Here is a 142,892-nt window from a genome sequence, read left to right on the forward strand (position 1 = left end):
TAGAGTCGACAGAAGATTACTTTTTTAACTGAATTAAAAATGTTAAAAAACATTTTATGTTGAATATCTCTTGCACACAGTGTAAAAGAATAACCTGTAGTGAAAAGAGTCTGAAAGATTACCACATGCTGCGATAGATCAAATACTCTAGACACTGAAGACTTGTGAGTAAATGAATACTTAAGGTGTGTGTTTTCTGTTCACGAGGCAGTACCTGGGTCCAGGCAGGTGAACTTGCAGCACTCTTTGGGATCCTTGCGGAAGTGCTTGCAGCCTTGCGGACGCTCGCACAACGCAGCCACACACATCTCAGGCTCGCCGTCGTGACACGTGCAGCTCAGACACGGGTCGTCCCCCTTGGGAGTGAAGTAGTAGCCTTCGTTTACCACGTTGTCTTTTATGTCCACACATGTTTGTCCTGTCAGGGAAAAAAAGACATTATCCAAAATAAACATGACATGACCAAACTAATTCTCTACTTTTCTGATGGAAAAGACAGCATGCGCACGTACTCCTCTTGCAGAGAAACGGGAACTTCTTGTAGCAGTTCTCAGCATGCCAGCTGTGAAGGCCTCGTTCATTCATGCTTTTGATCTGAAAGCGCTGCAGCTGGGCACAGAAGACGTTGTCCTGGGTGGGAGACGCCTCCCCGAAGTTGGTCAGACCCTCAGGTGGTAGAAACACCTGCATGGACCCTGTTGAGAAAGAAAAACACATTTTTAAGCATTACAATAATCATGTTACGGAACAGTAGCTGGATTTCTAGTATTTAAAAAAAGAGCAGAAAAAGTTTGTACCTTTGTATGCGACCTCCCAGCGGCCCTCCAGAGAGTGGTTCTGATTGGTGATCACATACTGGTAGCCCACCCAAAACCTTAAAAAAAAAAATAATTCTAATAACTACAATGTTTAAATGTACTTCATCAAATTCCACTTCATGGTTTCTGCATAAACCAGTATTGAGCACTTTATATGGCCACTAGATGGCCTGCAATGACGGAGCACCATCACTCCCCCACCTCTGCTGAAACACACTGAACTGTATATTTGTACTGTATTATACTTGTTTCATGAAAACAAAAAAAAGGGCAATGTATGATTTCAATGTGTCAGAAAAGTTCACTTGAAACTTAAAAGGATTTAACCTCGAGGCTGTGAATTAATGTAATCATGCATGTATAGCCAGTAATGTATTCATGCATGTACAGCCAGTAATGTATTCATGCATGTACAGCCAGTTGAACTGACCTGAGTTGAACTGGCCCGTTTGTCTGTATTTGTCTTTGACCAGAAATTGCAAACTACACACGAACTGAAGTCAAGCTCTTAACTGGTAAAGACTGTAGAAACTCAAAACTCTGACTAAACACGAATACTATCCGTTAAGTGAAGCTCTTGTAGCAACCTACAATCACAGGCTTTGACCGATACGTTTTAATGACACAGTAAAGTCAAAACTCACTTGCACTGGTCTCTGCGCTCACAGACTTTGTCATCGAAATCCACCTCGATCTTCAGTATGAACTGCAGCTCCTCATTGGTGACAAAAGTAGCCAACGAGCCGTTGACTTTCTGACACGTATCGACAGCCTGCCAGTAGTTCTCGTTCCTCAGGTACACTTTGTAGCAGCTGGACGTCTTCTCGTAGTGGTGCCACCCGCTGGGGCATTTCTCTAGGGACGGAAAATAAACTTTAACATGGTGTTTGAGAAAAGCAGCACACTCATGATCAGAAGTATGTTTGTCAAGACATTTGACAGTAATAAACAATCAATATATGAGTGATTTCTAATATGTGTGGATTGCAGATTCCACAACAACATGATCAAAGACAGTTAACAGGAGATGCTCACTGTTGAAGCGCACAGGCTGAGCCACACCAATGACGTCTTCTACCTGGTCGTATCCGTTGTCAAAACGAAACCTCTCCTCCTTTATAGCTGCAAAGAAATGACTCAGGGTCAACACATGTGGACAAGTATTTACAGACTTTATTTGTCAAAGAAAAATAACACTATTTTAGTGTTGTGTGACCTGTTAAAGGCCTGTGGTGTAATGAACAAGGCATTTCATTGGTCCAATAGCCGGATAGATAAACAACTCTGTCTGCTACATCCACGGTCTACTCTAGTAGTATGTGTGAGCTAAGGCCTTTTTTGTGTAAAAATAATACTATACAAGTTAATATATTCAGAAATGTCCACAGAGTGTACAGACTAATTCTGGTACTTCTTAAAGTACACTTCTCTTTTCTAGCTTTTAATTTACTTTAGAGCTTCTGTTCAGCATTTCCTCCTTATTTCTTGAGAAAAAAAAATACGTGACGCTTGTGTTTTAAGAACCAACGTCAACTCACAAAATATCAAAAACGTCAATACAGATTTGAGGAAGATAAAGGCAGAACCGAAACCTTACTTTATTAACATTAAAACAGTGCAGATTGTATTCTCTAGGAAGTATCACAGTGAATCAAATCTAAAATCATAAAGGAGACAATCTCAGGAGACTGAGGTTTGACTGTCGTCAGGATAAATCTCCAATTATTGTAACTAATCCTCTTAGGAGTCTTATTAGAAATGACAAAACTTCAATAGTTTCTCAGTTTACAGTATTGAATACTCAACAGGAAGTCCAGCTGCCCAAAAAAGGGGAAACATAGACATTATAACATTTTTACAGTGACACAAAAATGATGTCTTTGATTTTACTGTAATTATTTCTACTTTACTTTCTCCATCTTCTCAAAATACTATTAAATATAACAGGTCTTTTGTTTGCAGCCTCGCTGACATCAGTCTGCAGTGTGCTTGTTGCCAACTGGATGTCGATAAACTATATTTTTCCCATTTAACCTGCATTGAAGTTACAAGGTTCAAGGTCTACCCTGGTATTTGTCTGGCTGGAATTAGTGTGAGGGATCGCTCCACCTCCACATGTTATTCAACAAAGAGCTAATCCCCAACAAGACCATTGATTTCCATGCGCGCTGTTGATTTATCAGACAATAAGCCCTCGCTGAGACATGTGCGAGCATTGTTTGGCTTTTTCTTGCCTTCCTCTATGAAACCACAGTTACTCAGCACAAAGGTAATGTGCAACTAATGCAGAATATACAGGGTATGCATTTGTTTATGTACCTTTCATGGATGAATAAACAAAGAAAACAAAAAAAAGTTGATCAATTCATGCTTTTATTGCATGTTTGATAAATTAAGTGTTTTTACTAAGAAATTAATAGACTTGTGTTAAAAAACTGCAGCAGTTGACAGTGTTGTTCCAGGCCTACAGCGGCAACCTAAAGGCATACTGCTGTGTGGAGGTCACATGCTGGACTCAATCCTCAGTAATTCCTATTATGCGGTCAGAGATCTGGGGATAAGGTCTCTCTGGATTTAAGGGGGGAAAACAATGGGATTTCGGTCAAAAGGCTTAGCACTGCAACATCCATGCAGCGTTGAAGAGATCAGCGAGCAGTAAACAAAAACAGAGACACATGTGCAGCCACTCAAGAGTTCAACTCTGCCTCGTCCTGCAATCGGTCAGTCCAGATCTGCTAGTCTTGATTTTAGAATCCCCGTGGTGGATTAGGATTTTAAACCTGCTCTGCTTGATAAAAGGAAGTCAGGTTGAAATGTGTCGGGGGGGGAGGGGCTTTGAAACACAACAAATGTGACTGGGTCGTCCTTCGGTACAGGCATTTGCGCTCACACAACAGGCTACTTCTGCTCATATGTGGTCCACATGCATCACTGAACATCTCTGGATGTCGCATGATTAGATCCCAGTGCGTCCCTAAGGCATTCTGGGTACATTCATACCTGAATTTGGAGCCGTCCAGCTTTCCAAGTGGGAAAACTGTTGCTACTCTTTCCAGAAAGCAATCATGTTATGGGTGTTAGGTAACATAGTGGGTGTAAGAGGGCTTAGGAGAGCTATACTCACGGGGACAGTCCATCTCGTCACTCTTGTCCTCACATGCTGTCCAGCCGTCACACTGCCAGGACATGGGGATACACTGCATCTTCCCACTGCGGCAGGCGAACTGCTCAGGGCTGCAGCGCTGCTCTGAAATACAAGAGAGGAGTTCCTGTGGTCAGACCGGCATGTGACTGAGCCTTTTCTAAACAAGTCCTGCATCTAGCAGAAGTGAAGCAGGTCACGCTTTTAATAAAATAAGCGATCTTACATGGTGATGGGGTGAATTTAGGGGGGTAGACCACACAAACAAATTTTCAATGTTCTTCCTTCTGGGTGCAAATCACAGTCAAATAGGAGCGGCACCATCACTGCACCAGTGGGATGAACTTTGGGCCAAAGTGTTTTCTCCCCAGCTGTAAACAACAGGTGTTCTCCTCAAAAAGCCCATCTAGGAGCACTTTGGAGACGCAACGATTTTTTCCAGCTAAGACGCTTTGGTTGCTATGAGACAGAATATTCGCAGAAGTAAAAATGTCGGCACAAGCTACTTTCTCTGGAAGGGAAAGGCTGAAACACCAAACGAGCAACGCAGAATAGACGCGCAAAACCATGCCACGCTAATAGTGTTTGTAGCATATCGTAAATGCTACAATGCCGTGTGATCCCATTGCAAAGAAAAGAAGCAGAACGCTGGCCTCAGGAAAAAAACGTTTCGGTGGACAAAGCACCTAAATCCGCAGTACATTTTACACCCACTTCCTGTCAGCCCACTCACCGATGCAATATACTGAGAGAGCAAAGGCTGAAATAAAACTTAGAAAAAGGATACTGGCAAAGAAAACCCATCGCAACATGTTTATACTCATCCAGAGAAGCTTGTGAATCCACCAACAGACCAGTGAAAATAAAAGAGGAAGCCTTTTGTAAGCATGTGCCCAAGTAACAGTTATTAGGGCCAACGGAAAGACGTCGCCTTGGACCTGCAGCAGATACACTTAGTGTCTTTTTGTTTGTTTGGTTATGCCCTTCAGCAAAACATTCTGTGCTAAGTGGGTCATGTGCGGTTAAAAGATGTCTTCCTCGTGTGATGAAATAACTGCTCTCTCTATAAGCAAACTCAAACACGTCCCAGCAATGTTGTTGATCATATGCGAGAGACTTCAACTGATTAAGTTGTAAAAACATAAACTATATTAGCTCCTCAGAAAATATTATTTAATATATAAGGGGATTCAGGCTTCTTTTTTATTACAATCTGAAAATACTGAACGGTCAGCAGTGGTTCAAACTGAACATATTCTAACAAGAAGATCAGACAGGCACTACACTAAAAAGACACACTGCGTGCTTACCTGACAATAATCTTGCCAGAGCTAGCCGCGGACCTGAAACAAACAGAAACAATAAAGTGACTCTCTGATTCAATGTGTTGTCTTTTATGGGACAATATTCATCCCGTTTGTGCCGCTCACCATGTTGTCTATAAGGATATCTATTATTTATACTGTCAACAATCCTCTGGCATTTCTTAGTGCTCTGTGATTTCCCCAGTTGTTTTGCCCATTAGAGGGCATTTCACACCATCTGTTTACCTACGAAGCTCGACCACCCACTCGGGTGACAAACAGGGAAAGACTATTTTTGCTGAGAAAAAGAATTGGAGCCATTTCAAGTGACTATTGTTTCATCTGCGACCAAACGGCCCCGGTGACTTTACCCCACACAGACCAGACGTTCGGCTCTGATGAGACACAGAGCCACAACCGACACTCGGCTTTAACACAGTGATCAAAACCAGCCAGTTCTGACTGCTGCACAAATTATTGATTAACCGGATATTACAAAAACTAAACAAACATGAGCATCTGGCAAAGTCCCACAAAGGAATGATTTACAAACTAGATGTAAATAACGGCTTGCCCACTATTTCCAATCATAGTGCAATAGTTTTGTTTTAAGAAACTAATAATTCAACTGAAGCTTCTCCCTGGTTCAAATACAACCTAACAAGACAAATTGTTCAGACCTTCAGATAGCATGACAAATCATATTTTCAAAAACAAGAATCTCACATGACACCAGATGTGACCTTGTTCTGCTCTACTTTAACAACAAAGGGCACAAACCGTGCCTTATCAGGTCCTATTGACTTCATTTTGCACAACATCCTGCTCAGACACAGCTAAATGGAACAAGATTAATACAAATATGATTTCAAAAGTATTTTGTTTTTCACATGCATGACATATAGACCAGGTATGTTGTGAGCATCCTGTCTTTTAAAAAGTAAATATACTTTTTGAAGGCTTCAACCATTTCCCCATTGGACTATGTTTAAAGAGAGTCCATGCTATTTTCAGCTGTAAACAATAAGAGAAAAAAACAACTGAAGGCCAGAGTTGAAAAAAGTCAACAAATCCTGAAAAGCCGACCTTAATGCACGATTGCAGATCGCCTTCACTCTGCCTAAAAGGTGTCTCCCGCAGCAGACTTGTCTTAGTTAATGCTAAGTGGATTGAGACGCATTACAGATCCGTCTCAGTCTCCAGGGACTGAATGCATCATCATCGATCCTATCAAGTCCGAATATGTGTCAAATTGATGAATAACATTAGAGACCATGTGTCCCAAATGTGATGTTAATAATTAATGCATACAGAATGATAGCCCAGGTAAAAAGAGCTGTTGGCTTTCACAGTCGAGAGTCAATCAGATTTTAAAAGCCTTGCAAGATAACAGAATTATGAGAAAATAGATCTAATATGAAACTCACACTGTACGAGGCTGCAGGGTGACGCTACAAAAGACATCCAAGGACTTTTATAGTCTACATATTTTTTCAGTATTGCAATAAGACATGTTGCTTTGCCATGTTAGCCTACTGGGAAGCTAGTGAACAAACAAAACACAAATCCAGCTGGGGACTGTTTATCTAAAACATAGTGGACTAGTTTTAAGCTGCATCTGCATGCGCTCACGACTAGAAAATAAACGTCTGGCTTGTACTTTCTGCAGCCCGGGCTTGGAATGAAGACTTGCTGCCTGCACACATCCGTATTCATTCTTTCTTTTCCGATAACTGCTACTGGAACGAAAGTAGAATTTATTCAGATAACGGTAGACTATTCTACTTTAGGTTATCAGACGGTACAAGTTTTTAAAAAGCCTGTATCTATAACAGCTTAACGTTGAGGTGCATTTCCTTCGACATTAACTGAACTTCAGGGTGTCTGAATCTTCTGTGGTTAACAGCTTCCTGAAAGCTCATTTTTCCCCTTCTTGCTTGGTCAAGAGGGACATTTCATCAGAGATATTTGACAGCACACATTGGAGGTTCCTTTTTTTGACGATTGCCAGAAATTATTCACCACGTAGTGAACATGTGACATGCATGATGCACACATACTGTATCTTGTGGCTGTATGCAGAAATGCATCTGCCAGGGAATAACTGTATTAATGACTGATACATGACAAATGGAGCCGTTCTGAGGGCGGGCAAGCAGGGCATAAAACATCTCTTCTTGAGGCCATTTCTTTCACAAGCTTTGGATTTTGCCATTTCAAGTCTTCAAATGGGTGAACACTGACAAGAGAACCTCTGCATCTCGTACATAAACAACAGGAAGATACAATAAAGACTGTCCCAACTCAGTCCCACTGAAGTATAACGGCACAGTGAACTGGCCTTGTGTGCACACTGCATCATCTCCAGCCGCTGATGATTCACATCAACACTGAGGCTCACTGTTAGAAGCAGTGGGTGGGTACAAAAACATTAATTTCTTTCTTTCTTTATACCACCTCACATTTAAAATCAATATATTTTCTTTATACCACGTGAATACCAGGTCAAATTCTTTCAAAACCAGAGCCGTTTGGTTTGCTAACTATTAGATGAGCAGCCTACATAAACAAAAAGCAATTTTGGGTCAACACTTAAAATGGTAAACAGAGTTGCTCTTGAATACAGAGCTGCAGCACTGAGTTTTACCATTTACACAGGAGAACGTGTTATGACTAGGGTTATTTCTAGTGTCACAGGGATAAAAGGGATCATCTTTACAGGCCTAGAGCATACAATAACCTAAAACTATCTGCAGGCAGCTTGTGGGATATCGAGACAGTCTCTTGGCTTTCCGACGTGTTTCCATCTCTGAAATTCTCATTTCCTCCACACACACTTTCAACAGCTTAACAATAAGGGACAACAACATAAGCAAGATGTTTCAGGAGAAAAAGGCTGCCAAAAACAACACATTTAACAATTTCCTTATTTGTGGATCACTATTCTCCCATTTCAATCCAATGACTCAATGATTATGTGGTAAATATGTATTAATGGCTTTTCATTGACCCAATGAACACCGCCTTGATGTTTTACAGCAGAGTACATTATCTGTAAGCAACTGCTTACTAGGTTGTCCCTGAACAAAATCACTGCTTCCAGTTGTAAGTTGGAAAGTACACAGATATGAATGGATAAAACACAATGTTGGTATAATTAAATATTGTATAGCACTCTACTAAAAGATGATTTTAAGAACGCATATGAATTTACCAGTGAGTGGAAGCCTCATCTAGCTTTATATTTGGACACAAATAATAATGTCCCTTACCCTCACATCAACAACAAGAGGATTTTCCACAAGTCAATTTCAAACCTTCACTTAAAAAGAATCACTGTGGCTGTAATTCAAGTCTTCTCCATTCGGCTCACTGCGAGTTAACTGTAAACCGCCACTGTAGTCTTCGTCAGTGAGCAATCAGGTGAATAAAAACATATGATGTGGACAAATGACGTCTTTCAAAAATGAAACTACAGACAACTGTTTTGTGTTGAACAGATAGTCATAAACCAGCTGCCAGGGTAGCACAGACGGTTCATTCAACACTAAGCAGAACTGAATGCAGCGTTGGAGGCGGCGTCCCATTCATATGAAAGCTGCTCAATCGAGCATGAAGCAAAAATAGTTTGACTTAGTATAACATTAAAAAGTATAGCATTACCCAGCTCTGCCTCTAATTGGGCTCATTCACATGAACAGAGGAAGCACAACAACCCTGGATTAATGCCTTTTACAACTTTTAGGACCTCATGTTTTAATAAGAGCTGTTCAAGTGTTCATACTGGGAAGTTGATTTACGTCAACAACAACAAAAATGTATCCGCTGAGTTACAGATGTTTCCCCCAAAGTAAGTCTTTGGGAAAAAGTATTTTTTGGCCCAAAGGCAATGGGCCACTATGTATAATTTGCTTCCAGTCCTGGTGCTCTTCCTGCAGGCTTTGTTGGGAAGCACACGGGGGAAAATGGTCACATTAATCAGGTGGACAATGTACTCCTGATCACATTTTGCATGTCTTGGTAGTGTGGGTGCGAGCAAACTGAAGCATCCACAGGACATGCACGTGTGCTAACCACCAGGCCACTGCGTTGCATATGATCATATCTATTTCCGTAGAAGTGATTCTAATCATAATTCAAATTAAAAGCACCTTCAACAAGTTTCATCTTCCTTCAGATGGAGAGTATGTAAAGCCCAACTACATTAAAATTGTTGACATTTTAATGTTGTCTGGCTCACTGGCATATATCCATAAAGCTAACCAAAGAGCCATTTAATGGCCATTTCATTTTACGATGCATGTTCCTTTGCTACCAGCAGCAGTAGATGCTGTCAGATTCCTAAAGACACTGTGAGATGGCTCAAGCCTTCTACCTGTGTGACAGGAAAAGTGTTTCATGCTCACAACAGCTCAAACTTTTTTCAATTGAATTATGTTCCAGCAAACTAGATTATTCCTAAATCCAAGTCATGTGGGCATCAAGCTTTAGGAAGCATGCAATTGATGTGCACCAGCACGCTCTACAAAAACACACCCTCTGTGACAACGCCTGTACCAAACACGATATAACAGTTTGACCCCCCCTGTAGAAGGCCACACTATCCCCAAACAGCTAGCAGTGGTTTCAAACAGAGGCCAATACTATTTTCAAAAACATTAAACCCAACGCTGATATATGGAAGATGATAACCTTCACTTTTCCCTCAAGTTATTGTAAACAAAAAGATGTTGAATAAATACTGAATTCCCTTTTGACAAGATGATCATTACAGTTTATTACACTCTATAATTGAGTGCAGATCAACTTCCTATTTGCCCACGAACCAAACACAAAATAACTATAAGAAGTATGCAGTGTTGCTTGTACTGTGTTTTTTTCCAGGCACTCCTTTTTTATCAAGCCAAACAATAACGTGTTTATTCACGACTTGAACTGATAACAGCAGATAACAGTCAATGGTTCATGGTCTCCCAGAGCAGGCTGATCCATTATGAACAATCATCCCTGCCTATATCTATTCAGATTTTCAACACTAGCAGGTAATCTAGGATGTCACCAGTCACCAGTCTCAGAAGGTGTGTGTATGAGCAAACTGTCACATGGAAGCTATATGTTGCTGTATGATTGAATCTTATGTGGAAGTCCAGAAAATTGTTTTTTTCCAATGCGGATATTAAAACTATAGCATATTGCATCCTAGCTATCTTAGCCAAATCCCAACGTTTGTCAGGATCACAAGATCAGACCGACAGGAAACCACAAGATGCTTTTATGTTCTTGCTGCTTAAAGGAATCCAGGAAAGGCAATGCAAGTGTTTGCAATCAAAGCACATGTTCAGGCTTTCAATTGAGACAAATCATTTGAATTTTTTTTCCTGTTTGATCTTTAAAAACTGTAATTTTGTCCATCGTGTGCCAATAATGTATTGGAAGTGGCTATATTATTGAAAACAAACAGGTACACCATGCATTTGCTTATTAGGGATTTTGTATGTTTTTCAATACATCAGATTGTGTCTGTAGTTTGCGTTGAACACAACAATCCTCTTCAGGAAAGTGTCATGACAGTTACATTACTTTGTTGTTTAACACTCGGATGTTTGAGTATGTCGCTAGACGATGAGTCAATGAGAGGCTGCTTTTGTGATGCAGGAGCATGAATCTCTGACATGCATTTCAAATACACCTTCCAGCTCCTCGTCCAAGCGGACACACACACAGAGGTTAAATTGCCTGCGAAGGTACCCACCTTTTAAAACAGGAGTAAAGTTAAATATTTATAACACAATTTCTCAATACAGCTGTATTAACAAGTGTCAAAATAGCTTATGAAAGAGAGGCAACGGGCTATCTGGAGAATAAACAAATGTGTTATATATATATATATATATATATATATATATATATATATATATATATAGGTTTGTGGACTGTATACATCTTGAAGTATTTGGTCGTTTAATGATTGCAGAAGAGGTTTTTATTTTCCCACTTTTTAAATGCATTTGTACTGCCACAGTTGCGACAGCAAGACGGTCCTGCACACTGTCCAACAGTCGAACGGAAGCGGTTTAAAAAACTACCAGAGTCCCCGGTTTGTCCAGCAGGCCTTTCCGCCTGACCTGCCGCTTTCTGCTGTAATCTCTGTTTCTCTCTTTCACGCCGAGCGCACGGGAATAAAACAACTCGGATATATTTACCTGTCCGTGGTGGGTCCGTTAACGTGAGGACGAAGAGGAGAGAGAAGAGGACGAAACTGCTGCTGTCAGCCTTTGGCAACATTTATCCTCCATTCATAGTAACTCCTCTATCCAGAAATTTTACAAAATATACCGAGGATCTGCGCCGCCGCCGCCGCCCTCTCCGGAGTCAAAACGTTAAACTCTGAACACAGTTTACACCCATGTTATGCACTCAAAGTGGCAGCTGACGGGGAACAAGGTGCGTCTATAAAGCATAGTCGCACCGCACAGCGACACAGATTGTGGTTAATCTCGCCGAGCAGCTAACGTCAGCTAACTGGCGTCAGCGTCCGTCCGTCCTCTCCTGCTCGGTGTGGAGCGCCGCAGATCCAAGATGGCCGCGCCCCCCCATCACAACAATCCCAAACATTCGACACAGGCTGTCAGCTGGAGGAGCCGTCGGGGGCGGAGTTAAGCCGCTTTTATCCAGAGTGAGAACCTGTGTGCGTGTGTGTGTGCGTGCTTGCGTGCGTGCGTGTCCGCGTTGAGATTATTATGATGAATCCGACCTAAAATATTATCAGTGAGCGGATGGCATCGACACACGCTGGAGACTGGCGCAGTTTATCATCCAGCACAATGCGAGCTGCTGGCGCACGGGGTGGTTTATTTTCAGTTGGCTACGCATGTTTGACTTTGATGAAGTGTGATTGTACCAATTAAAAAGAGCTAATTATATACCAGAAAATATATACCAGAAAAATTTACCTCAATTTTTCGTGAACTCTTCTCAGCCATTCAATCCAGTTAAGCAGAGATGTATTCTATTTTAATTTAGCAGTCATGAAATGAGATTGTATTTTCTCATTTGGGAAATAGTTGTAGTGAATTGCATAAATATGCATTTCTACCCTGAATGTTATTGTATCATTGGCTTTATTTCATGGTCTTCCTTCTCTGCCTGGGACAGTCTGACCTATTTGACCTTGTGAGATAACTCATGGGTCAAACTCCCAAGATGGCTATTATCATAACAAGTGAGTCCATGGTCTGAGGGAATGTTATGCCTTACTTTTGTAATCATATCAAATGTCTCTACACCCTTTTCCGGCTTTAAGTAAAGCACATTGCACACAGGTATGTTAAGAACCGGGATCCTACCAACAACGGTCATGTGAATATGGTTTTAACTGCTTTTATGACAGGATCCAAATTAAAGTGGGCACATTGACTTTGACATAAACATGCATATCAAACAGTCACTGTACTAAAAACCATATGTTTGTCATGACTGAGTAAAATATTATGTCTGACCCACTCCTACCAGACTAATTTAAACAGTGTTTTCTGTACATTTGAAGCTTGCTTGAAAGAAGGTTTGTTCAACTACCAGTATGCGGTACAACAGATCTATCAACAAGGATGTCATGTTATTTGACCTTTTTTCTCTCCAACGTGTCCAGTTTTATCTTAGATTTCAAGAAAACGGATGTATAAATGTATAATGCTGAGCCCAGCTCTGCCTGTACATTATTTTTCCAAAACAGGGCAAAGAGAAATTTCCATTGGAGTAATTTCTATGATGCAAGTCAAAAACTGAAATGTCATGGTAGCATGTATGGAGATCTGGGCAATAGCTATTAGAAACAGCTACTGGATTATATGAAAATATTATGCTGCTGGGTAGGTTGCTGTGTGGCACAGATACCATTTGTTAGAGTGAAACAGCTGTACAAAAATCTATAAAACATTGCATTGGGATAAAACAAAACAAGAAAATTAAGTGATACAATATAATTTGGACTCTGTATTCAACAAAGATCTATATGAACCTGTCCGCTCAAAAATATATCAAATTCGTCATCCAGGCATCCGACTGAAAAGATGTGCTCTATAATTTGAGAAAACTGGGTCTGAACAGTTTATAAACAAGTTTCCCCGCATAATGTCCGTTTTGTACAATTCCAGCAGAGAACAGCTTCTCTTACTTAGAAATAATCGGCGGCTTTCCGTCTCTTGGGAAGTTGCAGCAGATTGTCCGTCAGTGATGTGAGGTCCTGAGAGCTCGGCGTCTTGACTTTGGTTGGTGTTGGCGTTCCTGTGGGGGTGGCTGGGCCACCAAAAGGAGACTTGCAGCCAACTTGATGTGAGGGCGACGGGGTGTAACTTGCTCGTAATGCTTTGTCCGTGTATTTACTAGATGTCCGATTTACAAGCCTCTGCAGGGCGGGGGTGAGGGCTGGGCTCAGACCTTTAGGAGTAAGACTGCAACACAAAAGTTAATATGGTCAGTTATGAATAGTATCAATTCCTTCATAACTGCACTAATAAAAAGGAAACAAGTAGCCGAAAATAATAATAAAAAAAACAAGCTTAACGTTCCCTTTTAACAACAGGAGTTGACAGATGCAGTAAGCTGTTGTTACATGTTGAAGCAAATATAATCAAGAGGGCAGAAATGTCTTTACCTTGCAAGGTTCTCTGTGACCTTTCGCAATGCCTCCTGTTTCTTTGCACGGTTTTTAGCAGCAGCTTCGTTGGCCATCTTTAAACCCAGCCTCTCTCGTCTTCCTGGTTCTGGAATCTTTTAAAAAACACACACACATATGCAATGTCAACATTTTACAACAACAAAACAAAAATCAATCATTAATAAAGAGTTAGCTACCACTGGAGGTTCAGTACCTTAAATGATGGACCATGATTCCTCTCAACAAATGGGCTGTCGGATCCATCCAGGCGAAATGGGGTGCTCTCAATCTCACCCCAAGTCATCAGAGGCGAATCGGTTAGACCTGAGGGGACAGAGACTGCTTTGAGAGATCTACTCCAAGTGCAAGAAGGTTGCTGAATGTAGGAATATACGGCAAACATTTTGATCTGTCTCAGGACTGTTACCAAGACCCACTTACCAGGTGCTGGGGACGGCATACTTTCAAATCCATATCCATTCACTGATGGGGATTCATGTGGAATGAGCTCTTTCCCATCAGGTCCTACTTTACCCTGTTTGAACTGGACAGAAAACATGATACATCAGCTTAATCACTCTTGAAATAACACTTCTATTCAACTGAAAAATAGACTGCCAAGTGTAAAATGTACCTGTGCATTGAGGGCTGCAGCCTGCTGAATCTGGCTTTTGTTGAGGGCTTTGCTGAATGGGTCTACAGCGAAGCGTGTGTTCTTGTGAACTACCTCCCGTGGCTTCTTAAAAAGATTATCATCGTCTTTAACACCTGTAAGTAAAAACACAATACATTTTATTTTTCTCTCTCCGCAAAATGTCATAACTTTACATGCCTCCAATGTGGATTAATGCCACATAAATAAAAGAAGGAAAGTCCATCCAAGTTTTGTCTTACCCTCTGGATAATACATCAAGGCATTCTTCGCTTTGTACTCCCATGTCTCAAGTCCAGCTTTGACACACTCAAGTGCTGCTTTCTCTATGGATGGTAATGCAAGGTTCTCTTCGTGGCGCTGAAAAATATCAGAAGGGTTTATAAATGTTTTCAATATAGCCTAGGCGTGTACCAATACTGTAATAATTGTCTGACTGACAGTTATCAACTGCAAACAAAATCATGCAACCCTCATTACGCTCAAATACTTTAAATCTGAAATAAACATAACATCCACCAATTTGGTCAAAGGGAATGTATTCAAAATCTAATTTTGATAAATGTATAATACTTCTATGACCAGCACAGCTGTAATTCAAACGCATCATTCCTTTGCTTTTTAATTTACAAGTTTAACTCTGCACACACATACCTGTTTGTATTCAGCCTCGGCCTCATATAACCAGGAATGCCTCAGCTTCTCCTTGTCCTCTGCCAGATCCATTATCTGCTCAAATGATGCATTATCCTCACTGGTATTTTTAGCAAGGAAGCGATCCAGAGCGGGCAGCTCTTTCTCCTCCTTGTCATCATCCTTGCCCTCTAGAAAAACAACATCAGAAATAGGGTTCATTTTCTTGTGAGTGTTTGCAATTCCATTCATTAAGAGAATTATGGACTCAACATGATTTTAATAAGTTAATTTGAGAGGTTTTATTGTAGGACACAGATAAAGATAATAATGAAAGACAGAACATGGCCGTGTTATCTGTTCTGCTCACCTTCATCTTAATAAAATAGATTTGTACCTTCTTTATTGCCATGAGTGGAGGAGGGAGACCCCGACCGGCCCACTGGTGTCTCAAAACTTGCTGGTGTCACGTCTTAGATACAAAGAAAAACAAATGGAAGAAATAGCCGCAAAGCTCATTTAGACTGAATATGTAATGATGTAAACACGGTATAAACATGAAAATACATGGGGTCTAATCTATTCACTCTTCATACTACTTACGGGGGGCAGAAGATCGTGGAGTAGTTTTGGTCAAGGACGATCCATATCGGATGGATATCTCCCTCATTCTTCCCAGATCACCAGTTTCCTCCGCATCAAGATAGTCCTTCTGCGCTTGCAATTTAGTCACATCTGGGAAGAAGTCCCTCTGGATGATCTTTTCTAAACTCTGTCGGAAGCAGACAGTTCGGTTTATTTGACTTTGTAAAACAGGAAGATAATGACAGATAATGTTGGTGCAAGAAGAACAATTGTAGAATTTATATGTTTAACGTTAAAGCTCAGGGCAGTCTCAGTTTCACGAGCGTTAAATCTGGTATTTTCATGGACGCTTCCCTGTTGTCTGATGACGACCGAACGCTCCTCCGTCATGTATCTACCTCAATGTACAGCTCTTCGTCGAGGACCTTTCTATGCAGCTTCCCCTTCTCGTTCTCGTCGGGTTGTTGCAGGAGAGCCACAGTCGAGATCGTCACAGGTACGAGAGTCCCAGACAACGCTTTCCTCACGCTGGCGCTGCCCTCCATTGTGGACCCTGTTAGCCTCCGAGGAAAACGGCTTCGCGTCAACGAACAACTGCGACTGAGCTGAAACGGAAGGCGGCTTTTATACTCAATAAACACCGTCTAAGTGTTTAGAAGATTTAGTTAATACCCGGACATATACAACTAAGCGAACGTCACTGGTTGTTACGTTAATAAGTTAGCTTGCTAGCTACCGTCGGCTAACTTCAGAAACTGCGTACAAACAACGCACGACGTAAAGACGACAGTTAATACGTCACCGGAAGTTTACTGCAACTCAGGAAATTTTCAGTTTAAAATAGAAATACATTTCCGGTACAATAATCACATTAATTAGATTATTATTATTATTATTATTATTAATATTAATATTAATATTAATATTATTATTATATTTGAAGGTAGGGATGGGAGATTAATTAAATATATATTGTTTAACTCTTTTCTAAAGAAAACGTTGTGTTCTTAGTGCTCACATAAAAATAAAGTGTTTTACTTTTTTTGTTCTTAGGTCAGATCTAAGGTGTCCACTTCAGAATGCGTTTATATTACAATTTATGCAATAATCTGTGGTTATATTTGACATATATTCAATACATGTTTGCATTACCTTTGGTATATTAACAATAACACAGCTACTAATACAATAGTCTATAGTGAGAAACTTTTTTTTTAACAATAATACTACTGCGATTAAAAAATGATGTATCTACCAAGAAATAGACAGAGTTTCACTCCGATCCCTGTTATCTACCCACCACAGAGTAATTACTAGATATATACTAACCAAACCCCACTAATAATCACCCCCTGACTAATTGATTATTTTCTTACACACCAAACTGCCCGGAGGAGTTTTTGAGCAAAAAGTTAAATATTTGCAAATACAGTGAAATAATTAAGGTCTTTCCTTACGTGTTCGCTGCATGTCAGCTTTTAAATTGATATGACGCCCAACTTAGATATGTTACATAGCGTTTATAAAAAAATGTCCTCCACCTCTCTCAAAATAACTTTATTTGTTCGCAAGGACACTTTTATTCACAACCAGTGCAACTAATAACACATTCCAGATCTTTCAGGATTAGTACTGCAAGTCCTTCGATCTGGCAATCAACCAATCAGATTCACAAATAGGCTACAAAACTGTCACATAATCTGACTGAGAAAAAATGTCTATTTTCTGGAGAATTTTTCTAGCTATTATATAGCCACAATATAGCTATTATAAAGCAATAATATAGCTATTATATAGCAATAAAATCCTTGTATTTATGTAACGCCAGCTCACACGCATACACAGCTCTCTTCTTTTTCAGTGGTGTGGTCATATATACAGTACAACATTTAGCTTTCTGTGTTTCCAACACAAAATGATAGTCTTTTCTGACGCCTCCACTTTGCTCTTCGGTTTTTAAACCAAACCTACCGGTAAAAAAAAGGTCATGTTATTTAGTTATGATTTTTTTTATTCGACACATTGTGTATTTACATTTAACTAAACAACAGCATATAATATAAATGTCAGATTAACTAGAGTTTAGCACAATACGGTATACCAAGCTGAAGCAGTCTGAACTAACCCTATCACTGTGAAAACATGACAAACATGACATTATTCGTTGAGTGGCTGAATGTGTCTTACCTCTACTCTCTCTTCCCTTAAGTGAGTATGCTGTGCTAGTTTCTCCCTTGTGGTAACATCTGGATACTGGTTCTGCAGGAACAGCTCCTCAAGTGTATCCAGCTGCTCCTCTGTGAAAATAGTGCGATGACGCCTGGTCCGCCTCTGCACCTGACCGGGGGACTGCTCCTCCCTGTAAGCGTCTCCTAGCCTGCATGGGTCTGTGAGCATCGCTGGGGGCCACCCATACTGACAGGCTGCAGGGAGGAGATCTGATTTGAGGTTAGGGTGCAACGTAAACGTGTCAACTGAAGTGACTCTTCTCATAAAGAGAATGGGTTTGGTCTTACCTCCATGAATGAAATCAGTCTGGTAAATGTCTCTACCATGGGAGCAGTAGCAGCAGCACATGCAGGTGTGATGAGCAGCCTCTGTTTGGCCGCCGACAGGACTCACTGCCCTCTTTTTTAGTCCAGCGCCACTTGCTCCACATGATTGTCTGTCTCCATTAGTGTTGGGATAATCGCTCAGTATGTTATCAATAGTGAAAGGGAACTTTTGTCTCTCTATCCTGATCACTCCATCCATCTCCAAAGAAACTTCAATAAAACACAAGCTGCGATGATCACAGGATATTGACACGCTTTTCGGCTCTGCGGCTCCTCTGCTTCTCCTCTCTGCACAACGGCGTGTCGGGCCCTTATAGTGAAAATGGGAGGCAAAAAAAAAAGTAAAACTATAATCCCCTTGTGGACCAGACACATAAAACGGTTGAAACTTAATTCCTAACTAATCTGGGCAGTTTTGTGAAGAGGTTAGGGAGGACGGCAGATTCAGTTAATCTTGCCTCATTCCTTTCTCCAAAAGAAATCAGATTTCACTGCATAAAATGAGAAGTGGAGAGCTCCTAAGATCCTTATTGTTGGGGTTTTAGAGAAAAGGGGATTGCTTGGTATTAGAAACCTGGATTTAAAGATAAACGCTTTTTTTGGTGTGGCCAGAGACTTGTGTTTTGCTGAATTTGAGGATTAGCTCTGAAATTTATTTCATAATGTCGCTTTTCTCATTTAGCTTTATCAAAGTGATCTTGTGCAAATTAGTAGATATGTTCAGTAAATGTTTTCAGTAAAGTTCAGGCTGCACTGACAACAACAATGCATACTAATTAAACACAATTTAATTAATGACTCATCTTGCTCATGATGTGTGGTGACACTAATAGATTTGTACGTATCATTACTCAGTACAGACAAAATAAAAATGGTAAGAGTAAATTCAGAATAGGAGTACCTCCATGTGGCTTGTTTTCCCAATCATGCATCATGTGTCTTATCTGTGTGGTGCAGTCTTTCAGCCTCACTTCTCTGACAATGTGCACAGCTGATGTAAAGCTATTACAGGTTAAATTCATCCCCCGTAACAAATCCTGTGATTTCATACAAAGTAATACACCTTTTTTTTCCCAGAGAATTAATGGATTTCCACAATCTGTCTTAAGCTCCTCTTATAAGGGCTTTTGAAAAAAGATAACAATAAACACCATCCCATCCTTTTCACTGGGGTTTAATAGCGTCCGGATTGTTGATGTATAGTTTGCGGAGCATGTGAGATCGCTATCTAGCAGATATTGTGGTCCTCAAAAGAAGCAATTGTATCACATCCACATTGGTTCATACCAGTTCAAAATTCATTACTGGGGATTATAATGATAAAGGTTCATGTTGTTGTTGTAAGAGCAATATTTGGTACAAGAGGTAAAGTAAAGTAAAGCCACAAATGCCCACATGGCTGATACAGTTTTTGTTAATATTTAAAGAGCTGCTTGGATGGCTCTCTTAAATTTAAAGTGATTTTCAGCTGTAAAACTGTGGCGCTTCAGAAATGGTTATACTCAACACCATACGACTTTATAAATTCCCATTACTATGCTACAAACACACAACTCAAAGATGGACAATACTGAGCAGTTTTTTTTAAATTATTTCTACTCACTCCCTTAAACAAAAGTCAACCAAAAACCGCTCAGATAAAGTAAAACGCGAGGCGGAGGCTGACAAAAACCATTGTAATCGCTTCATGCCTTATCTTGATGTGATCCTACATCTGGAAGACAGTAGGCTTATTATTTCTGGAAAACATTACACTGTTATAACTCTTGAATTGCAATAAAAACATAATTGATAACGGACACAAATCAAACGAGTACAATCCAGACACAGCATTACAAATACACCCACACGCTGACTGATGATAAATGAGCAGAGAACCCCACGTGGCATCAGTGAGAAAGCACAGTGTCTCTGTTCTTTTCTGGACCGGAGCCCAAAACCTCCTGGGGAATCGGAGATTGCAGCTGTGAGACCAGGACATGCAGAGGATCAACCTCCCTCTCTGTTTACACCAGACTTGCTTGTGCATGGAAACACAGTAACTGTTGAAGGCTCAGAAAGCGCACATCAGTGATACCTTTGGGGACTTTGGAGGAATCTAGCAAAAAACAAAAACACGAAATTACAGAAACCCCATATCTAATAGCTGCGTTAGTATGAATATTATGTTTCTCTTCTCATTCCTCATTTATTTTTCCTATACAATCTGAAAATGAGCTCTGGGATCTGGTGTGTAATTGTCTGGCTTTAACATCACCTTGTAGGTATGAACTAAGGGCAATATGTTTTGTTTAGTATGTTTATGCTTACAACCTTGAAGGTAGAATAACATTTAACCCTTATGAGTTATGTTCTATTATGTAGAATGTTTGTAGTTAGTTTAAGTCTTTGTTGTTTGCATTAAAATAGCCAACATCACAAAGCTTTACAAATATGTCTATGACCTTTCAGAGGAGACAAGGACCATGACAGTAATCAAAATATTTCAACAATAAAAACATTATATTTTAGAAATGTACTGAGGATTTGTCACGGGTTGACTGAATAGAGGACGCAAACACCGACAACGCTACAAAGTAATGTATTTCTCGAGCAGGGGTATCAACAGGAACATTAACAGAGATCTAAACAGACGAATGGACACTGGCGCAGGAGACAAACAGGGTTTAAATACGTGGGGAAGGTGCAGGTGATTAGACACAAGAGGAAACAATCAGGGACCGGGCAGACAATCACAGGGGCAGGAAGTGAGGGGAAACAGAGAACACGAGAAAGGACTTCAAAATAAAACAGGAAACTAGGAAAAAAAACAATACACGACAAGATTTTAGAAGTACTAAGGTCACAGGACTCATTACGCCAAGAAAGTTTTTAATAGAAACCAAGAACAAGGTTTCTAAATTTTAATTTTTTTATGTGCTTTCTGTACATTTGATTTCCCAACATGAAGGTCAAATTAGGCCTGGACGCTAATCGAGGTGCTAACCCCGGAGTCGGCCGGACTTTTTCTGCTCGTCTCCGAGTCACAACGTTTTTTTCATGTGTGGAGTTTGCCCTTTCTCTCCGTTTTAGGTGGGTTTCCTCCGAGATCTTCGGTTTCCTCCCACAATCAGATACAATTCAATTAAGGTTAATTGGTCCTCGAAAATTGTCACCTAAGGTTCATAATAATGTATATATATTTAGTGTGCATAATAAGTGGATTATAGATATCACCCCCGCCCAAGGTGACATTTTCGAGAGAGAAAAACATTTTATGTATAGAATTTTTTTTAGATTACTTGCCTACAATCCTTCTATTGCCTTGGCTTTTATTTTGACAGACTCATACTTCCAGGTCACCTGCCTCACTTTGCGTCTGTCTTCAAAAGAAAAGTAAAAAGAAGGATTTGCAAAAAACTAAATTGGCTCGTTATTTGAGTTCGGTTCTCTCGTATAAAAAAACATGGTATTTCTGTATATACGTTTTTCGACTAACCATAAAACAAACGATCAGAACTTACACGGACCCTTCAGCTGCAGCAGACTTGTATCTTTAACTTGTTGTATTTATTACCAATACCAAATGTGATGTCATAAGAGGGCGTGTCATTAATGGAAGGTACACCCCCTCCCAGTGGTTGCAGCAGGGACTACAATTCAGCATGACATTGGATGAATGAACTACAATTCCCAGTTAGCAGAGCAGCCAGGCCCAAGACTGCTGCCCAGCTGAAAGGGATGAGCCTGATTACCATGGAGAGAGCTGGTGTGAGGAAGACCAAAGGACAGGAGAAGAAGGAGAGTTTTGATGTTAAAGAACCAAGGAACCAGGAGTAAACTGGAGTATTTATGTTTTGTTTTGTGTAACGACCTTTGGTTGTATTTAAGTTTAACCTTTTGCTAAGAAGCATCTAAATACAGACCTTTGAGTTAAAAAAAACCACTGCTTGTCATCTCGATCTGTGCACCCACGCCTCACCTCGCCTCTCAAGACATCACGCAATAGATTGACGCCTTTACGATAAAAGTTCCTCAATGTGTTTTGTGTGGCTGATATAAGATCGTTTCCTTTCTTGTCAGTAGATCTTGTGATCTGCAGCAGGGCTCTCAGCCCTGAGGCCTCACTGTCTGTATTTATCTCATAAACAAAGACTCCTAAAGGTTCTTTTATTGACAGAAAACAGTAAAAAAAGAAAAAGATCTCACATTAGACTTCTTCTACCACTCTAATGCAGAAAAGGGACAGCTTGTTGAAGGGTCTCATCCTGGTGACCCCCAGAGATGTTCCCTATCCTGTACCCGAGCAGCTAAAGAGGCCGGCACAGAGTCGTGCGCCCCCCTGTGGCAGAAACACGACAATGGCCGCCGTTGAACGGCAGAGCGACACGGCGCGGCAGGCAGCCGCACTCGCGATAACTCGCGTCCGGCAGCAGCTGGGCGGAAAAGGCGGGAGAAGACTGCCGCTTCCGCGTCCGCGTACAGACACAACACTGGGTCAAAATGGACGATAAGTTAATATTGGCCGTATTTAATTACCCTGAGCTGTACAATGTCACTTTGCCGAATTACCGCTGTACGGAAAGTCGGGTAAATGCGTGGAGAAGCATCAGCATCATCCTGGGTCTCCCATGTGAGTATTTGATTGTTTTTTTGTTTATCACAACTTTACAGCCAGTTATTTCCTAGCCGATGTTGTTGTGGACGATTAAACACGCGTAAATAAGGAACCAGTATGTGTGTGTGGGAGTTAGAGATATTTCACATATATCACTCATGCCATTTTAGTTTTGCTTCGGTATCCGCGCGAGGACCGCCGAGTGCAGTAGAGGCAGCCGCGCGCACCGTGCTAGCGGTAGCAGCCGCGGCTCGCACGCTGTAGGCCGCGCTGCACCGGACGGCACGGCCCGGCTCTGTCACTGCGCCGCCGGCCGCGTGTCCAACACGGCGGAGGAGGGAACATGCTCAGCGTCACACAAGCTGCTTTTACCGTGCCGCGGGCTTTTTTTTCTCTTTTTTGTGTGGAATCGCTCGTAAACGCCACGCGCGCCAATAAACTGGAAGCGGCAGCCCGAGATGCATGTCAGAGCCTCCCATGCAAATATAACCAGATACATTGACTCATGGTGGAATAATGACGAGGCAGCATATAACGTGAATTAACTAACGATGACCTCCAGACAAGACCCACATTAAGATAAATCACCTTCCGCCTTTCTTTTTGACTTTATACAGACTTAAAGCCACATTATTTACTGTTGTATCCTATTAACTGCCACTACACTCCCTGGCCCCTGAATCAGGTACAATACACCCATGTACTTTAATACAATCCAACAAACATGTATGCCACATATTCTACACTTTGGAAGATTATATAAAAAAGGCGTTCATTCAACTAAATGATGTGTATAGTTCAGGCTAAAGCAAATAGCACAGCATAAAATCATCAAAAACACAACATTACAATGTTCTAACTGCTCTGTTGGAAGGATTTGCTGCTTTTGTTTCTTTTATTGTATAGTACATTTAATATATTTGGGTTCTTGGCCAAAACAAGCAAACTAAATGTCATTGTGGGCTCCATGAACGTCATTGGCTCATTCTTTATACACGTTATAGACACTTAATTAAGTTAATCAATCAGCAGAATAATTGACAGTTTGATCGATAATGACAATAATTGCATTAATGTTGGGTCTCAAAAAATAAACCAAACAATCGAAGCGCTATTGCATTGATTTGCCTGGTCTATATAACTTAGTTATGAAAGGGTACAGCTATTATTTGGCCCATCCTACTGTGTTTTATTCTAGAACAGCGATGACCATCCACATACCTAAAGACCAAATCTTAAGATCGGTAATTGGCCAACTTAAAAATATTAAGGAAGCCTATATTCTATATCAAACATTTGTTGGGTGAGGAGGGAAGAGGATACTTCTCGCAAGACATTTGTGTGTCTCTGCACGCATCTAACATCTGATCTAACATCTGTGCAATAGACTGCTCATCTGCACAAAATGTTTGAGAATGTAATTTGTTTGAGGGGGGGGGGGCATGTTAATTGTAATTGTTTAAAAAAAAACTAATGTGGTAAATGGTCTCCTTTTGGTTGATGTCCACATCGCTGTCTTTTAATGTTCATTTTCTGTGCATTGCATCTTTATGAGACTTTTTGCTCCTAATGTTTCCATATTTCACCTTTCTAGCCGAGGAGTGTAAAAGAAAATGGAAGAACATGAGAGACCGGTACTTGAAGGAAGTCCGAATGGAGATCAAAAGCAAGAAACAAGGAGAGATCGCGCAAAGCAGATGGAAATATAGGCAACTTATGAACTTTATCGCACCCTTCACTGGATCGAGAAGTGGTCTGGCAGACGTCTGCGGTAACAACGACGACGACCACGATAATCCTGATAACGAATCCGGCAGTGCCGAGGGAGAAACCACAGAGGCGGTCAAGACGCCGCAGTCCGCCACGAAGGTCCCTGCGAGTCAACCTGACGTCAAGCCCCAGATATCGTTTGTGGCACAGATCCCTTCAATGTCTCAAGACGCACAGATGACCCCGCTGGCTGTTCTGGCTAAAATGCCCTCGAGCTCGCAGATCGCCCCCATCAGCAAAACTGGAAGAAAACGGCGCCTGATGCAAGAGTCGCTTTCACTGGCTTCTTCTCCCAGCACAGCATCTCCCACAAAGTGGCTGGTCAAAGACAATGGCACCTCATTGCCCAACAGGGCACGGGACGAGGACGAACTGTTCCTTCTGAGCTTTGTCCCCGCTCTGAAGCGACTTGCGCCACAGAAAAGGTGCGAGACAAAAATAAAGATCCAACAGATTATGTATGAAGCGGAGTTCAACGTTGCACAGCCTAGATCTCAAGAGAAACGGACGGCAACGCGGGACTAGGCCAAACAGACTATTTGTATATTTTGTGCTTTATAAAAACCTCTTTCACAAAATATCTGTCTTTCTTTTTTTACAGCCACCATGGTTGAGTTTGAAGTACTTTTTTTTTTTTTTATAAATGGGGCATTTTAACAATAAAGAATAACTAAACATACTACTATTGAGCAAGTTTCTGAGTTTTTTCACACACCACTGTAGTTTGGTGTGTCTTGATTTGCATATTTAGAGTAGTAAGAAAACAAAACCCTAACATATTTACACATTAATAGGACAACAGACGGACTATGTTTAACATCTTTATTTACATAGCTTTACTGTTCAATAAAGTGAATTCACATTTAGATAAGTGGTTTCATGTTGAAACAATCTAATCCAATCTTCCTTCAAGTCATTATTCAGAAAATAATCTATATTATTTTTTTACATTTAATTACAGTGACAACTGAGCAAAAAAAAAAAGTCTTTGAAATTGCAAAAGGAACACCGTTTCATAAATCAATCTTTCAACTGCTTACATACATCAACACATTCATTTGTTTTACCTCAACTGAAATAAAGGGACAATGCTCAACATTATTTTTGATTCCACAAAATGTGTTTGATTTGGGTAAATTTGGACGATCATGTGTCAATTTGTAAGACTGGGTAGCTGGATTAAAAACTAAATTCTTAGTAAATTAGTGATCAGAGAGACAAAATGGAGGAGGCACATGCTAGTATTCAGACCATAACTCAGGATTCTTTGAAACAGTTAAAAAAATTATGAATATAGGCTAAAAGGAAATTACCTTAACGTGGGTTTGGAAATGTGAATGAACATCCAAATTGAGGATCACAGGTGGTCTTATTTAGCTTTGCAGAGTATGTCTGTAAATTCGATGATAGTACCAAAACAATACTCTGAGAGAATACAGAGAATGATCTCTTCCAATTTCTCTGACCTGAACGTCCTGTAGGAATCTGATCAAAAACAACAGAGACAAACATGTTGTAAGAGCAGCATGAAGTTTGAAGCACCAGCTGGTGGAGTTGAGGTGACGGAAATATAACGTGTCTTTTTTTTAATAAAGCAACTGTGTTGATTAATTAAAACGTTAGGCATCCACGTTTATGTGGTTCACCTTGAAAGTTGTTATTTCAGGATAAACATATATCTTGATTTTGGAAAACCGGCTTCTTTCAACTCACACATGGCTTTGTCTCAAGAAAAATTTGAAAGAAATCAAGTTACCAGAAAGGAAGTAGAATCTCATTGGTGCAAATCGGGATAATGTGCCACAATGTTGCATCTCTGTCAAATGATTTGTAGTTGTCCCAAGAAGTTGTCTTTATCTTCATTCATGCAATCAGCAGCCAAAACATAATCACCAGAGCGACAAACAGGAAGAGTCGAGACAGAAACTGTTCGTCCGTGTGTTGTGGTGTCCCAGGGGCTGCTGTTTAGGAGATTGTTCAACAGAGGTTATTTAATATATTGTTGGTAAAAGACAGTCATCATGGTGAAATGTGTCAAACTAAAATACCTGGAGGTGGTCTGCCGTCGTTGATGTTAAAAGCCGTCGCAAAAATGCCAAATGGAAAGGCACCAATTCCAAATGACATTTGGAAACCCCCATCTCCGAAGCCGAACCCTTGAAAGCCCTGTGTAACATGCATTTCATCATTAACACAAAGACGTGTGTGTCAGTGACATGTGACGCAACAGCCAGTGAAATTTGTGATCATTCTCAAGAGACGTCGCTACACCTCAGCGCTCAGCATCTAATAAACCCCATAGGGAAATGTTCTTCTGTTAATGGATAAAACACCTTTGCTCTGCAGCACCTACATCATCCTATGTAATGCTTTCATCATGAATGCAAGAAGCTGACACGGAAAACTACACAAAGCTGTCAAAGATGTTTGGAATCAAGAAAGTACTGACCTGGCACAAAGCCATGCTATCAAATACTTTTTGCATTACTATTTAAGTATACTTGAGCAAAGTACTTACACCACGGTTTTCTGGCTCAGGCCTTTGTCCTTGTGGTCGAGGAGGGGTTCTTTCTCTAGAAAACAAAACCACATATTGTGAAAGGCACTAGCACAATGATTTGCACTGTTTATGCATTCATAACAGTTTTTACAAATGTAGTTTAAGTTTAATATTATGTGTATTGTGATTACATTACATTTAGAGACACTTTGAACTGACACAAAAGCACCCACCTGGGATCTTGTTGACCTGTGCTTCCTCGCCCATATAAGGGGATTACTTTGTCTCGGCTGATGCCCGCTTTACATACTGGACACACTTGTCTGTTGGGTCTGGTCTCCAACCACTGCATGAAGACAAAAAGATACTTAGGACCTGACTGTTTGCATCAGTTAAAAACTCTTAACAATGCTTGTCATTTGAAAATAGTGAAGGGGAGAAAAAAAAGTTGGGTTTAGCTTACCTGATGCAAGCAAGGCCAACTGGTTGTGAGGAGGTGCAAAGTAACATGGAAGTTGACAGGGAAAAGGTTTAATTAGTAAAAACATTGTCCAAGAACAATCCGGCTGTGCAAAATATACATTTACTGGAAAGAAAAATGGCACCCATGTATCCTGTGTTCACGAATGAAAACAATGCACTAGTTAAGTTGAGGGTGGAAAACAAAAAAGGAACAATGGCTTCTTGTCAAGTGGATTTAACTTTTCTTTTTGAAAATAACCAACTAAATTAGCTCTTTCACCACTTACATCAGACCAGATGCTAAAGCCCTGACTTGTCCTAAATGGAAAGAGTACAGTAAGCGCTGTATGTGAAGGGATGCACTGGGCTACAGAGGCTGGAGCGTGTATATGTAATATAGATAGATGTCAAAATCTAAACATGTCTGCTTACAGTTACTCTACACTTGTATTTACAGACCACCCTTTCTTAACATTAACAATATGAATGTATCCCCAACTTCAAGTGGCCTAGTGATCAAAGATAAGTAGAACACGTGAATGAATTAAATTATTGCAATAACTGTAATCAAACATTGATTATAGAGAATCACTCACACCCCTGGTGGGTAGACCTGATTAATGCCTTGACTGGGTTGGATCATAATGCTGACCTGTGACCAGGAGTCACAAACAGCTGGTTCTCACCAGAAGAGGTGTCCACACAGGCTGATCACTGCGTCCTTAGCGGTGTCCAGACAGATATTACACTCGAAAGTGCTGTCCTGGTTGCCCGCGTCGGCCGGAGTCGAGCTGCTGGATCCGGGACTCGGGTTCTCAGTGGCCGCAGTAGAGCCCGGGGCCGGAGGGGGGGCCGCAGTAGCCATTTAAAAATAGATCCACTCAACAAGAGGTGAGAGGGTGGGGGGCACCCAGCGCGTCACAATAAGTACATAGGGAGGCCCCGTGGATCGGGGTGTATCGCTAACAAAGAGGAGACGATGAGAGACGGAGCTTATCACAAATAATGATTAAGCAGAAGCGGAATCCGCTGCTAGCTCACGCGAGCTCCCATCGAGAGACGAGGCTGCTACGGAGTTGCTAACGTTAGCAAGCGAATAAACTGACAGTTTGACTGTCAGACAGATGAACCGAATACAAAGTGACGAATGGCAAATACACAATTGTTAATCCAAAGAGTCGTTCCGACCGTGATTGTCTAACTGAAAATCAAAACTTGTAGCGAGAAGTTGCGAGATATCCGTGGCTCGGTTGCATCACACATCCGCAGCTCCGCGTTAACACCGGTAGTGCATCCTGGGGGAAGACGGGGGGCGTGGCCTCAATAGTGCTGTGGGTTTATGTTGCCCTCAGTACGGCCTATCGGGTGCCCACGACAAAGGGATCCACCAATCAGGCATCAGTATTTATTAAACGTTTTAATCTATGAACGAGCTACTTCGTTCACATATATTTGTTTTCCCATTTTAGTCTAGACATTTCCCAAGAGCATGTTTAATATATTTAATTTGCTTATAAAACAAGTAGAACAATAAAATACACCAGGAGCCTCCTGTTTGCTAGTATAGGGCTATATTTAATCAAAAGGAAAGTTGTACATTGACAGAACAGAATAAAGTTACAACATCACATACATCATTCATTTGTTTACTTTCATGTGAACATTTTAATATGCATCAATTACTAATTTCACGATTAGGAATCCAGGTATTTGTTTATTCCAGTGTTGGAATGTTGTTGATTTAAAAGAGAGCACATAGGTGTTGAGAGATGTCTCACTGTTTTAGTTCACAGTCTCCGAACAACCAAATTACAATATATTGTAAAAGATTAATTCAATTTAATTTAAAATAGCCTACTTTAATTGTCCTGCAACAGGGAATTTGAAGCAAGCTGGTTTGCAAACATAACAATATACAAGCAATTCATTCACACTCATAAAAACAATCTCATAAATATGGCTAACCAACACAGTCCAAAGGACAAAACGTGATCATTGTGTTGTGCAAATTTAATACTGTGTAAAAAACAAGGAGATTATATCATCATTATGTATAAATCATTGACACATGAATAAACAGAACACAGGTAAAACATGCCATGACATATCATTTTGTCCATATCAGCCTGCTCTATAATCATGTTCTGTCCTGTGAAACACTCCTTGTCATTGATGACAAAGATTTATACTTGATTTTAGATAATATCCATTGACTTAGACTTTGAGTGATTGAGACCGCCTGTCCGGATTTCCTCCGCCATTGCCTCCTCTATCCTTGATGTCAAAGACCGCTTTAGGGTTTGTTTAAAGTCATTACCAATGAACGCATAGAGAAAAGGTGATATTAAACTGTTTGCTGCAGCCAGGGTGGTTCCCACCTTAAGGCCAGCTTGAAGTACTTCCAGGCTGTGGTTCTTCAAGTCTGACTCCAAAAGAACAAAGATATGATAGGGGACCCAGCACAAGAAAAATGTCAAGATGAGCACCACCATTACTTTGTAAGGCTTTGTTGACTTGATGGTCAAACTTCTCAGCTTCACACAGAGCACCGAACTGCAGAACACAATCATTAGGAAAGGAATCAGGAATCCGCAGATGAATCGAGTCAGGACCACGGCTTTGTGTCTGGAATGGTCCCTGTAACTGGTGTAGCACTGAGTGACTGAGCCGTGGACTATGGTTTGTCTGAAGATCAGCGAGGGCAACGTTAGGAGTGCAGAAAGGACCCACATGAGGACGACAACTCCATATGCTTTCCGCACTGTCCGTTGGTTATGTGACCACACAGGAAAAGAAATAATCATACAGCGATCAGCGCTGATCAGAACCAACAGAAACACACGGCTGTACATGTTCAGAAAGAGGGCAGAGGAGGTGAGCTTGCACAAAACCAGTCCGAACGGCCAGTGGGAGGTGATCATGTAGAATACTTCCAGGGGCAAAAAGCCACAGAACAAAAAGTCTGAAAAGGCCAGACTAATGTACCAGGTGGTGATGACGGTTCTTTTCATTTTCCATCCACAAATCCATATCACTAGTGCATTTCCTCCAAGGCCAATAGTCAATATAATGATATTGACTGCTACCAAAACGTGAGACAAAGAAGACTGTGAACTTTTGAAATTCAGTTGTTCAGTTGTGATGTTGTTGTTCTCCGTTGCATTGTCTGGAGTGTAATCCTCATATTCAACATAATCCATATCCCTGCTGGTTATTTTTCCTGAAATATGTGGAACGATATCTTTATTTACAAATATTTACATATAGATGATCACAATAGTTCACAATTGTTATCAAGATAACATACTTTATATATATAAAAAATGTACTCACGTTATGTCTCGACGCAGAATAAATCGCTAAAGTGCTGGCTTCTCTTCTTCCTGGATGCAACTTCTCACTTCTGTTTCCCGGGCAGTGTTACTGACGTAAGCAAAATCTGAATTGGCATGTCATGGAACAAGTGAGAATCTGCTGTCCTCCCATTTACCAAAAAATATATTTGAATTATTTCGGGTGAGACCTTTTTCAGCTGTTTAAGTGGTCCCAGAGGTCAAAACAACCACAGCAAATTATAATGAATATCTGAAGTCTTACAGCAGTGTGTTGCAATATCACAAAGGAGATCCCCTTTACACAACCACACCAAGAGACAAAACCACTAGCTGACATCCCTTAACCAAGGGAGTGCCTCCACCAGTTTAACAGAAGTGTTTGCATAACGTATACGTCAAGGCGTTTACATTGTGTGTTGTAACTCAAAGATAATATTTTTTCAACTATAGATCTCTATTATGAAAAATAAATTCTCCATCACTCCATCATGAAAATCTCACATGATCAAACATACCCATATATAAAATCACAATTACAAGTCAATCACAAATGTATATTATATGGTAGTGATCACTTAGCCCATAAAATATAGCAGACGTCTGTTCCCTGCCTGTTTTTTTTGATAATTTGTGACGAGAAACATCTCTGTCTCACTTAAGAAAGAATATTATACATATCTACTAATAATAGCAATGCACATCTTTTATCTTTAATAGCAGCATATTAACAGAAGATGATCGACTATTTTAGGTGATTAAAAAAGCCAACAACACATGGCAGGAAGAGAGAGAAAGTGTTGCCTTGCACGTTTTAGATCTTAAATAAAATATGTATGTCACATTTTACGTTGGCAGTGTTGTTGTACTTATAGTTCCCTAAAAATCATAAGATGCAGTTATGTAACAGAAGAAAAGCAGAAGAGTACTGAGCAAAAGTATAATACCACAATTTAGCTGGTACAAAATGACAAGTAAAAGTACTGCATTCTCAGTTTGATCTAAAATATTGAATTATTAACGCTATAATAACAGTATTGAAAGTAAAGGTACTTGTAATGCAGAATGGCCTACTTTGTAATCTGAATATCATAATGCAGTATTGTTATGTAATTATATGCCTTCTGCTTTAATTTGAAGACTTTAAAATCACAGCAGTGACAAGTAGCATTGGCTACATTACAGTACATTGACCAAGTACTGTGCAAGTACAAGTAAAATGTTCAGGTATTTGTACAGGGCCTACCTCAATATTTTTACTGTAAGACGTCACCCTCTGGGTGGGCAATTAGCTATTAGCTAATTAGCTAATTAGCTATTTTTTACTTAGCAATTTATCGCAAAAATAATTGATTGCAGCCCGACTAGAAATAAAAAAAATGTTCTACTTGGTATAATGATGGTTCACCATGGGGGGTAACTACATAAGAAAAATAGCTTTACCCTCCACTGTTTTGCGTAAACTGGACATGCGCAGATGTGGTTGTTTTCGCCCCTCCCTTCAAGTGACGTATTGGTCTCGTGACTTCACTATATCTTCCCCTCTACGATCCAACTGCGCCATTCCCCTTGACTGTCAACATGGCGAGTACCGTAGCTCGCAAGTGTCTCAGTCCTCTGGCTTTCATCACCAGGAGGCTCTCTGCTCCTGAGTTCATGACCCAGTGCTGCTACCACGAGAAGGTAAAACCATTTTAGTCCGTTACAGCGTCACTAAAGGACGGTTAACAGGCGACCCTGTTGCATGGTAACCCCAGGGTCACGGCGTGCTAGCTGCTGTTGGGCTAATGTTTACAAATATTACCATTAGCTTGAGCTACTTCTAGCTTAATACGAGTATCAGGAGTAGGTGAGACTGGTCACACTGCTCAGGTTAATTAATTAGATGCAGCTGGTTAACCATGTCGCTAGTTTTCTATATGGTTGTCTATACAAATATCCACATGTTACATCACTCTGGTGTCATAACTGGTTAAACATCGCAAACCGTCACCATCAGCGTTAGTTAACGTCATTTGTTTCATGCCTGCTGGTCAGTAAATTGAAGACGTCACTAATCTGCCCCTCAGGGTGACCATCGCCACAGCTTTAATACTTGAATCACATCCGATTAATTAGTGTGCTGGAAACCTGTACATGTTCTGTTGTATACATTCATAAAATTGTATCTTCATCTTAAAGCAACATCTTTAGTCACATGTTGAGTTTAATGTTGTGTTATCATTTGATACCGCATGCAATGTTGCATGCAGATGCAATCGGATGCAATTCTACATTCAAGTCAAGTTGGTTTATGCTGGTAAAGAGAATCGCTCTTAATGTTTGAATGATATATAATTTTCCTATTTTGGCTGTGAGGTAACTGACTGTAAATCTGACATCCCATCTAGGGAGAAAGTTGTGTATTTGCTATCCTAAAGATGTAAGTTACACAAATGTTCTTTAACAAGCTGTAAGATCATGGAGATGTCTTTTAACTAATTGTATTCTAAACCACAGAATTAGTTAAAGATCAAAAATATGTGTATGACTAACTTTTGAGAACAAACAAACATACTATAATTCCAAATATGTGTATTAAATATAGTCCTTATTGGATGTGTTGTGATGCAAGTACAGCCACTTCATGTTTAAGTCAGAATGACTCAGCAGGAACACGGGGGAGGAGGGCTGGGATGCAGGAGTTGATTTAGTTGACAATGAAATCCTGTCCTAATCTGTTTATTTTAATGTCTCTTACGTAACGGTGAATACTTGTAGTTGTATAACCGTGATGCTCAAGACTCTTTTTCTGATTGTTGCCTCCCAAAATGCTATTGTTTTACTTCATCACATTTTTTCCAGGATGGTGGAATACTCAACAACTTTCTAAAACCCACTTTGACCCATTGTTTTCTTTCCTAACATAGTATTTCCTTTATTTACTCTCTGAAGGTGGTGGATCATTATGAGAACCCGAGAAATGTCGGCACGTTGGACAAAAGCTCCAAGAATGTTGGAACTGGTTTAGTGGGCGCTCCAGCCTGTGGCGACGTAATGAAGCTCCAGGTATGTTTGTCACTAAGCACAGATGGATTACACCATTTTTATACACACAGCCATTTAGACTGAATCATAATAACTAAGTTAAAAGTAGTTATAATTCAGCATTGCTATGAAGAATTCTCCTGTTAATTTACAGTAGCAGAAATGTTTTATTTGACTCCAGTGGTTATATTTAGAGTCATTTCCTTTGAGTAAAACTTTGATTTTGTCAGATTGAGGTGGACGACATGGGGAAGATTGTGGATGCCAAGTTCAAAACCTTTGGCTGCGGCTCTGCTATTGCCTCCAGCTCTTTGGCCACTGAGTGGGTGAAGGGCAAATCGGTGAGTTAACGCACCACAGATACTTCTTTCTCTGCATCTTCGAGTGTCATGTATTGCTTTTCCTATTCTTATTCATGCTGCTCTGCTCATATTTGATAATTTACCGGAACGGTTTTGTGGTTCCAATAGCTTTGTGCTTTTCTCTCCAGGTGGACGAAGCTTTGCAAATAAGGAACACTGACATTGCCAAAGAGCTCTGTCTTCCACCGGTTAAACTTCACTGCTCCAGTAAGTTATTAGGGATTTAAAAATAAATAAAAAATGATCTTCTTCCTTTCCAAACTGCTTGACACTTGTATGTATGTATGTATGTATGTATGTATGTATGTATGTATGTATGTATGTATGTATGTATGTATGTATGTATGTATGTATGTATGTATGTATGTATGTATATTTAATGGATTGAATTGTTCCTCATCAGTGCTGGCAGAGGATGCTATCAAGGCTGCCCTGTCTGACTATCGCTTCAAGCAACGAGATGACCAGCAGGAGGCAGTCAAAGCCAGCACATAAACAGAGCACTCACTCTGAGCTGGCTGCCACTGTTTGCATCCTGCTGTCAAGAGGAGATGTAACAGAAATCCAGAATCCTCACTTTCCTGCAGTATTGAAGAGGCACACCTAGTATGTTGATGACTAGTACACCATCGTAATCGTCATCCCTCTGTAGCAGTGTCGCACCAGGCGTTCTATATTAGTCTGTGGTCCTCTAACCCTGCATAATGTGTCTTCTTAGCCTGTCATGTAAACGCACAATAAGCACTGTTTGGGCTGTTGGTACAAAGGTGAGCCTTATTTTTGAGATTGTGTTATATTTTAAGATTTTGTGCTTGGGGAGTGTTTAGTTTGAAGGTGATGGAGACAGGGATTATCCTAGCTGCACCCTAAGCACTGACCTTTGCATATGCAATTAAACAAATTGGCTTGAAACAATGAAAGGGTCCACTGGTTTTAAGTGTAATTTATATGATTAGTTAATAATGCTTTGTTGACGGTATGCAATAAAAGCATCTTGAAACCACATCTATTTTCTCAGGCTGTAGTTTTCTATACTTTACTAATCTTGAACATGCAAACACTGATCTGTAAAACATGGGACCACACAATGTTTACTGAAGGGACCTCTATGCAGGACTGTTGAAGGAATTAGATGTACACTGATCAAGATGTCAACATGGAAAACCTCCCATAACAAGAAATGTGTTTTCGACCAGATGTTAATGAGGTTACTCAAGACAGCTTTATAATATTGTATGAAAGATGTATCCAGTCGGTGCGAAGCAACAGGTTGCTGCATGCATTTCCCTGCACTGAATATAAACATAACATTGCTTTAAAAAAAAAGCACCCAGGATTGGAATTTATCAACCATTTTACATTTCCCTTGATGCATCTTTGAAAAGATTTGCTGGACAAATTGCTACTCATGGATTAAAAGCGTGAACAAATGCATTCAGGTCAGTGATCAGAAAGTTAGAATGCAGTTTTCTCTCCTGCGATCAGCTGAAGTGTAGCAGAGTCATTGTGAATATGCATAGAGGTGGGCCGCAGACTCCTGCCAATTAAAGGTTCCTGTGAATCATCTTCCTCTGGAGGATTCAGCTCAAGGCTTCCTGCTGCTGCAGCTGCTTCACTGTCGGATAGCCCACATGGATCCTTTCCCTGAGGGAGACTTGGAAGCTGTTGATCCAGGATGCTGCCATCTGGATGAGAGCTGTCCTCAGGACTGTGGTCTGCTACTTTCTGACTGGGATCCCTTCCCTCTGCAGCGTCAACACATTTATTTGGTGTGCGCAGCCTCTTGGCGGCCCTCATAATGTCTGCCTGCAGCTGCTTGTGAGAGTCCACTGGCTCACTCTCCTGCTCAGGAGCGGGTTTTTCTGGCACTTCATTAAAGAGTTTAGCACCTCCGGTTTTGTCCCTGTGGTCCACATACATTTTTGAGGGGAAAGAGGAAGGGTAGTAGGCATTGACTTTGCGCCTGCGGGTCATGATAATTGCCCCACAGATGAGAAGGAAGACAAGAAGGATGAAAGAACCTGCAACAAGGATAAGAAGCATGTTCTCCTCCAGAAAGTCCACAACTCGATTCAGAAAGTCCGTTTCCACATGGGTGGGGCCAACAGGTGTGGTTTGGTACTCAGAGGGAGGGTTGCTGGTGGGCAGAGAGGAAGTTAAGATGATATCTTCCTCATCTGTACTTCCTTCTATAACACTGTAGAATGATAGAGGTGTGGCAAAGCTGCTGCTGATGCAAAACACCACACACAGACCAGTCAGCTGAAGGCCCATCGGTAGCATGGTTTCCCCTCAAGATCTGCAAATGACAGTCAGTAACTGAAACGTCAGTGTGTGAAGACAGTTTCTTAAGAAGCAATGAGCCATGGGGTGAAAATATGCATCAACTGCATCAAACCACCAGTGTTTTATACTGTATTTATTTCTGCAGCACATCAACAGAGTTTCTTCAAATTCCCTTGATTTTAGCAAAACAGAAATCATGTTTGTCATCAGTCTTTGCTGATTCGCCAAAAAGTTAAATACATTGGGTTTATCCCAGCTCGGTCTGATCTTTTTACTCATTCAGATTAAATGACACTGGTACTGGTAGATATTTATAAAAATCAATACAAAATCTGCATATATATCACAAGGTGTATATTTTTAAATTTGGGGGAACTGGCCCTGCAACACAGCTTTAATTATTTATTTGGATCACAATCAGCTCACTGCTCAGTCTGTGTGGACTGGCAGCAGCTCTCACACTTTTATTCTCATTCTGCTCCATCTGTGTGCAAGCTGGGCAACATGAGCCTCTGCTCTCATCTGGAAAAAGGGGGTCGGGATATTTTTTTCCCTTCAGAATTAATCACACACTTACTCCAGACCAAATATACATGGCCACACATGCCTGTGCACATGTGCGTGTAACGCCAAGGTCATATGCACACGCATGCACACATGGAATTAATCTTCACTTGGATCATCTCTTAAATTACAAAAATGCAAAAAAGTGCTATGACCTAGATTCTATCTTAGGTCCACTGTAATGTCTAAAACTAACTTTTTAGTTGCCGTGGTCTCAGGCTACTTCCTCAGGCGCGATTCTGCTCTGAAGGCATCATGATGCCGTCACATCACCCTCTTAAAAATCAACATGTGAAGTAACATTAAAAACCCCCAAATGCCTTATGAGGGCGCAACATTCAAAGGAAAAACTCTGAAATGTCCAAATATTTTACTCACCATCCACTGCGGCAGAAGTAGTGTCTCTGTGAGAGTTTCCTCTGATAGAGGATGTGTTGAACCAGTCTGAAAAAAGTGAACTGAGAGTTGCAAATTCTCTGTGAGCCACACTACTTCTGCAGTTTCAGATTTCAGGCTGGAGGTCTGTCTGGATAGTGTAAGAAATGTTGTTCACCAGGAGGACAAATCCCTCCTTCTGCCTCTCCACTGTTCTCCTCCCCCTTCAGCTTCCTAGAGACTGTCTGAGGGCTCCGGCCTGCACACAGATTGTTCTTGTTAGGTAGGAGTCTTTAATGTGCTGTGGGGGCAGGGACCCTCTCCTCCAATGTCCTGCATGGCTACATGGATATGCAAGGCTAAGACAACACTGGCGGAATGAACAAAAACAACTTTACGACAATAAAACATCACAGACAATCCCTCAAACGTCATCATCTGCAACATGTGTTCTCTTTTAAAATATCTCTCTAGGATTTCTGCAGAAAGAGCCTCTGATTGACAGTCTGGCCTTCTCATCAACCTCAGCCGCTGACACTGATGCCTAACAGCAGGCCTGCTGGGACAGAGAGAGAGTCAGAGAGTGGCAGCTTGTGAGAGTGACCAGCTATACAGGAAGAGGTTAATGTTTCCTGTGCAGACAAAACACCCGTAGCAGTCAGAAGGGGAATTTTAGGCAATTAAACTCACGGCGTGTGTGACCACTTTAGGGTGAGAGTGTGACTGCGTACGAGTGAGCCCGACAAGTGATTGTGTATATGCGCAAAAGGCATTTTTGGCAACTCTACTGTGTTTGTGATCAGTCAAGACAAGTCTAACTGTATATGGTCATCAGGAGAATGAAATGAAGTCCTGCTTCTCCAGGTTTACATTTGTCTCAGCTCTGTTGATAGTCACCAGTGTCCGTTTCAGTGGCACATAGCTCATCGTGAGCCTAATAAGCATTCAGGGCTCTGTTTTCTTTTCACAGGAAGGGAAGTGAATATGAAATCCAGTCCTTTTATAAAGCCTGTCATGAATAAGGGAACTGACTTAGTCCACAGAGTGCTCAGTTTTATTGTGACGGTTTAGCATTTAGAGACACATAAGGACATTGAACACCTTTAGCAAAATAGAAACAGAGCTGTCTTGTGTTGAACATTTGCAGCACAAAGTTTATCTAACTAGTTCTTAGCTATCCGTTTGAAGAAAGGAAAACTCCTTCTTTTACTGGTCCATAATGTCAAAATAATCATAATAATAATCAATTCCAATTAAATGCTAAGATTTTTTTTGCATTTCTAGTATTTCTACGCAATAACAGACCTTTAAAATAAAGCGTTCCCAAAACCGTTAATAAGACAAATTCGTTTAATAAATTATAGCACAGAAGCTGCATCTAAACACCCACATAAAGAGAGTAATATACAGTTTAGCATTATTCAAATGACAACGTTTATAGAATGAAGCCACAGTGTTACCAGGACACCACTTGTAAACTGAACAGTGTCTGCGAGGAACACTGGTCCCTTGACAAAACAAGCCTTCCTGTCTCCCGTTGCTAAGTGAAATACCAGCACGGCTCGGCTCAGGATGTTCAAAAAACTTCTTTGATCCCTCTCTTCATCCTGACTTTGACTCTTGTGGAAGTGTACAAATATGCAAAAGTCTCAACTCATGTCTGAAATACACATTTGATGACGGGACCTCACCAAACGGCAGATACATTCATGGTTCTTGAAAAACACTGTTTTGTTTTTGCTTGTGTTTGTGAGTCTACGTCTCTTCCCCCACAGCAGTGGATCGTGCCGCGAAGCCAAACCACAAACTTCAAACGGGAAGCACGAGTTTATTCAAGCAGCAACTGTTTCCGCTTCACTGACATTAGACAGGTCTGCTGACAATAATAGTAATTCCTTTTAAACAAATCGGTCATTTTCTGGAAGGAAGCTGGTGAGAGTGAGGTTATCTCCTCCGTCTTCATCGCTGTCTGCATCATCGTGGATCACCAGGACTCCGTTAGTGACTGGATTGCGTTGTCTTGTGTAGGTGATATTCCTCTCGGGCAGCAGGGCCGAGATGCACATCATCTCTGTTGCCGGCTGAGACTTTTTGACTTTGTACTTCCTTTTTGACAGCTTGGTGCAGAGGATGATGGTAGAGACCATGAAACCGGTGGCCAATGCAGCCAGGGAGGCGATGGCGATGAGGCACCGCTTCTCCGCGTGCCGGTTGGAGCAGGGTTGGACCTTGGCGCTGGGTGGGTTCTTTGAACAAGGTGCTGTTGTAGTTACCGGAGTTGATTTGGTGGTTGGGACGGGCAACGTCGTGGGTTCATGAGGGATCAAGATTCTTATAGGACTAGTGGAGTTATCGGTGGTGGAAACATTGGTGGTGGAGACTTCGGTGGTGGAGACATCGGTGGTGGAGACATCGGTGGTGGAGACATCGGTGGTGGAGACATCGGTGGTGGAGACATTGGTGGTGGAGACATCGGTGGTGGAGACATTGCTGGTGGAGACATTGGTGGTGGAGACATCGGTGGTGGAGACATCGGTGGTGGAGACATCGGTGGTGGAGACATTGGTGGTGGAGACATCGGTGGTGGAGACATTGCTGGTGGCGACATTGGTGGTGGAGACTTCGGTGGTGGAGACATTGCTGGTGGAGACATTGCTGGTGGAGACATCGGTGGTGGAGACATTACTGGTGGAGACTTCGGTGGTGGAGACATTGCTGGTGGAGACTTCGGTGGTGGAGACATCGGAACTCAAACCTGCTGTGCCAGGAAACTGTGATGTGGAGTTGGGGGTTTTAGTCACAGAAATAAGCTTAGACGTAGACACAAGCTCAGTGCTGGTGGGGAAGGTTTCACTCTTTATGGGGTCAAACACCGGTACTCCCTCAGAGGTGGGGCTAGCTGTCGTTGTAGCTGAGGGAACGCCGTGGGTCTGGTTGAAGACTGGAGCCTGTATATTTTCAGGAGAGGTGATGGGAAGTAACTTGGATGTAGCTTCAGACTTAGTGGTGGACGAAGGCTGCTGCGAAGACACAGCCACTGCTGCTACAGAAGCTGTTGCAGAAGTTGTTGCAGGAGCAGTCATGTCAGTGGAAGTGGTGGGTGATTGTTGATGTATCTGATCCTCTCTAGGGTTTGCAGTCTCTAAGATCATGGCGTTGTGGGTAGGATGTGCTGCACCTGCAGTTGTGTTCACTGCTGCTGGCGAAGCAACACTGATCTCTGCAGGTGTGTGAGGTTCAGCAATTGAGTTAATGCTGCTGGTTTCTGTGGTGGAATCGTTCATGTCATACTCCATAGCATACAAAACAGATATTCCCCATAGCAGAGCCAGGTACGTCTTCATGCTGAGTGGCATCATCGTTGTTTCTGAAATTACAGAAAAGGTGCAATGCAAGCGTTTGGTTAAGAAAACAATTAAACAGTTGTAGTAAAAAGACACACATGGGGATAAAAACAATGTGTCATGTGTCTGCTATGGTGACAACCTATGATAAAACGGTCATGTGTCTTTCACCACACCCATTGCTACATGTTCACAGAAATAAACAGAACTACTGCATTTAAGAGTAAATCTGAATCTTCCTTTAAAACAATCTATACAATCAGAATCCACATTGACAGCATTTTTAAATCAAAAGGTAACAGGCAGCCAAAAAAAAATCAGATTTTCTGAAGAAATACATTTAAGCTATGAAGGAAACAATGTGCCTTTGTGAGAAAATCCTAATAGAAGATAACATTTTTAGAGAACAGTTAGTAAACTTTATCCAACGTCCTTACATGAAAGGAAACAGTAGATCACAAAAGCAGAAACATGTCTATCCAGAGCAAAGGTTTTAATGCGTCCTCGGAGAAACCGTGTCTTACCTTGCTGCTGGTGAAGCACGTGGACGTGAGGATACAATCTGATAGCAGTTCAGCTCATTTCAGCCTCTCAGAGAACATCCTCAAAGCTCATGCTTTCTGTATCACTGAGGAAACAGGATATGTTGACACTCACTTTTTTTTTAAACCGGCTCTATATGACATTTTCAGAAAATCCATATACAAACACACAGCTTTAATCTTGCATCAACGAGGAAGTAAAAAGGATCAGAATCTTATTTGTATTGCTCTATAATCATTAAATATGTCTTACCTCTCTGATGGAAAGCTATGGCGCGCTGATGCTCTGCATGTCCTGATGATCTGAGCACTACTTTATATAAAGTAGCAGGAAGTACTCAGTTCTGTTTCTCACGTCAACTGATCACTGGATTACAGCTACGTGTCATGTGGGTAAAACGCATTAGCACAGGAACTTCAAGGCACTGATAGTGGACCATAGTGACAGGATCAGATACATGACTCTGTTATGTCCAAGGGAAATTAAATAAATACGAACAAATCAAAAAGTCCATGTATTGAATGGATTTTAAGTGTGGTGGTTTGGTGCCTGATTTGGTTGCTTTGCTTTAAAAAACAATATGCAACATTGAAAAATGTACTAACGTACCCTGGAACAAAATGGCAATGTTAATCTAGTGTGGAAATCTAAACTGTTACTTCCTGTACGGCTGAGTCATAGGAAGATGTGGTTGTAAAAAAATTAAAGGAACTTGAGAAGTTAAGAAAAAACAAAAGGTGCTATGAAGATAAACTTCTGCTGCTTTCTTCTAAGTTTGCTGGTCTTTTGATTAAAGTAGTAAAAAGTACACGTGAAGGAGATTATACACGAGTCAAGTCATCATTGTTTCTGGTAATGTGGGGACCTGAAGTGCAGTTGTATCTTGAGGAAAATAGCATGTTTATATTTATCGCAGCATGTCTTTAAATATGACAAAAGCGAAGAAATATACAAAAATAACACATTCAACATATAGCAAAGCTTATTCTTTTATATTAAAAAGGTACAGCATCTGAGATTGGGAGCATTTTGTTGCTTCTCAATGGCTCTCAACGTGGCACCTTTCACCAAGTCAAATTCCTTGTATGTGCAACGTATGATGCTGATTCTGATGCCAACAGCCCAAACTAAGGCGGAAGTGCTGACACAGCTAACAGTGTTTGCCTGAGGGTGAACCGGAGGGTTGGGGTCAACACTTCTGCAACTACGCTTTCGTTAGTCGTTTTCTGCTATATTAATGTTAAAACCAGCTCCTTCAATGAATAACTAGAATCACAGCCTATGGTTTGTTTGCCTCCACCCACCAGTAAAGATATATATGTCACTTTGTATCCTATTAAGACATTTGTGTGAAATTAACATAATTAGCATTCAATTTTATGGCTAAAAATGTTTTGTGAGGTCACAATTCCCTTTGACCACTAAAATGTAATCAGATCATCTTTGAGTCCAAGAGGAGGATGTTTGTGCCAAATTTGAAGAAAATCCCTCTGAATTATGTTGAAACCGCTTTCATGAGGATGGACTGGGTGAAGGGACAGATGGATGGAAAACTCAAATACACAATGGAGGTATGAAAATCTAAGATTATGAGGAGAAAAAAAAAAAAAAAAAAAAAAAATCATGAAAAGTGAGAAAAAGTGAGAATATCTCATAAAAACCGAAATAGACTTCACACTAAAGTAAAACAAATGTATTTGCCACAGCAGAGTTATCCAATCAACATGTAAATGACCTGTAGCACCATCATCAGGTAAGAAAAGAAGTAACACCTGACACGTTTGAAGGCTTTTGGGGCCTTGGTTGAGTTAAGGATGAAACAATTAGTCAACTGACAGAATATCAACTCCCACTGACACAATAAGCTCAACACGCAACCTGCAGGGATAGAAATTGATAAAAGCCAAATGAATATGAAGATATTAAAAGAAAATAGGTTTCATGTGTAAATTCTTTATTATGTGCACAGAACTGTTTGTCAGGGGTTCAGTGAAACACAAGCTGGGTGAGTGGTCCCTTCCCAACACCAAATCTGCGTCAGAGAGGGCGACTTCAGTTTGACCCTTAACAGTGACAAGAGGAACCACTACATTTGCACAACATTTACACCAGAGATGCAACCCCCCCTCCCCTCCCCTCCCCAATAAAACCAAACATTAAATTTCAAGCCCAGAAGAACAGGAACAAAACGCTTAAAAATAATTCTTCCACATTCATAAATCTGATGGTTATCAATGAGCAAACTGGTGGGAGGAAAACATTTCAACAGCTATTGTTTAAAAAAAATCCAGCTTGACTAAAATCAACCCATCAGGTTTCAACTGGAATGTACAACAGGAGAGAAAATAAATGTAAAAGCAGTGCATGAAACGGCACACGAGTCATATTTGGCAACACATAAAATAACAATGGAAATACTGATGCTACATACAGTTTTTGAGTAGTAAGTACAAACTTCACATAAGAATGTTTTACCACAATAAAAAAAAACAAAAAAAAAAAAACTTTAGACTTAAGACTTTTTCCTTCAACAAAAATGTCTTTTCTTCAAACGTGTACATGAGCTGCGAGAGTTTTTCCTTTTCCTCTGTGTGTCGGGGCAAAGTGTGAAACTGGAGACTTGATGAGGAAAAAATAAGTTCATCTTGGAATGTCGGGCGTGGTCTCATCGCAGGACGACGCCAAGCACAATGAAGCCGAATCTTGAGAATTTGGCTGCGGCCGACCCGTCCACTCGACTACCCAAAAACAACCAACGGTCCCGGGAAGTGGGGCCGTAACTTACATGGAAACCTTGGCGACCTGATCTTCCAGTCTGGCGATTCGACGGTCTTGCAGGATGACGCGGTCCCTGAGTGACTTGAACTCTCGGAGTACCTGTTCCAGTTTATCTTCAATTTTCTGCTCCATTTTCTGGTCAGAAACAGAGAGGAAGTTAGCAGGGCCGAGTTCTCTAGTCGTGTCAATTGGCTTTCAAGAGGCTGCTAAAGATTTCCAGTGTTTACAGAAGAATTTTCTAGGTGATAACTTCTGTATTTTACCTACTTAAAAAAACAGTTAACAGGCAATGAAGCCCTCCAGCTGCTAACATGTTTTCAGTTCCACTGAATTGTGACCCAAACACCAAAGTATGTGCTGATCCATAACTTTTGTGAATAGTTTCAACCATAATAATTACTGTGATGGAGAGTTTAAATGTCAGCAAAAAAAAAAGCTTTTCATGAGGAAACAGCAGTAATAATAATAATAATAATAATAATAATAATAATAATAATAAGTTTTAAAATCCAGTTGTAAAGCAAAAGAAATCTGGAGTTTGACACTCACTACTGAGGGCTGCGGAGAAGCGCGCTTCTGGACAGTCGAGATGTTTTCTGCTTTTGCGGCCGGCTTGGTTTCCAGGACGTTCGCCTTGACCACTTTCAGATCGCGGGTCTTCGTGGAGACGTAGCCGTCTTTGAGTGAGATCAGGAGGGGGCCTCCGTTCTTTCCGGCAAACCACTCCTCCGCCTCCAGGGCGGGATCGGGGCCGGCTGTGTCGGGATACAGGTCGTCCTGGAACAGGTCCGACTGGTGGAGAGGACACAGGACACGTCATGTGGAGAGGAGGAAGAGGACACGTCGTGTGGAGAGGAGGAAGAGGACACGTCATGTGGAGAGAAGGACAGCGGAGGAAGAGGACACGGCACTGAAAGAACATATTTATCACTCAATATGAACACAGACGTACCTTCCGAGGGACTGTCATGATGATTGGTTCACATTTTCTCTCGTGTAATTTGTAAAACCTACAGGATTAATAATATGTGATTAATATCATATGTCGCAAAACGGTTAACTGCAACATGAAAGAAATATTAACGTTAAAACAGACACTCGGAAACAGCTATACAAAGTGTAAATGTTTTTATCAGAAAGGAATATATTTAGTTATTAATTACATTTATAAGGAAAATTATTCATTTGTTAAAATTATCTGTTTATTTTAAATAATTTCAGCTGAAGGCAAAAATCAACAATGTGTGAAAATAAGTTGGGGACTTACTTTTAACTCACTTAGATGAGCTCTGTCCCTATTCTTTCTTCTATTAAAAGTCAAATTAACTTCTTTTTTTTTTTTTACATGAAACTATGGTGACGTCAAGAGCTGAAACAATTAGTTGATTAATTGCAGAATATTAATAAGGAACAACTGATAGTAGATTCATAGTTTTTTTCCTTTTTTAAATAAAAAAAATGCTCTAAATTCTCTGGTTCCAGTTTCTAAAATGTTAATATTGGCTGGTTAACACAACCTTCTATGATACCAAACTGAATATCTTTGGGTTTTTAAGTGTTGGTCGAACAAAGACATTGAATTTAGTTCAATATAAACCAAATAACTCCTTCTAGCCGCTGTCTGCTAGGCTGGAAATAAAATAATCATGATCAAGCCAAACCCATTTTTTCTTTTAAAAAAAAACCTTTGCTATTAATAAATAAAATTCCCTGCTTTGGGAAATTGTGATTTTTAAAAACTATTTCCTTACATTTTATCGACTAAAACTGAGAAAAATCTGTAGATTTATGGTTACAGAAATAATCCTTAGTTGCATATGTCTCTCTTGCAGCAACATTTGGTGCATGAAGACACTAAATCTAAAAATAAATTGGTTGAAGATGACTTGCTCTTATTAAACATCTGGGTATTTAAGCTAAATGTACATTATATAGTATGTTAGCTCCACAAACTAACTAAATACCATTTTAAAAAGAATTACTGCTATACCTTGCAATTTCACATTTGTTGACGTCCAGGCCTCGTTTGGGCATGTAGCCCATGCCTCTCTGGGGCTCCTTGGTGGAGAAGGTACTGAGGTAGTGAACAAACGGTGCCTCATCAGTGATCTCAAAGTACCGAATGCTGCTGTCACCCTAAGCACACACACAGTCACAGTCAGTTTGTGAATCAAATTATCAGAAATGGGAAATGAAAACTGGAATTTCTTGACACGGCTGCTAACCTTTCCACACAGGTAGACTATGTTGGTGTCGCAGTCATAGAAGGGCAGCAGAACTCCGTTACTGGAGTCCATCTCTTGAACACATATGGGCTCGTCCATGTTTTCCTGGAAACACAAACATAAGTATAAGTAAGCAGCACTAAAGACTGGAGTTGAATGGCACATGCCTCAACTGTAGCCAATAAGGAACAAGTACAAATCATTCTCTGCCAATAAATAAAAAAATACTTTTTAATTAGATCTGGAGAAGTGAAATCTCTTTGAATTTACCGCCCCCACCTGGAGCTGCGGTGTAATGAAAATGTTAGAGGAAAAGTAGAAACCTCATTTCACATTTAGGCGGCACAGGAGAAACTGATGTAAAACCAAAATATTTGGACTTGTATAACAGGTAGGAAGCTGCACAAAGCAAGTGTATATGTGATCAATCAGTGTGTGAAGGAATGAATGAGATTCACTCCGGTGACGTACAACTTTCCACAGAGCCAGCTGGCGTTCGCTCATGCGGCTGAATCCAGTGGTGAAAATGTTTCCGTTGGCTAAAAAGATGGCTCTCATTGGTCGAGCTCCCTCGTGAGCTTTGTCCTTCTCCTAAAAACAGAAACACACTCGTCAGATTGGGCTGCCGTGTTTCTAGGTGCTTTGAGTAAACGGCTCGGTGGGGGATTCCGCGAAAGATTATTCCACACGAGAAGCATCCAAGCCCCCAAATCCCCGAAGCGTTTCCACTTACCGCAACAATCTTTTTTTTACGGGGGTCAATGACACGGACCTTCTTGTCCTTGCAGGCAGTGCACAGCAGGCTGCCATTGCGGCTCCAGCTGACACTAAAGATAACATCAGGGTGCATGTCCTCCAGGTTGATCATGGCCTCGCCCGTGCCCACATTCCAAATGACGATCTGGTTGTCACACCCTTAAATGGACACATGCAGCACAGCCTGACTACACACACACCTCGGATTCCACGGTTATTTTAAGCCCTTTACATCACACAAAGCAACATGACGGAAGGCAGTCTGAGAGATATAATTGGTCCGATTTGGAGTTCAGCTGTGCACAGTGGACAACTGGCAGACGACTACCGAAACAGATATTTCAGTCTGAGGGCACAGGGTGTACCAGCCAAAGGCCTCAGTCAAAGGTTACCTGCGCTGAGGAGAACGTTGCGAGCGGTGGGATGCCAGGACACGATGCCGACCCTCTTAGAGTGGCCCTCCAACACGACCACAGGCTCCGAGAGAGGAGTCACCAGCCCGTTCTCAGGGATCTGCCAAACCTGAGTCAGAAAATCAAACCAGTTACATATCAGACAAAAATCGGTCCACTAAAATGATTCTACAGTATTAATCCTGAAGAGTAGACTTCAGATAGAAGATTCAAGCCGTGAACACGGACAGTAGTCTGTTTTCGTCAGTTTGACAGTCATACATGCACAGGAAAACTTGTATTCTTACACTAAGACACTACAAACTACAGTCTCAAAAATTACCTACATTTATATGTAATTGAGCAAAATATTATAAAACATAAACTTTAAAAAAGGTACTAATTACAGTATATTGATAAAATACAACAGGCCCATTATTTGCATGTACTAGATCTAAAAATCAAACGTTGTAGGGGGTAGAGTGTAAGTAATTGGTGATTCAAGTATTTATGGTCGCTACGCCATTAAAAAAACAAACAATTAAAGCTCATGCGATCTTGGAGGGATTAACTGTGTCCTTACCATGACCGTGCAGTCCTCCGAGCCGCTGGCAATGACAAAGTCGTTATGAGGACACCAGTCGATGTCCAACACCGGGCCCGTGTGACCACATACTGTCGGGTAAGCCTTGTCTATTCGGCCAGACTGGGAGACAGAAGACAACGTTGTTACAAAAAGTGTGAGTCACACTCTCCTGTAAGCCGATATCTGTCAGAGGAATATGAAAATGACTGACTAACAGAGCTAATTTAACTATCCTGGAGAGGTTATGTTTAGTGCTTTGCATGATTACAAGACAATTTCAGACTGTTATGACCATCAGCAACCTCATCGCACATCTGTCCTCATGCTGCGCTAAAACCAGAGAGCGACGGTAATCATTGTACATTTTCACAAAATACACTCAGATATTTATTTAATATCAAACAACATTTAATACCCGACATGTCAACCAGTATTTCCTGGAGATTGTATGAATTAGTGCTGATTCAGAAGCAAACCAACATAAGCAGACGGCTTAATGTCATGAATGTGTTTAATCTTCTGTGCCTGTTATGATCCCAAAGAATAATGAGGACAAAGTTAACCCCTTTGACCCGCTATGACCTCATCCATTGCCATCCTGGTTGTACATCCGTCTACCTGAATACACCGAAGTTACAGTCGCTTCTCCAGAGGCAGAGCAGCATTGTACAGTGAATACAACTCACTTAACCCAGTGGCCTAAAATGATGCAGCACCCATCCCCTCTGTGAGTATCATGTGTTCAATGAGCCAACTGTAACACGATACACATTACATGGCTTTACTACCAGGCAGATTTAAACATTGATTATCTATGGTTTTTACAATAGATATGAGCCTCGGGGAGCGGCCGCACCGGGTCACAGCAGCAGTGTGCTGAAGGTCTGCTGACCGAGAAGCCTATAGGATTGATTTGCCACTTGCTCTGAATGCTATACTATGATGCAGTGTAACCCTCGTCTCCCTGGGTGTGCTTTACAACTTCTGTGGCCCATTTTGGTCTTCAGTTGCAGAGTTTTATTCCTAACTGACAGTTAAAGCCTCTGTGTGAAGGATTTGAAAATGTCACAGCAGAAAAAAAAAAAAAAAAAACTTAATACACCAGCCCTGGAGGTCCGACTATTTAAACTGTTAAAAAAAAAAATACTTCATAAGAACTTGAACCTCGCATCTTGACAGTAGAGGAACATCAAAAGATATTTTTAAAACCCTTGAAGGAAATGAGGGCGTGGCAAGGCGTCACTCACCTTTTGTAGAGGAAGTACAAGAAAGGCTCCTCCCCCACTGGCGTCTATGATGATGGCAACAAATTTGGGGTTGACGGCACAGAAGGAGCTGTCCCATGTGACCCTGGACACGCGGATGTCGTCATAGCACTGGTCGGTCCTCACAGCCTGACCGAAGACGTGGCGGAACTTGCTCTGTCGCACAACTCGCCGCAACATATCTGTGAAGAGAAATAAGAGGACAATAAGATGGTGTTTCGCCCCAAATCAAAGTCATTCTAACATAAAATAAAATGTATAAACGCAACAGAAACGTGACTGAAGAATACTGGTGTTATAAAATCGGAAAATTTGCTTTTTTGACCAGCTGTGTTTACCTCATTTCAGTGTAAATGTCCAGACTTGTGACACTCACTGAAATAGTTGCTGACTAAAATAACCACTCAACAAGTATAACACACATACAAATATACAACATTTTAAGCCAACATATGAGAGAGAAAAAATACCCAAGGACACTACTTGTCTGCCAATATGTTTCTTAATGCCTACTAAATTTAAGATACAAATCAAACATGCTTCACCTCTTTATGTGCAATAAGAATCCAATTAAACCATGGACTGTGTATTTACAACTGAAGACTACAAAATATAATTTTACTGCAACTAGATGAAAACACAAATTAAGTGGTCAATAATATTCAGGCTACCTGATGGCTTCTCAGAACATAGAGCAAGAGAACAGAGCAACATCTTGTAACCAACAGAAACTATACACCCGCAGTGATGTTATAATTTTACTACATGGCCTTTTGCCGCTCCACGGCTCTGTAAATAATCTTAATTGTTGATTATATTTAATGATGAAAATGTGGCTCAGTGCAGCCTCGAGCTTGCACTTCTCTTCCCGTTTCTTCTTTCACGCTCATTTGTGCTCTCAGCTTCAAGGGAAGTCATTCATCAAGACGAGACATTCGTTTTCACAGCAAATTCCATTGTTGGCATTTTGACAACTTTGGGGACGGTGAGGTCTAAACCGCTGTCAAAACATGATGGAAATGCTCCTAAAACTGTACTTGTTTTAGCATTGTCTTTTGTAATTCCCCAAAAACAGTAAATTGGGAGATTTTCCATAATTTTAGTGGCATGTTTTATTGTGTAATTATGTAGAAAATATCATGTCTAGGGGCGATAATTAAGCTGCCAGTTTGAAGCGACGTACTGAGCGGTTATACCGGCTGCAGGATTGTTCTCCAGTTATGCAAACCACCCGCTTCTTCACAGTCATGGATTTTGAAAATGGAAACGATGAATCACTGCTTGTTTACCAAAACAATTAGAATGGTGTTTAGGACAGTTCAAATGAATAAACACAAAAAAGTAACCAGCAATCTTAATTAAGGCAAAATAAGCATCAAAGCCCCCCACACACACACCCACACAGGTTTTCAATTGTTGGCCTGATTAGATCTCGACAGGGGTGTGATTGTGATTAATTGACACTACATCTTAATGTTTCTTACGTGGAGTTGATTCTTAGATGGTTAATGTGTAGACTGTGGAGTCAAATAAGTATTTAACAAGACAACTTCAATCCACATACCAGTTGAATTCTCACAAAGTGAGGTCACATCACATCTTAAAATCTTAGTTCAGATGGTATGCTCTTCCCACAACATACCCTACTGTAAATCTGCATCTGTAACTATTTTCACCCGAGACTGAGATATAAAAGAAATAAACAGTTTTAAAGTGGACTACGAGACATGACCCTTTTTTATAAATCAAATCCTCGCCCTAGATAGAGTTGATTCACAGCACAATGTCCCCACAGAGCCGTGACCAGTGATGTGTCGCTGCAGGGCAGCATCCCGCCTGGACAGTACAGCACTATACAGTTGACAGCAGACCAGAACAGCATGTTCCCTCAGCCAATATCTTTGCTCCATTCAAGAGCAGCTACACTCACTCCAAAGATGCATCTCAATGTGCTGCTTCAGCCCCTGCAGGCTTCGGTTGATGTCATGCATGTTTGCTCTTCTCCTCCATATCACCACCTGACTCAGGACACCACTGAGCATCATGGTGGTGGGCTGTCTTGTTTCAGCAGTTACAGACTAATCCTGTGATATCATCATCCAAGAGTGGAAGCTGAAGGGGAATTTCTCTGACATTAATAACAATGCAACCAGCAGCCCTGCAGGAGTCTGGCCTCCCCGTCTGCTGTTTCCATGCCTGCCTGGTCTAAATGGGTGACCACGACCAAAGATGCACAACTCAACCTCAGCATGTTATAGCACGAGCATGTTGGCTTCTTTTTTTTATAAAGGTGTCTGCTGAATATATTCAAATGAGTCACTGTAGGGGGAAACAGCGACACTGTGCTAACGTTAAACAATGGTGGCTAGCTAACGCTAGCTGGCGTTAGCACAAAGCGCGGTGTGTCCCCTCCTCCCCGGTAAAAACAAGTCGCTGTGAATAAAATATTAACATGGCGACGAGACTTAGTTGTGGTTTTAAACTTTCTTGCCAGTTTAATTTCCAAACCAAGTCGTCAACGCCGTGGGGAAAGCTTCATTTCATTTTGGATAACTTAAGCTAGCAGCGGGCTGGACCTCGTTTGGAGGTTTGTATTCTGTGAGTAACGTTACGCTCCAGATGTGACCATCACTACAGAGCGAAGCACATGGCTGAGTGAGACGATTCGTCATCCTAAAAAATAAATACATAAGCGGTATTATAAGTAAAGGGAAGTTTAACGTGAAGCTGAGGATCGTGGACCGTGTTCTCGTGCTCCACCGCCCAGCCTCGGCAGCTGGTCCGCGGCTGGTCCCGTCTGAACATCCGCTGATGCTCAGAGACGTTACCGCAGACAAGGGGGAGGCAACCCGATGGGAGTGATTTAATAATATAATAAATCATAATAATAGCCACACACGGAGCCATATGACTTCTGCATCGTCCACGCACAGAGCTTTCCACACAGTCTAAAAGGTGTGATGTGTCTAACTGCTCCAGCAGCCCGGCGGTGTGTTTGCGTCCCCGCCGCTCGGCTAGCATCTCGGGGAGCCGCTTAGCTGCTAGCCGCTAGCCGCGGTGGACCACAGCCAGCTGACGCAAGTGCAGATATTTCCACCCAAGGTTTTGGGCTGCTCCCATTCTCAAACCCATCCGGCGAGATAAATGGATGCTGCGCCGCCCCGACCGACAGATCATATGCAAAATACACAATGCAAAAAGAGACTTTCTTCAGGCTTTCTTACCTCCTAACTCTATGCACGATTTTCGTAAGCACGGGGGTAATCAATCACAACACATGAGTCTGGTAGTTTAGGCGCGCCCTTGTCCTGCAGGACGTTGATCTAGTGTCCGTCCCCTCCCGGCTTGCAGATATGTGGGCCGGAGGAAAGTGCTTTCAATCGATGAGTATTTCTAGATGCCGGTTGACGAATGGAGCATCTCCTGTCCGCTTCTCACCTGCGGAAGACTAGCAATCGTCTACTCTCATCGTTATTAAGTTAAATGGGGTACGTTGACGGGAGGCTACGGCACATGCGCAAATGAAACGATCTCCTGAGGCTGTGTGAATGGGGATGGGGCTGCAGGAAAACTGGGTTTGTCGCTACATCCTCCTCGTGCCGTTGGAAGTAGACCTACTGAATGAATGCATTTTTGTTCAGCTATGCACAAATGTGAATTCTAAGTGGCAGCAGCATCGTTTGTTTCATGGTCCCTCCCCTCCCCCTCTGTCCTGTCCAATCCCACCCAGCCTGCACTGCCCAAATACAATGAAGAAACCCCCATAGTCTGTAATGCATCCACACACCACATATTCAGTCTTTTTACATTTTTCATTAATGTTTTCACAGAATATATTTACACAATTTCCAAGACTGCCACAGGGATAATTAAGGTAGATATCATATTTGCACTCTCGTATACACCTAGGGGTTCACCCTGAGCTTTGCATTTGGGGTGTGGGAGGAATCTGAGGTTAACACAGGGAGAACATCCAAACTGCAATCACACTACGACACAGATACAAAACCCAGCAACCAAGTCACAGATGTGGGAACTGATTTAGTCAACTGATTGACAGGATGAGAGATGAAATGGGGATTTCTTTTTTTGTCTTCAATAATCATGTAAATGATACAGAGTCACAGTTCAGACCATGTGAAATGTTGTTTGGGGAAACCTTGCTTTGTTTCATGTTGAATTACTCTCCCAACCAGACAAGAAAAACAAGACTCTTGATCAAATTAGGCTTAAAAGTTAAAATGTTGTGCAGTCGCCGGGTGACTTAGATCCTATTACTACATTACTGGCAGAGGAAAACATTTTAAAATATAGACGTGGAGCTGTAAAATCAGATTTTTCTGGTTTTATATTATATATAATCTGCCTGATGCGACAAATTCGTTCTTAATTTGCTTCATATACAAACAGTGAAGTGTTTTAACTCACAGTAAACCATTTAGCCCTCAAGCAAGATTGTACCATGAAATTTGAAGTGTTTTTCTCATGACAGTCTGTGGTTTGCAGTTTGGAAAATATCCTGTCGTCCTAGTATAACACATTATGCGCTTTTTGTGTATAAATGCACTATAAAAAAAAAACATTGACATTGCAAAGTCTTTACCTTTCTTTGGACATTGTTGTGCTTCCGGTAGTCTCTCTTTGGATTTCTTTGGGACATCAAAGGCATTCTTCATTTGGGATACTTTCACACTGGGACCCTCCTCTGCCACCCGAACCGGAGGTTTGGCCCTTTCAGGTTTGACCCTGGCCTGATGTTTCTGCATTTGATTAGTTTCTTTGATGATTTTCGCCACGGGCTTGTACGAACTCACCTCACTGCCATTTCCTGCATCCCTATTGCTACTGTGGTGGTCTTTACGCGTACCATAGGTACCATGGTTGTCATTGCTGACTCTTTCAGACCGCAGCTCAGGGTACATTTCTTTCCCCCCTGAATAAGCAAGTTTTGATCTTTGGATTTCATTGTTTGGTGTGACCTCAGGCATGTGAAGAGTCTCTGTGGACGTCTTTTTCGCGACAGGAGGAGGCGAGCTTTTGAATCTGGATCGTCTCTCCAGGAATTCTCTTCTCTGTAACATGTCCAAGTTTGTCGGCTCTTCCTCTGGAGACAGATGTGCCACACGTGCGCAGTAGTCATAGTCGATCATGTCTCCGTACTGATCGTCCATGCGTCCGAGTGAAAGTTGCTCCCAAGGGCTGAGGTCAACTGACAGCCGCCGTGCATTGAGCGGCGCCGTGTAAGGGCCCCTGTGGTCCCACAGCAAGCACATGTCCTGATTAGTTGGAGTGTTGCTCGGAAGATCTTTGTAAAAATCAAACGTGTGTCTCCTCTTGACTCTCTCCTCAGAACGCAGATGACCTTTGCCTCTTCTTTGCACATCAGTAGACTTTAATTGTGCAGTTTTGAGCTTTATAAACGGGTTTTTAGGTTTTTTGGGGACAGGCGGGGGTGGACCTTTAACTTTTAGCTTTTCATTCGGCATAGATTCGTCTTTAGAATCACACGAGGCATCTGGCACCATTTGTGATTTCACCATGCTTGTCCCGAGTTGTGACGGCATGGATGTGTCTCTCTTAGGCAACAGTTGAGTTAAAGGTGGAGGGGTGATGACAGCAGAGAAGCAAACAAGCTCGCTCTCCCTCTTTAAGCTCGCGACCTGTATCTTTCCATCACAGCCTTCATTCTCTGGCAGAGGAGGACAAGGGATTGAATTGCATTGTTCCAGTGAAAGTGAGGGATTGTCATGTAGTGGTGGTGTTTCAGCACTAGGGGGCTGAGAGTCGGCTGCTTTGCACAACCCTCTGCTGTCCTCTTTCTTGGTACACAAACTACCTGCTTTAGCCCTCATAGAGACAGCACCAGCAAACCTGCTCTGATGGGACTGATCCGCTCCCACTTGTGTTTTTTGTGCAGCAAATTCTGAATCGTGGCTTTCTTTATCATGCATAAGGAACTGGCCTGCTTCATCAGGCATGTCTTTGAAATCCTCACTGCTCTGGCTTGATCTTTTCACAAAGCTGCTGTTTTGTGTTGTCTGGTGCTCCTTGCTAATGTTAGAAACTTGCCCCTCGCTGTGGTTGTTCATGTTTTGCTCCCTCTCTGCTCTTCCTCTCCCAGTTGTCCCAGCGTGGACAGCTCCGACAAGACCGACTCCTTTTAGCCGACACCTGCTGCCTGTCACTTCAGCCAAACGTTGACTAGTTTCCCTCTCAAAACAGGCTTCGGGTGAAGTCTCAGCATGCGTTTCCACGCATTCAGTCGCGACTGGAAGTGTGTCTAATCTTCTCCTGCTTTTCCTCTCATTACCCTTTTCTTGAGGGTCATTCCTGGAAGTTTGTGGGAGGTTAACGCCACTAGCGGAAGCGTCTTCCTCAACTCTTCTTTTAATAGGAGATTGAAGATTCTCTGTCTTTATCCTTTTGCCCAAAGTGATGTCCCCATCAGATGACATCCAAGTCTCATCTTTTTCGAGCACCACAAAGTCGTCCTCATTACTGGGATTGAATGAGGAAGTTAGACTTTGAATGTCAGGACCTAACTTGCTGCGAACAAGATCTGATTTCTTCCCATTTCCCTGCTCCTCCATAGCTTTAGTCCCAGTATAGACCACAGCTTTACTCTCAGAGCCTTGTCTTTTGTTTGAAGTTGGTCTGGTCTCCTTCGGGCTCAGGGCAGTTTTGGACTCCTCTGCAGTCCGAGTGACACTCCGGCTCTCCCTGTCTCCACCCACTCCCTCCCTGGTGTTTAGAGGGTGCTCCCGTTGACCTAAAGGCGTGATTGGCTGTCCAGTTTGGGGGTCTGTACGTGCAGAAGTGACTGTGAGCCCAGTGGACGAGCCACTGACACTGATCCCCCTAATCCAACCAATACCCTGAGGGGTTGCAACACTGCCACCATCCTGATCTCTGCTGTCATCTTGTTGTGCCGTCTCCGACTGTTCGGTCTCTTCAGTTTGCCCCGACCAGTCTGAGTTATCATGCGACTCTTCATCCTTCTCCGACAGCTTCTCCAGTTTCTGACCCATGGTTGTTGTTCTGGTCTTATCATTAGAAAAGAGAGAGAGAGAGAGACACAAATGTCAAGACAATGATGTAATGTGGATAGCTTGCCTCCCCGTCCCAATGAAACTACATTTTTCTATTTTGAATCATTTTGAACCTCTCTATTTGTATATTCTTCTATTCTGCTCACACTTGCTCTCTCATGGCCTCTCTATCTATCTCCCCCTATTCTGTAGGAAAGGAATGCTGTGGTGGCTATAATTAAAACTGCTCTTACTGCGGCCACTGAGTCAGGAGGCCAAAAAGGAAACAAGACAAGTGAGATAAGAGGTCAGCTGCCAGGTGCCAAGGTCAATGTGAACTAATACAATACTGCCAAGACAGACATTATAAAATCATTTAAAATCCTTTTTGATGCTCTCTGAAAACAAATGAACAAGTCTTGAATAATAACAAAGCCTTATTTTTAAAAGATTTCCCTAATTACGGATTCTGTATGCAGCACAGTGTTCGACATCATGCACTGTCAATTACTGGTTTGGAGACAAGGCATGTGTGTGCTTCCCCGTCAAACTAGCTGAATGTTTATGGCTGTTTTGGTTACGGGGTTTAGAGAAAGGTCTCCTGCACTACGTGATTCAAGTCACAAGTGCTTTGACTTCTGAACCGAATAGTTTGAGAGCAGAGTTTAACCACCACTGACATGTTGGAAGGTGGACAAGGGATTATTGCAAAGGGAAAACAGCTCAACAGACTTTAACGTGGCATGTGGAGTATTTTTAGATCACAAACAACTGAATGCAGAAGTATTGTTGCATCAGGTAGGTATTCCAGGAACATACACCTACAATAATGTAGAAATCAGGTGAAATACAAAGCTAATGTCCTTTGATTCCCTTGGCTGAACGGTGAGTAAGGAAAGAGGTGACTGAACCTCTTCACCCTTCATCTGCAATCACGTGCTTTGCTGCTTAAGCTATTTCAAGCCTTAGAGGCGTTGAGTGACACTGCATGTCTTTCAAGCTATTTTACCAACGCGCTTGTCCACAAAATGTAAATCAAACTATTTCCCTTAAAGCTTGACTCCTGTTTAGCTAACTATGGTTCCTCTTGTTTACACCTGTGATTCCCAACTCAGGATACTTGTAAGTGGGGAGATTGTGGAGTAGATTAATTAGTTTGTATAGATCCAAATTACAATTTGATTGTAAAAATATACCCACAGAGCCAGCTGTAACATCTGAACACCACATGTTGAGAGTAATGAAAACTAGTGAGAAAGAGAAGATAAACAACTGATGCAGGAGTGGATAAATTATAAATTGGGCCATGGAGGAGAACAACATGTTGGAATATTTGCTCCGCATAATGGATTTAAAAGAGCAGAATTCCTAGAAATAGTTTTGATAAATAATAAAGTTTTAGTTAATCCAGAGTTCAGTTTTTAAAACCCTTTTGAGTCTTTTACATTGTCTGCGTTTGACCATCACCTGACTGAATTATATAGATTGAGCTTTCATCTTCAGCCGCCAACATTGTCAAACTCTAGCTCTGGTCTTCTACGATGTGGCGCCCAACAATCCTCGACAGATGCGTGTGCAAGCAGCTTTAGTGTATCTGAAGTGTTATTTTGGGATGGATGTGTTGTAATGGCACAACAATGAGCGGCATCTGTGACATTGGCTTGTGAAACTCCCTCCCTCATATATCTCATGGCCCATTACTGTCTCTCATGCACAACGTTTATGAGAGACTTGTGACTTTGAGTACACAAACTATTAGCCTGGGCTCAGGATAGCTTCTTTTCTTCTTCTCCCCAACATAATACTGTGCCCTTCCTTTGAGCATTAAGCGCATCGGTGTACATATAACAAGCTCAAATTCAAATAGGCAGTACAGCAGGATCATTCAGACACATTATCTAGTTTGACAGTAAAATTTTCCCAGCGTTCTACAAGGCAGGACTTAAAACATCATAAAACGATAGATGTGCTGCTATGTGCCAGCCCATCATAAGCTATACACATAACCACAAGAGCATACAGTGAAAACATGAACAATACACACATTGAGATGAAGATTCTTCTGTCGTTGAGGTAGAAAATTTTAACTGACCACCTTACTGTAGCATTTACTATGACAATACTTCCATTCAAACAATGTTTTGTAAGTTATTTAATAAACTGCATAGTTGCACTGACAGAGTCATCACAGATTATAGGTAAATACTTACTGAGACAAATGCTCTGCCTGCCCGTCGTCCTGTAGGACTTTGGTCTTTCTGCGAGATCTTCTTCTTCAGCCGTCACCTGCCCCATGATGTCACACTGACTTCATTTGACTAATTCAATAAGAGAGCTCTCTGACCATTTAAGAGCAGGCAAAAGCCAGAGGCAGACTGAGGTGAATATATGATTATAGATGTACAGTACAAGCAATAACAGTACGACAAAGTTGTAAAAGTTTTGCAATTCTACGGGTAAAGTAAATATGGATTTCTTTTTCTTACAAAAAAATTGCAAATACAATGAAAACTGTTTAGTGATAATAGCTGCAAGAACAGCCAAACAACTGAACAGAATAAAGAGATTATGCAGAGGAAATGGTTTATTTCCATGATAAACATTAGACTGGACATCATTTTAACAAAATGTAAAAAAAAAAAGAAAAAAAGAAAGTGCATTACACATGGACATTGGCAATGTACAGAACAGTACACAAAAGTTAACTAAAAACAATTAACTTAACAAAATCTTACTCCCAGGAAGGTTTTTCGTGTTCTACGTTTTCCACTTGTCTCAACCTCGCATGCTTTGGGGCAGACTTGTGCTCTATAAATACACTCTAGAAATGCCTGGATCCCCCTTTTAAATTGCAATATGTCTTAATATCCTTCCACACAAAGTCCTCAACGTCTGGCTCTTAAGTAGGATTGTCAGTGTGATGCCTGCTGCCTGGGAATAATGCAATAAAAAAATTCAATTGTTGCCATTTTTAATGGAGCCTGAAGACATTTGCTTAAATCGCCCAAAGTCAAAGTCTTTTTTTTTGCTGTGGTACAAACACGAGAACTTAATTAGGAGTACTTCTCAATACACAGTAGCATTATCAGTGATGTTCTTAATATTGACCACATCTGCAAGCTAATGTACTTTGCAAATTGTTGAGAAAAATATATACAGACTGGTAAATTTCAAAGACTTAAATCCATCCTCTCTCATGTTTAAATGTAAATGATGGTTCCTCAGCCAGCTATTGAACCAATACAGTGTACCACAAGTTTCAACAATATCAAACAAATACAATATTATTATAGGCTATTAATAAATGGAAGTCCATCAAGTATGCGTGTGTGTTGGGGTGGAGGAGGCTGCTGTGCATGAGCTTATGTGTGTTTGCATACATTATTAATTTGTGCCGAGTTATACATTGCAAGGAGCATGGTTATTATTGGGAGTGAGGTTAAGTAATGTACAAAAAGCCAGACCATCAACACAATCACAGAAACTTTTGCAAATGCCTGTGATGCTTTATGATGGAGCTAAGGCCAAGGTTAAGGCACTTAAATACAAACACAAATTCAAAGCATGAAGCATACAACCAAACTTAGTGCTGTGGTCTGGGAACGCAAACAGAAGGATTTAGTGCTCACAATGTCCAGCACAGGGATCAGGCCCAGCTGTCAACACACTGAGAACAACTGGCTTAAATTAGAGTCATACTAAATATATTAAAGGAAGAGAACATGTTGGGAAATACGCTTTTTTGTTTTCTTGCTGGGAGTTAGACGACAAGATATAAATTCTGTCTCCGTGTTGCCACTTTGGAACGTTTGTTAATTCTTCTATTACAGATGTTTGTTGTATCAAATGCTGCCCACATCATTTTTTAAGTGCCTTACGTTACATCATGCTCACGTGGGGGAAAGAACAGTTTAAAAAAGGCAAAACCAAATTCTTTAAATCTCACGAGTGGAGCAAACCTGCAGCTCCCTGGGGTCAAGTTATGGGAGGAGAAGAAACAGAGGAAGCATGGATGTTTATACTGATCTAACTAAGACATGTTAAATCTACAAAATTAAATAAAAAAATAAGAATACAATAACCAAATGGTCAAAGATGAATAAATAACTAAATAGCATTCATTCTTTGCACAGTTTTCATTTCTTCTGAAGCACTCAGATCTTTGAACACAGTAATAACACTCGCATGTGCTTTCCCTGCATACAAACAGGCATCTTTCAGAACCATTCTAGCACACCCAGCGTGCCAAAACACAACATCCACCAAACAGAAGAACTTGTAGAGCAACAGCAACTTTGGCTTGGTGGCACAATTTGAACACAACATGCCTCAAGCTGTCTTAACGTGTACAAATGGACCAAATAACAGATGAAAAAGACTTGATGGAAAAACCTGTGAGTGCTGGGCTTTGTAGTTTTATAGATAGGTTACTAATCTATTTAAAATAAAGGAATTCTAATATTGTAGATTTAGATTATAATTTCAAATGTTCACACTAATAATACATATTTAATTTGGTAATTTCAAAGTCAGAATTCTCATAATAATAAAATATATGGTTGTTCGATCAAATAATTTACACCCACAAGTATGGACCCTGCAAGCAAAGAATGAAACTTCTGTCTATTTCTGCTTTGGTGTTCTCAAATTAATTTGATTAAACGTAGCTATAGATCTAAATTGTGTGCCGTGTGTGAATGGATACTAAAGTTGTGCTCAAGTGCTGAATCTATACATGATTAGTGCGTCTTCACAGATGTTTGTGGGTTTAGAGAAAGGTGACCTGGAAAGTTAGCCGAGTGAGGCATGTTTGCCTGGGAACCTCGAAGATAAAAGAGTACCCAGATGCAGACTCGATAAGAAAGTAATAGAAGAATTTAAATAATGAAGGGGATTTAATGTCCGGGAAAAATGATATGGCTTTGGTTACATCAGGAAGTGATCAGGCGAAGAGTGGAAAATAAAATCACATTTGAGCTCCTGAATGTTTCCTGACATCTGAATCATCTCCCAAACAACTGAAAGTATTCCTCCAGTCTTTTTTTTTCGTCATTCTTTCAGGCATAAGATGAGGGGTTAGGGAATTAAACAAATCATCATCCAACTGACAAATGTTGTCACTTAAACTAAAATAATGCCAAATTTGAATGCATTTCAGTATTTAAATAATATGTTTTCTGCCCAAGCGTGTTGACAATATGTTTTGTAATACTGCAAAGTCATGCGTGGGACTAAAGTGAGTGCTTTAAGTACATGATTACATTAACTTGAATGGAGGAGGTCAGGGTGAACCAGCCACTGTGCAGAGACAACAAAAGAGTCTTTGACCAAAACAGTTCGAGATGCTTGTGGTCCGAGGTACAACACCTTACAAAGAGGCATAAAAAGGCTCACATCCTTTTTCAAAATGATTATGCTTCCACATGAAATGCCCTTTCTTGATGCAAAAGCAGCTGCAGCAGGGAACGTACACGTGAAGGTCAGCGAGGATTCGGCTATCAGCGGTAACATGAGGAGATGCTGAACGCAATCAAAATGGGGCAACTGCAAACATTCATTGAGCTCCTTCATGAATACTGTTGATGAGTTGGATTGAAAAACAAACAGTACACTGAAAGAAGCATGTTACTTCAGGTATTTTTCTTTCCATCAACATCAGAGTGCTCGCTATAGCTTTCTGAGGAGTTAGAAAGGAACAACAACCACCACGGTCTCTGAAATATGCCAAACCTGTCTGTTGAGGGTAAATACGGCAGCATTAACGCTCATCTCCACTGGGCTGTGGGGAAGTGTGATGATCCTCTATGTGGTGTGAGGCCAGCAGGCTCACAAGAGACCAGATGAGCCTCCATCCGGTCTGAGGGACAAGTGGAAGGACACGGGAAAGTCTTCAGTCCATACCTGGCCAGAAGCACTCAAGCCTTCAGCGAATGGTCAAGACAACCAGCCTCATCTGGATCTCACTGCCAGGAGACAATGACAGGACACTCTCTGCAAATGCAGAGAGGGCTGTTGCAGCTTGTGACAGTGCAGCTATGAGGCCGGGACATGACAGTTCAGGTCAAAGCAGAGCTTCGTTTCTGGTGGACACCACAGCGGTAGTCATCTAAAAAGGCCCACAGCCATCATAGGGTTCCTGCTGAAGGCAGTGGCCAACCTCCTCCTCCATTTCATCCATGTAAGGGTTTCTGTATTAAGGCAGGGGCCCCACTGGGAGCTGGCCCTCCATGGCCAAGCTTGGCAGCTTCTCAAGCTGCTCTGCCCGCTGTCGCATCAGTTCCAGACCAAATTCTATCCCCAGTCCCGGCATGTGCAGCTGGGCCAAAGCCTGCTGCTGGAGCTCCACTGCGCCACCGTGTTGTAAATCAAAACCTTTAGCGGGAGCCACTCTGATGGCCCCCGTAGCATCCCTTGATATTTCCGCTCCCATGTCGTCCCCCTGTGGTTCGTCCATGTCCTCTGTGTCCACTGAGCCGCGATCAGGAGGCGTCTCCTCACAGCTCATGGGTGAGGCCAGTTTCTGGCGGTTGGTTAGTGGGACACCGGGGGTGCAGGTGGAACAGCGGTACAGATGACTAGAGGGCTGGATCAAGTGGGGTGGGACAACAGCAGGGGTTTGCAGAGACTGCAGAATTGGGGTGGAGGCAAAATTGGTCCCGGGCGGATCTATGCATATGGTGGGGATAGTGCAGTGGCGGGAGGGGTTTAGGCGGTGAGAACGGCCTCCTGCTGGACGGTCACAGCGCCGCACTTGTGGTAGACGCAGGCAGTCTTTACATGACTGATAGGAGGGCTTCACTTTTAAAGGGTTTCCTGTGCTACCACTGTCCTAAATGGAGTAACATACAAATACAGCATATGGTCAGTGGCATACAGAATATTTAAATACATAGGAAATCCATGAAAAAAGAAGAAAAAAAACGCACAATTTAACCACAATTAAGAAGCGATATTTTCTGAACTCACGTCAAAAGCTGCAGGGCAGCTGCGCTTGGCAGCCAGGCGGTTGCTGTTGTTGGTGTTCAGGTTGGCCAGGCCTAACCGGCTCTCCTCCGTCCTCTCAGCATCATCCCCTGCTCTCTTCCCATCTGAATTTCCGGGTGTCTGAGCCAGGGCTGCCATCTCAGCTTCCTCTTTCTTAGCCTCTTCCTCATCCTCCTCCTCCAAAGTGCTGATCTCGAGCCTCAGTCTCATGTCCTCCAGGGGGTCGAGGCGGCCGCAAGTCTGAGCTGCCGTGCCCTCGCCAGGCAGGGCTAAATGGGCCATGGGGAAACCCTCGTCCTCTAATAGGGCGTCCCTCTCCACGTCTTCAATCTCAATGAAAACTCTTTCCATACCTAGCAGAGGGGGCCCCCGCACTGGAGTGGAGGGCTCACTGTCTAGTGCAGAGTCTGACAACCGTCTGAAGTAATAGTTGTAGTTCAGAGAGTCAAGGGGCTCCATCTCCAGACCCACCGCCCTGCACGGAGAGGCCTCGCAGCCTCCCAAGGCTTCTGCCCCTCGGAGCCCTGCTGTCTCCTCCCCACCAGTACAGTGACCAGAGGCTTGCAAATCATCTGATCCCTCCCTATCGGTTTCAGGCCTCCACAGCTTGTTGTGGCGATGTTTACTGTGAAGGCAAATATACTTTTGTTTACATGTGAGGAAAAAAACAGAAAGAACTGAAAGCTTCACAAAGCAAATCACCATCATATGTTTCACACCAGCAGCATGTGTTTCATGGCTTTTAGCTTCATAACAAAAGCAGGTGTGTGCACTTGAGGTATCTGCTCTGAAATTAAATATCCTGGCCGCACTGGGGAGAAAAAAGAAAAACACACAGGTGACTGCAGCAAAGTGCAAACCTGAGTGAAACTGTAGACCTGCTTACCTTGCGTCCAGGATTCCCTCGTACTCTGCCAGCTGTCTCATGAAACCTGCGTTTGGCTGAGCTATACTCCGTTTCTGCTTGACAAAGTTGTAGGCTTTCTCCAGAGACCAGCCGTACTCCTTCATTGCATAGGCAATAACTGTAGAGGCAGACCGGCTCACCCCCATCTTACAGTGCACCAGGCACTTGGAGTTGTTCTTCCTAGTGGACAGAACATAATTACTTTGTATGGATCTAGTTGGTGACAATTAGGACTGTGTAGTAGCCATTAAAGATATTGCTGCTTTATTTTAACATGTGTGGTCTTACTTGGCTTTGATGAGGAAGTTGTAGGTGTCGTTCCAGTGGGCCAGCAGGTCGGTGGCATCCTCATCATATACGCGGACGTTGTGATAAGAAAACATCCCCGGGAAGAAGTTGTCAATCTCTCTGGTAACATTCAGGATGTAACCCACTCTGCAACCAAATCAACAACATGTTGGTCTTTACCGCCCCTACTTTTTAGTTTAACTGTTACTAAAGACATGTGGAATCAGACTAATGCTATATTCGAGACAACTCGGAAAAGAAAATTGCCAAATTCATCCGCCCGGACTTCATGAAGAAGAAGTTGTCTGACGTCAAACAAATTGGAGAGCACACAATGGAAATGTTAAACCATCAACTTTAATTTAATATTTATTCGGGAAAAATTTAAAAAATGCCCCAAAGAATTTAGAAGCTGCACTCCCGAGCATTTTAATTGTTTAATTGTGTGTACACTTCTCAAAGGACTATACGTTTGTTCACCTTGAACGCTTGGAGGTCGCAAGTTGTCTGAAACGCAGCATAAATATCTACCAACACGGCTGCGCTGACTAAACAACTATTGAAAGTCATACAGAGTCATGTGCCTGTGTTTTAAACAGATTAACTTGGTATAGTTTTACAATTTGCCTCCCAAATATAAACAGATAATAGCGACTTTCAGGTGAAATTATGCATGTATAGCTTATTTACGTCTGTATAAGAATAAAACAAAAAGTACAATTAAATCAGGATTTCATGGTGTGTACACTATCAGCTCACCCGCAGTCACGTAGTTCTTCCAGGTTGGAAGCGTTCCACTCAGAGCCCTGCAGACAGAGACAAAAAAAGGGAAATGTATTCTGAATAATTGCACAAAAAAAAAAGAATGTTAAGTTTACTGAGGGAAGTATAAACCACACTGTGATAGTAAGTAGGTATCAGGGCGGTGGAAAAGTTAAGAAAAAAATGGAAAAGGTAGAAAAAAAAAAAATAACAATAATATTCTCACCAAGTACACATGGTCCAAGATGAGCGTGGGCTTGTCCATCTGACCCAGGATCAAAAGCATCTCGTTGTCTATGAACTCTTTGTACTCAGTGAGATTACAGCTCATATGCTGCTCCAGCTTGTTACGGATCTGTGGACGAGGATTGAACAAGAAACACTTTACTTTACCAAAATAGTGTACAGCCAATGACCGCTACATTAATAAAACATGAAAATCAGATGAGTCTCTTTATAAAACCTTTAAGTACAGCATCATAGAAAGATCTGGACCAATCACACACACACACATCGTTAATTTGCCACATACCTCCTTCGAGGTGATGTTCTCCAGGTCTTGAAACGTCATGATGCTGCGTAGCTTGGCTTTAATGAGACACTCTGTTCTCTCTCGCTCAGTTGGCCTGCACATAATGAGTCAATACGTCAGTGTTGCTGTCTGAATTAAAATTAGCAGAACAGTGTAACATGTTCCCCAAGTTGAAGACAATGGGACAACAGCTGGTGTCCAACACATTCAAATCTATTCCATGAATAAAGACACACCAGGCATATTAGAAATCAGCAGCAATCGGTCCGTTTGGCCACATGTAGAGCCGTTACCATTATTTCTCTCATTTAGTCGGTCGACAGTAAAATTATTGTTGTTAATCATTCTAGTAATTTTTCATGGAAAATGCTGTTTTCTGCCTCCAAAATAGTGAGATATTCTACTTTTCTCCATTTAATATCACATCAAACTGAATTAATTTGGGTAAAAAGACATTTTACTTTGAGAAACTGGGATGGGAACTTTCCTGAATTTTCTGCCATTTCATAGACAAGCCATTAATCAATTCATATAATCTGCATGTTAATCAATAATGAAAATGTTTGTTAGTTGCAGCCATGGCCACATGAACCAGATACTGTTTGAAATCCTCTTCCAGCACCAGAGATAATCCATCAGGGACTGTGACTGAAATGCTCTAATAACTTAAACGGTTATGTTACTTGAAGCAGCCTGTGGGGTCTCACCGGTCGACGAACATGGTGGGCGAGTCGGGCCGAGTGGTCTCCAGGTCGGTCATAGTGTTCCACTCATTGATGCAGCTTTGCTCCGAGGTGATGCAGCTCTCATAGAAGGCCATCCACGTGAGAGCAATTCCCCCTTGGAAGTAGTTGAACCGGCGTGACACCTCACATGCCTTGTGGAGGACCTGCAGGGCAGACCTGCAGAGACACAGAGCAATAACTTCATTATCACAAATCAGGGCCAATGAGGCAATGGTAGGTTTGTTTATTGGTCATTCTGATAAGTGACCAGCAGGTGGCGCATGGATAGAGATGGACTGTCAGAAGTCTTAACCAAACTGTGATGACAGCTGTGTTGTGCTGGACCCAGGAGTCATCACAGTGTTGAGCATCGTGGAACATTATCATCAAATGCTCCATAGTTGTTTGTTATCTACCAAACCAAGAGCAAACCACAAAGGCAGGGGCATTGTCTGTACCATTAACCTCTCTAGTGATGGATAGCTAGTCAAACACATTAACATGTTGTCATTTACATATCCATGAAGTCCCAGAATTCCAGAAACAAAGAAATCATATCAAGGCCCAACTCTTTTTTACATGTGCGTATTGGGATAACAGAAATAGTGGAACCAAACAATAATAGTATTTTTATGATTGGAATGACAACATCTGTGGCATTTTGTATGTATGTTTGTTTATATTATTGGTGACGAGTGCAAAGCTTTAAAGTTGGACAAAGTCTAATAGTTATTTATTACCTTTTTGTGGCGCTGCTACTTGATCCCATAATTGAGCTAACTAGGCTAATCTTTCCTCAGCGTTTCGGTACCTTCACACAGGCATAAAAATGGGCATACAAAATCCAACAATTAAAATGAACTTGAACATGCCCTGAGGTCTGGTACACGTGTTTTCTACCCAATGTGAGTCTAAAACAACAATTACCTAACATGCTCAACGCGTGTTTTCCTCGTGGCCACACAAACACGCACCGGTAATCCCAGGTAAACACGAAGGATTCACTCACCACATGGCCTGTACAGATACAGGCTTGAAGACATGTGATCGCCCCGCCGTGTTCACGCTGAAGCCTCTGGTGAGGAAGAGGAGGAGAGGGAAGACCAGTTTAAGTTTGGGTGGAGATGCAGACAGCGATCAGGGGATGTAAACACAGACTGGACACGGCTCGTTCATGGAGACTATTCAGGACACCAACCAGTGGAACATTCCTCAGCAGACAGAGACAATGTTAACAGGTCAGCAAGAACCGTTCTCTCTCACTCACTCACACACACACACACACAGAAAAATGCATGTAATTCACCCCTCTGCCACTGGTGGGCAGAACACAACAAAAACATGCAACTGCCAACCAAAGTGAATATCAGCAGAAATATTCAACCAGCTGATTTACCTATTCCAGCTTTTATGAAAATGACAAACTGAAACTTACCCATCTCCATCTAAATGTATGTTGGAATCACTCCACAGTGGCAGCACCATCCCGATAGAGCAACTTTTACTGTAGATCACAAAGATTGAAGAACAACATTTTATCAGATCTAATATACAGATACAACTGCACTACATGTAAGACAACAGAGAGATGAATTACCTGTCCTTGTCGGTGAAGTCCATCCCCAGGACGATGTTTTCCTCCGTATCTTGATGGCCGTTGGTGTAGATGACGACCATGTAGCGCACGCGGTCTGACCATCCGCTCTCTAACCGTACAGCCTGTGGAACAGAAGGAGAGCATGCAAGGCATATACAGTGTTTACTGGTGGTGTCACGCAACTGTTGTGCGAAATGACATGTGACTGCATGAAAAACAACTAACCTGAAACTGAACAGACTGACTCAGTAAACAAGACCCGTTTAAAATGGTTTTAATGAGTAAGAGAATTAACACTAGCGCTGTCACAACTTTAAGTGTACAGCACCCACACAAACAAACATATGATCCAAATACTGTTGAAAATAAATAAATGGGGCGAGTATAAATAAAGAGTGAGTGAGTGAGTGAGTGAGTGATACTGACCAGCTTAATGCGATCTTCAGACCGGAGGATCTTAAACATGACCTGCAGGTGTTGCGGTAAATCACCTGAAAGTGAAGCACGCTTTCAGATTTATTAGGAAACGGAGTGAGTGGATTGCAATTCAATGAGAAGCACAGCTATAGTTGAGCTCAGTCTTCGGCATGTTTGATTAGACGAGTTAAGGTCAACTTCACCGTCTGGATGTCCAAACTGGACTTACAAAAGATCCTGACAGAGAAAATGATTTCCCATCACTGCAGTGAGAAACTAAAACTGCCTTCAATAAGCAGAATATGATGACCAAGTTCAGAGTCAACAATAGAGAGAAAACAATGCACAATTTAAATCGCTTCACTGCAGAGACACTTTGTGGAATTTCTAAACGAACAAAAACAACAATAAAACTAAAAGGTCAAGTACAAACTGATCATTCAGCTTCTTCCATTGTACATTCATCTCAAGTGGGAGGAAATATGCGTGTGCATTTCTCTCAATGAAGACAAATCTAAACCCTGCGACCTTACAGCTGTGCTAAGCTAAAGTGTTAGCGAGTAACACCTGAGCCGCGTGCAAACAGACTTCTATCTTGTCCAGCCTTTGTCCTCAAACGACATAAGGCTCAACAAGGACGTGAGATTAGAAACTTGTAAACAGTGAGCGTCTATTAAAGAGCCCCGTCACTCACTGAACGCTTTTATTTTTAGATTGTGCATGATTATGCTGCATTTTAACATCACTTTTATGTGCAGACAAACATCAGCAGAATGATTATGTAATACATAATGTCAAGTGCCAAGTGGAATTCAAAAAGTTAAAGAACAGATACTGTCTGTACATTTCTTTAAAATAACTTTAAGCTAACTGATTGAACTTGTTTGAACTGATTTGTGAGCGTCCCCTGTGTTAATCTGCAGGTCACCTCAGGTCAGACCACAGTTTAGGATAAACAGAGAACAACCCACGGGGAGAAAAATCACCTCAGCAAATACAATTTTCCTTTTGTCTGCAGCTCATTTGTGCAAGAAACAAAGCTTCTTCTGTGCAAGATTGTTCCTACCTGCATGTTTGTGGTGGGTCGGGGTCTTTGGGCCTTGTGCGCCGCCCTGCTGCAGAAAGAGGGCGGCTCCTTTGACCATGAAGAAGCTCTCGCTGAGGCTGGAAAAAGGCAGATGTGGAAAATACATTGAGGGCTACTGACATTTTGAAAATTACCATCAAATAGTTTTTTTTTTTTTTACAGTACAGTGTTGACACTTTCACACCAGGTTGATGATGTTTTACCAGTTGAACCACCATTTCCTGTGCTTCATTCTAACTCAACGAGTCAAACCCAAGTGAGGTCGGAATTTATTGTTTCCCCTCTTTCTTTCTATAAAGGTTGGACAGGGAAGTTGGATTGATTTAACATCTATTAGCTGGCTAAGGGACGGTTGTAGTTTAACACATTGATTCCCTTCATCATCCAGCTCAGATATCTCAAAAGATTCCAGTAATAAAAGCTCAACTGACTATAGGAAATCAGTCCTGGCTTGCTCTTCATAACCATCTCGACCTCATCTTCATGGTCTCCACAACCCTTTACTTTTTAACATAAGTGTCTTAAACATCACTTGCACAAGTACTTTCACTCATCCATACATGCTTAACATCACAGACCTATTTCCTCATAATCTAGAACCAGATCTTGACTAATCATTATCAGCTTATCTGAATCAAAAGGTCAATCTCTTCGTTTTTCTATTCCCTCATTAGCAAACAAATGTTTTCTTACATATTGGAAGAAAACTACTGTCACAACCATTAAAATGTGTCCGGACGACTTTATTATTATGAATTGCTTTAAAAAACAAACATAATTTGGCTATGTAATTGATAAACGAAGCAACAGTAGAAACAGTGTTATCAGTATGTGACCTAAACTGCGAAATAAAAACTTATTTGATCTGAAGATGGTCAAAAATGTCTGTCAGAATTTCCCAGAACCTGCGGTGATGTCTTCATATTGCTTGTTTTGTTTGACTATCATATCCAAACCAAAATATATTAAATGTAATATTACATAAGAGAAAGAAAAGCAAATCCTCAAAACCAAGAGGCTCAAATCAATGAATTTTTGGCAAAGACGCTGAATACAGTTTAATACATTTTCTATGGATCTGAAAATAAGTCATCATTGCCGATTGGAGTTAAAATCCCATTTTCAATCATGTGGGGTGTTCAAACAAAGTTGACCTTTGCTGCTTGTCATCCCCTCTATCGCCCCTCTTTCCTGTCATTCACCAGCTGCTCTAATAAAAAGCGAGTAAAAGCCCTAAAAAAAAAATCATCATAAAACAAAAAGACATGTCTGGATACTGTACGCAGAGTGAGCAGTCGGGTGTAGGCTGCGTACTTATTAAGCCCTCATTGGTTCAGCGAGCAGGACAGAGGCCTCATCCGTGGCTGAGAGTCAGCAGAGTCCTGATGCAGTGACTTTTACAGCCCTGTGTTTTTATAGCATGATTAACAGACACCTCCTGCGTTGATGTGCTGACCTACGCTGAATCAAGCGTTTCACCACGACTATCCAAATCCAAGACTTCCTCTCCTGTCAGACCTGGATTGGATGCAGGACTTGTGGGCCATGCCTTTGTTATGAGGGCTGCAGTGAAGCAGGAGGAGAGCTTTAGCGTCTTTCCTCACACAGAACAGAGTGCAGCTTTGTTTCACCGCAGTCTCGTACCCCTGCTCAACCAACACACACAAAGCCTGGTATGACTGAGTGGGACCATCACAAAGCCTTTTGTTTCAGCTCCCCTGCTACATGGCATCACGATTTATGTTCAAATGTCCGTAGAATACATAAGATTTAGGGGCAACAGTAAATGAATCAAAAAGGCCTGATGTGAATCAATTGCGTTTAACAAAAGTACGCTGCAGTTGAAAAAGGTTTGTTGATTTCAATGTATAACAACTTCAAACTCGTCACAAAGCTCGGGCAAAAAATACCTTTTCTTATATAAAAACTCGAAGCATTGACACACCAGAAAACCTCTCAGAATGAAAGCTTTTAAATGTGGAAGACGGTCCTAAAAATGTGAAGTCTCCTGCTGCTAAATAAAACAGATTAGGCTGAGAAATCATAATTATTAAACTTTTTAATACCTATACTAATACATTTTTAACGGCAACTTTAAAACATCCCAAACTGCCAGTAAGGGTTGACTTACTCTAATAAGTTTTCACTATCAAGTCTGCTCTGGACTTTCTGTTTGTGTCGCTGTGAGAACTTACATGCGACAGATCTCCCTCCGAGTCAGAGCAGCTTTCTCCACAAAGTGAGGCAGCACGGTGAGCATGGCTTTGTGCGAAGGCTTCACAACCAGATGCATCCTGCTGGTAGTTAGTTAACTATTTACAGTTTCCTCAGAAAAAAATATCTAATTTAGTCTCCTCTTATTACCATCCTCCCATCCATCTCCTACACCTGTGTTTTCCTGTTGGTCAGGAGACTGCAGCCTCTCCGAGCAGTTTAGCTTCTCTCCCCGAGGTTTTGGTCAAGCAAGTCCTTCCTCTTTCTCGGTCCACGAGTCTCCTCGTCTGCACTGCCCCGTCCTCTATCTCCTCTTCACAGCACGTGCTTCGGCAATCAGCTCTCCCTACGCAACACTCTGCCACAATACCGTCATTCATGCAAGCGCTGGGAAGCACTGGAAATGTGACTTGGCGTCAATCTCAAGTCTGTGATGCAGAATTCTAAATGCAGACTCCACGCCGATGAATTACTGAGCCACAGAAACAGGTTACTCATGTAGACACTCCAGACAAGGCATGACATGACTGCTTCAAATGTGAACGACCCACACACACCCACACACACCCACACACACACACACACACACACACACACACACACACACACACACACACACACACACACACACACACACACACACACACACACACAGGGAGCACAAAGACAGAGTCTGTGCCAAAGCTTTACTCACACAAATCTTAACTTCTGTGACGTTGGGTTGATTGAAGAAAAGCTTTGTGAACGAGCAGGAACAACATTACTATTCGTTACGGAACTTAGGAAGCATTTAAAAATAAAACGATGTTAAATCAACTGTACTTCCAGCAGGGCTTTCTCCTTGACAACAGCGAGAAACTGAGGGCCATTACAGAAAATAAACTGATACTCCTGTATCTCCAGGACTGAGGACAAGACAAGCAGCTCATCGCCTGCCAAAGAAGCTCCTAATAAATAAAAGGCAGCACTATTCTCTGAACATTCATTGCATACAGTTTAGTCATTTGACGTGATTTTGTCACCTATAGTGGTGACAAGAGCTGCCCACAGACAGACATAAATATAAACGCCTGGCAATGTACTGAAAACCGCTTCTGCAGTAGTTCCTGCTCCAGTAGGTGTCTTAAAGACTTCCTTTTGCCATGACATGCACACATACACACACTCACAGGGTGAAAACAAGCCACTTGCTGGAAACTGCACATCTAGAAACTCATGTGAAAATTAAAAGTACTGTATTTCATGATGTCATCCTTTTATTAACTAAGCAAATGTATCTGTAAGGTTTACGTTCAGGTTTCCAAGTAAATGTGGATCGCAGCTTTAACTGTTGAAGCCTGAAATGTTCACATAGGAGAGACAACTGTGTTGTTAAGAGGACTTGTTTGAATGTAGTTGTTTTCAGTCATACCTGCAACAGTACTACCACCTCACATACAATCATAGACTGACAATCATAGCGTGAGAAATCACGGTCTGCTGGCGTCTCCCCTCGTTGCTCATGCAAAACTGAAAAGCACATTCCACAACTCAGCAAAATAAGTTTATGCAAGAACTTCCAATGCATGACTCTTTTGACAGAAAGATCTTACCTCTGATTATTTTTCCGCTCATCGTCACTTCCAAAATCCTGAAAGACAAAAAAAGTGAAGAGAATATAAAAGAGTGCAACAGCATGACGTTGTGTAACGACAGTGTCAAATGAATGTTGAAGAAAAACTGAGAGGATTTCAAATGCCATCTTTGTGAATCTAATATGTGTAGCTGCAGCTCGACAGAGCTGGAGAGTTGTTCTCATCGAGTCCCGGACCGGATTAGTGAACAGAGACTACTGCACTGTGCACATGTAAGTGTTGTTTGGGTCATCTGGAGGCCGATATTCATCGCAAGTATGAAACATCATTACTGGTGCTAACATATTGGTTCACTGTGTAAGTGAGAGACTGAGCTGCAGAGCCACATGGGCAGAACGCATTCAGGAACTGACTGGACCTTGATACATTCATGATTTAAAATCATTAAAATGTGAGGTGGTACAAATGAATGTTGAGGACCATGCAATTGGAATGTAGCATGCTAGCGCCAACTGCTGGTCCTGTCCTGTCAGTGCTGTGATCTCGTCTGCTACAGAGACAACAGTAGAATCATTTGGAGGCCTTCAAACAGCAAAAAACACATCCAAACATCACACCCATCCACTTTTCCTTCCTGCTGTCTGGCTCTTGCAGGCAGAACAGTGAGCTGTATTGCATGAAGTGATGTTAAAAACTCAACTCCTCATCAGAGGAAGAATGTCACTGCTTGTTTTTGTGTCTCAGCTCAGACAGCCCGCCCACCAAGACCACATAATCCACCCTCCTAAAACTAGAGAACTGGAGCACTAACCCTGGTGTTATGATTTCATTTAGATGTCAAATCTGGCGCTGCTCCACATGTGAATGTGTTTCCGCTAAGATTAAGTGTTCCATATGAGAGGTGGCGTCCGATTCACAGCCTCAAACTCCTCAGAGTCAATGTTACTTCTTGATGCAGGAGCTGAAATTGACGGGTTTTCTAAAAGCTAGACAATAACATACTCCATTTTTTAAATTGTAATGAAAACTGCTGAACACAGGTTTGTAAGATTGTTGTGTGAAGGTGTTGCACACATCCAACACCACTCGGCTGTACCACCTCAGTGGCATCACTCATTAAGTGTTTCTCTTTTTGCAAGTTCATGAACACTTGACTAAAGTGTCCTGGAGCACACTCTGATCATAACTCTAAAAAAAAAAACACCAAAAAATGGACGTCATTCTCCTTTAAAGTCTCCTCCCCAACACTGAGGCTGCATTCCTCTATAAAAGGCCAATAACAAGGAGGGAGAACAACCTGAGTGCAACGCAGCAAATGTTTGTGCAGCAGCAAAATGACCACTTTGTTCTGACAGCTAAACCCAGCAGCCTCCCCCTCCCCCGCTGCAGGATTTTGTTTACAAATCCGATGGCACAGTAGCCACAAACAACTCTCTGCTGCAAACAATGCAACAATAAATCAAGTTTATAACCCACACACACACACATATATATATACACACACACACACACACACACACACACACACACACACACACACACACACACACACACACACACACACACATATACACGCACACGCAGCAATGACGGAATGATGGTTAACCCTTCCTGCGGGATATTAAACCACACCGCCTCGGTTGATACGGGCTCCTGCAGGCACCTCCTCGGCGTTTCCTGGTCGCGCGCACACAAAGACCGAGCCCCGGCTTTTCCCACTTACCTCCCCCGCACTGCTGTTCGTCGTGCTGGCCGAGGATGCTGCACTGGGGGTGGGAGAGCGCTGCAGAGTCACCAGGGCCATGGTCGGTGGGCTGCAGCCTTGGAGGGCAGCGGAGGAGGAGAAGGGAGGGGAGGGGAGGAGGACGTGGGAAGATGCGCCGCTGAGATTGTGTCTCTGTCACCGGGGAGAAAATGCCTAGTCAGACTCTCATCCAGCAGCACCTCCAGACTCCAGAGCCCCGGCGGTGCTCCCGTGCGGTCCTGCTCCGTGCGTCCTCTGCGGTTACCGGAGTCCTCATGAGCGGGAAGTCATGGGAGATTTCCTCCGTTTGTACCGCGCCAGCAGCGGACCCCGCGATTTCATCACTGCTGCGCAGACAGACAAACAAAACACGGTGCAGGTTGCAAGCGGAGCAGAAATGACATGCAGCTTCGCCGGACGCCTGTGATTGGCTGGCCTAGTTCGCGTGCGCGCTGTCATTGGGCCAATGTTGTCAAGGTGACTGGCCAGACTAGGAACTCCCAAATACAAATGATGAAATCATATTCAGTTCATGTTATGAAACGCAGTGAGGTCGACCTGATGCTGGGAGGCACCGACGACATGTTCACGACCGAGTCATCTGCTCGTTACATGAGCGACTCATTGCTTGGTCCACGGAGCCTCGCATCAGCAAAGCGTTGGACATGACCGTCACAATCTCCTTGAGTCTCATGTGATGTCACCAAATGTGTGGTTTTGTTCGACCAAAAGTCCCAAGTTTACTATAATGTCCATGATTTTGTTGTAATTGCAGATTAGTTTTCTGCTGATCCACCTATTGATTATCAAGTCATCGTTGCAGCTCTAAAGTGATTGAACCATGCATCTTTTCTTCAACAGTGGGATTCACAGACAAAAACAAATAGAGGTATATGGAACATCTTTAATGAGCAAAAGTCACTCTGGCTTCATATATATAAATAAGTACATACAATAAGTCATTTTCATCCAAAACATTAGGGCAAGTTAAAATGTGTAACTCAGAGCCAGTAAGTGAATCCTCATTGTCCACATTGTCCCCTCTGTTGCTTCTCTTGGCCTAAATGTAGAGAGGGTAAACAAACCGGTCCAAGTGCTTCCGCTCTCATTAGACATGGGAAGTAGGCCTGTCCTCAATTATCACTCCCTGCCTGTAATGAGATTAGTTTGAATCCTGTGAGCGATGATGGGTGCAGAACAATGGGACGAAGTTGAATAGGCAACTGTGGCATCTGCAGCAGCCTTGGAGTTAAATATTTACACGCATCTTGAATGAGATACCTCTGGCTCACACTCCTGCATTGTATCATTTGACTTGCTGGTTCTGGTGGTCGTCTAGTCTCCGAACTCTTTATCAAGACTGGACTCCTGCAGACCCATGTCCAGTGTCTCAATGGGCAGGATCAAGGATGCAATGCCACCCAGCAGACCAACACCACAGTACAGCGACAGGGTCGCATACACTGATTTCCTGAGCAACACCTATAACCAAAACCCACAATGTGAAGAGCCATGTGGATAAATGGTACTGGAACTCATTTTTAACAAGTTTCTTTGAAAAGTGACAAGAGTGATGGTCACTTCTGCATACCTGCGCCACAAAGGGGGTGATCAGGGCCCCCACCTTGCTCATCAAACTGGAAGTACCTATTGCTACGGCTCTGCATTCTGTAGGGAACACCTAATGAGAAAACAAGAGCATTTTGTCCAGTTCAAATTAGGGCTGTCCTCAACTAAAGAAAATCAATTAACACTCTTTGTCAACTAATCGATTAATAGCTTAAACAACAGATCTGTAGAACTGAAATTCCAGCAGAGTCATACAAAGACACTACTTTAAATATTGTGTTTACTAGAGATGTCTTTATAGGTTTATTTCAAATAAGCATGAAAAAGGCATTAAAACAAAAAAGTTAGTCGACCAAGTTCAAAACGTCCGATTAGTTGACTAATCAGCTAAGAGAGATCAGCCCTAATTTAAATGATCTAAAAACAAATGTTAACTTGGTAAAAGACAAACCTCTGGTGTGTAAACATAAGCAACTTGGAATCCTCCAGTGATGGAGGCTCTGGCTATAAAGATGCAGATTGTAACAGCTGTCCTGCGTGGACAGAAAGACAGACAGACAGACAGACAGACAGTTAAGAAGTCAGTCTTGATGTTTTAATATATTGCTACTGTTCCAATGTGACACAACAACAACACATAGACACAAACTTACCCTCCAATACAAGTGTATATGGGCAGAATGCTCAAAGAAAACATGAAGGAAAACAGAGCCATGCTCTTCTTCCTGCCAATACGTTCAATTGTTAGAAGGGCGACTAAAATACCTAAAACAAACATGAAAAACAAACATCTTTTAAACGTGGCAGTCAAGAGTTGTAAAGACACACTAGGAATTAATTACAAGTCAACAGCTGATGAAGAAATATGGAGGAACCTCCATCTCTGACCTCAACTCTGTTCTTGGCAACAGCATCATAAAAAGGTCTTCATCTGAAAGTTAAAATTACATACTACAGCTCTGAGAAAATGCTAATACGAGCGTTTTACCTGGGAATTCAGCTACGGTTGTCCATAAAAGGTCTGTGTAGTCAGCTGATGTCAAATATTTGCATTCCAGACTACAGCTTGGTTCAATTTTGCCCCCTTGCGTCGCTATGAGGAAGGAAGGATAGTTTTGTTTTGGGGTTTGTTCCAATTTAAGACGCATTATGACAAAAGTTAAAAGCTGGTCCACAGGGTGCCGTTACTTACTTTTACATGAATGTCCAGCTTGGTACAGCTCAGTCGTTAACAGGACTATCCCGTAGTAGCAGAAGGCGTTTACAAACCTTAGGATAAAAACACCATACACTGTTCTAAACTGTGTACACATAGTTGAAGATGAAGCATTACAACACATAGATGGAATAACCTACTAGAGGACATTGGGGTAAAAAAAAATTCAAAATATGTTTACCAAAAAAAAAAAAGTTCATTCAAGCTCACCATATAAACCACAGAAGAAAAGTAGTCCTCAAATACCGGGGAGTGAAAAGAGTTTTGATGTGTCCATGGCCAGTCTGAGAAATAAAAAGGACAATAATAAAAGGCTTATTTATGAATATCAACAGTTAAGCATTGTATTGGACACTCGTGTCCTTCACCTGAAAGAAATGCAAGAACCTTTGTATTTTTAACCCCACCTGTTTATTGGCGATAAGCTTCCCTTGAGGCATGGCCTTGCCGTTCTCTTTGGCGATGCGTGCTAAAGTTGCCATGGCCTTCTCCGTTTTTCTGGTCAGCACATGAAAACGGGCACTTTCAGGTAGCCACTGTATAACAGATAAAGTTCAGTTGGAGCTTGATTCTTGGCTGGTTTCATTTTTCATAACCAACATACTTACAGGGCAGAAGCAAACAAAGGTGGCTACTGGTATAGTAGACAAGCCGAGCAGCCACCTCCAGCCGAGAGTGGGCATCGTCACCAACGCCAGGAGGACCGCAAACACAGAGCCAAGTGACCAGAATACCTGATGCACACAAACACACCAATCAGGAGGGAATCAATAATCAGTGTACTTAATCCGATCAAAGATTCAACACTGGAATACAGTTAAAGTCACCACAGTACCGCAGTCAGCATGAGACAGAGGCCTCTTGACTTCACCGGGAGGAACTCTGAGTACAGCGTCACCCTTAAAAAGAGATCAAGCGTTTATTGCAAATAATTTCCTGGCTATTCAAATGTGCAGGTCTGTTCGGTGCATGGCTTCAAGAGCAGGGGAAGCGGTTGAACCTACGACTGAGGAGCTCCTCCGAGACCGAAGCCTACGAGGCCCCGCAGGAACAAGAGCCAGCCGTACACCGGAGCAAAGGCACTTAACACGCCGTAGAACAGAACCCAGCACATACTAATCATCAGACCCTGATCACCACAGAGACAAACACAGAAAACACACAAGTTAAACATAAAAACATGTAAAAAAAAAAAAACACTAAATCATTAACAACCCAAATATGAGACTTACTGCTTTTCTGCCGTAAATGTCAGATATATTCCCGATTACAACTGAACCGATCCCCATTCCTGCAAATACCACCTGCGTTGATAAAAACAACAAAAAAATATATCGAGAGAAGATTTTCACACATTTCAAAGCCAACTTGCTGGAGAATATATAACACTTTATGAGAATAAAGTACCGAAAGGGGACTCTACCGATGTTATGAGAGCCACCCAATAGTCTGGTAGCCTCCACTCACAGTGCAGCTGGGGGCCCAAGACACTGAGGAGCATCATCTCCATGGCGTCTCCGACCTGCTCTCAGAGAGGCAGAGCGCTACATGACATTCTGCATCTGGAGGTCAGAGTGCAGACTTTTCTGCATGTTTTAGGATTCTTACCCATGACAGTCCGATGAGGACAGACAATTTCCACTGGAACTTTCCAAAGCCGATGGCATCAAGTGCATCGTCCACTGTAAAGGTTGCTGTAAAAGAGACGAGACAGTCACTGCAATTTCCCCATCAAGAAATGGAAGCAGAATCGCTCAAGAATCACAAAAAGCACCACAGTAATATATTCAAATATTAATATTGGGCTTTAACGCATCTAAAAAAATAATGATGTCCAAATACTACTTTTGCTGGGAGCTTAGAACTGTCTCTTTAAGAACAACAGAAGCTGATTAGACATAATGTGAATGTGTTGCAACTAACAGGATGTGTTGCAACTAACAGGTTCAGCACAAAAACCTGTTTTCTTTATTTGTTCTTTTACTAGTATTTCTGCTTAACGCTATGTTGTACTTCTATATCCCACTACATAAAAAAAGGGAAATACTGTACTTTTTACACCACTACATTTTTAACAAGCTATGATTACGCAACTACAAAAAAGGATATAAAATAATAATTTTTTTTATCTACACCATCCAACTACAACATTAAAGTATTGCTCTCACGTTAATGCATCAAAAATAATGATCAATTGGTATAATATTGAAACCCTGACATTTTGTTACGTTTACTTTTGGTACTTCTAGTATACTGCTGCAATGAAGCATTGCTCAGCTTATATATAAACTGTCTCTCACCTTTTCCCTCACAAAAAAATCCAGCATAGTTTCAGTTTGCAAAGAAATTCCCATTTAGATTGAAAGGCCACCTTGATGATTGTAATTTTTCACACAGACGTACAAGATAAAAAATGTGTATGAACTACAACTTAGAGTTGTTCTACAGACCCTGAGTTTCATGAAATCCAGTTATGGATGCAGAATGTATTCCCTCTGAGTTGACTCTTGCTGAGTCTATGACACAGATCTCACTGTCTGTGCAGTCCTCATCGCTGTGATCACCCCTAATGTCCGCACACCAAAAGGGAGAAAAACAGACATTAGTAAGCACAACAAATTGAGTTTTGAAGAACAAGATGTCACCTTTTATCATAACATTAATTAGCCTCAGCCTGGACATATCTCTGTGGCAACACTCTTTTAACAGGAGGTTTGATACTTGTATCTGGTTATACTAGCATGAGAGAAGGGGAGGTAGTTGGCCCCAAATCACATATTTAAAGATGTTAAAATCTTTAGGAGTCTTGCTTGAGGTGCTATAAGCGAAGTAATGCTGGTGTATCTTTTGCTGAAAGCTTTTCAACACCCATTTGTCATTCAAATATTTTTGCCCCATTATGCCACGTTGTGAATAGCATTAATAGTAAATATATAATTTATTAGTATATTAATAGTAAATATATAATAACAGGCAATAGTGTATTGCCTGTTACCTCAACTCCTCTTTCCTCGCATCTTCAGTGGGCGGGGCTGAAACGCGAGGAGGACGTGAGGAAAGGAATCGAGGATGAACAAACTAGAAAGGCATCTGATAATTCTTGTCCTATGCAGTCTATGGTTTAACGTCATAACGCTATGAACTGTGCCAATTTCCTCTGCCAAAGTATGCAGAAATAAGGGCCTGCGGGAAGAGTATATAGGGACACATGTCTTCGAGATCCCTCGGGCACTTTGCGGTTTGACAGTTGAAAAAGCCCTAAACTCACCCGAACTTTGCGGAGACGCAACTCAAAGTCCGCGAGTCCCCAACAACACGTTATTAATAAGTTACGACTTAAAAACACTGCTTTGTCTCTTTATGACGGATTCGCAAAAACCCGGGATATTTTCAAATAAGTTTCGCCCCTGCACCACTCTGGTATGTGAAGACAGCATTACTTAGCGCCATACACACACATGTGAGGAAATGCAAAAGTAAAAGCATGGGTTGGTTTTACCTCTCTCCAGGATTTCTCCACCGTTTGTACGTAATCGTGGGTATTCTGCTCCAGCTGTCCATTTCAGTTACGTGTTGGATGAAACTTAAACCGCACAACGCGCAGGTGTATTCATCAGACATCAGGTGGAGCCCAGGTTCCACTGAGACACCCAATCAGAGAGCAATGCCTCAGGGGAAACATGCAGAGAGTTTACATCAGGAAATACAACTAATGTGAATGGACATGAGTTTCACGTTTTATTGTGGCAAAAACGGATCAGCCATAATTAATCAAACATTCTCTCTAGAGCGCTATATTTATTAAAACAGTAAGTAGGGATGATGAGATAGAACATGGTGATCACTTTGTATTTGTTTTAGCGTCATCATTTGGGGATAATTTGGTCGTGTCAAAGTAGAAATAAAACAAGAAGACACAAACTATGAAGTCAGTTCATGAATATTATTTAATTTTATTTGATTGTCGTCAGTAAATTACAATCACAAATACAACCAGTAGAGATCAATCAAACTGCAAATATCTTCCCTCGTCTCTTAGCTCTTGTTATTATCCAGTGGGACTTACATTAAGTACAACAGTGAGCTGAGCTTAAGCTAAATGAATTGATTGATCACCAACAGTTAAAGCAAACGCAGATAATGTGTTTCTGTGTGTGTCACAGACACTTCAGCTATTATTGTGACTACAGGAAGATGTCTGTGTGTGTGTGTGTGTGTGTGTGTGTGTGTGTGTGTGTGTGTGTGTGTGTGTGTGAGTGTGTGTGTGTGTGTGTGTGTGTGTGTGTGTGTGTGTGTGTTGGCACGCGCACGCCTCCTTCAACTCATCAAACCTGTCTTCTTTCCACTGTTTCAACAATCAACATACATATTTGGCATGTTGATATATGGGGCCGATATAGAATTTTTAATTTTCAGGTCATACAACTCTTTGAAACATGGGATTATAGAGTTACATTTGTCAAAATTAATGTTGCTTATTTCTTTGAATCTTTTACATTTTAGGATGCTGATTAAGTGTTCAACCCTAACCCAACAGCAGGTTGTGCTCTCCTCTTGCTGGTGCTGGTCAAATAGCCAGAAGGCTTTCTGTTGTTGTCAGACGTTGTCCTTCTTGTGTACAGAGCTGCGTGTATGTTAGTTCATATTCACACACACCAATAGTGATAATTACATATTCATAGCCTATTATATCTTTTCACAGAAGCCTTGTGAGAAAGGGATGTATTTAAGACGTGGTACTCTGTCTAAATCCTGTAAGTCTAACAGCACACTCAAGACCTTTTGAGGCCTGCTGCTCCTATAACACAGGGCTCTGGGTTAGTTTCTCAAATAAGTTACTAGTTGCAGCAAACAAAAATAAACTGAAACCAGTGGCTACATAGAACAATACAAATATAAAACATGATGCTATGCTTAGGAAAATGTTTCGCAGTAAATAGAAAAGTATATGAGTTTTCTTTGTCAACATTACCATTTAGAAACACTGGTGAAGTCCCCGATACAAAGATGGAAGACGTATGTGAGAGTAAGCCAATACAATGATCTAAAAGTACTGCATTACAAGTAGAAGTCATGAATTCAACATCCCAAACAAGAACAAACTAAAGTTACAGTTAATTTGTATGTATATTTTGGACTTCATACTTTTCCTCTTGAATTATTCTCAATGAAACTATGAGAGAAGCTTAGAATGGAAATCAACTCAAGAACAACATGACAATGAGCTACAATCTCCCAAAATGGGAACCACAAGGTTTAATCTTGAAGAAGTTACATATATAGATATAAATTATACCTGCATCTTACACTTATACATTTTCTATTATGTATCAGAAAAATAGCTATAGCTGTTAGATAAAAAGTAGAGTAAAAAGTACAATAATTCCCCTTTAAATGTGGTGGAAGTATAAAGTAACAAAAAAGATAAGTACAGTACTTGAGTAAATGTACAGTGTGATGTCCCGGTAATACCACAAAAACAAACAATAAAGAGTATTTACCGCCACAGGAGGACATCTTGTCTGTGGCTGCTGGAAGCTTTCAGTCCTCTGCACCCATTCAAGTGAATACGGCCAACCTGAAAATAAAAGCGGTCGCAATGTAGGACACCGCGAGGACATGCTGAGGCTGCTGCATTACGGGACGGTCATAAATACAGGTAGGATATACAATACATCCTCTGGTCACATCAGCTGCTTGGCCGGACTCACGCAGAACGACACAGAACCTCAGCAGAGCTTTTCTGAATTGCACAGAGGACGAAAACATTGATTCAAAGGTAAGACATAACAATGCTTAAAAGCCTTTGACATGTGATTGAATATCCTGCTAACAGATATTCAATCTGCTATAATTATGTTTGCATGCACACATTATGAAAACAGTGATGTTGCACATTGGTTATTGTGAGATTTGTTCACTGAATGCTCCACTTCTGAAACTAAGCTTGGTTTAGTTGAGTCCTGCCCTGTCCGACAGTAAGCCGTTTGCTCACATAAATAAAGGATTAGTTGAAAGTTTAGTTGTTTGGGACTAATTGGGCCTGTGAATATTTATTTGGACAAGTGGTGGATCAAGGACACTTTGTGATCCAACTTGTCCTTCACTCTTTAGTTTAGAAACACGTTCACAATCAACGTATTATTTATCTCCTATTTCTGTCCTTGATGTTGAGATGTGTTCTTGTGTTTGAGGTAATACTGGACAATGTGGTTTATAGACTTGTTTTAATGGTACACTTTGAACTCTGTGTACAATGCACAAAAGGAAAGGAGATACTCTAGGAACCAGTGGTTTGTGTTATCATTAGAGCTGAGTATCTAACCTCAATAGTTTTTGAAGATTGAACAAATCTGAATACTCAAAGTATTGAAAAGGAACAGCTAGTTCTGTTGTATGTGTTTATGCTCACAATAGAAAGGTATTGAAAACTGCTTATTTCTTTTTTTCTTCGGTACCACAGCTCACATATCAAATTGGCTCGGATATAAAAACAATACATATTTTAAGTCATAAAGCATCTCTTATTATCAGCCGCTGAGTCCTCTTTTGATTTAGTCTCAATCCGGTAAAACATATAATTAAAATAGCAAGTATCTAATACAGTACAACTTTCTGTTTTTCATAGATGGAGGGCAAACATAATGTAAATATTATCTTTTCAAGCAGAAGTTACATACACCAACATAAACCAACATGTGCCAAACACATAGGAATGGCTTGTTGAGATATGAGGTGTTGCCGTCAAATGATACCTGGTTTTCCATGAGTGTAAATCAATAAGACAGCTCATCACTGAGTAGATTCTTGAAACCTCTCAGTATTTGCATAATGGATTGCATTATGTGAATGGTCATTTTTCCAGCATGCTCTCTTATGTCACCGTGCATTTTGTGCTAATCTACGTAACGTAAGATGCCTTTGTTGATGCTTACAGGAAGCACAATGTTAAATTTTAAACAGACGGAATGAGAGGGCAATGCTACGCTGCCCACAGGCCTGTCACGATTGACTTACAAGACAAAGATGAGGTAGAAGCACAAGGGTACAATGTTGTATTATTGTGATATCAATACAAAAATAAAACAAATATAGTACTAAAAGTATAATGATCTATCTTTATCTGTTGTCTATCTCCACATTTCCTGTTTGCACTCCACAATTTAAAAGCAGACATTAAAAAATGCTATGTTGTGGATGTTTATTGAAAGTATGATACATAAAATCAGTTCAGTTCCATGTTACAGATGAATTATTTGAATACATATTTAATTTTTGAATTGAGGTTTAACTCAAAAGCTTTCGTTGAAAACAGAATGCATCACAGCAGCACATGCAGTTCTGAAATAATCTGTGATTTTGACAGGTGGTGTCTCCGAATCTACAGTATGATCCAAAACTGGACTCGTCGTTATGGCTCTAATGAGCAGCTAGTAATTAGTTTGAAATGCATCTGCCTAATCAAAGATCAGTAATCGAATACCTGTGCTGTAATTTTGTGGGGAGGAGGGTGAGGACGGGTCTCTGGGAGGATAGAGTTACACCATCCTTGTATTACACACGTGCATGTACGCACACACACACGGAAATATGCACGCACACACACACACACACACACACACACACACACACACACACACACACACACGCACACACACACACACACACACACACTCTTCCTTAAACACATGGAGTAGCTGTTCAACACTCAGGTGAAGCGCTGAATGAATGTTTGCTGCCGGTGCTCCATGAATGTTTAACCAGCCCAGAGCCAGGTAGCTCATTACTGCCTCGTTACCTACATTACAGGGACGCCAGGCAGGAAGCAGCAGTGCCACACTCCTCCTCATCCTCTTCCTCCTCTCCAGCCGCTCTGCCACAAGTCTGGATAACGGGCCTGCTACGACCCAGTATTTGAATCAGGGGCCGATGCAAACCTGAGCAGCAGAGGAGGCAAGGAGGCAGTAGATTCTTGGTGAAGTACCTGCTGATTTAGAGAGGCTCCACTATGGAAGAACTCTACGGCTACTAACACAGCCATCACAGGGCGTGTTTGTCTGAGTTGTCCACCTGGAGGATTGAAGCTCAAAGTTATTTGGATTTCTCAGGTTCATCACACAAGACGGATTCAAACATGACACACATGGCTTTGGAAGTAAAGGAGGTAATTACATGAAGATGGCTTTTGTATCTTGCTTGCAATTCTGTTGTACTTTAAGATGATTTTAAGCATCTCAGGTCATATTTTCCTTCTTGTTGAATACAAGAAAATACAGGTATTACCTCTGTGAGGATGTCCCAATAAGTAAAATGTTAAAATTCAAATGAAGTAATGGCTTTAAAGCTGCACTTCTCAATATGTTCATTAATCAAATAACTATCTGTAACTAAAATAGCAAAAACAGTGAATATTTGATGTTAGGTTACGTAAAACACGACTCCAAAATAAATGCTAATGTTGCCCTGTATTTGCTGGAGGAAATAGAGCACATAATATGTGAATGTTGTGCGTTCAGTTTGTTTCACTGACCCAGAGTGGCCGAAAAAAAGAAGAATGCTGCTTTCAATAAAAGCTAACCATATTTTACTACTTTATGTTCATCAATTCAGCGTCGCAAAAATAGCCAAACAGGGTTCATAGCATGTGACTGTAAGCTTGTGTGAAACAGTAGCAACAGAGGAGGTACTGGACCTGACCGGTGTGATGGAGGCCTGTGACGGTCAGGTTTCTCTAGACACCTGGAGCCCCCTAAATGTGTGTTGCCCTGGGTGATGTGTGGTGTCCGTCAATGGCCCACGAGGAGCGCTATCTCTTTCAGGAGCCTAACGGCCACTTTGCGGCTGCGTAACAGGATCCTGCACCATACTGCATAGACAGGGACAATGGAGCGCCCTCTCAGGTGATGGTCTCCGGGTCAGATAGACTTTCCTGTTCCGCTGAAGCCTGACATCAACATTTGATGTTTATTGTAGTTATTCACATTGGATTTTTTGTGTGTGTTACCTTATCTATGCAATCTCTGTTTATATCTTAAAGTCTTGAGCACTGCCCATTTTACATCTGATGTCAATGTATAGCCAAGAAAAGCCACATCTCATCTTGTTGCTCTTTCCTTCAGCAAAACTGCTAAATCTCTTCCAGTTTAGTGTTGTTTTACCATCTGCTGTTTGTTCAGCAAAGGTCACGTTTCCTTGGAATGGCAGAAAATCTCTGCCCTGCACTTTGTGCCCGGCCAACAGCCTGCACACACAGACACCCACAGACTGCCAACAACAGGGCAGAGTGTCTGAGAGCGAGCTAGCGGGCTTGCGGCTTTACCACTTTTGTTTACTTTTTGCATTTGATGTGAGACATGTAGAGCCTTGATAACAACACCAAATTAATCAACGAACACTTGGCGTGTCAGAAGGCTTTCTTCAGGTGTGATTTACAGACACATGGTGAAATGTTTTTGGTGAGACTATCTCTGTGATAAATTAGAACAAGCATTTGGTCCCTAGCTTTATAGGTACTGCTGTTATTTATTTTAGGTCATACCTTACGCCTCTATTGTTAAAGGTGCGTTAGTTATTTAGAAGCATATTTCAAAATACCTTAATTTCTCATATTACAGTGCTGCTACCAATTGTTTGACTTTTCTCTTATGTTGTGTAAATCCAAAAGCAGACTAATCCGTATTGTGTTCTGGCCAATGAGGGTAATTTATGTGCTGAATTTACAGCTTTATGTTGCATTAATTGCTATGTAAAATATACAAATAATATTAAATGTTGATAAATATATGGAGTGGCAACATTCATGTAGAACAATTACAGTACATTCTCGAAATAAAGTAGTTGTCCTATAAAAATATTTGTTCTTTTTGCCTGGTTTCCCTTCTTGAAGCCTATAATCTTAACATGTTTTTTTAAGATCATGGAGTCTTTTGAATTGATTTGCAAGATCACAGCCTTTCCCAAATAATCTACCCTTCTACTCTACGTGATTTAGATTTGAAATCCCCATTCATTGAAAAGTTACACACATTTAACGGTCATGAGGTAACATCTCCAATTAACTTATTTATGTTCACGCACGCACGCACACACGCACACACACACACACACACACACACACACACACACACACACACACACACACACACACACACACACACACATTTCAAATTAGATTTGCTTCCTATGTTGTGACCTCACTACATTATTGATGGTTTCCTATTGAGGGAAGTGGAGACTGTTATCTTTCAGTGTTTCCTGTCATACTACTGTCCTTTCCCTCAATAAAACCAGATGTTCAGTTCAGAATAGTTACAGATGCACACTCACATACATATCAGGGACCTAAAGGGTAAGTAAAAAAGTAACTTTTTCAACTTTTTCCTGCAAAACGTAGTTGAACATTTTGATGCTCACGTGTGGTTTTTCGGGAAATGATGAATTGTGACACTTTGCTGTGAATTTCTGCTGGGTCAGTAGAGCATCTGCCTGTTTTACTGGAGAATGATCTGTGAGTGTCAGTTACTCCGGTGACAGGTCAACTTGGCAGTGATGAGAGCCAAACTACTGAGGCGTAATACCGGGTGGCTCTTTCATGGCACCGTAATTAAAGTGCATTGAGTTGGCTGATTATTTTACCTGGCACTTCTTCAGTTGAGTATCTTTAAGTGGCAGATCATTTCCTGTGTTTATACATATTAAATTGACTGTAATTACTTCTAGATTCCACTCTATTAAGTATTTATTGGTGTCAGATATTGTTTCATCTTGTATTAAACCGTGGACTATGTGACGCTTCTGGTAGGTATTGCTTGTTTGTTCGGTTCTCCTGAACAAAACTGATGGCTTTTTAGAGAGCAAGGAAGCAGATTAGATAGTGATGGCAGAATTTAGATTGGTCACGTGAATGAAGGATGCAGCCAAGGCCACTAATGGCTCTGACTGGAAGTCACAGATACAGTATAGGGACAAACGGAAAACAGAAAAATACATCCCAGATCATCCATGATTGTGAGCATGTGTTCTTGAGTGGTGACAAACTGAACAAAAACAGATAACGTTTGGGGAAAACAGGACACACAGGAAAAGGATGGGATGTATAGGCCTGGTCTTGAATGAGAACTGGGCCAAAAATAACATCATATCTGGAGCTTTAAAAAAAAGAGAGAACTACATTGTGTTATCAAGGTCTCATGAAGTGAAAAATACAGTTTTGACATTTCACTTTGTTGTATTGCAATACCTTGTTTCCTTGACACGGATGTGTTCCTGCTCGGGTGCAGAGCCTGGAGGAGCGCTGTAACCAGATGCTGAGGAACATGGAGGCCTCCCTGACAGCCCGGGATCGCGTGGGCATCCAGGATTTTGTTCTGCTGGACGCCTACACAAGCGAGAGTGCCTTCCTGGACAACCTGAGGAAACGCTTCCATGAGAATCTCATTTACGTGAGTCTTCCTGTGTGGTGTAATGTTGTATAACCCGACTTGTTCTGTTACTCTAATTAAACTTCACGCCCTCGACCTTCAACCCAACGAGGTCCTAATGCTGCTTCTGCTGAATAAGGTACCTTGTGTTGCTGAAGCAGCAGCTCCTGTTCTTTCCATTTGCACAGTGAGCAATCTAAAAGTCACCGGTGTCCATGAGGTCATAACAAGTGATTAACCAAACGTATTGCTTTTGATAAGAGGAACAGAATTACTTATCAGCAGAGTGATACATACACACCACACTGCTGGAAGCTTTCCTTTAACGTCATTTATTGCTTGAGAAAAACAATGTCCTGTATTATTAAATGTGCAAGAGTTGCAGAACATGACTTCCTCTCGTCGTCTTTCCCTGCAGACCTACGTTGGAACTCTCTTGGTGACGGTCAACCCATATAAAGAGTTCGATATCTACAGCAAGAAGCAAATGGATACCTACATGGGTGTGAACTTCTTTGAGCTGCCACCACATATGTAAGATTGTTTAAATGTTGTATTTATGTATGTTGTGTATTAGCATACAGTGAGATGGATGGATTGTTATTTTATCCAGAAATACAAATAATATCAAGAAATGTATGTTTCCCAAAGCATGAAACCTACTGACTTTTCATCTAGTTCTATTATCAGGTTAAAATTATGATTTCACCAAAGCAAAACCTGAAAAACTACAGATAATCATATTCTTTGCTGTACTTTGTGTTTTAATGAGTGCTAATGAGCAAACTAAGATGTGAACATGATAAACCATTTACGAGCTAAAAATCAGCATTGTCATGTGCGAGATCTTGTGAGTTCGTTAGCATGCTGACATTAGCATTAAGCTAAAAGTACTGCTGTATCTAAGTACCACTTTCAATTGCATGAAACATTATCACATTAGAAGGAGAAGAAAGGATGTCAATGTGACACAAGAATGAATGAATTATAAATGCAAGGCGTCATGGTGCTCAAGCAGTTCAGGTGCCAACCATGAACCACAACGACCGCAGGCCTTTGTTGCAGGTCATGCTCAATCTCTCTCTCGCCTCATTTCCCTTCATCTTTCCACTGTCAGCTAGCTATCCAATAAAGGCATTGCAGCGATATGAAGTTAAGTTTTTGGCCTCTTGTGAAGGAAGAGAGAAATTTAATTTATAACTTAAATAGGAGTGTTGAACACTACATTGTGTTCAGCAATAAATCAAAAAAGTACTCTTTGCCGAGTCTGACTTCAGGGCTGACTTTGACCTATTACTGTACTTTCAGTTATGCACTGGCAGACAACGTCTTCCGCACCATGCTGTCCGAGTTCAACAACCACTTCATCCTGATCTCAGGGGAGAGTGGGGCCGGCAAGACCGAGGCCTCCAAGAAAATCCTGCAATTCTACGCCGTCAGCTGTCCAAACACCAAACTCCTGAACAACGTCCGTGACAGGCTGCTTCTCTCCAACCCAGTGCTTGAGGTCAGTGACATGGTTATGTGTACAAATGCCTAGGATTATTAGTATAACATGATTTTAAAGGCATTTAATGGCATTTTGGTTTACACCATCAAGGCTTTCGGAAACGCCAAAACCCTAAAGAATGACAACTCAAGCCGCTTTGGGAAATACATGGACATCCAGTTTGACCACCAGGTGGACTGAAATATTTTCACTACATTACAGTCCAAAATACAATGTCAGGATAATATAACACAGCAATGTAATGACCTAAAGGGTCACACCAAGGACTGACTAAGGGTTAATACTTAGCTTTTGCTCTCAGGGGGGTGCGGTTGGTGGCCACATCCTGAGTTACCTGCTGGAGAAGTCCCGTGTGGTCCACCAGAACCACGGAGAGAGAAACTTCCACATCTTCTATGAGCTGGTGGAGGGAGGAGAGGAAGAGCTGCTCCGCTGGCTCGGCCTGGAGAGAAACTGCCAGAAATATCGTTACCTGGTGCAGGTCAGTGGAAAAAAATAAACAAAACACTTCTTATATTGGGTGCAACAAAAACTTCTTAACTCAGACATTTTCTTCTTCAGGGTGATTGTGCCAAAGTTAGCTCTATCAATGATAAAAGTGACTGGAAGATGGTGCGGAGAGCCCTCTCTGTCATAAAGTTCAGTGAGAGTGACATTGAGGTGAGGCGTAACAGTAGATCTTTACAAACATGGACAAAGCTTTTTTTAAACTATGAACAATACATGTTGCTGCTGATTAATGAAGTATTTCTTTCTGGGTGTAAACGCAGCACTTGTTTGGAATAATTGCTAGTGTGCTCCATCTGGGAAATATCAAGTTTGAAGCGGATGCTCGAGGGTACGCCTCTCTCAACAACAACAACCAGGAGATGCACTGGGTGTCAAAGGTGAGCCCGACTCAAAAAACACTTTATACGTCTCCATGCAATGTTCTGATGGAGACCAGGAAGAGATTTGGTGCTACATGTTTTTGCTTGTATTTTCTGTGCAGTTGCTGGGGATTCCTAGTCAGGTGCTACAACAGGGCTTAACCCACAGGAAGATTGAAGCCAAAACAGAGGAGGTGACTTGACTTATATGATTTTTAAGTATAAAATATGTTTAACTTGCGTGTAGTAAATCATCTACATTATTCTGATGTTAAAGGTGTTTAGTCCCTTCTCTGTGGACCATGCAGTATATGCCAGGGACGCCCTCGCCAAAGCAATCTATGGCCGCACTTTTAACTGGCTGGTCAACAAGATCAATGAATCTTTAGTTAACAAGGTGAGAAAAAAAGCATTATTCTCTCTTTCTAATCTTGCCTAGCCAGACCTGTCTCATAAAGATCACATAAATGGGGAGTAAATTGGGGTAATGAGATTTTAGCAACCCCGAGGCAGCCATTTGATTGGTTGTGAGTCTGAAAACACCCAATTCCGGTAACAGCACATCTGCCAAATTTGACTTTGGGCAGATTTTTCCCCCTACAATGTAATTTGATTGGTTTAAAAACACCAACATATGAGGTTGAATTTCTCCTAAGAGGTCTGGCTTCACAAAATCATACATTTTCCATGTGTAAACCATCTGTAGGATTCCTCCAGGAAAACAGTAATTGGTCTGTTGGATATCTATGGTTTTGAGGTTTTCTACGTGAACAGGTGAGATCCCACACAAATGAGCTGATTCTGAAATGAAAAATACGATACTAACTTATACTTATTTTAGCTTTGAGCAGTTTTGCATCAACTACTGCAACGAGAAGCTGCAGCAGCTTTTCATCCAGCTGACCCTCAAGTCAGAGCAGGAGGAGTACGAGATGGAAGGGATTGAAGTAATAACGCTATTAATCCTTATATGTTATTGTCATTTGTGGCTCACAGTGCAGAAATAAAACTCACAGGAAAAACTGATTCTCAGCCACAAATGCTTTTTGTTTTTTCCACAGTGGGAACCAGTGCCATTTTTCAACAACAAGATAATCTGTGATCTCGTGGAGGAGAAACACAGAGGAATCATATCTTTATTGGTAAAGTTATTGCGTTATGCTCCTCCAAAAAACAAACATATAGTACGCCTTTATAAACTAAAACAGTATGCACTGCATTATTGATGCTTGTCCTCTCACATAGGACGAGGAATGTTTACGTCCTGGAGAGGCCACAGATCTCACCTTCCTAGAGAAGATGGAGGAAACGATTGGTGGTCACCCTCACTTTGTCACGTGAGCTCTACAGTTTCCTTTCAAGAAAAGTGCACATTGTCTTCGCATATTGAGACCAACACATTGCATGACCATAAATATCTTATTAAGCTCCACTAACTGTCCCCTTGCTGCAGACATAAACTTGCAGACCAAAAGACAAGGAAAACAATGGACAGAGGAGACTTTCGCCTCTTGCACTACGCTGGGGAGGTTACATACTGTGTTGTAGGTGAGAGACGTTATACCTCTGTACGTTGTCTGAGACAATGCCATTAAATGAACCGCGGCCTATTCCTTAAATGCCTATTACTTAAATGGCACTTACTTATAGCACTTTGTAGTTTGGTTTTCTTGAAGAAATTGTACTTTCTTGATTCTTGTTGTTCTGAGTTTGTACTTACAATAACTGCATTCAACCAATGCACGTATTGTAAGTCGCTTTGGATAAAAGCATCAGCTAAATGAAATGTAATTTTAATTCCTAAAATGTACAGCAGCACAAATAGAGAAGACTCATGAAGTCATGAACAAGTGCTCTCACAATTTTTGTGTGCCATTAAGTACATCACATTTTCATTTCTCAATATATGCAGTAAATCACTTTCAAATACTATTGTGTCATTTTGAAAAATTAGCATAAAAGTGACAATATTTCCCCCCACCATTACAATTTTTCTAATTAATAAAATGTAATTTAAACTTGACATGGCACAAGCTTAACGTTACCCATAACACAATGTCTCGAAATAACAAACGAGCCAAAGAAATAACATGGGATCCAACATGGGTCAAAACGAGTAGCCTAGCTTGAGATTGGTAAACATGTTATAACGAAGTGCTGTAAAAACCTTCAAGGACGATTAAACTACACAATATCATCAGATTCATAGAAAGTAAGTATTGTGCCACTGTTTAGTGTTTTTTTAATCAAGTTTACATCACTATTTAACAGAGCACTATTATGGATTCACCTCTGCTCAGCCTCGCTAGCTCACTGGATGTGGCAGGGTCAAAGGTCACACAACAAAAACAAAAATGACAAAATTAAAATTCCCCAAGAATATACATAAAGACAAATATATTCATGAAAAATTATGAACATGCATGAAAAAGGGATTTTTGGTGAAATGTATAGATTATTTTAATTGAATTTCTTCTGAATTAAACTTTACATTTTTAAAAGGAAGAATGTGTTGTTGCCAAAATAAATACTGTACTTTTTGCTATTTCAAAGTTTTGCTTTGTTCTTAAAACTTTCAGGATTCTTGGACAAAAACAATGATCTCTTGTATCGAAATGGGAAAGAGGTAATTTCATTTAATTTGAAAAGTATGAAACCAGGTGATACACGAATGCCTTAAAATATTTGTACTGAATCTACCGTATAACTTCTGATATCCTCTAGTCCTACAAACAACAATGCCAATATAGAACTGAACATAAACAAAAAAGTAAAGCACCCTAACATTACAGCATTATTTATGGTGTACACTGTTTTGTCTGACATGTTGGATGCTTATATAGTTTTCCTTTTCTCCTTTAGGTCATGCGACAGTCCAAGAACGCTATTATCAAACACTGTTTTCCTTCTTCTGAACCGGACAGCAAGAGGAGACCTGAAACTGTAAGGAACGATTCAGATGATGACGTTCAATGACTTGATTTCCACAACTACTATTAACAAACCATTGACACCTTTCCTGTGAGTCTCCAGGTGGCGACTCAGTTTAAGAGCAGCCTAGTGGGCTTGACTGAGATCCTAATGTCCAAAGAGCCCTGGTACGTCCGCTGCATTAAACCCAATGAAGCCAAGCAGCCAGGTGCGTCCCAAAAGTCCTCGACTTCTGAAAAGACCCTAGAGACCAAGCTGAGCTAATGCTTTTTACTGTATGATCAGCCTGCAGTCAGCCAGCAGATACAGTTAGTCAAGACATCGTTGACCCCTGAACTCTTTGATATCCCCTTCAGGACGCTTTGATGACGTGTTGGTGAGACATCAGGTGAAGTACCTGGGGCTGATGGAGCATCTGAGGGTCAGACGTGCTGGATTTGCTTACCGACGCAAATACGAGATATTTCTCCAGAGGTAACTAAGCACACTTTCACTAATTCATTGTTGTTGCTGTTATTCTTATCAAGTATAAAGCTGCGTGTGATTCTGGGGTCTTCTTCTGTGCTCAGGTATAAGGCTCTGTGTCCTGACACCTGGCCCAACTGGAAAGGTACGGCAGCAGAAGGCGTGCGGTGCCTCATCAAACATCTGGGCTACAAACCTGATGAGTACAAGATGGGCAGGTAGGCAATCGGTACTGTATAGAAGCCATGGACCGTCTATGAAGGGTTCACCTGGAAGAGAAACAGGAACTTCTCACCGATTGTCTTTTCCCCTCAAGGACAAAAATCTTCATCCGGCACCCTAGAACTCTGTTTGCAACAGAAGACACCTTCCAGGTCTGCAAACACAAGCTAGGTGAGATGTTGTTCTGTACATTTACTTGCAATTCTACATCAAGCGTCCTATTGCTCCTGAGGGTGGAACTGGAACTGTCATTGTTGCAGCGACAAGGATTCAGGCCAAGTACAAAGGCTACAGAGTGAAAGGAGACTACCTGAAACAGAAAGAGGCTGGTGAGTGTCAAAATGCACACTGAGGCATTAACTAAAAGCTCCAAAAGCTTTTAAAGATATTACTTGTTATTACTTTATCTTTTCTAAATAGCCACTAAGATTGAGACCTGCTGGAGAGGTCTGCTGGCCAGAAAGGAGCGTGACAAGAGGGCATGGGCTGTCAAGGTCATCAAGAAGTAAGTTCACACGACGACAAAGGAGATGATAATACAGTCTAATGAAGTCCATGTTAAGAAGTTACCTGTCTATTGATTTGTTCTAGATTCATTAAAGGTTTCATGACTAGAAATCAGCCGGCCTGCGTTGACAACAGTGAGTACCTGGCGTACGTGAGGCACAACTACCTCACACGTCTGAGGGACAACCTTCCCAAAACAGTCTTGGAAAAAGACTCTTGGCTCACCCCTCCACCGATAATGCAGGAGGTTGGTGATACATGTGTTTGCATCAGCTGTTTCTGGATATAAGGCTGCATGCATGAGGGCACAAGTTGGTGGTTTTTGGTAATGGCTGCATCCTGTAAAAGGTGTCAACCGTTTTTTCTAGTTGTCCCAGCTGTTGAAGAAGCTCTACATTCGTCTCATGGTGCGGAAGTACATCCGAGGAATAACTCCACAGAGGAAAGCACAGGTACGATCGTAGGTAGTAGGAACCGCAATGCACGCACTCACAACATATCCATTCTACATATAAAATAACTAAATTAAGAAAAGTGTTTGTGGGCAACACTTGAGTCCCAGACATATCCACTACAGGAAGTTACTGACTTACTTTTTTTTTTTTTTTTTGCTTTTCTTGTTTCCAGCTTCTGTTAAAAGCACAGACGAGCTACATGTTCAAAGGGAAGAAAGAAAACTACTCCTTCAGTGTTTGCAGACCTTTCATGGACACCAGAATTAGTAAGACTGCTGAGTTTTGTTCTTTTCATTGAGTGTACATACATAAATATAGAATTTAGCATTAATACTTTTAAGTAGAGCATACGTACAACATGATAATACTGAATAATTATGGTGGTCTGTGAAGACTGCTGATTCCAGCAGTACTAGAGTTTGGCTTTCATAATTTTGAATAAGTCTTTCCAGATGGTGAAGAATTAGCAACAGTACATTTTAATTTTCAAATTAAATAACAAAAACTGATTATGCAATCTGAGATACTTTGTGAGCCGGTAAATGGACTATTTTGCAGATTGATAAGCAAGTTATAATAGGATTACTGAGAAATTATCGTATTATTGTATTCAATTTGTGTGTGAAATCCTCCCTCATAGCTTGTCTTATTCTATTAAGATGGAGAAGACATAAGCGCCAAAGTGCTTCAGATGATACGACATGAGCACATCAAGGTAAACTAACATTGGAATTTACTTTGCATCTTTGTCCTTTTATCCACTCTGACCTTGTGTGTGTCTGTCTGTCCCACAGTACAGTGTACCGGTGGTGAAGTACGACAGGAACGGGTTCAGGCCTCGTCTCCGGCAGCTCATCTTCACCCAGGAAGCCGCCTACCTGGTGGAGGAGGCCAAGATCAAGCAGCGGATAGACTACATCTCTCTGAAAGGTAAAATGAGCATCATCATCTGAAGGGAGAGCTACACACATTAAAACTTGCTGATACATGCACGTTCATTTTTTTAATTATAGGTGTGTCAGTCAGCAACCTGAGTGACAACTTCCTGATCCTTCATGTTACATGTGACGACAACAAGAAAAAGGTAGATCTACCAACAGACCATATATTAAATATCTAAAACAACACTGATCTGATTCCAGTGTTTCATTAAAAAGCTGTATGTCTCAGAGAGACGGGGGTCATTCCTTTATGTGTCAGGAAACAACGGGCTTGACTTAAAAATTGCTCTCTTAACCTTATAAAACAAAATGCAACAAAGAAATACATTCCGGTAGATATACATTTACTAAAACCTTTGTATCAGAATTGGACCGATATCCGATATCAATATTGGTGCATCTCTGCCTCATACTCAAAACCACAACGGAGAACAAGATCATATATGAAAAGTTTCCTTTTGAATGTTTTTCTTCAAGGCTCAAATATTATAAAATCCCATAGTTGAAAAGACTGAAAGACTATTTGTTCTTTTAGGGGGATCTGGTCCTGCAGTGTGACTACCTGTTTGAGGGCCTGACTAAGCTGAGTCTTATTGCCAACAAGCAGACCTGTATCAAAGTGGTCCAGGGCAGGTAAAGAATCTGCATTTATGTCGTAATATCAATTAAGCAAAAATGATGGATGTGCCTAATTCAATGTGAAACTGTTGCTGTCGCTTGCAGTGTGCGGTTTGACATCCAGCCTGGCAGAGAGGGGTTTGTGGACTTCAAGAGTGGTCAGGAGTCAATGGTCTACAGGGCAAAGAATGGCCACTTGATGGTGGTGAGTGCGGACTTCATCAAAGCATCATGTTCGGACGACGTACAATTGCTATTTGTATCAACGACTGACAAAGGTCTTTACTTTCTTTATTAGGAATCTACCAGGACCAAGTCCAGATGATGCTGCAAGTGATTTGGGATGATGTTGCTGCGTATTTTAGTAACAGCCGTGTTTGTTCTGTAATCCTGCTCCTTGGTTGTTGCCAATTGTGTTTCATGTCAGCTGATTTTTACCTTAGCATCTTTATGACAATGTTATCCAATGATATGTATATGCAAACATTACACTGCCAATATCTCCGTAGAGCAGACAAAAAACTAAGAGTAGAGCCTAGCCAGAACACCATTGGGTCTGCTTGTTCCCAATGTCTGGAGTCAAACTGATCCCAGCTCAGATTAAGGAAATCAACCATTCTTAATATGAATGGAAGCGCTTGTAATCTTTTTTTATTTTTATTAAATGTATCTGAAATCCTGTGTAGATGATAACATTATAAACACGTGTTTGTAGCCATGAATGTTTCTAATATCTCACCCATGTTTTACTGTTACATTAAAAACCTGTTAAACCACAGACACTGCATGAAACATATTTATTGGGGGTTCATTATGGAATTACAGAGCAAAACCAGCACATTTTAAATGATACTTAACAATCTATACACAAGTATATTTTGCTGAGAAGACTCCTGAGGTAGCAGCTCCCCCTACTGGCCTACTGCTGGCCCTGCAGGTCCTCTCTGGGATCGTTGTCAGGCTGGATAATGAACCCTCTGAGGGAAATCAGCAAACTTCTTGTGATGAAGTCCTGTAAAGAATACAATTTCCATTTACCTTCTACTTTAAGGGGATGCCAAATGGGTGTTCATGAAACAAGTAAGTATGTGAGGCATCAAAGTGTAACTTGTTGTCTTCTAAATTATGATTTTTTTGTATCAGTGAGGGCAGCATTGGACTCTGCAGTAACTTAATCTGCAGCACACTCTGCTGGACAACACAAGTTAAAAGTCTGAATCTGTATCTGGACCTTGAGTCTGTAATAAAATGTTGATTGATTGACAACTCTCCTCATAAACTGTTCAGAATATATTTATTTTGTAATTCTACAGATCTACACAATGCCATTGTTTGGGTCCTTATGTGTTATATGTTGAGAGTATTTTACCACATTAGCATGCTACCTTCACGCTCATGACTTAAAAAAGCAGATCAACTTAACTGATTAGCTCTGTAATGAGAGGTTGTCAAAGGTAGTCATGGGAGGATATACAGTCATTAAAGGTAGTCATGGGAGGATATTGTCAGAATGACCACTGGTTAATGATTAAACAGATGCCTGGAAATGCCTGTGATGAAATGGGCCAGGGTTTAAAAAAACGCTGAGTATACACACCTGGGTCTGAATCGAAGAAGCAGCAGAAACCTCAGTCATGATGGAAAGATTCACAGCAGTAATATTTGTCCTTCTGGTTTCATGTATCTGCAGCATATCAGGTAAGTACACACTTCCAAACTGCTGCATACATAAACATGAACTGCTTTTTTCAATTTCAAAATAGAACTGGTGGCACACTCCAGACTTAAAATACTTTTTCCTTATTTTGAACAGGACAGACGTGTGAAGGAAGTTGTGGGAACAAATTGTACTCATGTTCATGCCACTCGACATGCACGTCTCTTAAGAACTGCTGTAAAGACTATAAAGAGTACTGTGTGGACGTCTTGCCGTATTCTGGGTCCATTTTGGGTGGGACGGATTTTATTGTCCTTGGTGTGAGTTTCAACAAGAGTTCAGTGATTCTATGCAGGTAAGACCTTTGTTTACATGCAAGTGTTCACATGTTTCTAAATCTTGATTATGGTAAGGAGAAATACAATGACAATAAGGGAAAAAAACTTTTTACACGGCTTTCAACCGCATCTCATGGTCTTCATCAGGTCTTCGGAGCAATATTCTAACAAAGAAATCAAAAACATTATGAGATGCAATTGAAAGCACTGAAAACAAAGCGTAGAGTGAACTTTCACGCTCAAGTACCACAGTCAAAGTATACACTTGAAGTACATGACAGAAACCTGCTGATCATTCTTTTATGACGGCAGGTACAACGGCAATATCAACACTGTGGGGTATGTGGATGAAAACAGTCGAGGCCATTGTATCTCTCCACTATTGTATGAAACAGGATGGGTTCCCTTGCACATCTCCTCGGATAATGGCTCTACATTCAGTAGAGTTGGAGCCTGGTTCTCAGGTACAATAACTGTCTGCATAGTATTTTGAGGAAGACCTCAAAACTCATCTTATATATTTGATAACACATAATTTTCCATTTGGTGTGACATTAATATATGATTTATTTGATTCAATTGTGTTGCTACACAGTGCATACTGGCAAGTTAGATGCTCAGTTTAAGGCAACTCTGGTCAACTCAACAAAATGGCAGTACTATGGTACACCTGATGTTGGAGGCTTCCTTGAGATGACATGGAATACGTCTTTGGTCAGAGCGGAGAGGGTCAACATAGAGCTCTGGGGATACAGGGAGACAGGTGAGGACGCTGTTTACACACTGCATTTAAACTTTTTAGATCACATGATTATTAATTCGTAAAACGCTGAATTCTGTATAATGTGTCTGTGTAGGGAAACCCTACACAGACACCTGGAAGGGTGAGTGGCTCTACCTGTACTCGCTTGCAAAGGATCAGCTCAACAATGGATCTTTTAGCTTTCTGCCCAAACCAGCAGAGAACGGCTTTTCAAGTTGGGAGCTGGGCTCTCTACGTATCAGCCCCAGCACCAACTCTGATGGCACATGGTATGTACAAACACTTCCTATAATATATAATACTACAATAACACATGTTATTGTCATCGTCGGCTCAACAATATTCGTCATGCGTTTCATTTAGGAATGTACAAGCAGCGTGGACGGAGGACCACGCTCTGGCCTGGCATCTGGAGGAAAGGTTCAGGCAGAACTCAACAGTTTGGGCCCTGGAGAAATGTCTAGCATGGGACCAGCTGGAAAATCAGCTGCCCAACTTCCTCAGTGAGGTCATAGACTGTCCCTGCACTCTGGCTCAAGCCAGAGCCGACACTGGGAGGTTTCATGTAAGTGTAGGAAAAGTGTAATGGTTATCTGAACGCCGTTATACGTCATACGTCTCAGAGGAACTGAAAATTACATCATCACAGTAAAATAATATCCTGTGTGGTAGATTTAGGTTAATAATTGATGTGTTTGTGGGGATCGTCAGTGGACCCTTTAACCTATACACTTGCTTATCAGCTTAAAGTTCATGAGAGGTCTCCTTTAGTTGTTGTATTCACAATTATAGATTCACTCTTATCTTAAAAATGTACAGTTAGGGTTCGGTAATGCCAATATCAGGCGAGTGACAAATGGGATGATAAAACTACACATGTACCGCTCATGACTGATTATATATGATATACTATTATGCCTCTGACAGGCAGGACATACATGAACACAGTGAAACACTGCCTGGTCAGCACAGACGTATCTCTCTCTCCTCAGACTGACTACGGCTGTGATATAGAGAAGGGGAGCGTGTGCACCTACCACCCTGGGTGTGTTCACTGTGTGAGGGCGATACAAGCCAGGTGAGTCATTCACTCACAACTGGCAGGTGTCAACATTATCTTCTAATGTCACAAATGCATTTACAATGATTCTGAAACACACAGTTGTTATATGATGGTTTTATAGCACAACTTTATGTTGTAACTTGATTTACTCTGTAGTATATATGGTAACATGTTCAGCTGTTACCTTATACGGCATATTGTAAGCAAGCATTTTGCGGGGGGAAATCATTTTGACAACTGTGATAATCTTTGCCAAACATGTAAAGTTTAGGTTTCAGGCACAGAAAAGCAAACAGAACAGGTTTGAATTTGTGTGAATTCTTAAACTGCACTTTGTAGCCTTCTGGCTGCCTATTTATTTTGTATACTTTTATCTATAACATCAAAGATATGACCATGAGTCCTCAACCTAAAAGTAAGCATCAGTAAATACCTGCCTCCGCCCTCTTTATGAACGCTTGAATTATGACACCTGGAATAGTAAAACTGTTGGCCATTATGTGAAGGCTACTGATTAATGAAGCTCTTGTTGAGACCAAAAAGTACCTTTACTATTGTACATTTATACTTAAATGATATCACAGCAACTCTGAAAGTAAGTACATCATTATAACCATCTATTGCGTAATAGAATACTAGCAGGTGCACTGCTAATTATCATATTAATTGTACTACTATACTGACATGTATTTAGTATAACAAACTGATGTGTGCAACTGTCCTAACATAATCTATATGAAAACTACTAAGTGATAACATTTAAAAATACTTTTCTTGCCACTGATACTTAAAAATGAATTAATATGTACTCATGCCACAGCAATGTAGGTCAGTCCACCAGGCGGAAATATATATTTAAAACAAATTGATAGATTACTATGACATGTGGTACAAATCTGTGTTGTAATTTTCATGTTTTCCTTTTGAAAAAATACCTGCAAAACTAATGACATTAGTCTCTGCTGTATGTTATTTTAATGATAATTTAGTGACTAAATTAAGCAGAGTTCACTCTTTTAGTTGACAATCTTTTGGGATGTGTATCAACAGTCCTACATATGCAGCGGGACAGCAGTGTTGCTATGACAGCGCTGGCGATCAGGTGCTGACAGGAGACTCGATCGGGGGAAGCACCCCAGACCGAGCACACGACTGGGGCTCACCCCCGTTTCAGAAACCCCCTCGAGTCCCAGGACAGTCCCACTGGGTCTACGACGTCCTCAGCTTCTACTACTGCTGCCTGTGGTCCGACAACTGCCACTTCTACTTCAAGCACCGGCCCTCCAGCGGCTGCAGGCGCTACCTGCCACCCAGCTCAGGTGAGTAAACCCTTAAGAATGTATTATGGTTTATGTGTTTTAATGAGATTATTGTTTAATGTGAAGTCTTCTCTGTTCGTAATGACAGCTGTGGTGTTCGGAGATCCACACTTTATAACTTTTGATGGTGTCAGCTACTCTTTCAATGGCAACGGGGAGTACACTTTGATGACCTCGGCAAAGAAACTGCTGACAATCCAAGGCAGGACAGAGCCTGTGAATGGTGAGTTACTCAATGCACAGAGCTTTTGAACCTTTCTATCTTTCTCTTACACACTAATATTTGTTGATCTGATTCTCTGACCAGCCACGATAAAAGCTACAAAGTTGACGTCTGTAGCCATGAAAGAAACATCCTCTGACGTTATTGAGGTGCGACTGGTCAGCGGTCACACTGGCCTTGAAGTACTGCAGAATCAAAAAACCCTCTCCTTCTCTGAGCAGAGCTGGATGGACCTGCATGGTGAGACCCAGATTCACCTTTCTGCTTTCTATTGAAATCTTATATACAAAAAAAAGTATTCCCTTTGTTTATTCTATTTGACACAGTCTTCAAATTTGTGACAAGAATGACCTCAAACTTGTCCAACTACAACAGTAAAATGCTGCTTACAAATGCACTGTTCCAACTTTGGCAAAAAACAATGTTTTGTCTTACTCAGACCCACATAGTAAAAAGCTTATTGTCAAAACACGCTTGTTAAAATACAAGAACTGCCTTTAGTCTGACCAAAGTTCTTGGGCTCTAGGTGTATTTGTGTTTTCTCCGGCCTCGACAAATGTGACCGTGATGTTCCCGAGTGGAGCCGGGGTGGAGGTGCGACTGAGAGAGGGAACCATGACCACCACCGTGCTCCTGCCAGAGGAGTTCAAAGACTCCACTCTCGGGCTGCTGGGGAAGATGAACGGGGACGCCGGAGACGACCTCGCCCTCAGCAACGGGGAACTCGTGAGGAACCTCACCAACCCAGAGGAGCTGTTCAGCTTCGGGGCGAGCTGTAAGCAATGATATATATATATATATATATATATATATATATATATATATATATATATATATATATATATATATATATATAATAAATACAACAAAACCTAAAAAAAAAAAAAATAGGTATAAAGTTTGATAAGGAATTACATTCAGGGTGTATTCAAAGTTAAAAGTTAAAGTCCTTCCTCCAAACCATTTCTATGTCACACTGCTTCCTCTTTTGGGTCATGTACCCTTCGTGTTACCCTTTCGTGTTAGGAAAACACACTTCTCTTTTTGTGTATTCGTGCATAGATCAGGCATTTGCATTCCAGGAAACCACTCATTTTATGAAACATCAGCAGATAATCTTGCAAAGGTTCTACTTACATTTAAATTGTTTGAATGTTAAGTGTTTATCTTTCTTTTTGTCTTCCAGGGGCCGTCTCCAACCAGTCTGCCTTGTTCACATATGATTCCGAATATCTTTTGAACACATATTATTATGCTCCCAGACATGACCATAGTTTTATTCCAGTGTTTTCTGTCCCTGAGAGTCCAGATGATCCATTAGCCAATCAGGCATTTGAGATATGCACCGGAGAGGGCGCTCAGTACTGTAGGTATGAGAAGAAAACCTTTATCTATCTTACTCATAATAAGAATTAACTCATTAAATACTAGTGTTTTTATGAAACACATACGTATTTAGCTAGTTCTTTTAAAAGGGCACTGCGCCTATTATATGCAGTACATGAAGTTTAGTTAAGGACCAATCAGCTTGGTAAAACAATTACATCATGTCTTCTGTGGTTCTGAAGGGAGCTTTCTAAAAAAACGTATTATAACTCTCATGATGTCACAGTGATGTATTCAGGGTTATCTTGGCTACCGGTTTAAAATAACCTGGCAATGACCAGGCGAGGAGATCTCACAAAAGACCAGTTGCATTGTGGAAAATGTGGGAAACTGTGCTTTTAGATTTAGACCCACAGGGCCTAAAAGAAATGAGATCTTGACTTCTCAGAGAAGTCATTCTTATTTAAAGCAACTCCTTTTCTGATCAGTACTTCTGTCCCGTAGGTATGATATCCTGGTAGGTCGTAGTCTAAGAATGGGGAATGCAACCAAAGTGTCTTTCCAGAGTCACATGTCTCTTGTGGAGGATCTAAAGCAAGGTGAGAGCATAAAAACACATGATGACATTTGTTTTATGAAGTACATTTACTCACTTTGTTTGATATTGCTGTACTGTGCAGTGATATCCTGTGGACGGCTTCCACCACCAAATAATGGGAAGAAGGAGGGAACCTTCTATTTACAAGGAGCTAAGGTGCAGCTTTCCTGCAACGACGGCTACACTCTCAAAGGATCTGCAGAGCGAATATGTCAGGAGAACGGCCAGTGGTCTGGAGAAAACACACACTGCGAGGCTCCCAGTATGAATAAATAATGAAACCCGTCCTGTCCAATGATTCTGATCTTCACAAATCAACAGTGGCAAATCAGATGTGTGAGTGTCTGTATTTTAGCATGTATGCATGTGTGTGTGTGTGTGTGTGTGTGTCATTGTGTGTCATTGTGTGCATCATTTGATCCATCAAATCAACAAAATATGAAATCCCTCTCATGACCTTTTTACACAAAGATTTATTAGTGAGAATAACTTATAAACATTGACCCACTCTTATAATAATGCACGCAACAAATTAAAGATATATAGAATTTAGCAATGGCCCATTCCGTAACCAAAACATAGACCTATCTTTAAACAATTATTTAGAAATACACCTTCCTTCTGTGTCCCTTCGCTGTGGACCCTGTGTGAATATTGAGCTGGAAAGTGTTACGTGGCTTCTTTCTGACTAAATTTGATTGTAAATCTAGATTTTGATAGCAGCTTCACAGAAAAACGGAGGAAAGCTGTTGGATGTACTTTTTTTTGCATTTGATGGCACTTTCTGTGTATTGTCATTGACTTGTTTGGGGGTCCTTCACTACTTCTTGTGGATTCCTGGAAAAGTCTTCAACCCTCAAGTGACTGATTATACCCACCATCCTTCTCGTAGATCAGTCCGGACCAAAATGGTCAACGACCGACCAACAGCACTTAAGCCTCCAGTGTGACTATAAATACCAAACATAGTTTAAGCTACCTGCAGGGAGGCAGTATATTATAACATAATCACAAATTAAAATGAGGAACTTTTTTCCTGCATGGTTCCTCTCTATTGAAACCAATACATGCGATCACAGGCTAAATATAGGTCAAAATCAATACAGTCCTTTATTGAAAGTAATCCAATCATAAAAAGTGTTCATCTTCAGCGGCAGCAACAACACAATACACTTTCTATATAAGACAGAAGTACACTACTTCTCCAATGTGTGCCACTAAATTGGACAAGAAAAACAAACCCTAGTTAATATACAAACATGAACACCTTTAAGATGAGTGTGTAAGCAGAGCCATGAAACATTCTGGTCGGTTGGGAGCTTTGTTGCATCTCTCTTCCTGTCTGAATCTATGCAGTTAACGATCTAGTTTAGGCTAAAAAAACAACAGGCTAATGTTAATACTTATTGCGCTTGAGCCTCTGGTTAAAAACAACAACATCTTTGTCATCTTCCAGGTAACGTCGCAGGAATTGTGGCCGGTTCAGTCATTGGAGCGTTGGCATTGATCGTAATTATAACAACCCTCGTACTTCATTCTAGGAAACAGAAAAGGTACAGTATCTTCAGTAGATGTATCATCAATCTGCAACACAACATTTCTAAAATACATTATCCTCACAATACTTGAGTCTTCACTGATTTTAATCATGTGGGTTTTTTATTTCAGAAAAGCGGCACAGTCAGGAGAATTTCAGACAAGTGAGGCCTTCTAACCACGATTGTTCATCTACTGAAAAATGTCTAACTTAGGAATGCATGCATGCTTCCATTGGATAAAGACACACATAACACAAAAGAGATAGCCTACCCTCCTAATCCTAGCCATGTTCCAGATTAATATATATTATGAGGTTGAGCAAAGGTCACTGCACAGTTAAAGAGTAACTACACACGACATCTTTTACTTCTTCCAGGTGTTATTGCACTGATATTTATAGACCGGCATTTTAACCAGCATTGCACTTTTGACCACATCCACCATAAACGCAAAGCATTCTGGGCTATAAAACTACAGGTGTATTATAGAGGCTACATAATGTAGCCTTGTTCAGCTCTTCAGATCACTTGTATATTTAGGCCAACAAGACAAACTATGAGATTAAATCAATTCTGTGTTGGACAATAAAGTTGTTTATATACAGTGATTCTGTGGCTTCAATTAGACTTAATGTGAATTATGATTTTCTTCTTTTACTATGTATTCTGCTAAACTACAGACAGAACACAACGGGCTTCATGCATGAAACAATATTCCATTGATTTTTGTTTATATCCACGAGCTCGTCTTAGGTAAGAAAGACATTGTAAAGTGTTCGAGAACATTCTTACCAAGATAAGAAAATAAACATATTGGTTTCATAGTCCACAAATTGTGACCAAAAAAGTTTTAAATGTGTCAAACATAAAAAAAAAATGAATATCATAATCAAATTTAGACTGTTATAGGTTTGCGAGTAATAATAATAATTTGATTATTACATTTGTGGTCTAAATAAATAATATTGGTCCATTAATCCAAATTAGGACTATAAAAACCCTTGGATGATATTTATTAGCTGACTGTGCATATTGCTCTGAGAGGATTTTAGATTTTCCTGTAACATCAATACTGACACTCTGGAAAATCACATCTTTGTTGGAACATATGGAGTTGAATTCTCTTTTTCCTCTGTATGTTGCAGATTACAATTTGACTTACAAAGTATAACAAATAAAATATAACACATTATTATTTATCAAACTCCAGAATTATACTAGAAAGCTCCACGATTTGCAAAACTCTTGGGAGAGTTTCTTGATAAACACATTTAGAGATTCCTTGCTTTAGTTTATATGTTTATATGTTGCTCACAATGGTTTTCTGCCGGTGGGATCACACCAGGGGTTATGTATTTACGTACTCCCGCTACTTTGTGACACTATTTCTATGTATGATCATTATTGACGTTAGTACAGAGTGCAGATGGAAGGCAACAGATATTACCTCATTAATAAATACCATTCCTCTCTGATGGCAAATTGCTTGATTTATTCCAGTGAAGCTCAGTTCATTATTTACATAACACAACACACATGAGGACTTAGCTCTAGATGCAAAATGCCTCACCACCACTCGACTGCGTCAATCCTCAGTCCTTCACTTTGTCCTGAATGTAAACACAATTTTAGCAATTTTGCCCTCCATACTCATCACATGATTATGTTTGTTCCGGCTTGAGTTTTTTTCCTTAAATCTTGTGTTGACAAAGTGGAAGTAACCCAGTTGTTTACCGTGCGACTCTGCTTGTACGTGCTGTTCCCTCACATAACACAAGGCTGTGACTTCTATGGACAAAGAGCACCAGTATGTGACAAGACTGCAGAGGCCACGGCTGAATAAACTGCCTGCTTGCTGCTTCCAGAGTCATTCGCCAACAACTTGCCACAGATACTCCAGAGATATAAATAAAGAATAGTTAGCATTATCCTCTCCAGGTCCCGAGGCAACGGAGGAGTAACACCCCAGCTCATGACATACCGAGGCATTCTCATCGCTTAGATCACCCCTGATGCTGGACACGTGTTAGAATGAATCCATGGGTATATATGTGTGTGAGTCGAGCACTACAGATGCCAAAGCAGCCCTTTCCTCAGACCTCTAGCTCCCCTTCTGTTGAGAATAGAAACACAGCTGCCCTTTGTTTAGTGCCCAGGTCATCAATCTAGACTTGTTTGTTTGGGTGGAGCTAAAGGCTTTCGCAGTTTCAACAGCCTTTCCCTTCATTCTGACCTTATTTTTTAGGATATGGGGGAACAAAATAAAATATTATCCCGTCCCATTTTCCGCCGAGATGTGACCTGGGATCCTTTCCCAAACTGGACGCAGCCGAGTCGAATATTTACGCAGGACATGGGCCTCCCTCCTTTCCTGGACCCTACAGATCTGGACTGGATAGACTGGTCCAAGAAGAGACTGGCTACTTTCTCCTGGCCCGGGTACGCACAAACTCCCCTTCTGCCTCCATTCAGTGGTCAGCACCCTGCGGCGTCGAACCAAAAGGGTCCAAGACAACTAGCAAGTGGAGTGACAGAGATCCAAACAGGGCAGGACAGCTGGAAGATCAACCTGGACGTCAATCACTTCTCGCCTGAGGAAATTACAATCACGACCAAGGAGGGCTATTTGCAAATATCAGGTACACTGCACATGATTCTCTGTTTTTGAGATGTGACAGTAAAGAATACCGTGCCTGATCTTTCACATTCTTATCTTGAAGGAACTCATGAGGAAAGGCAGGATGAGCATGGATCTGTTTTAAGGTGCTTCACCCGGAAATACAAGTAAGTTGTCTCTGAGTATTTAGAAAAATGACCTTCCTGTGGTTCAATATGATAACTGTGTATTGCAACATATTTATGAGGCAAGAGTTGAGCATAAACATTCTCCTCTTCTCTTCAAGGCTGCCAAAGGGGGTGGACTTGCAACACATCAGCTCTTCGCTGTCCGGTGAGGGACTTCTGTCCGTAGTGGCCCCCGCTCCAGGGACATCCACCAGCAACCCACCCAATGAGGTTGTGATACCAGTTCAGATCAAACAGACGCAGGACGGTGAAAAGTGAAACCAGTAAGCAAGAATTTGAAACTAAAATCAGATTCGGCCCAAGCTGTGTGTAACAACGTTTGTAGCACCGGCATGAAACAGTTTGTTGTAGTGTTTTCCTGCTATAAAATACTGATATTGTAATGTTAACAGAACAATATCGTGTCACAATTACATTTGGTTTCACAATCAAATGCACACTCATCAAAATAATACAGAATCAACTCCGAAAATAAGGAATTATTTTTGCTTGTCATCGCTTATAAATGGATTAGCATGACTGTGTATTCCTAACAAGATACCATCATGTTTTCATGCTCTTCTAATATCTGAATTATATGAAAAAAAATACAAGCTAGCAGCTGTAGTTGTGACCTTACATGACCTAAGGGACTGTGGAGAGGATGGCTGACAATACTGGCCAAGAATGGACAGTGGACATGGACTATTTATATCCAGAAAGCTTATTTACTTTATAACAAAAAGGTATGTACGTCAGGTTGTGCTTCTGTGTAACATGGCAAAAATAATTCATCATCAATTTGTTTTGATTTGATTTTGCTTGTGAAGAAGAGAAACACTGTAAAAGCTGGAGTGTAGATGAATTGTGTGTGTCTGTCCTGAAAATTGTACATTGATGTATTGACTAACCAGCCTAAGAAAGCTGGCCGTATATATCTGCCACAAATGTATGAAACAGCTTCTGCCATATAAATAAAAAAATGTAATTTAATCCTTTAGTGTCCTTTATTAGTGATGCATTTGTTAGTAGATTATAGTATTTAAAAACCAGTTTAACATGTATTGATTATTCATCCATTGCTCTATTTCTCATGGTTTTCCATAAAATGATTATCAGATTGTCCACAAGAGGGCGCTGGAGTCCAATTTAGTGTAATTTTTTGATACTGTCTAGTTTTCTCTTTGAGAGATTGTTTTAGACCTTCATCAAGTCGCTCCCAAAGACTATCTAGATCCTCCAAATTAGCTATTTAAAATTTATTCCACCAAATTAATTAATTTTATATTTTACTGGAGTCAATTGTGGTCTTCTACAAGCCATGTGATGCCAAACTTCAAAGACAAATGTACAGCAGCCTAAAGCTGATGAAATGTAGGTGTTTGATTACTGGAAAAATACACATTATTGTAACAGCCGCTTTACTTCTGCATTAAAGGCTAAAACGTTCAAGAGTAGAAGTCAGGGGCTGACCTGATGAAGGCCAGTCAAAAGTAAACAGCAACATCTACTGCTGGAACTAGGTATTACATGTGAACATTTTAGGAGTTACTGTATTTGTGCTATCAAACTGTACTTTACTGTGCATCAAAACATGGATTATTGAGGAGAAGAGTGGCAGTCCACTCACTTTTTTGTGTATTTAGAAAAATAAAACAATATGAGTGGTTAGACGTTAATCTGTCAGTATAGCGGGGAGAACATTTGTCTTTCATATTTAATATGACCAAAGATAAATGCATCTTCAAACTGATGCTGTATAGAGAAAATGTACATATTATTTAAGTGATGTTACGAAATAACATTTCAGTTTTGAGGTCTACTGTGTTAAGTTTCCTTTTACATCTGAATTTATCCTTTTGAGGAATTCAAGCATGCAGTGGTTAAATGTCCCTGCTTTTGCTTTGATTTTTTTCTTGATCAAGATTAAAGCCAGCAGGGTGGGAAAAAAATCACTGAAGATTGATTTGGGATTAAAGTTTTTTGCAAATCAAAAGTTATTTTTCCTTCTTTCATTCCTGGCCTGTACCCACATTGATAGTGTGTCAGGTTAGATAAAGAGGAGCTTAACATATCTCAAAACTGTCCCAGACAATTAGGTTAGTTTTGGCCAACAGACTATAAAACATGTATTTACACATCCAGCAGAGTGCAACCCATCGAGTCACCCTCTGCTGCATCCCCATCACCGATGCTAATATATAGAACCTTTATATAGTCTGTCATCCTTCATCCATCCATCATCAACCTCACAGTTATTAACAGGGAACAGAAAGCATGCACGCACCACAGGACCACCACTGGACCTGCAGGCTCTGAGCCAAAACAAAGTGTAATGTTTTGTTTGTTTAAACGTGAATACAGTCTGTTTTAATGAGTGCATAGCCTACATCCTTTGGTCTTTGATAAGATTCATGCAAAGGTTAAATGTAGAGGCCAGCTTTGGATATTGTGTTAACAAGCAATAAGTGGAAAGTCCTGCATACTATGCCTTTAAGTGTAAGTGTTAAACTAATAGTTAGACCCACAGCAGTACGAACTAGCAGGCAAATATTTCTGAAAAAAATTGCAAGAATATAATGAGGTCTTACTAGACTTTAGATGTTACTGGATCTATTCGCTGTGTTTGGATAAGTTGCTCCAATATACCCGAACCCTAACCCTGTCACTAGCTGGTTGTTAAAGGGCTGCTAAGGTGTTCCAGGTGGTTTCTAGGAGGTTGGCAGATGAGATGGTTTCCATTGTAATTCCTGGTGTAACAGAGAGTTTTGCATGTTTGCTGCGGTGTACTTTGTGTTTGCAGTCGTAGAGGAAGCCTTGCGGCAGCAGTGATGGCGACACTTGTGACATATCGAGGTATATTCAGCACCACTGAGAGAGACACGTCCTCTAAATGTTTGGCTCTGTCGCCCTCCAGCGGCCACACGGAGTAACAACAGGAAGAATACGAGTGTCAAGTATACACATATTTGTCTCTTTGCTTCATTAGTTCACCAAAAATGCAAGTAATGTTTACAATACATAAATGAAAATATGGGTTTTACTGATGAAAAGAAGATGAGCGTTAAAAAAAAAAAATGTTTTCCTCAACAACAAAAAAGTATTATAAAGGAGGCTAGCATTTTGTATTTTTTGTGAGAATCTTCCACCCATGCAATAAGCCCTTCACAGGATGGTATCATATCGTCATATTATATCACAAAATCTGTGAAAATGTACAATAATAATAGCACAATTATGCAATAAAAAAACAAATACTAAATGAAATTTAAGCTATCTATATAAGTGAACATGTGTCTTATCATATTGGTTTGTATTTAAGAATTAATCTTGTGATAGAGCCTGCTGTGAAAGAACTTTAGGCTTGTTGGCTGTAGTATTGCGGTGTCTCTTTAAAGGAAGGGGGAGTGTAGAACAGGGACAGAGGAAAGAGATGAATAGAAGGCACCAGAACCACCTACCATGACCAAGTGCGCTGTAAATGTAGGACAGAAATTCGAGTGGAATACAAACGGATCATCAAGCGACATATTCGAGGGAAAACCATGTTTGGATGTGCCTTATCTGATTCAAATCTTTTTAAATATGGCACCACATGCGATCACTGGAACACAGGAAAAGTATTTTTCCTCCCAAACATTTCTTGCATTTTGAAACGGAAAAGAAGAGTGGCAGTAAAATACATCCCTGTGCTATCTTTCTCCGAGTATCAATGGTAGGCATTGCATAATTCAACCTTATCCACCGGAGCCATTTGGTTCCTCCTCTTTGAGGAGAGAGGGACGCCAGAAAAAAAACGACTACATCCAGTAGCTGCCTTCTCGGTGGTGCCTGCAATTGTTTAGCAATGCCCTTTTCTCTCGTAGGAAGAACTTGCAGACAGTAGCGGGGGAACAAGCAGGGGAAGGATGCATTTAAAGCTGGATGTGTGCTGCATTCAGGGAGATTCGGCAATAATAGCAGCTCTAGCAGAAACAGCGAGTGCGGAGGGCCTGGGAAGCACCCAGCCCCACTATCTCCTCCTTTTCCTCCCCCCCTGCAGGACCATGCTTGCGTGAGGGATGAGGCTGTGCACAGGGACACCAGGCCAGAGCTGCGGCCTACTTCTCACAAGAGCCGGTCTCTCGACTGCAAGATCTGTGAACACATTGCCACCATCAAATCAGCATCTTTGGTACGCAGCTCTCTCTCTCTCTCTCTCTCTCTCTCTCTCTCTCTCTCTCTCTCTCTCTCTCTCTCTCTCTCTCTCTCTCTCTCTCTCTCCCCTCTCCTCCGTTTGCATGAGAGAAAAAAAAAACCCGCTGGTGCTTGCGCGTGTGTGTTTGTGTGTGTGTGCGTGTATGCGTGCAGGCGGCGGGAGGTGAGGAGGGGAGGGAGGGGTGTCTGTGTTCTCAGCTGTACATCTGTAGTCATGGCAACCAGATCCTGTTAATGGATGTCATTTTTTTCCTCCATCCTCAGCTTCCCTCTCTGCCTCTGCTTTTATGTGTGTGCATTGCATTTATATGTATTCCATATACATCTCTGCCCTAATGCCTATGACCAGTGGGATTTAGTTTTGGTCAGATTGGTGCATTTCCACATCTTCTCTCATGCCTGTCTTAAAAAGTCATTTTACAGAATGGTCTTGAGCATAACAGTGGTATTATATATTATACATGTCACATTTGGAGCTTTGATGATTGATGGATTCATTCAGGTTGCTTTCTTGTATTAAGAGTTGACTCTAATCAAAAGTATGAATGGGATTAAACAGCAGAGCCTCTTTGATGAACTTCACCTATTTTGTTCGACACTGATGCTGAAAGACATTGATACTGTCAACCCTAAAGGATTGTCAGATGTCTGTATCAACCCTCGTTAACTTCTTGGGTTATTGTGGATGTGTAGCAGTCTGCAAACTGTTTACTTTCCAGTTTGCAGACTTGTTGTTTGCACTATACTGTGTGTGGTCTGTTTGCAGGCCATAGCCTCTGACACACCAGCTGTCTTGTCTTCCTTTATCCCTCCTGATTTCTCCACGGCAGTTGCTTCTCTCTATCTGCTCCGTTTCGTTTACTTCCTGCTTCCTGTGTTCCTCGTAGGTCATCAGGTAGATCCAGGAGCATGAGCAGGACTTTGAGCTGCGGGAGCAGATGTCTGGGTATAAGCGCATGCGGCGGCAGCACCAGAAGCAGCTGATCGCCCTGGAGAACAGGCTAAAGGCCGAGATGGATGAGCATAGGCTCCGGTTGCAGAAAGAATTAGAGACACATGCGAACAACACTTACATTGAGCTGGAAAGACTGGCCAAACGCCACTCTGCTCAAACAGACAAAGAGGTAAAGCCTTAACAGTAATGAATGATGAGCAAACATGCGTCTGTACGGGCATTTCTGAGAGTTAAGAGATCATTCAAGGGTGTTATTTTAAACATCTGAATGTCTGTTCACAGATGAAGTCAGTTGCAGCTGAAGAGAGGAGGATCCAGCAACAGATTGTTGCTCAGCAAAAAAGAGAGCTGACTACTTTCTTAGAGAATCAGAAAAAGGAGTACAGGCTTTGCAAAGACAAGATCAAAGAAGTAAATATCACAAACAAATACAATGCAAAGTTTATTCAGCCCATACGCTATATCTTCTCAACAGGAAACACACTTTCTTGTGTCTGTGTTACAGGAGATGAGCGAAGAACCTGAAACACCTAAGGAGGAGAAGCAGGAGCGTCTGTCCAGGCACAAAGAAACAATACAGCGCTCCCAGGCGGAGGAGGAGGCTCATCTGTTGGCCCAGCAGAGGCTGGTCTACGACCGGAGCTGCAGGGCCCTCAAACGCCGGAGTCTGGTCAGGAAGCAGGAGTTTGAACAGGAGCAACTGAGAGAGGTAATGTGATTTACTCACATCACATGGCAGAAGGTGTAATCCCACTGTGCAGACTATCTCAAAATGAATATGACTATTGGTGTTTGGAATAGTTTGCGAAATAATCGCTGTCGGTGATGAATAAATCAATACCAGATTCCGCAGAAAAAATAGTTTATTTATGGGTGAGGTTTCATTGATTAAAATGCACGGGATAAGGCTACAGCTAATTATTTTTCATTAATAATGAATTGTGCAATTACTTATGCACCCTAAAGTACTTTGACCAACTTTCCAAAAAGCTAATGGTATTCAATGAAGATTTTTATGACGGATAATGCTCATATTGGGAACCTGATACTTTAAAAGTACATTTCCACAGTGGGAAAGGGTGTTAACAAGGCGGTGAACATTGGCCTTCAGAGCAACCCACATAATGCAGAACAAAATGGCTCGTTCCCATCCTACGTCCTCCGTTTTTACTTTATAAATGATATTTTCTAACGCTTCAAACTGTCCACCGACAACAAGAGTGTAGAATTCTGCATTTGAACTCTGTGTTTTACAGCAAAAGTGGGAAACCATCATGAAAAAATTAATACACTTTTATGAAATACAACATTAACCTAAAGGTAAATAGAGCACAGCCACCAAATTACATGCACAAATTATAGCGTGACTATTGTTAACACCATCATTTCCTAATTGAACTCATCAAAAGACGAGTTTCAGTCTGGGTGACTACTACCGCGGATAAACAATTTATTTGGGAAACCTTGTAATTGTCACTTATTTTAAGTTGTATCAAAGAAGACATTACTTCTATGAAAAGAAATATCAGCAGAAAGACGCAAAAAAGATCAGGACCTAAGCTGAATGTTGCTCATGGGCAGTGCGGTCGTCCTGCGACCGCGAGGTTCACGGTACGATCCCTGGCCTCCCCATAGTTTGCGTGCCAATGTATCCTTGAGCAAGACACTGAACCCCTAGTTCACAGCTTCACAGCAGCCCACTGCTACTAAATTGCTACGGATGGTTTTAATGCAGAGACCAAATTGCATTTATGTATGTAAAATATGTAATATGACGAACGTAATAAAGTTTAAGGATTAAAAACGACATTACATCCAACTTGTTGTCCCAGGAGCTGAACAAGAAGAGGACCCAGAAGGAGATGGAACATGCCTTGATGATCCGGCAGGACGAGTCCACCCAGGACATGGAGCGCAGGCAGCTGCAGATGCTGCAGAAGCTGCGCATTGAGCTCATGCGGCTGCAGCACCAGACAGAGCTGGAGAACCAGGAGGAGTACAACGGCCGGCGGCAGAGAGAACTACACAGGAAACACACTCTGGAGCAGCGGCAGCAGCCTAGAAACCTCAAGGTGCCTGAGACTTTCTCTTTCCAACTGTGAGGTCATATAGAGAGTTGAAAACTTCAGGAGGCTTTAAAAGTTAGTTTATAAAAGGGACGAGACAGGAAGATTGCATCACAGGTTTGATACGAAAGCTCTGCAGGTACTGTACATTTGTCCCCTCGAATATTCTGCATGTCTGACTTTCGATTTGGCGAAAATGTACCAATTATTCTTATTCTAAGTTGCCTATCAGAAATATGTCGGAAAAACTGCCATGAAAAAAGCTTTTTCCAAAACCATTTTTGATATCTTTCACACACTTTAATCTTTTCTCTTACCATAGTCTATCAACACTATTTTATTTTTTTTTTAGCTACAGATTTGAGAAGTGAAAGCTCACTTTCTTCATGTAAACTGAAATATTCAATGTCATTGCCAGAAATAAATAAAACACTTATTTAATTTTTTCCACTTAATCCATTAACATTTTATTAACATGACATCGGTAGGTAGGTGAAATGAAATGCATGCAAGTTGTTTGGTTGTCTGTCAAATTAGGAGCGATATTGCAAGAGAGTCATTTAGCCAACTGCTAACTGTTTAAATGTTTTTATTGTCAAGTAGAATTATTTTGCATCAACAATGACCTCTTTCTCTTTCAACCCTCTGCAGATGCTGGAGATGCAGATCAAGAAACAGTTCCAGGATACGTGCAAGGTGCAGAACAAGCAGTACAAAGCTCTTAGGAACCATCAGCTGGAGGTGTCTCCCAAAGGCGACCACAAGATCATCCTGAAGAGCCTAAAGGAGGAGCAGACACGCAAGCTGGCCATACTGGCTGAGCAGTACGAGCAGAGCATCAACGAGATGATGGCTTCACAAGCGGTACGAGGATCCTGAAGCATCTTGTCATGAATAGCAGAAGTGGGCCTCGTTCATCATTTGTATGTTGTATATTTATCTGTACAAGACATTTGCTCTTCACGTCAGACTAATGGTAACGGTCACAACTATGTGCATCGACTATTTACAACCTCATCCCACACATTTGAATTTTTAGAGCCCTGACATTGTTGGCCTGCGGTTTGATAAACACGGACCGACCTATGCTTGTCGTTAATGCGTTCGTAACTACCTCTGTCTCGCTGGGTCTCTAGATGCGATTAGACGCAGAGCAGGAAACAGAGTGCCAGGCCCTGAAGCAGCAGCTGAAGCAGGAGATGGAGCTCCTGGACGCCTACCAGAGAAAAACCCAGTCACAGATGGAGGCCCAACACGAGCGAGAGCAGCAGAAACTTGAGCAGAAGGTCTCCATCCGTAGAGCGCACCTTGAACAGAAGGTAGGTTTCAGATTGAAGCCGTTCTAAAATACTTTGAATGAATGCAGCGTGACACCATTCTGTGTGAAGCAATGACCCCCCATATCGATAAATATCCAGAGAGACACCTGTTGAGCGCAGCAGCTTTGTTGGATTTACTTCTACAAATCATTGCACTGATAGTGACCACAAACACACATGGGTCCAGGGGAAGACGTCGGGTTCAGTTACCTGGATATGCTGGTTTTCAGTTGGAAAGGAAGTGGGGGGTTCCTCGAACTCCTTGTGGTTGGTTGCACAGTTGGTGGTGATGTGTCACTTTGTCCTACTGGTGGGTGGAGCTCATCGCTGGCAGGTGACTCGAGAGCTCTGCAGCTTTCCTCAGGTCAACAGTGGAGTCAGTGAAAAGGGCTGCAATGCAGCAGAAAACTGGGGCGAAAAGTACGTTGTTTGTTGTAAAAACGTTGCACATGGGGTGGTTGAGGAAAAGCCATGGACTCATTTTAAATGTTGCAGGCCTTTATTTTTAAATCTTTTGTCATTTGTTTAATTTACATTGGCTTTATTTCATCATTGTTATGGGATCCCACAGACCCCATCGCTGCTGTAAGATAGTAAAATCAAGTTTTTCATATGGACCTTGGGCACTTATATACTATTGCAGGGGTGGCCAACCAGTCAGAGACTAAGAGCCACATTTTTTACTGTGTTACTGCAAAGAGCCACATCATACCCCCCGCCCCCCGTGAGCCAAAAATTAAAATGTCTCTGTTACTACGACATAAATCCATTTAATTTAGGGTTAAGAAACCAACATTACTCTATCAAAGATCAAACTTAAAACAGATGAAAATAACAAAGACAAAGATTAAACACACGTTATTATATTAACTTTGTTCAAAGCTTTTTTTGTCACAGTTGAGAAGGACATAACTCTAAGAACATGCATGTGGTCTGGGGCGGTGGTTTAACTGATCTGGCTGCAGGACCCACCATCACCCTGAATGACAAGCCGCGACCAAATCGAGGAACATTTTCAACTTCTCAATTTGATTTAATGAAAATATGGCACCTAGGTTTGAACCTGAGATAGTATCACAGTATGCCAAACAGAAATATTCCCTTTCACACTCAATTAAAAACCCAAAAGTGCTTCTTAAGGATACAAGGTAATACAACACACATAATAATGTTTTAACTTCAGCCTTTTTGAACATAACAAAAAAAAGGTTGGGAATGAAGCAAACAAATAGTCTGATGTGTAAACTCACGCAAGTAAAGTGTGTTGTGAACGCAGCATTGAGGAATGTGTGAATATTCAATTCAATTCAGTTTATTTTATACAGCCCAAAATCACAAATTAAAATGTGCAATCTGTACAAATAACATCCTGTCCCGGGACCTCACATCAGATCAGGAAAATCTCCCCAAATAAAGATAGTAAAAACCATTTCACAGGGAAAACAGGAAGAACCCTTCAGGAGAGCAACAGAGGAGGATCCCTCTGCCCGGATGGACAGAAGCAATAGATGTCATGTGACCAGAATGAATAACGTAACAGAGTTACAACATATGACATCAATATGACTGAAATTGAATAAATTGCACTCTGCCGCATTAAAAAATCCCTTCAAAATAAAAGCACAGGATTTTTTATTTTTTTTTGCCCATGTAAAATGACCGTCCTGACGGACTGAAAACGGGTCCGCGAATGACTGAAAACGGGTCGGAATGACTGAAAACGGGTCTCAAATGACTGAAAACGGGTCCGCGATTTCATGGCTTTCAAGCCGTCGCGCCTTGAGTTCGACACCAGTGGTCTAAAGTATTTGCAAAATCAATAAAAAGATAAAAAAACAAAAAACAAACACAAACTTCGATATGAACGCAAGAGCCGCATGAAACCAGGCAAAGAGCCGCATGCGGCTCGGGAGCCGCGGGTTGGCCAGGCCTCTACTATTGCTTGGATTGTCATGAAATTCGGTGCACATTATATACATGTCCCTCTCAGGATAAGGGGGTCAACATCAGGTGAAAAATCTAACTTCTCCAACTGTAACTTAACTTTAACTTGTGCCTCAACTGTGCATTTTGTTTAGGGCTAAAGTTAGCGTGTTCAGATACATTAAGAAGTTGAACAAAGTCATCATTAAACTTGCTTAGCATCAGCACGTTTACAGTGACACTCACAGAAAGTGAAAATACATTTGGTCTAAGAGTGATCATAGAGGAAAGTTTGTAGAAAAAGGTCCACTAGGGAGCATTAGCCGGTATACTGTACTGTACAGTATTCAGTCTGGCTGGATGCTAATTAGATTTTTCCAAGTGGAAATTGTATTTTGATGGGACTGCAACTGTTGATTCAATTTATTATCAATTAGTGCAACCCTCATTCTCCTGATTAATTGTTTAGACTATAAAATGTCTGGAAAATTGTAAAGAAACATTTACAAATTGCTTGTTTTATTCAACGAATGGTCCCAAAAGCCTCTCCCCTCCCCGCAAATTATTTTACGTTCATGATCACTTACTGTGGGGACAAAAAAATTCATCACATTTACGGAGGAATATTATGACATTCTATCTCTGATGGCAATAAAACTTAAATGCTCTTGTTTTACATGCAGAAACCTAAAATACTGAATTTGTTTGACCAGAGTGTGTTCTGAAGTTGAATGGCTCCTCCTGATTTTTCAGCTTCTTACAATTACACAAACTTTCTGAAATTTTATAGAAAAGTTTCTCATATGCAGTAAGGCCTTTTGTCTGGTCACATACTGTATATTAATGAAGCCTTGCAGACACGTTTAAGTTGATGATCACTTACTGTGGGACAAAGAAATTTATCACATTTAAGAGGCTGGACAAGGGAATGTCTGGAAAATGTGTTCTCAAAAAAACCTTAATGATCGCTAATAATAAATGCAGATTAATGTAATGCTGATGAAGGTGGCCCTTAAGTAAATTATTTAAGAAACATCAATATCTCTACTAAATTTCCTGTCAATCTGGCTAATAACTGTGACATCTTAACGTGAACGTGTTGGAGTTCCTGACGACGAAGCTGCATCTCTAGCAAAACATGACCTTAAAGTCAGAGTCCATATAATGAAATAACCAACCTTGTGTTTTTCGATTACAGATTGAAGAGGAGCTGGCTGCACTTCAGAAGGAACGCACTGAAAGGATCAAGCACTTGTTGGAGCGTCAGGACAGAGAAATTAACACTTTTGGCACAGAAAGTAGAAGCCTCGGCTTTGGAAGCCTGGAATCTCTGGACTTCCCCAAAGAAGACAACAGATGAAAGTGGATTTATCTTTAGAGGACAACATATCCGTGCCCTTTTTTGCGTCCACTTGACGGTTTGTCACGTCCACGGTGACAAAGCTGGATAACTTTTCTCTATTGCTTTTCTTCTCTCTTAGATATTGCATCTTTGAATTGAGGTGTTACGTGCAATGAGAACTTCTTTTGTGAAAGGGGGGAAAGTAAAACAAAAGAATCTACAACATGTCAATAAAAATCAAACCTAGTCAGTGTAACTCAAAACTTGTGTGTTAAAAATAACAGATACTTTCCTCCATGCCATTTCCTCCTTTTGGTATGAATTGAATAAATCAGGAAATTTTAGTAAAATTGGCACTTTGATATGTTCAAGTAGAAGCCCATCATGTTCGTATGATGCTTAATGTGTGTGTTACATGGAAGGACATTGTGGAATGTGAGCTGCGGACTCCCCCGCGGCGTTAAGCTGCTTTGTCTTTTTTTATTGGTTTTATTTGATTTTGTTCTGTATTATTTTATGCTCTGAATGTGAATATTACTGTATGGGGTCACTGGAAAAGTCAGAGTTTATTCATTTTTTTATTTGCTTTCGGTCATACTTCCATATTGTGCTTATGCATACAGTATACTGTGGTCCCTCACTTTTCTAGGCAACAGTTCTTACCCTTTCTTTTATTTAATATGTAGGGTCAATTGGCATTAGCTTGATCAATCTGTTTATCTTATCACAATTCAAGATCCCACTTGGTAAAACTGCTTATTATTGCATGCACTTTAAGGACAAATTCAGGTTGTGAAGTGAAGCATGAATCTGTCAGAGATTTTAGCTGTTTGTAAATAAAAGCATTTTTTTTGTTTTGTTTTCAAGCCTATGGATACTGGACATAAGCGCCATATTTGATATGATAATTTCACAAATGCCTTTATTTAAGTTGTGCCTGATGATTTTAGTTCCGTGTTTGTTATATCTATATTTTATTTACTGAGGCCGGCACCATTTTGTTTTGGTTTCATCCAAACTTGTGAATCATTTAATGTTCACTAATCAGAGTTCTTGTAAAGGAAAATGGTGAGAATTGTGCTGTATAACTTTTGATATGAATATTTGTACATGAGAATATAGCTAGAATATACAGAGACACTGGTCTATTAATGATAACAGATACAGATTTTGCTTCGTTTTTGTTTTATGATATAGAGATATGGTCAGACAATAGCTCAACATATGCTATGTCAAATCACTAGACTCTCAGATTGTATAAATGCTGGTGGATGGAACAGACTTCTTTTAATATCAGGACCACGATCTTTTAAGGATCAATGGTTCTACAAAAGCAAACACAACGTGTGAGTCCAGATTGCATTTGAGTAATTAGTGTCTAATGATCAGATTTACATATTTTTTGCCATGTTCATTATGGTCATTGAACAGGTTGCACAATGTTTCCATTAATCCTGAATGGAAAGATAATTGTTTGGTGCTTAATTTATAATACCACCTTTAGCCTTGTAGTTTTTTGTCTTGGAGAGACGATTGATTTTTACAAAATGTAAACATGAAGCATTTTGAAACCCCCTCTGAGTCAAAACACTACTAAGTTTTTTAAACACTCATGACATATTTAGAGTACCCCATGCAGTGAAACCCTCTAAAAATGAAGTATATGTATGAAAAAATAAATACTATTTTATCACAGGTCAGTTTTTGAAACATTGTTTAATGTGGTGGTCTTGAATGCAACCCCGTTATGTTTGGCAGGTATTTCTTCCCCTGTTTTTCTTTTCATTCCAGAGCCACAGCTTGTGTTAATGTCTGGTCGTGTTCCTCACAGGGCTGAAAGGTGGATGACGCCCTGAATTAGCAAAAGTATTACAAATCGAGGAATATTATGACATTCTATTTCTGATGGCAATAGAAGTTAAATGCTCTTGTTTTACATGTAGAAACCTAAAATACTGAATTTGTTTGACCAGAGTGTGTTCTGAAGTGGATTGGCTCCTCCTGATTTTTTCAGCTTTTTACATTTTCACAAACTTTCTGAAATTTGATGAAAAAGTTTCTCATATGCAGTAAGGCCTTTTGTCTGGTCACATATATTAATGAAGCCTTGCAGACAAATGGTTCCATAAAAAAGTGCTATTGGGGTGCTTGAATAAGGTTTGCCTGAGCTTCAGAACGGTTATGAACCTTACAATTTGTGTGAATTTTAAGTTACTAGACAGATGTATTTAGTTAGAATAAAGGGGACTTTCCTAAACAACCTTATTCACCATTTCCTGTGCAGTTCAAAGACGAAATAAAAGAGATTCTGTTGAAAGAACGAGTCTCAATCAACATCCTGCATCTTATGACAAAGCATTTCTCTTTATGTGTGGTTGAATTTCCTTGTAATGCTCGCTTATTGTGATGAAGAGTTTTCACTTTTGCTTTTCTTTGATGTGACAGCTTCGACCTACAGTATGTCAAATGCTGTTTATTGTAATTTACTGTAAATCTACAAACACGCATGCATATTTAAAGATAACGTGTGAAAACGAGAACCGTGAAATAGGAACAGGAGGTGAGAGGGAAGTTACACTGCAGAGCATCCAGTGTTTTCTAGGCTTCTTTTCATTTCAGGGTAAACTTGCTTGATTTAGGGTGTTGATTGGGGGCTTTTTTTGGCCATAGCTGAACTGTAACTTTTAGCAGGAATGCGACTGTAGTTTCCTTGAATTGTCGACGTCTGCAGCACCATCTGCAGCCGTTGCCCACCTCACCACAACCCCTTTTTTATCCCCAGGGGCAAGTGGAAAGCCCCGAGGACGGCAGTCGAGTGGTTAGCCTTTACCTGCTGTAGTGCTGACAGTGTTGTGGTACGTCGAGTTCCCCCTTGTCTTTTCTCAAGTAGTCAGTGGTTTGACAGAATTGTGGCATCTCGGGTGCATGTTTGAAACAAAGACGATATTACCATCAAAATAACGTGGGAATCAAGTCAGCCCTTAGTGAGCCGTTTCTGTCCTGTGTGCTGACCTCTCGTTAACCCTGCATCAGACAGCAGGCTAAACACATCATAGCGTGTCTCCAAGCGGAAGTGATCATCATTTCTAGAAGTCAGTGGTGGTGAGTGACGAAGATGAGATTAGACAAGACATGAAAAATCCAGTTTGTGTGATGGATTCATATCATCCTCACGTTAATCACTGGACGATGCAACAACAGCATATGTCACGATGATATCATCCTCTGATAATGCGAGCCAAACCTTCAGAAGTTTGAAATTGAGATGGGATGACGATGACATCTTGCCTACTTTAAGCTACGCAGGCCCTCCCTTTTACGCACTTGTAAAAGTTTCTGATTGAGAAATGCATTTCCTGTGACTTTGCCAGCTTCCTGTTTACTGGGCCCCAAGAAAATATCGCTGCAAAAAGACACACAAGGTCTGAGGAGCAGTTGGCAATATTATGACACAACTCTGAATCAAAATGAAGAGAAGGTGACGAAAACAGTAAATAAGAAAGGTTTATCTCAGACTACTCCATCGGGATTCTTTTCTTTTAACTATGTCAAAGGGTATGCTGACCTCAGTTCTTAAATCATTTTCATGCCTGACATGGTTTTCTAAATTCAGCAGATTAATGTTCTCCAGTGATTTAAATATATCACATTTCTAGTATTTTTTTCCAGGCTCAATAAAAAAGGAAGTGCCATTAAAAATACTCTGTGCTACAATGCATGGTCACTAATAATAATAATAATAATAGTTAGGCGACACCCCAAGATGCCTACTCTGTGACCAGACATGTAGGGACGTAGCCCACTTGTCTCATATAGAGGGAGGAAAAAAAGAAAATGCACAACTGAAAAAAAGGACATTCTGGGAAATTTGGTTGCCTCACAAAGTGCACGTCATTTCCTCCTGTGACAAATGTGTGGTTTCTGTCTTAAAAAAAAAAGTTTTAAAGGAGTGTGATTATGAGGAGTCTCTGCAATTCGCCTGTGATTCTGAGAGAAGAATGAATGGTCATGTAAAGAGTATGCGTTTTCAACAGTTTATGGAACCAGCAACAAGTAAGTTTCACTACGTCTACTTTGTTATAAGAATATACAAAATAAATTGCATCTTTTCTTGGCATTGTGCAGGCTCCAGTGGTTATTTTCAGTGCCTAAAGGCTGTTGTGAAACTGACTGAAGTGTGAGATTCAACTTAACTGCTTCACAGTTTTTGAACAGGGACTATTTTTTTTTTTAAATGGAGTGAATTGTTTTTTTTAAATGAGCTAATATTTAAAGAGACTGGCAATGTCTGACACACTTTAACTACAGTATATGGTTCTATAAAATGTCTGAACTGGTAATATAGCAGACTTCTGTTGTCCTTTTGTTTTTTCTTGCTGAATATTTTCAAAGTGAAACACTTCTGCCTTACACTTGTGGCTTTGAAATGAGGTTCCCCTCACTGGGATGTTGTATAACCGTAACTGACCAGTTCCTTCCTCCGCAGCGTTACTCTCTCTCCTGCTGGTTATGGCTGTTGATTCAACAAGAATCGTGGCAGCAAGCAGAAACCAGCAGTGTGGGAATTATCTGCAGCAGACTTTGAAGCTAACCAGACTCGTACAGAGGGAATCTGTCAACCTAATCAAAACATATGTAAGTAGAGACTTAAAAGTACTGTATCTTATTTTACTGTTAAATCCTCATCTGCAACATAATATGCCTGCTATTCGTGGTTCTCTTGAAGACGTAATTAATATCTGATCTTTTGTTTTGCAGAAAGCCTCTCAAGGAGAAATGTCAGAGCTCTTCTGCAAGGTGTCAGTTAACAACGTCCCTGACCCCAACATCTCCGGCCTGGAGCCCTCCGAGAGGCTAGCGAGCATCTACACACATCTCCAAGACTTCTTCCCGCATTTCAACCGGGTGTACGAGCAGCAGACGGACTTACAGTCAGCCACCAGCCCGCTGCTGACAGAGCTCAGCCATTTCAGCGCGAGCAGCAGGAACCTGGCGGCCCTCATAAACAGCTTCTATCAGAGCCTCTTCCCAAACCTGCCGATGCCAGAGCCGGCAGGAGGGCCGACAACACTACCCCCACCTCAGAACGTCTTCCAGCAGAAGGTCTATGGCTGTGTGGTCCTGAAGACCTACAAGGAGTTGCTGTCAAATGTTTCTCGAGAACTGAGGACTGTAAAGAACAAAGTTTGCAGGAGGATACAAATAAACACACTCTTCTGAGGATGACCTAAGGCTGGCCTTAAGACAGTCAGGTTTCAACAACAGAATTAAAGACTTGAAAAGATAAGTGAGTATAAAGGTGGCTGGTACATCAGTGTAATGAGGCCTATTTATGGTATTTAATAATTATAATTTTATAATTTAACTATTATATTTATTTTCTTGTTTCCAATAAGAGGAATGCTGTAGAAAGATCAGGAGTGTGGAGGTATCGCTCAGCAAGTTATGTATATTTAATTTGTATTATATGTTATGTATGGTTCTATTTCACTGGTGTATATTATTATGATTATTAAAATATATTTTGCAGTTGTACTTCTTTGAGATCTTATTCTTCATTTGTTATAGTGGTTGCATCAAAACAGTACAACACAGCAACATGGGAATTTCTGGAAAAATCTCAAAACTGATTTTCATGCTCCATGCACACGTCTTCTTATTTGCTGGACTCAATTTGAGAAACAATATATCTGTTTCTGCACTTAAGAAAAAACAAAATAAGTAGTGTTATTTGGGCTGGCAGGATCATGTGCAAAATAAGTCCATCAAGATGGGTGAAAAGAAAATCAGGAACCAGCTGAGACGCTGACTGTGTGATATCAGCTCAGAATGACGCATGTGTTTAACACAAGGCAGTATCAGATAGGAAAGATTTCATGAAACTGGCGGGCTGTCTGGCCGGTCACAAGGTGTGGGAGTGTGTGGGTCAGATAACTCGCCTCCTCATATAGATGGAGAAACAAGTGTGTGAAGGGTGGGATGGGGAAAACAGGAGAAGTTAAGAATTCTGCAGAAACTCCCCTTTTTTAAATAGATGAATAACAGACACTGAGCACAAACCTTTAATCTATACATAAACATATATATATATATATAAACATATATATATATATATATATATATATATATATATATATATATATATATATATATATATATAACATGGATACCAAATATTTTAGTTGGAATGAAGTAATGCTTCACTGAACTTTCCTCATCACAAGTTCTCAGGAAATGGAAGTAGATGGGGGATTCACTCTGGGTCATGAATCAAGTTCCCTGTTATAACTCTGCTTTATTTAAACACAGAGTTTACCTCAGGACAACAATCATGCCTCAGTTATTTTACCCACTTCAATGCTTTACAACACCACAGAAAGCTATGGAGCACGCCCCAGCAGGTACAGTGTGTGTGATATGCAAACGCCTTAGACTAGTCACACGTCCTCCCTGTAAAACGCTCTTATTTCACCTGATGTGGAATAACACCAGATAACCGACACAATGTATTGTGCAAACCCCAACAGAACTGGACGGGCCTGGAGATTGAACCCAGGACCTGTTGTAGTGTCTGTAACCACAGATCCACCTGTCATCAATCTAAAGCACAGTGAAAAGTGTTTCTGCACAACTGCAATATACTGTCTACATTTTATCAAACTTTCCCAGGTCAAGTAAAAAATATGTTCTTTTCTTTTGTAAGGTGATCATATTGAAACTAGATTCAAAACTAGTGTAGTCCACATACACAATTTCCCTTTTGTTAAAGGATTTACATTATATACCCTTTAAATGTTAAATATGACAATCTCGTCGCATGGGAGGTAAAACTGTTAAGGGCTACTCACATATTAAATTAGAATGAGTTTACAGTGTCTAACTCATTTGGAGATATGACTGACTAGAGTGTCAGTTAGTTTATTGTATTGTGATCTTAAAACTCCCATGTAGTCATACTTGGACACTATACTTGTATTTCCCCACATTAATCACATTAATATCAAACATGAATAAACATCAAACCATAATGATTGAATGCAACAACACACCTCTATTACAAAGCCAGGTGATTAAAACCTCTAAAATGTCCTGTGACCCTAAGAAAATATTATATATGAATATAAATACTTATGATTCAGAGCCACAGTTTATAGAGTAACTGTATGAAAACAACTCCAACACGCGGCTCATTCTCCTGTTGTAAGAGCTCACACACCGATGTAAAGTCTGAGCTCTTATGTTTGATGACCAACGATAAATTAACAGATTGTAAAAACCTGCATTCAGAGTTTAACATCTCCGCATTTCAACCATTCAGTCTGTTTCTTAAACTCTGCTTTGGTCCACTCAGTAGCCACAGATTGACGAATAACAAATGATCTCTTTGCCACCCATTGCATGTATGATGAGTCTACTCTATAATCACGGTAAAATATATCAGCCTAGTAAAAATGGCTTTTTAAAATTCATATTTTAGTTTGATGCCCAAATATTTAATATGTTGTCATATTGTCACATATTGTAATCGATGATTTCGCCAATAAAGAAATTTGAAGAAGAAAACTAATTTTGCTTGCCGAACTTTCCGCAAGACTGCACAGAAAAAAAGACCTGTGAAGTTCAAGGGCTGTAGAGGACATTGCATTATCTTTGGGAACTATCAATTGTTCCAAATTAACGTTATTAAAAAACAGTTATAGTTTAGCCATGAAAGTCTTTATGAATTGGTGTGCTAAAATAGTTTTAAGGCTTCTAAAAAATACGTATTAACCGGCTGTTGTATGATGGATCTTGTTGCACATGTGCAGCAACAATGTTCCACACAGAGAAACATGGCTGAACTGAAAAGCTGAATGATATACAATGTGACTCTCCGCCAACGGACACACATAGGCAATGAGAAATCTAAACCTCCATCCCATACATGTTGTATTTTATTGCAAAAACATGGAGAGCTTTACAAATTAAAAGCCTAAACGATACAATGTGAATGTAAAAGCGACACATCAAGTATTTCAAATTAATGTGTCCACCTGCAAAACAATAACTAAGCGTAAACACACTGCATTAAACATGATTTCCATTATATGAAGTACTAAAAAAAACAACTATAGGAAGAAGATATAAATATCTTTATGAATCAGGTGCTGGTTCATTATCATTTTAAATGCTTTACATGTTTTGACCTGTGGAGGGCAGCATACACCCATGACTGAATACATAGAAGAATGAAGTGCGTCAGAAGTGCTGATGGCTCTCTTTGGACATTCTAGACCGTCTATCACATAAAACTCACAGGAAATATTGAAAAATTAAGTGTTAGTATACATTCAACCGAATCAAGAGGTATTGATAAAAGCTTTTTAAATAACTTGTGACAGTAATGTGAGTAGTACAAGAAGGACTGACTGATTCACCTCAGTCTTTCTTAAGAAGTACCTCATCAGTCCTTCTCCAGGACTGATAAGATAAAGCTTTTCAGCATTTAATCTCGCATGAGAGCACTCCCATTTCATTTTCATCAGAACTACACATCATGAACTGAAGTCAGATCTGTTTCATCCGGCTTCATTGTGCAAATGTAGTGTGCAGAGCCTGCACCAATTGTCATTTTTGTAATATGAATAAAAGGCATATCAAATGATTGCATTGCTATTATTACAGCCATTTAGATATATTTTAAGATAAACCTTTATATCCCTGATAATTAAACATTATATATTTATGGCATTGAAATTTGTAAAGGTTCTACAAGTATCAATATTTGCATGCATTGAGTCTGCTACCGAAGACATGGATATTTGACTATTGTTTAGTCCAACTACTAACAGGCTGATTGTTATTTGACTGGTTATCTCATATTATTGCGTCCCATCAAATAAGCTACTTCTACTACAACTGCAGTATATATGTTTTCATTTGCATAGTTATTCAAACATCAGTAAGGCATATTATTCAGTGCAAGCGACCAACTGGAAACCACAGATAGTGAAACCATAATCATGAGTGTTCAGAGTTTTCCCAGAGTCACTGCAGAGTTTAGTGTCCCAGCCTCACTTACACAAGGTTGTTGTGTCCATATTCAAAAAGCGAACGTTCATTCTCGATTCAATCTCAAAGCCATTGAGCAACTAAAAAAAGAAAAGAAAAGAGCTTTACATTGTTTAATTTAAATGTATATTGCTGATAGCGTCACCATTCGTTAATGTGGAAATATTGACTTTTTATTTGAATTTGTAAAAACAACATTACTATGGTAATTAACCAAAAAAGTAGTTTTATCAAACATATATTATAATGTATATTCTGTGTACCAACCTTGAGAAAATGCTCAAAAGTGATTCCCTCATAGAACTCATCAGGTTCCTGCGTGTGAAAAAAAGAGACGTTGCAGACAAACAATAAATCAAACGTAATGTCATCTTGAGCGAGACCACAGCTCACACACCATGTGACCCATTGAGATACTGGCCACTTCCAACATGGCCGCATCAGCTATGCTTTTGGCCGTGTCCTTCTCCATTGCCTCGCTGAGAGATAGCAGCTCCTCCACCACCTGGATAGGGAATAAAATAATATTAAGACACTGACTACAAGAATAAAATCCCTGACTGGAAAAGGCTCGAGGGAAGGAGATGTTAGTAAATAACTTCCTTATATACAGACTCTACATTTTCAATAACCTTGAGAAGTCTCAGCGAACAGTTAAACACCCACATGATGGACTCATGCTGATTTCCTCAGACTGAGTGGAGGTTGCCATAATCTTCACTGGTTATGTGTATATATAATATTGCTATTGTGGATTATTTTTCTTCTTTACTGTTGTTATTACTGTTTTTACTGTTTATTTCTATTACTTGATTTGTATTTACTATGTGTCTCTTGTGTGCACTGCTGCTGTAATCCTGCAATTTCCACACTTGTGGACTAATAAAGGATTATCTTATCTAAGAGTAAAGAGTTGTGTTCATCAGAAGTCAGCAGAGGCTTACGTGTCTGTACTCCTCCAGGGTTATCGTCCCATCGTTGTCCGTGTCATGCATGTTGAATAAAACTGCAGAGAGAAAAAAACACCACAAATCAGTTTAACAGCTGCGTGTCATCGACAGATGATGTCAGGCATGTGATCATGTGATTTGAAGACTCTACATCTCAGTTTGTCCCTTCTGACGCTCTCACGCTGCTCCTCTGTCATGTGCAGCGTCGGAGGCCTGAAATGGGACATGGTCACCAGAAACTCCTCAAAGCCGATCTCCTCAACCGTACCCTCGCCATTCTGACGAAAGTTTCTGAAGAAATATAAAAGGAGCGACTGAGCGGACAGATGCAGTTCAGGTCTGCAGGAACGAGAAATCTGATCTCGCCACATATTACAAGTTCAGGCCACTTTCAGCCCATCATCACTGTACCTTCTGTCAAAGAAGGCCTCTATGATTTGAGAACGGATGGGATTGCAATCAAGATCAGGGATTTTGCTGAAGTGTTCTCTCCTAAAGGGTGGAAAGAAGATTTTAAAAAGGAGTGGCACATGGTGTCAGACACACTGTAATACTATCATCCTAGGCACAAGCTATTACGTGGCGATGCAAAGCCTGTTAGGCAGGTTTCCACTTCTAAAAGGAAGTTGGTGACCTGCCAGGCCAATTTGCTTGAAGAAACAGATAAGACAATAACAAAACAGAAACTTGAAGGCTCCATTAAAAAATGCACATTACACCACACAGTATGTGATCTAAATCATACATACAGCAGAGTGTCTTCGTTGTGGCTCAACTGCTTGAATCTTTTATGCAGGATTCCAATCTGCTCAAATGAAACTGAAAATAGAGAAGAGGCAACCTGTAGTTACTATCTTGTGCATACATAAAGAGTGTAAGGCTTCCAAAAAGAGGGAGACAGGCAACTCTTTAAACTCATTACAGTAACAAATGTGGTATCTAAAGAAGTATGTTTGTTGAGAATCTGATGGTAACAGCTCTTCATTCTTTTACATGTTTGAAGCTTTCAAGGCAGCACATTTGGATATTCATATTCTATGTAAAACTTTTTTTATTGTCAATCACCTGCAACGAGGCATCCACAGTCTCCCACATGAGGCTGCATGTTAATTAAAGCAACTGATGTTGCAGAGAGCAACCCTCTTAAAAGGTTTTGTCAAAGCTTTCAATACGGTGTCTGCTCTATTATTAAATACACCTTCCTCCGTGTAGTTTAACTTCCATTAACTTACAATGTAAATTATTAATGATGCTACTTCTGCACCACACAACCCGGCTTTCCTTAGATGTGTGTAATTATAGGCTCAAGCCAAATCAATAACACACGCAATACGCTCAAATTCTCGGGGTTTCCCCTTTAAGATGAGACTTTAAGATGTGAGACTGCAATAAAATCATATTTCCGGTGCAGTGCGCTGATGTTTTCACACGTCCTACATATCTGACTGATGTCTAATGAACGCCAGTGCGAACAATAACGAGGAGATATACTCACAGCCCGTCTTTTCCGCCAGATCAACGTACTCTGGATGACCCGGTACGGACTGCAGCGCTCCCATACCTCCAAATAAGTCCTTCCACCGGTCCGGTTTGAACGGGACCAGAGAAATGAACTGAAAAGTGTTGTTATTGAAACGGAGCTCCTCGCATCAGGTTCTGCGTCCACTTCCTCCTGAGGGTTTGTGCGACAGACCCGCAGCTCTCACTTCTTCTCCCCTGAGCGCTCGCAGGTCGCATCCTCTGCAGCCTACTTCCGTGAATACCGTCCTGATGACGACACACATTTAGGGACAACAGGCTGCCGTTTGAATTATTGACACAGGCTCGTTTATTAATTCAGAGGCTGCAACCACTGACTGTGTTTGTTTGTACTGTGGCAGCCAGGAAAGAGGGAGAGTTTGAGGTACGTAGTTCTCAGATATCAACATATAGGCTTCAGGGGCTGAAAGATGAGAGATAGTGTCTCAAACTGCAAAGACACTTCACGTATTTTGATCATTTTGTTTGAAATATATTGACATTAGTTGGTCTCACAATGAATTTTGATCAGTCCATCCATGTTAACCCACCTGTTTGAACTCTTATTTTGCAGCAAAATTGTGAATCCACAAAAGCTTATTTGAAATAAATTCTGGACATTTCAAGGATTCTTCCAAAATTATCAAACATGTCAAGCTGTCAACAATTAGTCAATTAAGATCGATTTTTATGCTTTTTTTCATGCTGTATGACTAATTTCCTCGAAACTAATGAGCACATAAGGTAAAAACAGTATTTAATGTGGTGCTTTTGTGTTATTCTTTGCAGAGAAACTCAGTTCTACAGATCTGTCAATTAATTCAACTAATCGATTCATTGACAGAATTGTTTGACTGTTAGTCAAATAAGAATTTCTTTGGTGAAGGACAGCCCTAATGTTGATAGGTATATGGTCACAGAATTTGTATGTATTCATATAATATTTTGCTGAGCATGTCAAGGACTTCTTTTATCCATGTTGGCTTAAAAAATGGGCCTCCAAAATACGATTGAAAGCTTTAGAACAGCTACTAAATGGACCTTGAGGTTGGACTATTTTCTAAACAGTGGTTTCAATGTCAATAGTTAAACTTTGAATCTAAATGATAGAAGTATCCAGCATGTGTCGCCAGAGTGACACGACAAACAAAAACTTCCTGCGCTGAACTTGACAATCTGCATCGACCATCAGACCCAAGTCTTCCTCCAACAGGCGGCTCAGATTACTTCTTCCACTACACACGTTTTAATATCAGCTCTTGACAAGATGAGGCCTAAAGCAGAACATTGTTGCTGTTGGGTTTACACCATCAGTAGTGTTCTATTTCAGGTCATTTCAGGTCAATTTTTCAGGAAAAAGTGGTATTGTTATTGGGGCCTGACACATCCTTCAAACCACAGAAGACTCAGCAGGTTTCGTTGTTTTGAGACACAACTTGTCAAGAGCCTCATTAACCACATGTCTTGCCTCAATGTTTCTCAAATGTCAGATATCAAACAAACATAACATTGAAAAATCCCGTTAGTTATGATCTTGAAGAGCTATGTCGGTATTTGTGAACGGGTGAATCTGAAGTTGTTTTTGGTCCATTTCTGATCTTGGTTAATGTGAAAATGTGTCCAAAACACTTTCTGGTTTCCATACATTATCACAGTTTGATGACTGCGGTCCTGGTTGTGATTTTCAAACTTGAAGGAAACCTTTTCAGGCACATAATATAACAACAAAATAACAAAGGTGTTGTTATTGTTAAAACCATGCGGTACTAAAGAGCACCACATGGTGGTAGCATTTGGTCAACTGTGTAACTTAACACCAGTTTTCCCTCCTGCCAGTTTTGTTTTCAACAGAGCAGCAGTAAATTATATATGGTGTGTGTGTGTGTGTGTGTGTGTGTGTGTGTGTGTGTGTGTGTATGTGTGTGTGTGTGTGTGTGTGTGTGTGTGTGTGTGTGTGTGTGTGTGTGTAAGAGCCTTTATTTCAAACTGTGTTTACCCTCAGTCACTTGAGGGTTGCATCTATGGATTCTCTTCACATTAATTGTGTTGAATATGTTGTTTAGTCACACTTATTGTCATGTCATTGTGTAATGTAGATCTTTATTAAATTGCAAAAAGCTGATCCACTTTGCAGCTGTTTCCAAAGCTGTCGAGCTCCACCGTCTGTAACTGTTGCATCCTCCAGTCATAGCTGTCACTGCTAATAGTGAATCAACAGGCATGGGAAGGACAACAGCAACACAATTGAACTGCTTGAAGAAGAAACATCTTCTCCTTTCATGCTATTTCACCCCACCAATCTCCATTTGTTTACATTTCTCTTAAAGTCATGTATGTGTGCATTATGATCCTGTACAATACAGTATTCACACAAGACGATTGTCGAGAAATTGTAACTTTTTAAGTTTAATTATAAGCTTATAAACAGTCTACTAGGAAATGTGAATGCCCCATTATGACACAAATCATGTATAAAATAAGGAGGAGGAGTTGAGCAGCACTACATCGTGAGCTTTGGGAGGTTTATATATTCTTAATACTTGTTACGATGCTACTTGATTTATCAGAGTTTATCTCAAGATAAAATCCACAACTTGTTGGAGCTCTTTATGAGCTCTTTATTTGTGCCAAATTGTGACTGTGATACAATGAAAACGGTGTCTTAACATTTGTCCTTGCAATATATAGCAAGTTAAGGATGGCAATGATTTGTTCTATTGAGACCAATCAGAGACCAACCGTTACTGCTGTGCTGGAACATGTCTTTGCCGCCGTGTTTTCTGGGATTAAACATCACTTCCTTTAGGAATATGCAACACATGAGCACAATATAAACTTAAATAAAGTCTTATGTTTTGAAACAGGGCCCCACAAGACAGACTCAAGATTGGGATATAGCATGACTTGGTTGATATCGTGCTTTGGTGATGGAAATTATAATTACAATCAATTATACAAGGCTTTTTTTCAGAAGTTGCCCACTTGGTTAATCCAGCCTGGCCTTGCACAATAAAACAACTATTTACAGTTTGTAATGTGTTCATGCACAAACAACCATGCAGTAGATTCCATGCACAAGGTCAAAGATCATATTCTTTATGACATATTGTACATTTAGATTTGGTCTGTTTTGTTCAAACTATGCCACTTAGAATATGAGCAACCCATCAATTAAAAGTAATGACACTTAAAAGGCTTTAAATATTAGTAGGGCCTCTGACAGCTGATAAAGGAGTATCTTTACATTAGAAACAGGTCAACCAGACACAGGAACAGCTTCTTTCCACTGGCCGTCAATCTGATGAACAATTAATCAGATTCTTCCATCTGCACTATTTTACACTATGTTGACTACTGTTGTCTTTAATGTCTTTTTAAAATATTTTTCTTATTTATTTTATATTGTGTATGTATATAAGTATGAAGAGCAACGTGTAACTGGAGTCAAATTCCATGTTTGTGTAAACACACATGGCCAATAAAGCTGATTCTGATTCTGATCAGAACGTGTTCAAATATTTTCCATTTGCAGGGAAATGTATGCATCTAGTACACAATCAATCTGACCTGAAAAACTACAGCAATACATTTCCTTATCAGTCTCTGCCCTTGGAATGTGATTTCCATTTAAATTGTCTCACTTGCATGTGTGTGTTGTTTGTTGTGTGCGTTGTCACTATTACTGGGCGCTCTCCGTTGAATGGCTTGAAATTGATTTGAATGAAGACTCCGGAGAGACGGGAAGAAAACAAGGAGGTGTTGGTTATCTACGGAGACAAAAAGGGGCGGATAAGTGTGGCCAAGGAGAGAGGGCAGCCTGAACCTGTTTTGCATGCACGGGGGGCTTCTGTGGGAGAAGGAGTTGACAGGGCGCCGCAGTGCTGCCTCCAGCTCTCAGACAACAGCTGCTCAGAAAGAGGAGACGTCCTGAGGGTGCTGCGACATGTCTCGCTCTTTCTCCATCTCTCTTTTCACCTGTCTGCCTCTTCCTTTCACCGAACGGACGTCCGTTAGACACATGCCTTCTCTCCCCATTCTTAAATGTCTTTTTCTCAATGACACACACACACACGCACACACACACACACACACACACACACACACACACACACACACACACACACACACACACACACACACACACACACACGCACACACACAGAGTGGGATGAGATTCATAAGAAATGGGCATGCTGCCTGTGCTCAAACAAAACCCTCAAAATAAACCAGGTGAATCTGAATTGTTGATGGAACCTGTTGTTTGTTCTGCTTACTTGGAAGGATGTTTATGAAGATTAATTATCAGCAGTTAAATGGAAATGAAATATTCTTCCTCTGCTGCCGCTGATGACAGGAATTCAAGCAGACAAGCCTTTGTATTAACATCAAAAGCCTATTTTATTTTTTTTTGCATTGTGTAATTTGGTTACTTATGAATTTGTGATAGCTTTTGATCCATTTCCCCAAGCAAAGAATAGAAAACCAATTTCTGCTGAGTGATTTTTATCCACATCCGGAGAACCACAAACCAAAATATAAGTATATTTCACCACATCTTGTGTGAGAACGACGCCTTTATACCTCACAATAACATTGTGAGATCGTTTGATGTGACAGCTCACATAATTTAAGACTGATGAAACCTTTTCCTTTCACAGACAGAAGCTCATTATAGAAATTATATTGGGCAACAAGTCCCTCTATTTAGCATTCATATGCAATACATAAACATTTGGTAAATGGTTTACACCACACTATAATGTAGTTGTAAGACAATATGTATTAATGTAAATGTCAATATCAATATAAGTCCCTCTGTGGGTACCTTTTAGTAGGGGCTGGTGCATTATGTAGGACAATATATTAAAACACAGTTATGTATGTATTATATATGAAATATCCTGATAGGATATTGTATTTTGATATTTACTGTACATTAATAAGCACCTTAACATGTCGTTATAGCTGCATACATAATCGTGTGTTGTAAACCATTAATTACATGTTTATATGCTGCTTATAAATGCTAGATACGGGAATTAAAAGTGAAAGCAAGTGACGCATCAATCTGTGTTACAGACAAAGTTTTTGAGAGAATCTTTAATTTCACATTAATATAAATACATTAATATAAATGATTGCATGACAGATTCATGAATGGTCATAAAGGCATGCTATAAATGAATATAAATGGATCTGAAATAACACTCAGAAGACAGCTTATTTTGGGTCCTATAAATTACTTTCATAACTTTAGGGGTGACCCAGTTTTAAAATAAAAAACATCCGGACTGGGTGTTGAGAATAGAGTGAGAGTTAATTACGGTACCTCATGTGAAGGATACTGAAAAAAACAACTTCTGTCTATGTGGCTAAAAAAGAAAAAACAAAAATTCACAAACAAAGACTTTGTGTGAATAGCAGTGACAAGGACTACATTGTCATCGTTATCTTGTTACTCTGGGAGTTATTTCCCAGCCTTCTCAGTCTGCTTTTGAATTATAGCACATAAAAGGACATGACGGTGTGTCTTTTTACTTTTTGCCCTTGGTTTGTCAATATAAAAAAGGGAGAAGGGATTGCAGAGGCGTGGACGGGGCAGGCTCTGATCCCCAGACAGAAAGAAATCAATTTCAGAGTACAAGCAATTCAGAGACAGCCAACGACTAAACTAAGTTACATTGTAAGACAGTAAGGTTGTAGAAAGGTCAGAGAAGTTTTAGAAATATAAAAGTCATTATTTCATGATCACAAAGACTTAATTAGGATTAAGAAAAAAAATCCATAAAAGCTATCTAGTTTCAAGTGATGGCAAAATGGTCTTTTCCCCAACAACTTGCTCCGGCTCCTCTGGGAGGGGACCCTCAGCTCACCCCGAACCAGATGGGACATTCAATCCCTCACGTCTGTCCTGGGTCTGTTCTGGGGTGAGTTTCCCAGTAATTATTGAGCCAGGCATTTTCAGGAGAAGCCCAAACCCCTTCAGCTGGCTCCTCACAGTGCAGAGGAGCAGTTGTCCAAGGACTCATTGAACTCTTTAATGGAGAGGGACACCGGCCACCCGGCAGAGAAACCCCATTGTCTCTGCAATCTCTTTCTGTCTGTCACTATCCACAGCTTGTCAGGCCTGACTTATAAAGTGAGTTTGACTTCGTAGTTCAGCTCTCACTTTACCACCACAAGCTCACGTAAAGCCTGCCAGCCGATGCTCCTAACAAATGATCAATCTCGCAAACCATCACTCTACAATACCGACCGTAACTCCTCCACCTGTGGCAGCTGCTCCCTCCTCACGCAGATTTGGCAGTCCACCTTTTTCTGCGTCACGTCCAGCTTCGGACCTCGCCACCAAACACACAAAGGTCACAGTCCTTTCAAGATGAAAAGGAGAGCATCAGCTCAAACAAATATGACAGAATTGGTCAGCTGTTGTTCCTTCATAGATATCTTTCTTTGCCCACAGCTGCTTTTACATGTAACCTCACAATTTTTGCTTCCAAACCAGTGATGTAAAGAAGTACTGTATGTACTGTAGCGACGCTACACACATATGATACTGTTATAGAATATGACGTATTGCTTCCAGCTATTTTCAACTATTTTCAGCTATTTTTTCAAATATTTATACTTCAGCTTTCATTTTTCCAACGCATTTTCAGCAGGAAATGCATTTTCTTTTGCTAAGGTATAATTGTAGGCTATGCATCGCCTTGTTGCAGGTTTCCCTGAGGATACTGCAAGCCAGAGAATAAACTGAGCTGGTTTTATTCTGCCACTAACAGTACAACATTGGCAGATTGCCCCTTCTGGGTAATCCTCCAAAAAAAATGTATTTGCTGGTTGGCTGATGATGAAGATGGATCACCTTATTGGCCACTATCTCAAATAAAATGTTTATTGGTGAAGGGAAAGTTGTTAAGCAGTCAGCTCATAGCCAATGTGTGAACGTTATGCTCAGTTTTAAACTATGATGCACAGTAATGTCTTATTTGCTACTATAATTATCAAAACATGAAGTTCAGGGAATTAATGTGTTATGCCATATAATGTGTCCAGTGTTTTTCCAGTGAAGAAATAATAATATGCAAAGGTCATAGCTGGATAATAGTATCCATATTGTTCCTCACATCTTAAGGATTCAGTCCCATTGCTCTGACATTACATACTCAAAGTCTTTAACAGAAGTGTTTATAAACTCTCGGCTCTGAATGCCAACGTATTAACTGGTTCGCCTCGATGTTAATTTAAGAATAAGTGATGGTTTAACCTCTTTAACCTCACAGATCCTTTGGCGGGTCCATTAATAGGAATTAAAATCATGAACTTTATGCAAATCGATCACGCCTAAATGTAATTTGCAATGGTGCAACATATGTGACAAAAGATTACAGGTAAATATGCTTAAAAAGACGACTTGTCCAGCTAAAGTAATGGTGGAAAAAAAAATGACACATTAAAAATTGCATTCAGTCTAGTACGTGATATGCATGTCTTTTGATATTAAAAAAGGCAGGTGTTCAAACCTTAAGAGAGAAGACCTCACAGAGGTGTTAGACTGGCCGACTGCTGGTGAATAGGAGATGATTGGACGGAGCACAGGAACCTGTGATTATGACTTATAGTTTTTTTCTTTATAGAAATGTTTCATATACATACACACATCTATATCTTCTGGTTCGATATGACAGAGAGCCTTAAAATGACCTAATAAAGCAAGGCCTACTACACCCTCTCAAAACAATGTGCAATGAATCAAATAGCCCAAACCAGTTGACATGCAGCAGACCTGAGAGTTGGCAAACAAACAGTTGTAATAAAACATTTCCCTTGATAATCAACAACATTTCCAGTCCGCTCTATATGAAATCTTATGATGTGGATGAGACCCCAGACCTTTCTCTTCCACCAGGTAATTTCCCTTTATATTCAAATTGTGTTATCATATAATTGGCAGATTGATATTCAATCTGATATTCAAAATACACAACCTTGTCTTGCATTGTACAGCAATGAGGCTGTCATATTGTATGTTAATACAATATGGTGTCATACAGTACACTTTCTTTACCAGCACCATACCTTCCCACTGTATACACACTGCTGTATGTGTACAGTGGGAAGGTATGGTGCTGGTAAAGAAAGTGATAAAGTAAGTATGTATGTATTTGGTCTATTTTGTTAATCTGCGATGGAGTAAGAAAGCTAACACAGACAATCTGTCATGAAACACAACATGCCATTCTATGTGTTTCCATATACTCATGAACGTTAAGGCTGTATTTGTGTAAGCAATGCAATATCCTATTTTGAATAGCTTCTCTTAAAACACCCTACTCCTCCTGGTCTGAGTCTACAGCAGCTCTTTGTGTTTGACCCCAGTAAGTAAACAACACACTTATGTAAGCGTACATGAAGATGCTTTGTCATGAGCCAAGGTCAGTGCAGTGTTTCGTAAACACACAGCTCTTCAATACCTGCCAGTAAATATACACTATTCACCTGAATTGACTTATTTATTATTTATGTGTAATTATTTTTTTAAACAAAAAGATGAATGCACCAAACAATGGGGAGTCATTGGGTTATTGTTTTAATTGACATATCTCGTCAAACAAAACCTACAACTTTCTGCAGCTGAGCAAACCTAAAGCATGCCTGCTGTTTATATACTATTGTTTAAAAAAGTAATCGGTGTTGAAGACATTGCTGATGATGAAACATAGCTGTAATTTATTAAGTGTTGGTTACAACAGATGTGACTCAAAGTATCAGCAGTTCCTCTGTCTGGTGCAGCTTCCTGCAGGCCGTCAGGGGAGCTTCAAAAGACTTTTGGCCATCAAGGGAGTTTCAAACAGGTTCGTCCTCGTCTTCTTGTTGCTCTTCTTTTTTTTTTGCATGGGGACAGGAAGTATTCCAGAGAGACAGCAGCTTTGAAGTTTGAAGGGACATTGGTTAATATTGAAAACAAACGAGTATTATACTGACTTGTAAATGGATTTAAACACTATGTATAAAAGTAACAGCTGAATAAATTCAGATGCTGTTGTGGTCCTAGTAAAAGACAGAAAAATTGCTTTTCTTTCTGGTGCCTTAAAAACGATAGATCCCCCCTGGATCTGTATGCTCACCTTGAAGATACCCTTGAAATCGGTTTAGTCAGGGAATCGGTGCTCCCGAAAGATGCTGACTCTCGTTTGAAAGTTGAGAAGAATGCCCCATCCCTCCTGCTCTGCGCTGTGGTCCCTCTGCAACGGTGCGATATTGTTTGTGACCCGCGTCTCCGTGTCTCCTCCTTTAATCCTCTATTCACTCTATTCAGACTTGAAGTGCAGCGCTTCAGCAGGAAGGATGGGCACTCGAGTGGCGATGTTATAATATCCAAGGCGCAGCCTCTCCCCGGGTTCCTGCTTTTCACTCGATAAAGACCTGTTGTGTTGAGATACGGGTCGGTGCTGTGCCACAGCCGTGATCAGCTGTAATGTTTACCTGCTGCATTGCAGTCAAGGTCAGTGGATTGTGAGGGCTGAAGCTCAAATTATGGGTGTCAGTTAAAACCTATGTGAGGTGAGTAGCTGTTGAAAGTGTATAATACATATATATCAGACCTGCTTGTGTTTGCTTTTTCAGCCCCTATACCTTTTTCAACTACAGGCTAAGATGGATGGGATTTAGTGGTATAGATCTATATAAGTGATTCTACTGAGTAAATTAGGCCTGACAGGAAGTGTGTGCTGCTACATTGATGATGAGCTCGTCTTGGGCATGTGCCATTGTTGGGCTTCACGACATAAGTATTTAGAATAAGAGGAGGAGTTAAATACGCATACATACAAGCTGCTGGGTGCAAAAACATGAAGAAGAGGGTTAAATG

At 40.8% G+C, this 142,892-nt stretch overlaps 16 protein-coding genes across 18 annotated transcripts in view; 6 read left to right on the forward strand and 10 right to left on the reverse strand.

Moving 5' to 3' along the window:
- dgcr2 (DiGeorge syndrome critical region gene 2) overlaps positions 1–11,549 on the reverse strand; it is a gene marked incomplete at its 5' end in the record, with an annotated part of 15,646 nt that extends 4,097 nt beyond the window's left edge. For both annotated transcript variants that reach the window (XM_079235478.1, XM_079235479.1), the window contains 8 exons: positions 215–418; positions 513–695; positions 798–874; positions 1,463–1,673; positions 1,854–1,940; positions 3,943–4,065; positions 5,271–5,303; positions 11,468–11,549. In XM_079235478.1, the coding sequence (XP_079091604.1) occupies positions 215–418; positions 513–695; positions 798–874; positions 1,463–1,673; positions 1,854–1,940; positions 3,943–4,065; positions 5,271–5,303; positions 11,468–11,549 (1,000 nt within the window). The remainder of the gene's footprint in view (positions 1–214; positions 419–512; positions 696–797; positions 875–1,462; positions 1,674–1,853; positions 1,941–3,942; positions 4,066–5,270; positions 5,304–11,467) is intronic.
- A 1,069-nt stretch (positions 11,550–12,618) lies between these two features.
- ess2 (ess-2 splicing factor homolog) lies at positions 12,619–16,379 on the reverse strand. The gene is made up of 10 exons (XM_079235695.1): positions 16,189–16,379; positions 15,809–15,977; positions 15,603–15,677; positions 15,227–15,396; positions 14,815–14,932; positions 14,555–14,688; positions 14,362–14,464; positions 14,135–14,244; positions 13,918–14,033; positions 12,619–13,714 (listed from the first exon to the last, which is right to left on the reverse strand). Exons 1-10 carry the CDS (start codon positions 16,333–16,335, stop codon positions 13,438–13,440), a joined length of 1,419 nt encoding a protein of 472 aa, XP_079091821.1. The 5' UTR covers positions 16,336–16,379; the 3' UTR covers positions 12,619–13,437.
- A 1,300-nt stretch (positions 16,380–17,679) lies between these two features.
- On the reverse strand, positions 17,680–18,544 carry LOC306751397 (homeobox protein goosecoid-2; the record flags this gene model as incomplete). The annotated part of the gene is made up of 3 exons (XM_079234963.1): positions 17,680–17,757; positions 17,978–18,213; positions 18,307–18,544. The coding sequence occupies 3 exons, from the start codon at positions 18,542–18,544 to the stop codon at positions 17,680–17,682; spliced, it is 552 nt and encodes a 183-aa protein (XP_079091089.1).
- A 4,283-nt stretch (positions 18,545–22,827) lies between these two features.
- Positions 22,828–25,322, forward strand: LOC306751930 (uncharacterized protein; the record flags this gene model as incomplete). Its single annotated transcript, XM_079235593.1, has 2 exons — positions 22,828–22,957; positions 24,537–25,322. 2 exons carry the CDS (start codon positions 22,828–22,830, stop codon positions 25,235–25,237), a joined length of 831 nt encoding a protein of 276 aa, XP_079091719.1. The 3' UTR covers positions 25,238–25,322.
- Positions 25,323–25,520: 198 nt separating this feature from the next.
- rnf185 (ring finger protein 185) lies at positions 25,521–28,539 on the reverse strand (the record flags this gene model as incomplete). Its single annotated transcript, XM_079234924.1, has 6 exons — positions 25,521–26,673; positions 26,761–26,878; positions 27,231–27,285; positions 27,446–27,558; positions 27,676–27,694; positions 28,361–28,539. 6 exons carry the CDS (start codon positions 28,537–28,539, stop codon positions 26,576–26,578), a joined length of 582 nt encoding a protein of 193 aa, XP_079091050.1. The 3' UTR covers positions 25,521–26,575.
- Positions 28,540–29,753: 1,214 nt separating this feature from the next.
- LOC306751534 (chemerin-like receptor 1) lies at positions 29,754–30,874 on the reverse strand (the record flags this gene model as incomplete). Its single annotated transcript, XM_079235120.1, has 1 exon — positions 29,754–30,874. One exon carries the CDS (start codon positions 30,872–30,874, stop codon positions 29,870–29,872), a length of 1,005 nt encoding a protein of 334 aa, XP_079091246.1. The 3' UTR covers positions 29,754–29,869.
- A 4,657-nt stretch (positions 30,875–35,531) lies between these two features.
- On the reverse strand, positions 35,532–37,743 carry tmem119b (transmembrane protein 119b). The gene is made up of 2 exons (XM_079235528.1): positions 37,624–37,743; positions 35,532–36,694 (listed from the first exon to the last, which is right to left on the reverse strand). The coding sequence occupies exon 2, from the start codon at positions 36,676–36,678 to the stop codon at positions 35,851–35,853; it is 828 nt and encodes a 275-aa protein (XP_079091654.1). The 5' UTR covers positions 36,679–36,694; positions 37,624–37,743; the 3' UTR covers positions 35,532–35,850.
- A 5,715-nt stretch (positions 37,744–43,458) lies between these two features.
- Positions 43,459–54,221, reverse strand: coro1cb (coronin, actin binding protein, 1Cb). 2 transcript variants are annotated; one of them, XM_079234880.1, is made up of 11 exons: positions 54,113–54,221; positions 49,492–49,691; positions 48,242–48,364; positions 47,659–47,788; positions 47,244–47,425; positions 46,982–47,101; positions 46,511–46,615; positions 46,276–46,421; positions 45,238–45,295; positions 44,835–45,077; positions 43,459–44,411 (listed from the first exon to the last, which is right to left on the reverse strand). In XM_079234880.1, exons 1-11 carry the CDS (start codon positions 54,183–54,185, stop codon positions 44,289–44,291), a joined length of 1,503 nt encoding a protein of 500 aa, XP_079091006.1. In that variant the 5' UTR covers positions 54,186–54,221; the 3' UTR covers positions 43,459–44,288. The 2 variants fall into 2 exon arrangements, with proteins under 2 accessions (XP_079091006.1, XP_079091005.1); XM_079234879.1 differs by having other exon boundaries at positions 43,459–44,420; positions 54,113–54,121.
- An 8,509-nt stretch (positions 54,222–62,730) lies between these two features.
- Positions 62,731–75,443, reverse strand: ssh1b (slingshot protein phosphatase 1b; the record flags this gene model as incomplete). Its single annotated transcript, XM_079234752.1, has 15 exons — positions 75,348–75,443; positions 73,643–73,680; positions 69,816–69,913; positions 68,759–68,823; positions 68,333–68,454; positions 68,171–68,239; positions 67,745–67,810; positions 66,718–66,912; positions 66,011–66,104; positions 65,705–65,833; positions 65,476–65,522; positions 64,717–64,863; positions 64,408–64,608; positions 63,504–64,146; positions 62,731–63,366 (listed from the first exon to the last, which is right to left on the reverse strand). The coding sequence occupies exons 1-15, from the start codon at positions 75,426–75,428 to the stop codon at positions 62,731–62,733; spliced, it is 2,631 nt and encodes an 876-aa protein (XP_079090878.1). The 5' UTR covers positions 75,429–75,443.
- Positions 75,444–76,338: 895 nt separating this feature from the next.
- Positions 76,339–83,670, reverse strand: svopb (SV2 related protein b; the record flags this gene model as incomplete). The annotated part of the gene is made up of 16 exons (XM_079234964.1): positions 76,339–76,850; positions 76,960–77,049; positions 77,389–77,470; positions 77,591–77,728; positions 77,826–77,868; positions 77,926–78,030; positions 78,130–78,206; positions 78,364–78,437; positions 78,561–78,689; positions 78,762–78,887; positions 78,989–79,052; positions 79,158–79,282; positions 79,386–79,457; positions 79,577–79,675; positions 79,762–79,847; positions 83,655–83,670. 16 exons carry the CDS (start codon positions 83,668–83,670, stop codon positions 76,704–76,706), a joined length of 1,473 nt encoding a protein of 490 aa, XP_079091090.1. The 3' UTR covers positions 76,339–76,703.
- Positions 83,671–86,287: 2,617 nt separating this feature from the next.
- On the forward strand, positions 86,288–98,416 carry myo1hb (myosin IHb; the record flags this gene model as incomplete). Its single annotated transcript, XM_079235341.1, has 32 exons — positions 86,288–86,317; positions 89,433–89,594; positions 89,992–90,107; positions 90,882–91,080; positions 91,174–91,254; positions 91,385–91,564; positions 91,645–91,743; positions 91,854–91,970; positions 92,075–92,146; positions 92,230–92,349; positions 92,659–92,726; positions 92,794–92,899; positions 93,014–93,094; positions 93,198–93,289; positions 93,406–93,500; positions 94,532–94,578; positions 94,815–94,895; positions 94,986–95,091; positions 95,240–95,357; positions 95,453–95,566; positions 95,665–95,741; positions 95,831–95,899; positions 95,991–96,075; positions 96,162–96,324; positions 96,446–96,529; positions 96,705–96,798; positions 97,192–97,247; positions 97,327–97,462; positions 97,546–97,616; positions 98,009–98,106; positions 98,197–98,296; positions 98,390–98,416. 32 exons carry the CDS (start codon positions 86,288–86,290, stop codon positions 98,414–98,416), a joined length of 3,144 nt encoding a protein of 1,047 aa, XP_079091467.1.
- Positions 98,417–99,725: 1,309 nt separating this feature from the next.
- Positions 99,726–107,092, forward strand: LOC306751401 (sushi domain-containing protein 2-like; the record flags this gene model as incomplete). The annotated part of the gene is made up of 16 exons (XM_079234967.1): positions 99,726–99,789; positions 99,905–100,103; positions 100,399–100,550; positions 100,682–100,849; positions 100,944–101,118; positions 101,213–101,414; positions 101,842–101,927; positions 102,963–103,231; positions 103,320–103,454; positions 103,539–103,694; positions 103,981–104,229; positions 104,641–104,824; positions 105,285–105,379; positions 105,461–105,640; positions 106,835–106,931; positions 107,047–107,092. The coding sequence occupies 16 exons, from the start codon at positions 99,726–99,728 to the stop codon at positions 107,090–107,092; spliced, it is 2,457 nt and encodes an 818-aa protein (XP_079091093.1).
- Positions 107,093–109,016: 1,924 nt separating this feature from the next.
- Positions 109,017–110,687, forward strand: LOC306751851 (heat shock protein beta-1-like). Its single transcript, XM_079235501.1, has 3 exons — positions 109,017–109,555; positions 109,637–109,700; positions 109,820–110,687. Exons 1-3 carry the CDS (start codon positions 109,165–109,167, stop codon positions 109,977–109,979), a joined length of 615 nt encoding a protein of 204 aa, XP_079091627.1. The 5' UTR covers positions 109,017–109,164; the 3' UTR covers positions 109,980–110,687.
- Positions 110,688–114,835: 4,148 nt separating this feature from the next.
- taok3b (TAO kinase 3b) lies at positions 114,836–121,520 on the forward strand (the record flags this gene model as incomplete). The annotated part of the gene is made up of 7 exons (XM_079235080.1): positions 114,836–115,021; positions 115,135–115,263; positions 115,358–115,561; positions 116,685–116,924; positions 117,570–117,782; positions 118,055–118,237; positions 121,359–121,520. The coding sequence occupies 7 exons, from the start codon at positions 114,836–114,838 to the stop codon at positions 121,518–121,520; spliced, it is 1,317 nt and encodes a 438-aa protein (XP_079091206.1).
- Positions 121,521–125,521: 4,001 nt separating this feature from the next.
- On the forward strand, positions 125,522–126,987 carry m17 (IL-6 subfamily cytokine M17; the record flags this gene model as incomplete). The annotated part of the gene is made up of 3 exons (XM_079234968.1): positions 125,522–125,555; positions 125,989–126,137; positions 126,261–126,987. The coding sequence occupies 3 exons, from the start codon at positions 125,522–125,524 to the stop codon at positions 126,720–126,722; spliced, it is 645 nt and encodes a 214-aa protein (XP_079091094.1). The 3' UTR covers positions 126,723–126,987.
- Positions 126,988–129,430: 2,443 nt separating this feature from the next.
- tescb (tescalcin b) lies at positions 129,431–133,201 on the reverse strand. The gene is made up of 8 exons (XM_079234753.1): positions 132,999–133,201; positions 132,253–132,322; positions 131,915–131,995; positions 131,655–131,794; positions 131,498–131,559; positions 130,951–131,058; positions 130,821–130,868; positions 129,431–130,633 (listed from the first exon to the last, which is right to left on the reverse strand). Exons 1-8 carry the CDS (start codon positions 133,060–133,062, stop codon positions 130,556–130,558), a joined length of 651 nt encoding a protein of 216 aa, XP_079090879.1. The 5' UTR covers positions 133,063–133,201; the 3' UTR covers positions 129,431–130,555.
- Positions 133,202–142,892: the final 9,691 nt, after the last annotated feature.

This window comes from Taurulus bubalis (assembly GCF_910589615.1).
Source record: "Taurulus bubalis genome assembly, chromosome: 19".
Taxonomy (NCBI): Eukaryota; Metazoa; Chordata; class Actinopteri; order Perciformes; family Cottidae; genus Taurulus; species Taurulus bubalis.

What these genes read in the sequence shown, in the direction of transcription:
- ess2 (XM_079235695.1), bottom strand. Translation starts at nt 16,335, where the DNA reads ATGGAGGGCAGCGCCAGCGTGAGGAAAGCGTTGTCTGGGACTCTCGTA. An exon ending in CTTGATGTATTATCCAGAGG is followed by an intron (nt 14,689 to 14,814) that starts GTAAGACAAAAC and finishes TTTTACTTACAG; the next exon opens with GTGTTAAAGACGATGATAAT. An exon ending in GTCACAGAGAACCTTGCAAG is followed by an intron (nt 13,715 to 13,917) that starts GTAAAGACATTT and finishes TTTGTGTTGCAG; the next exon opens with TCTTACTCCTAAAGGTCTGA.
- tmem119b (XM_079235528.1), bottom strand. Translation starts at nt 36,678, where the DNA reads ATGCTACCGATGGGCCTTCAGCTGACTGGTCTGTGTGTGGTGTTTTGC.
- coro1cb (XM_079234880.1), bottom strand. Translation starts at nt 54,185, where the DNA reads ATGAAGAATGCCTTTGATGTCCCAAAGAAATCCAAAGAGAGACTACCG. An exon ending in CGGAGGACTGCACGGTCATG is followed by an intron (nt 47,789 to 48,241) that starts GTAAGGACACAG and finishes TTTCTGACTCAG; the next exon opens with GTTTGGCAGATCCCTGAGAA. An exon ending in AACAAATGTGAAATTGCAAG is followed by an intron (nt 45,296 to 46,275) that starts GTATAGCAGTAA and finishes TTAATCCTGTAG; the next exon opens with GTTTTACAAATTACACGAGA.
- tescb (XM_079234753.1), bottom strand. Translation starts at nt 133,062, where the DNA reads ATGGGAGCGCTGCAGTCCGTACCGGGTCATCCAGAGTACGTTGATCTG. An exon ending in CAGAAGGGACAAACTGAGAT is followed by an intron (nt 131,560 to 131,654) that starts GTAGAGTCTTCA and finishes TTCTCTCTGCAG; the next exon opens with TTTTATTCAACATGCATGAC. An exon ending in CTTTTGAGCATTTTCTCAAG is followed by an intron (nt 130,634 to 130,820) that starts GTTGGTACACAG and finishes TTCTTTTTTTAG; the next exon opens with TTGCTCAATGGCTTTGAGAT.
- LOC306751851 (XM_079235501.1), top strand. Translation starts at nt 109,165, where the DNA reads ATGGGGGAACAAAATAAAATATTATCCCGTCCCATTTTCCGCCGAGAT. An exon ending in GGGCTATTTGCAAATATCAG is followed by an intron (nt 109,556 to 109,636) that starts GTACACTGCACA and finishes CTTATCTTGAAG; the next exon opens with GAACTCATGAGGAAAGGCAG. An exon ending in TGCTTCACCCGGAAATACAA is followed by an intron (nt 109,701 to 109,819) that starts GTAAGTTGTCTC and finishes CTTCTCTTCAAG; the next exon opens with GCTGCCAAAGGGGGTGGACT.